Source organism: Acartia tonsa, chromosome 13 (genome assembly GCF_053477335.1).
Source record: "Acartia tonsa isolate MP-2025a chromosome 13, ASM5347733v1, whole genome shotgun sequence".
Lineage (NCBI taxonomy): Eukaryota > Metazoa > Arthropoda > Copepoda > Calanoida > Acartiidae > Acartia > Acartia tonsa.
Window position 1 is genome coordinate 37,232,922 of NC_137272.1, and position 127,707 is coordinate 37,360,628.

General features: G+C 33.2%; 7 protein-coding genes across 7 annotated transcripts; 2 read left to right on the top strand and 5 right to left on the bottom strand.

Annotated features, from left to right (window-relative positions):
• Nucleotides 1–736: 736 nt before the first annotated feature.
• On the bottom strand, nucleotides 737–43,459 carry LOC145304099 (uncharacterized). Its single transcript, XM_080145861.1, has 5 exons — nucleotides 43,385–43,459; nucleotides 42,993–43,086; nucleotides 42,313–42,459; nucleotides 41,803–41,920; nucleotides 737–1,709 (listed from the first exon to the last, which is right to left on the bottom strand). The coding sequence occupies exons 3-5, from the start codon at nucleotides 42,349–42,351 to the stop codon at nucleotides 1,264–1,266; spliced, it is 603 nt and encodes a 200-aa protein (XP_080001987.1). The 5' UTR covers nucleotides 42,352–42,459; nucleotides 42,993–43,086; nucleotides 43,385–43,459; the 3' UTR covers nucleotides 737–1,263.
• Nucleotides 23,973–25,503, top strand: LOC145304053 (uncharacterized). The gene is made up of 2 exons (XM_080145811.1): nucleotides 23,973–24,776; nucleotides 25,141–25,503. Exons 1-2 carry the CDS (start codon nucleotides 24,066–24,068, stop codon nucleotides 25,351–25,353), a joined length of 924 nt encoding a protein of 307 aa, XP_080001937.1. The 5' UTR covers nucleotides 23,973–24,065; the 3' UTR covers nucleotides 25,354–25,503.
• A 173-nt stretch (nucleotides 43,460–43,632) lies between the features above and the next one.
• On the bottom strand, nucleotides 43,633–48,292 carry LOC145335279 (uncharacterized). The gene is made up of 4 exons (XM_080181016.1): nucleotides 48,053–48,292; nucleotides 46,670–46,971; nucleotides 45,959–46,046; nucleotides 43,633–43,856 (listed from the first exon to the last, which is right to left on the bottom strand). The coding sequence occupies exons 1-4, from the start codon at nucleotides 48,105–48,107 to the stop codon at nucleotides 43,633–43,635; spliced, it is 669 nt and encodes a 222-aa protein (XP_080037142.1). The 5' UTR covers nucleotides 48,108–48,292.
• Nucleotides 48,293–52,156: 3,864 nt separating this feature from the next.
• On the bottom strand, nucleotides 52,157–56,375 carry LOC145304100 (C-type mannose receptor 2-like). The gene is made up of 15 exons (XM_080145862.1): nucleotides 56,337–56,375; nucleotides 56,154–56,208; nucleotides 56,050–56,076; nucleotides 55,876–55,917; nucleotides 55,344–55,463; nucleotides 54,991–55,089; nucleotides 54,853–54,920; nucleotides 54,396–54,462; nucleotides 53,653–53,697; nucleotides 53,381–53,422; nucleotides 53,164–53,283; nucleotides 52,934–53,035; nucleotides 52,674–52,741; nucleotides 52,267–52,333; nucleotides 52,157–52,200 (listed from the first exon to the last, which is right to left on the bottom strand). The coding sequence occupies exons 1-15, from the start codon at nucleotides 56,340–56,342 to the stop codon at nucleotides 52,175–52,177; spliced, it is 954 nt and encodes a 317-aa protein (XP_080001988.1). The 5' UTR covers nucleotides 56,343–56,375; the 3' UTR covers nucleotides 52,157–52,174.
• Nucleotides 56,376–78,385: 22,010 nt separating this feature from the next.
• On the top strand, nucleotides 78,386–85,584 carry LOC145334887 (uncharacterized). Its single transcript, XM_080180501.1, has 7 exons — nucleotides 78,386–78,539; nucleotides 79,522–79,579; nucleotides 81,829–81,876; nucleotides 82,827–82,903; nucleotides 83,918–83,987; nucleotides 85,203–85,269; nucleotides 85,499–85,584. The coding sequence occupies exons 1-7, from the start codon at nucleotides 78,410–78,412 to the stop codon at nucleotides 85,541–85,543; spliced, it is 495 nt and encodes a 164-aa protein (XP_080036627.1). The 5' UTR covers nucleotides 78,386–78,409; the 3' UTR covers nucleotides 85,544–85,584.
• A 1,328-nt stretch (nucleotides 85,585–86,912) lies between these two features.
• Nucleotides 86,913–106,011, bottom strand: LOC145335280 (potassium voltage-gated channel protein Shab-like). Its single transcript, XM_080181017.1, has 21 exons — nucleotides 105,904–106,011; nucleotides 105,631–105,693; nucleotides 104,495–104,602; nucleotides 103,171–103,265; nucleotides 102,763–102,853; nucleotides 101,835–101,903; nucleotides 99,382–99,434; nucleotides 98,998–99,055; nucleotides 97,387–97,470; nucleotides 96,923–97,016; nucleotides 94,731–94,828; nucleotides 93,435–93,510; nucleotides 92,657–92,727; nucleotides 92,243–92,305; nucleotides 91,801–91,886; nucleotides 90,926–90,981; nucleotides 90,280–90,351; nucleotides 88,929–88,994; nucleotides 88,406–88,515; nucleotides 87,644–87,716; nucleotides 86,913–87,098 (listed from the first exon to the last, which is right to left on the bottom strand). The coding sequence occupies exons 1-21, from the start codon at nucleotides 106,009–106,011 to the stop codon at nucleotides 87,016–87,018; spliced, it is 1,677 nt and encodes a 558-aa protein (XP_080037143.1). The 3' UTR covers nucleotides 86,913–87,015.
• Nucleotides 106,012–106,360: 349 nt separating this feature from the next.
• Nucleotides 106,361–121,079, bottom strand: LOC145335281 (uncharacterized). The gene is made up of 6 exons (XM_080181019.1): nucleotides 120,982–121,079; nucleotides 110,583–110,624; nucleotides 109,893–109,944; nucleotides 109,521–109,559; nucleotides 109,015–109,088; nucleotides 106,361–106,493 (listed from the first exon to the last, which is right to left on the bottom strand). The coding sequence occupies exons 1-6, from the start codon at nucleotides 121,071–121,073 to the stop codon at nucleotides 106,361–106,363; spliced, it is 432 nt and encodes a 143-aa protein (XP_080037145.1). The 5' UTR covers nucleotides 121,074–121,079.
• Between the last annotated feature and the right edge of the window lie 6,628 nt (nucleotides 121,080–127,707).

Here is a 127,707-nt window from a genome sequence, read left to right on the forward strand (position 1 = left end):
AGATTTAAATCTAAAAACAAAAAAGCCTAAAACCATTCATGACACCACGTGGAAAACTTAATGTAGTTATCGAAATCTTAAACGACAAACAAAAAAAGCATAATTCTTTTTATAAAAGAATGACTAATGTCTAAATCAAAATTATGGTCTAGCTTGGAAAAATCATTCATGTTTTTATCTAACCTTTAAATACAGCAATAATGATGAACATAAAAGTCCTTGTTTTAAAAATATTCACAAAAAAAGTAAAATAAATTAGTTTTCTAAATTTTTGTTGTTTAATAATTTATTATTTTATGGCGATGCATCCCTAGGCGCGCAGACCCCTCTCACTGGAGGTTATACATAAAACTTTCTAGCACTCTAGCTCTATCAGAAGCTGATATATAAAGACCCAATCAAAATCCCAAAGGGCGAAACTGTTGACGGTTAAGTACATTTAAGAGTTAGGAGACAATGGACTGTTTGTTACATACGTCCACAAAGTTTAATTATAACGTTTTCTTCGTAATCTAAATAACTTTGGGGACTTTAGTGAATTTTGTTTGGTTGGTTCGTGTAGTTGATTTTTCAAACGTTTCAACCACTAATTTTAATCTACATAAGGAATCATATTGTGAATCATTAATGGGGAGGTACATCAATTTATTGCCCAATGTCTTATCACTTTAGATCCCTGAAAAAAATCCAACTCCTTCATCAGTATAATACAGTTATCAAGCAAAAAAGAACCAAGTTTAATATTCAATAAATATTTATTATTTTCCGATATAATACAAAACAATTCTAATCTCGTAATTGTAATTTAAAGTATAAAAACTAATCTATAATTATTATATTTCCTTATCTTACCAATTTTTGATTTAAAAAAAATGTTTGAGCATGAACTTAAGATCCGTAGAAATTTTTACAATTTACTAAAAAATAATGATATAAATGTATAGGTATACATTTATTTCATGTTATTTGACTTTTTACTTAAAGGGGGAGGGAGGGGGGGGGGGGAATAAATGGTCCACTTGGGAAAATAAAGTATTTTTCAGTATTGCTTCGAAACCGAATAATATCCGCTGGATTAGAACTGGTTCTTAGCCATACTGAAACAATTTATAGCATCGTATTACAGACAATTTTCACTAAAATAAAAAGCATAATATAAAATCTCGGGGCTAACAAATCTGGATTTAATATTATAATACTCATTTTAATATCCGCGGAAAGCTGTATATAATACGATGCTATAAATAACTATTTCTAACATAATTATTCATGAACTGGATAAACTCTCTCAGACAATCCTAAATTTTGTCTGAACCATTTGTTAAAACTAGAACTCATATCTTTAACAATGGGAAAAGTATACATATGTTCTTTAAACAGAAATCCTATATTTATCAATATAGGACCTGCACAACTTGTTATAATATAAATTGGACTTAGATTAATGGATGAATCTATGAAAATTATAACTATAAGCATCACAACTTTGATTCCCATAATGATGGCGGGAAAAGTATATTTCAAAGTCACAATTCTAATGTTTTTAATATTCATTTGTTGTTGGATATAGATTTGTGAAGCAACAATGATGGTGGCCCAGCCGCTGGTTATGCAGAGAGCTGCCAGGTGAAGGACAGACAGGTCTCTGAAGCCGCCAGGTTGACCGCTGTGGCAGCTGGAAAACAGGGCATCGTGCCATACAATATTACCTGAAATTTGAGAAAAACATTAAAGACAATGTATATCTCTCTGTTGAATTTGTTATTTCCAGTTAACTTAAGCTTCTTTAGGTCTTGGGAAATTTTTATTTATTTATGTAATGAGACGTTAGCCACACGCCTCATCGAAAATGTATCCACCGATTAACCAGGTTAATTGAATGCCCGTCTTTTCGACCCCCCTGTTTAGGTAGATTATTAAGTAGAAAGTTTTTTTTTGTCTGTATGAAGATATTGCTTGGATTAATTGACGGAGCGGTTATAGAATAAAATTATAGCTCTGAAAGCATATACAATATTATATGATTTGTTTTTAAAAAGATCTTTTCACAAAAATAACAAAATTTGATTCTTTCACCACTTTTTAGATTATTTTTTAATACCTATCTTTAGTCAAAGTTTTTAGAAATTATATTGTAGATACGATAGTCTATTACTAAACTCTCTTCTATTAAATAATTTATTAAATAATTTTCTCGTATTCATTCGAATCCGGTGGATAGGAACCGGTTCTCATCCATACGAAAAAACTATGTCTAGCATACAAAATCCGCGAGTCGGCTCCTATTTTTTTCTGGCTCCCAATATCGAATCTCATATGTATTATAGTAAAGATTATAAGCAAATTTACATATATAATCCCAGAATTTTGGGAGCTAAATAATTTCTTCAAAGGCGATTTTTTTCAAAGATTTTTGGTGTTTAGGAGCCATTTTACAAATCTGATATGTAACGGTAATAAAGATGTTAAAGATAAGAAAGTATTGTTTATAAATAATCATAAACTTAGTAAAGTTTAAGTTTTATTGAATGCAAAAATTCACCCAATCTCTTACTTATATTAATATGAAATTTAAATTCAACTGGAGCAAAACCAGTTAGCAAAACCTAACTTCTTTGTTTATGAACGGATTTCAAAAATTCTTTCACTAAACCCAGGGTGGGGAGGTATCGAGTGGGGTTGATGGGGGAAGAGGGGGGCGACCTCACCCCCCTAAATTTTTTCATTTTTTGTTTCTTAACCAATTAAAAAAATTCTTTCACACATGACATCGCCAACCCCCGGAGAAAGAGGGAGGGGGGTGGGAGGTATTTCCCCCTCTCCCCACATTTTTTTAACTTTCTTGTTTCTTAACTTATTTCAAAAATTCTTTCACACACGTAATCACCAAACCTCAAGGGAGGAGGGGGGGGAGAGTAAGTCCCTGCATTCCTTAATCCAAACCTCCTAACACTGCGGGCAAACCTAACCTTAACTTAACACACCCTAACCTCCCTTTTCTGGACCCTGCGGGGATCTCCAATCCTACAGGTCTTTATTTCCAACCCTGTAGGAAACTGCTTAACCATTACTTAACCTTACATAACTAAACTAAAATGACAACATTCAGTAAAGTAAATTTAAAAAAAAACAGACGAATATTGAAATAGAGAGTAGCTGCAAATTAGCCCTCTTTACTTTAAATAAAGAAAACTTAAAATTTGTCGTTTTTTTTTGCTTATTGCTTCAGGGAGGAGACAATGGAATGTAAATTCTTCCCCCCAAAAAAAATCGTCTAATTTGTCTTTACGTAGTTGGTACTTTCTTATGATAAGATGGGATATTTTTTCGGCATTGACTAATCACTCCCTGTTGTAATCTGAAAAAGTATATTTCATTTTATTAGAAAAAGTAGCCTTTTGATACTGCCTCGTTGTTGAAAATTTTAATTAATACCTAAACATTTCCCGAATAAAAAAAGTAAATAAAAGATGCTGCAGTTTTTAATCGCATGGGATGTCAAAGTAACCAATTTCATTGAAAGGCAATACATTTTTTAAACAGTTCCCATGGAGGAAGGATTTTCTTCATTCTTCATCATACAGGGAGGGAACATTAGGTTGCTCATTACTCTAGTCCCCAAAGTTTTATAATAACGTTTTTTTATTTGTAGGTGTAATAACTTTGGGGATTTTTTAGAATTTTATATAGCTTATCCCTTTAAGTCTCTGAGTTTATGGCTAATATACCCATTATAAAAGTTTCCGTTTGCTAAAATCAATAGATTTATTGCTTTAGATGGTTATTCAGAAACACATATTAAAAAAAATTTTTGGCAGAAGAAGATATTTTTTATAATTGACATATGTGTTACATTGAGTAATAAATACCTTCAAAATTAATGATTTGGTCGAAAACTTCCTATACTATTTTCCTTATTGGTATAATTTTGAAATTGTAGATCTAAACCTATTATGTCTATTGCCAAATTTTCCAAAACTTCAAAATAAGTGTTCTTTTAAAACAGCAAAAAAAATAGTTTTTCTATGATTAGGGTTAGTACGTCCGTCCGTCAGTAGTTAATTTAGGCTGGTTACAATTGCCATATCAAATTCAAACTTTCAGGGACAAACCTTTAGCAAATATTGCTGTTAATTGTATCCTAAGCTTCACAATCAATAATTTTGTAAGCCTTATTATTTATTCATATAAACAAGAAAACGAGAAAGTTTGTTACCAATGAAATATATGGACGCTAGACTATTGCAGAACAGCAAGGAGGTACAACAAACATTACCAGAAAAATGAAATGTGATAGTTTTTTGTTGTTTTCAATGTACACTTGGTGCATCTGTTTAGATTCCTCTCATAAATTAGCATTTATTTATTCTTTTTGTCCCTGTCAGTCATGCTAATAAAGACATGGATTTGCCCAAAGTTTTATAATAACATTTTCTTATTCGTTAGCTTAAAAACTTTAGGTACTCTTAATGAATTTTGAATGGTTGATTTATTAAATTGAGTGTCCATACGTTTCAAGCACCTACATAAGGGGTTATTTTGTGTATCAACATTGGGGATGTACATCAATTAGTCAGCCATAATCTTATCCCTTTAGATCCCTGTGAATTTTTTTTTATTTCAAAGTTAGAGACAATGTTTAATTTTAACGGAAATTTACAAAATAAGACACATTTTTTTGCAGCTACTCTTCATCTTACTTTGGCTGAATCTTCTCACTAACTACTATGGCTGTCCTTCCGTATGTCAGGTTTAGGTCATAACGCAATTTTCTCGGCCACTAATTAAGATAAAGGACTCTTTTTTTCTGTGTCAATTCTGTAAATATTTGTCTCAGAGTCTGTTAGTCAGGTGACCAAAGGTATAAATGTATAATTATAGAAATGTGAATTTCCCATTTGTTTTTTCAGATGGATAGATAGATAGATATATTGTATATTGAATGTCATATATATTGATAGGTATATGATTAGCGCACCCCCCTGGCAAAACCCTGTTCACGCCACTGAATAATGAATTCTACAGAGAGAGAGGGACAATGCACTTTTTTTACACAAGTACCCAAAGTTTTATGATAACGTTTTCTTATTTATTGGCTTCACAACTTTGGGGACTTTTGATAAATTTTGATTGGAAAGTGTCCATACGTTTTAAACACTAATTGTAATCTAAGGGGTTATTTTGTGTATTAACATGGGGATATACATCAGCCATAGTCTTATTCCTTTAGATCCCTAGCATATTTCCATAAAAAGGCTTCAATCAAATTCATAATAAACTTCTGTTATGGAGATTTACAAGGATAAAAAGTTAAAAACATCCTTAAAATCAGATCTTTAAAAAAATCAAATTTTTAATTATAGTTCTAAGCAAGGTAACTATGTTTTGGTTGTTAAATTTTTGGTCAAATTACAGAGTTGCTTACCTTATAGAAGAATCGCTATTATAATTCAAAATGGACGTACTTACCGTTGTAGATAAAGATTATAACAATAGAGTTGTTTTTCTTCCAAAATGATAGCTTTTTTGTTATCAGAATCAAAAACAATTTTGTTTAAGATTTATAACCAATAGGACAATTCTTTTATTTTACATGAACTTACTGATAGAGTTTTCTATTTTTCTGTACATAAACGTATGGACGTACTGGAATACTAAAGTTATAGAGTAGCTATTCTACAAATAAAAAGGAGCTACACCACAATACGTCACCTATTATGTTTTATATACAGGCAATAAAGTTGGGTGGGTGAATATATCCAACTCGATTATCAATTATTAAATTAAAAGTATTGCTCAGTATAACCCACTTATCTTTAATACCTTTTTTTATCAGAAACAAGAATTATCAGTTTTCAATAATTAAGCTTCAAAACTTCTTTATCAAAATAAATGATTTGTGAAATAATGAGAAAACAAGTTGTCTTCTCAGTTTTCTGTGGTTTAGAGTTTGTCAACTTCCTGTGCATTTGTAGTCAGAGAAAGAGCTGAGGGGACATTATGGTGTTTTTATGCTAGTCCCCAAAGTTTTATAAGTACGTTTTTTATTCGTTGGCTCAACAACTTTGGGGACTTTTATTGAATTTTGTTCTGTTGGTTTATTAGGTTGAGTGATAAAATGTTTCAACCACTAATTTAATTAACAGAAGGGATAATTTTGTGTATCATCATTGGCGATGTACATCAATTTATGGGCCATAGTCTTATCCCTGATTTATAAATGGATATAGAATATACGTGGATGAAATCAAAGGAGAAAAATTGTCGTCAATTTAGGTTGCAATTTTCCCCTACATTTTTTGGTTGAGCCGTTTATCCAGTTGGAGGAAAGAGGATGGGGGAGATTGTTATTTTAGCCCGCTTCAGAGTTTACTTGATTATTATAGAACATGAAATTCTGGTGTAGGATCCAAGTAATAATACATCCATTGATTTATAGTACTTTAATTCATAATCCATGCCCTGCTTTTAACAGTAGATGCCAAGTTGGCAATAGAAGTTTAGAGGGAAGAAAAAAATCATTTTTAAGAGAGGAAAAAAATTCAACCTTTCCAACTGTAATATTTAGAATTTAGATAGCATTTTATCTGTTTTCTTGCATTTATCAAATAAATAGCCCAAAACCACAACAAGACACTTAAAATTCCAACAATTGTCAAGATCTTAAGCTTCGCACAAAAAAAACTTTGTACTAAAGGGATAAGACAATGGATGATAAATTTATTTTGATCTTCAGTGATGTTAACTAAATTGCACTCTTTCTGTTAATTAAAATAATAGTTTAAAAGATTTTAAAAGTTAGGACACCATTCTAGCTCAATTCTTTCGCTAGTTATCGAAGAAATAAGTAATTTTCAAACCTAAACAGGTGCCGCTGAAAAATTCAAGTTTTGGCCACTATCTGGGCTAGGATTGATAAGATTTAAACACGGCAAAATGTTCGTCTCAATGAGTAGAATAAGCACACAAATTTTGGTGAACCTAGGACAATTTTAAGGGGGCTGGACCAAACAATGTAACTTCCATCGATACAAGTTTTGGCTCACTCTCACTAATTTCTGCCTCTCACGTATTGAAAAATCTAAGTTTTCTCCACCATTTGGGCTAGGATCGAGCTACCATCGATGTTAAGGTGTCTAAATGAGCGTCTCACCGAGTAGAATTCACCCTCCAAAGATGAAGATCCTAGGACAATTTTTAGATAGGCGGACCACAAGATGTAAGTCCATCGATACAAGTTTTGGCTCACTAAAATTGAAGTTACAAGTCGTGGTCCAGCCCCCTTAGAGTTGGAGTCTTGACCCCAAATTTTGTACATGTGTGTAGCATATTGAGACGGACATTTTGCCACCTTGAAGTCCAAAATCGGTTGAGAAACAAAAAAGTTTTCCTAGGAAAAACTGATTTTTTGGATTTTAATGAGCCAAAACTTGCATCAAAAAATCAAACATCGTTTGGTCTACCCCCCTAAAAGTTGTCCAAAATTAACCAAATTTTTTGTGTGGGTCCGTGATGTCGAGACGGTCATTTAGACACCTTAACATTGATTCTAGCTCAATCCGTTCGCTAGTTATCGAAGAAACATGGATTTTGTCAATTTGGTATTTAATGTTTTTAAACATATTTAATAAGTGTAATTTTGAAATCTAGTGTATTTTCTTGGGGAACTATGATGTGCGTCTATCTTGGTGACCCTTTATGGACTTGATGGAGGTTTTAGCGTTAAATGGCAACACAAAAGTGTCTACTAAGCTAGTCTACGATGTAAAACTGTCCTTTAGTGGGTAGATAGAGCCCTCTTAGCTTAGTATAGAAGGCTTATAAATAGACTACGGTTGGAGATATCTTAACAACAGTTAGTTAAAGATCTTTAGTTCTAGCTTCCAGAGGGCTACTTTGGGGATACCCTGGCTTAGCTGGGTAGTAGATAACCTGGGTATTGGTGTCCTGGCCTAAGGAAGAGTGTCTTGAGGCTGGATTACGGTAGTCTAATTGCGCTTAAGTAGGGAAAGGGAGCCTATAACTGGGCGAGGGTTAGGGGTAGAGTAGTGTAACCTTCTCCCGCTTGACAAGGGTTACTGTATATGCACAATAAATGGTTTCAATATCTCAATAGACAAACAATAAATTAAGCCATTTTCTACTTTCAATGCAGGGATTCGAACCTTAAACATTCATCTAGAACTGTGACCTGTTAGTATGTTATAACTGAAGGTCAGACATTTCTAAAAATGTAAAGACCAAATTTTTGTGACACATATTGCCATTTGTAGAAGGTAAAAATGAATAAAAATTAATTTAATAAATAATCAAACTTTGAAAGGGCCTGAAACCTGCAACCTTTGTGATATGAACTTAATTTCTTGTGCAAAAATTGTAAATAGATAAGTCTATTAGCTAGTTTTGAAATTTTGTTAAAATGTTAAAAGACCTCGAAGCTAGAGTGCTGGTTATGGAAAAACCAGAAAAGATAAGTTAGATTAGATTAGAGTTGACTGATTTCCAAAAAATCACTTGGAAGTGGTACATAGTTATAAGAAATGTATATACACAATAAATGGTTACAATAACTCAATAGACAAACAAGAATTACATTGTTGTAACCTAAAAAAAACACTCAAAAATATCAAAACTTTAAAATGGCCTCACACCTGCCACCTATGAGATATGGCATTCATATGTTGTGCAATAATGGCAAATAAATAAGTCTATTATCAAGTTTTGAAATTTTGTTAAAATCCTAAAAAAACTCGGAACTAGAATGCTATTAGAGCTTATTTCCAAAATACAGCCATTTTCCACTTTCAATGCAGGGTTTCGAACCTTTAACTTTTAGCTAGAGCTTTGACCTTTCAGTATGTTATAAATACAGGTCAGACAATTCTAAAAGTATAAAAACCAAAAATTTTGGTCAATTAGGAGCTGAGCTACGATTTTTTAAACATCAAAATTGTCATTTTGGATTGTTTTTTTGAGGCTCGAGGCCGCCAGAGGCCACCAATCACTTGCTTAAGAAGGAGCAAAAATTACCAGCTCGTCAAGCTGATATCATTAGACACTTAAACTTAATCTGATTTGATTCAATCCATTAAGGTTAAAAACTGAAGTTACCTCTAAATTTTCAAAATTGGATTATGTTTTCTTCCCGGTCATCAAAAGTAGCCTAAAACCTGCTCTAATAAAATTTTTGAAGATTTATTATTTTGGCCCATTTATGAGGGGGTAGTCGAAGCGGACTTTAGCCCTCCTGAGCCTCTGAAATGAAAATGTCTGCAAAATTGTAAAAGTGTACCCAGATTATTGGTTTGCTGAACCTAAAATAAGTTCATTTTTTGGCCACTTAATCTCTGGCCTCCGAGGCCGAATTTGGTCAATCTGAAAACACTTTTACTGTAAAAAAATTTCATTTGAGTATTTTTCCAACTGTCGTTGAGCCTCTATGGGCAGGTTTGATGCCAGAGATTAGGCCTTATTTTTTTGCTAAAAACACGAAAAGACCGAAATGCTTCTAAATGCTGTTCTTAAAATACACTGATTTATAATTCTTTCATTAAAAAATGTATAGAATAAGGAAAATCTGTAGGTAAATACGTTTTTTATGAAGTTTTTAAAAGTTTACATTGCTTTAAAAAAAATGTAATTCGTCATTTATAACTTTAAATAACTTTAGAGAAAACAAGGATGACAACAATTACTAGAAGCAAAGATGTATCGATCAGACTGTCATTCAAACGAACTTTAACAAATGTAAACAATTCCTTTAATCAAACAATTAAATATCAGCTGAATTAGAATTCTGAAAAATCATCTATAATACAAAGTAGCTTGATGTCTGTCTGTCTGTCTGTCCGTCCGTCTGTCCGTCCGTCTGAAGCTTAAGATCTCAGTAACCACTGAACCGATTGGATTCTACTCTTCAGGGTATATACCTATTGGTCCTGTGGTGGTTTTAAGCTATTTTCTTGGGGGGTGGGACATCCCCAACCCCCCCTAAAAATGAAAATTTCCCCCCCCCAAAAAAAAAAAATTCATATTTTTTTCTAATTTTAATGTTTTTTATGTTTTTATATATTTTTATATGTTTTTATTAATTTTTATTATTTTTATATTTTTTTATACTTTTTATACTTTTTTATATTTTCTTTATATCTTCAATTATTTTTCTTCTTTTTAAATTTCTTTTCTTCTTTTAAACTTTGTTTTATTACATTCAAAAAGATTGTGAAAACATCCTTCTCCTGTGGGGGCAAAGCCCCAAAAAGACTAATGGCAAAGAGATTAAAAAAAACAATAAAAAAAAGAAAAATTTCAAAGGTTTTAAATATTATAAATCAATATAAAAAGTTATAAAGAGTTATAAAATGTTATAAAGAGTTATAAAATGATATAAAGAGTAATAAAATGTTATAAAATACAAAAAATATCTAAAAATATGTAAACAAAATTTTTTAAATTCTCCCCTGAACCTTCAAAAATAAAGCCCCTAGAGGCTAGGGGCGAAGCCGCTAGTTTATCATAAAGTATTATGGACAATGTGCAACAAATAAAAAATAAAAATGTCATTCCAAAATATACATATTTTAGACGATCTTATAGTGATGCTTTACAGTTACATACAGACAGACAGACGAACAGGTCTACCAAATCTAAAGTTAGAAAAGCTGCTCTTTTAAAAGTTTATATTTTATCTTAAAATATATATTCATAAATTGCAGAATTACATTAAAAAAGAATCCCAAATGTATTGAATCTCAAATGAACCATCATTTTTGCATTACATGAATATTTGCAAATTTTTTATATAAAGAAATAACAAATCAAATAAATTTTTGTAAATAAGTCGGATTCAAGTGATTTATGTTATTGAAAAAATATGTAATTTTATTTTCATAAGTAGCGTGGCTTCAAAAAACTAACATCGAGAGAAAAAAGACCACATAAAAAATATAATCATCTTATTTCTAATAAATCCTTTATATATACAGGGTGAGTCAGAAAAAACTGAGTTTTCCGATTTTCTGTTACAACCAGTAGGAATATGGAAAAAAGAATTATAGGTTCTTGTTCTCTATAAAAATATACATTAAACTTAGAAAAGGTGTTTTTGAATATCTCTGAAAACAACGGCGCTTTTTAGAGCATAAAGATTTCAAAAAGTGTGTGTGATGACTTTTTCGGCCATTATTTTGTACTTTTTAGGTAGATTTATTTGTAATAAAAAATGTCTACCATTCTAAACAGATAAACAAACATATTTTTTGTTAATTAAAACTTTTATTCAACAGATTGTAAATATTTAACATCTTAAAAATGCAATTTATTTAAATTAAATTATCACATTATAAATCAAACGTTTTGTTGTAATCTATTGTTAAGATTTAATACCCCATGACCAGAAAACCAACTCATGACCGGAAATATTTCATCTTGTTACCTAAATTCCTCCCCCCTCTTCTAAATTTCCTCTATATTTGGTGCAAGACTGGATTTAATCTCCAAAATCTCCGCCCACTTTTGACAAACTATACTTGTGTGTTATAATCCATCATAATAACTTCATTTAAATAGGGTAGGGTTTCTAAAAGGCATTTTTATTTTAAAAATTCAAACCTTGATAACTTTTTTATCTTAAGAGATTTTTTTGTTAAATAAAAAGGTTTTTTTTTCTTTTTACTAAAAGCTACGTTATTATAGAAGATTCTTTTAAACCACATGCATCACAATCAAGAAATATGAAAAAAATGACAAATTACAGTGTTCTAAAAATGCTTTTGTGAGGAGCCAAAAAGCATTTCACCTTTAAAACTCATTAAAGTACTTTCCTTAGACCTTTTTCTAAATAAATATTGAAATTTTAAGATTTTTTTTTTACAAAATATATGAGTTATTTTAATTTTTCTTGATCAACATTTTTCATACAAGGCATTTTTTGACACCATACACTTATCATAGAGGCCGCATTTTTAGAGATAATGAAAAACTCCTTTTACAAGTTTGATGTGCTTTTGTACAGAGAACAAGGACATATAATTATTTTTTCTGTATTCCTTCTGGTTGTTTCTGAAAATCGAAAAACTCAGTTTTTTCTGACTCACCCTGTATAAGTGCCCAAAATTTTGTGCGAACATCCGAGAGAATGTGTTTTCAAAACTTTGAGCAACAGTATAATTTTCAGACCAAGAAAGCTTAATTTATTTTTAAAAATACGAAAAATAATTGAGTATATGCAATGCCATAGGTCCTGTGATGGTTCTAGGCTATTTCAATTTTAGATTTAAGCCTTGGTTTTAAGCTATTTTTGAAGCCCTTTTAGATACAGAGCCATCCTAAAAATGAAAGTATGTCCCATATTTAATTTATTTTGCAACAAATTTATGTTGTCTGATGTTGTCATTCTTGTTTTGGTAAATTTATGTGCTGTGTTCATTTTTAAAAAATTATTATCCAAAATAATCCTTCTATTAAAGTAACAGTGTGTGTGTGTGTGTGTGTGTGTGTGTGTGTGTGTGTGTGTGTGTGTGTGTGTGTGTGTCTGTCTGTGTGTGTCGAAGGATTTCGCTAACCACCGAACCGAGATGGTGTTCTTTTACAATGTAGCTTTTTATAGGTCCTTGTAAGGTTCATAACTATTTTGGGGGAGGGTACCACCACCCTCTGTTACAATACCTATAACTTTTTGATTTTCATTCTATGTTAACTCGTACATGAAAACTTTTTTCATGTTTAAGGAGTTAAGAAACATAGAACAATCTTAGAAGTTAAATAATAAAGTTCAATTAATTCAATTCATTTATAAGTAGCGAAGCTTCTCTTTAATTTACTTTTTCTATTCGTCAGTCCGCCAGTCTGTAACGCTATGGGGGACATGCAATTTTCTCAGCTGCCATTGAAGATAGACAGCGAAGATTCTATATCAGTGAGAATAAGTGTAAATTTATCTTTATCTGTTAAAGACAACAAGGATGATAACATCCATAAAAATAAATCTCTAAAAACGAAGGACCAAAGAACATTAACACATGTAGAGCGTAAAAACTTTGGGTACTTATATTTAAATTTATTAGTATACTGACTTCTTAGATTTTAAGATGTCCCAACCTTTTAACCAATAATTTTAATCTAAAGAATGAATAAATTTGATAATCATCATTGAAGACGCATAAACATTTATCTTCTTTTGTGTTATTCCTTAAACACCTGCAGAAAATAGATGTTTTAAAGGTGAAATGCTAGAATTAAATAATTTATTGTCTGATATTTTCGTAAACTCTAATAATCACAGTTAAGTACAATTTAGAAAGCGTAGCAACTCTATAATCGTTACCAGAAATTCCGTATATCCAATTAAACATGCTGATTTTCTTGACACTTTGACAAAATAATTTTGTATTACATAGTTATCTTATTCATCTGATTTTTTAAATAATGATTCTTAGGACAACAAGGTAAAGTATTATAAGCAAGGCAACTCTATAATCAAATCCTAAAATTGAAAGTATATATTAGAGAGAGGGAACAATGGGCTGTTTATATCACATGTCCCCAAAGTTTTATAAAAAGCATTTTCTTATTTGTTGGCTTAACAACTTTGGGGACTTTTCCTGAATTTTAATTGGTTGGTTTAGTAAGTTGAGTGTTCAAACGTGTCAACCACTAATATCAATCTACAGAATGGTTAATTTTTTGTGTCATCATTTGGGATGTACATGAATTTAACAGCCATTGTCTTATCCCTTTAGATCCCTGCCCAATTATTTCCAAAAAAACAAAACGGTCACGTATTAATCTCTATTAGACTATAGACTATTGTCTGCCCATTTATTTTTATTTGACGGTCATGAGTTAATCTGTACTTGATTTTACAAAATTGGGGTTAAACTACCCTCCCCCCCATCCCCACCTCTACAACCAAACAAGGAGAGGTTAAAAGCCTGCCCAGGATTTATATAATAAATAATTATTTTAATAGAGATGCTTTTCCTAATACATTGAAATCAGATGAATGTCATACAAAAAGATGTTGTAAAAAAAACATTAAAAATCACCCTATTTTAAATGGACATTTGGATTTTCATAGAGTTGCTATGCTTTCTAATTCGTACCTAACTGTTATTGGAATCATCATGCAAAATTTGAAAACAATAGAACAATTCTAACCCATCCAAATTACCATGCAGACAGAATTAGAAAAAAGTTTTGTTTGAAAAAAGGTTTTCAAGAAATTTGAACAGTATAATGTAATAATGGAACATATATAGTCTGGATGACATAGATCTAAAGGGATGTGACAATGGCAGATATATTGATGTAAAACTCAAAAGATGATACACAAAATTACCCCTTCTGTAGATTACAATTAGTGGTTGAAACGTTAAAACACTTATTGGACTAACCAATCATTATTCTTCAAAAGTCCCCAAAGTTGTTAGACAAAAAGAACTTTGTGTACAAGTGTAATAAACAGCCCAATGTCATCTTCCTCCCTGGTATAATGTAATAAGTGAAAATGTATGTAGCCTTGATGTGCATAGGTCTTACAAGTTTTCACCAAAAATTTCAGCTTTCTACATTAATAGTAGTCAAGAAATTCATGTTTCCCCTTAGCCATACAGATGGACAGACGCACCAAGTTATTTCTAGAGTAGCTTTGCTAAAAAAATATAACATAAATGATATTTAAATATTTCTGTATAACAAATTGTTATAATATAACGAGGGATCTAAAGGGATAAGATAATGGCCGATATATTGATGTACAACCCAAAAGATGATAAGAAAATTGCCCCTTCCGTAGATTACAATTAGTGGTTGCAACATTTAGACACTCAACTTAATGAACCAACTAATAAAAAGCCAAGAAAAATCCTCAAAGTTGTTAAGCCAATGACTAAGAAGAAAACATTGTTATGACTATGGGGACTAGTGCATTAAACAGTCCAATGTCCCCTTCCTCCCTGAATCTACAGAAGGGCTAATCTTGTTTATCATCATCGGGAATGTACAAGATTTGACTATTGTCTTATCCCTTTAGATCCCTGAGGTAACACCATGAAAGAAATGTGAATTTAAGATTTTTTTTTTTTTCCAAATATATTAGGGATGCTAGGAAAATAGCTTAAATCCGCCCTCTAAGATATTTATAATAGAGAGAGGGTATAATGGGCTTTTTATTACATTAAACCTCAAAGTTTTATGATTACATTTTCTTACTCATTGGATTAACAACTTTGGGGACTTTTAATCAATTTTGATTGATTGGTTTATCAAGTTCACTGTTTAAAAGTTTCAACCACTAATTTCAATCAACATAAGGGGTAATTATGTGCTTCATCATTGGATATGTACATCAATTTAGCGTCCATTGTCCTATCCTTTTAGGTTTTTTCTATTGATGAACACTTTGTCTCTAGCCTCTGGAGGAAGACGTGGGATGTCAGGAAAATAGCTTAAATCAACCCTTAAGATATCTATAAAGCTTACCTGAAAAGAACAACCAATTGGGATCACCAATTTTCGAGAATTTTACTTTATATTACTTTTTAAGTGGATAAAGTCATAGTGATTTATTCTATAAATTGTAAAGTATCTGGATGTGTGATTGAGTGTAAGTCCTATAAACGGCTTAACTATTCAATGTTAAATTGTCATAAAAGCTTAGCTTTGTTATATGGACAGGTTTCAGGTTATTTCTTTTTATTTGATTCGATCTATCTATCTGTATATCTATATATCTAACCATCTATCTTTTAATCTATCTATATATCTGTTTGTCTGTCTGTCTGTCTATCTGTCTGTCTATCTGTCTGTCTATCTATCTATCTATCTATCTATCTATCTATCTATCTATCTATCTATCTATCTATCTATCTAACTAACTAACTAACTATCTAACTATCTATCTATCTATCTATCTTTCTTTCTTTCTATCTATCTTTCTATCTATCTATCTATCTATCTATCTATCTATCTATCTATCTATCTATCTATCTATCTATCTATCTATCTATCTATCTATCGATCTATCTATCTATCTATCTATCTAACTATCTATCTATCTATCTATCTATCTATCTATCTTTCTTTCTTTCTATCTATCTTTCTATCTATCTATCTATCTATCTATCTATCTATCTTTCTATCTATCTATCTATAAATCTATCTATCTATTTATCTATCTATCTATTTATCTATCTATCTATCTATCTATCTATCTTTCTATCTATCTATCTATCTATCCATCCATCTTTCCATCTAACTATCTATCTATTCATCCATATTTCCATCTATCTATCTATCTATCCATCCATCTTTCCATCTATCTATCTATCTTTCCATCCATATTTCCATCTATCTATCTATCTATCCATCCATATTTCCATCTATCTATCCATCTATCATTGTCATTGTTAAAAAACAAAGTTTAACCTTCAGTTTTTCTAATTGACTTTCCCTTATTTTAAACATCTTTTAAACAGTTGAAAAATATCATGGATAGATAGATAACATTTGTTTTGTTTTATGAGCCCTAAAAGTAATTAAGGGGGGTGGGGGGGGGGTAAAGAAGAAAGGGGAATAAGTGCTAAAACGAGCTTACAATAAACAGGAGGATATGCGCCAACTCTCGGAGCCACTGTCTTCCCCTACTCCGTAAACTTTCACTCATATTATAGAGTGAAGGGGAAAAAGGGAGGGGGGGGGGGATATATGTGTGTGTGTGTGTGTGAAAAAGATAGACTCCTTCGTTAGACATTATTGTAGATATTTTAGTAGCAAAGCTACTCTATAATTTACAATGTTTGTCCTTTAGACACAAAATAGGGGAAACATCATTTTCGGATCCTATAAACAACCAACTATTAAACATTCATGGTGGTCGGGCTGATTTTTAGTAGATTTTAGGCTATTTTTATATTTTTCATCAGACTTTTGGTGTTTAGGGTTCAATTTTCAAATGTTTTCGTAGATACAATTTTTTGTGCTTTTCTAATTATGGATGTTTTCATCCTTTTTTCTCTTTTCAACAGTTGACATATAAGAAGGATATATGGACCAAGATATGTGAGAAAAAAACATTGTAAACATGGATATTAAGGGATAAGACAATGAATCATAAATTGATATATGTACATCTCTAATGAGGATAGACAAGCTTACCCCTTCTGTAGATTGAAGTTATTGGTTGAAATGTTTGGACTAGTTTTGAACTAACCAATCAAAATTTAGTAAAATTCCCCAAAGTTTTAAAGTAACGAATAAGATATCGTGGTTATGAAACTTTGGGGACTAGTGTAATAAACAGCCCATTGTCCCCTCCCTCCCTGCATTGTAAAGAAGTACTATATCTGAGAGGGGGGGGGGGAAGGTGTGTGTGTAACCGTCTCCTCTAAAATTTTTTACTTTTTTCATAATAAAATACAATGACCAGTACTAATTTTAATAAATACGATTTTTTGTCTGAAGCTAAAATTCTCAGAAATTACTGGTCCTAAGGGTTTAATTTTCAGGAAATCTTTATTAATGTCTTTGGGTTGTTTTAGACTATTTTTCTAAACTTCCCCTGTCCTGCCATAGAGGTTAGTGACGAAGCAAATAGTAAGTTAAAAAGTAGTAGAATTTCTGTCTATTCATTCTACTAATTTTTAGAAAAACAAGGACAATGTTTAAAATAACAAGGACAATCTAGTTTATGTTGATATGTAGCGCAGCATTTAAAATTTACACATTTTAGGATGAAAAGGTGAAAGAAATGAAAAAAAGATAGAGACAGAAAGAAGAATAGAAAGATGGACATACTGATATGTCCTTCAATTAGTTTATTTGTGAAAAAAGTCGTTGAGTTCAGACCTTTTTGGGTGTTAAAAGATATTTAATGCTTTGATGGCTTCAATAAATCTTAATGTGTGTTAAAAGAATATTTAAAATTAAGGACAATAATGTTGACAGGTAGCGCAGCATTAAAAGTTTGTTAACCCTAATAAATAAAACAGATGATCTCACTAATGGATGAACCGATATGGTTCTCCTTTACAGAGAAGCTTCTTATAGAGACTGCAAGGGGGCAAAACTGCTAGTCTTAATATAAAGAGAAAGAGAGAAATATCAATTTAAAAATAATTGAAGGAACAAAAAGTATGGATGGACATACTTTAATCATAGAGTAGCTGCACTTACAAATTAGCAACTTTCACAGGGGGGGGGGGGGGGGGCAGGACAAGGATTAATATAAGCTTAGCTAGAGGTAGCTTAACAATTATACTAAAGTTTTTTTAATAACAAAATGTTAATAATTCCAAAATACCTGGTTGTATAGTTTTACTAAAACAATAAACCTTGATTGGTTGGATAAGATTTAAACAAAAGTAATTTTGATTATCATCATTGGGTGCAAACATTAATTTATCGTCCATTGTCTTATCCCTTAAGATCCCTAATTACATAAACATATGTACTCAAGCTACTCATATGTAAAACCCACAGAGATATAAAGGGATAAGACAATGGCCAATTATTAATGCACATTCCTAATGATAATTCACAAAATAATTTCTTATTTTTTAGCTTAAAAATAAAATCTGATACTTTGCAAGAAGGGAGGGGACATCTACCTTCCTTTAGTTTTAGACTAACCCATTCTATTTTCTCCTCCTTGTTTATCTTATCCTGTTTTAAATACATATGAAAATTGTTGAATAAAAAGTTTTTAAAATATCAATATGTTTTAAATGGACATATTTAATTTCTGATAACAATTATGGAGTTGCTTCGCTATAAAAAAAATTTATTCAACTGTTACAGGAATCATCATATAAAGTTTGAGATCGATATAACAATTCTAACATGCCTTAACTTAATTTAAAAATCAATATTTTTCAAATCATAGGTCAACCTATTTTCTCTAACAATGATAGAGTTGCTAAGCTCTGTAAATTGTACTTAAATATCACAGAAATCATCATGCTAAGTTTAAATCAATAGGCGAATTCTAAAATATAATTATATGCAATATGCATCATTGACAAAAATTTTAAATATTTGAAAGATTTAAAAAGTGCCTTGTTAACTTGTTAAGACTACCTTTGTTATTAATATACCCTCCTACTATTATTTAATTTTAAAAGCGAAGCTTTTCTAATATTAGGGTTGGTCATTACATCCCTCTGTCCGTCCGTCACAGATAGCTTTTTTCATTAATTTAGGCATGTCAGAATTGTCCTATCAATTTCAAACTTTGCATGGTGATTCCTGTATGAGTTAGGTACGATTTAGAAAGCGTAGTAACACTATAATCATACATGAATGTCCGTAAGTCCATTTTAAACATATTGATTTTTTTACTTCTTTAACAACAACTTTTTATGTGATCTAATTATCCGATTGATCTGATTTTTGGTATACTGATTCCTGTGACAACAATATACATTATTATAAGCGAAGCAACTCTATAATCAAGTCCTTAAAATGTAAGTATGTCAAAAATGTCTAAAAAACATTATACTGTGTAAAGAAGTTTTACAACAAATTTACTTCCAACTTTGCTTTGACTCCTATAAATTATATTCTGATTATTCAGTTCTAACACTATACAAGTTTTAATGTCCATTTGTCCTATCGTTTCAGAGCTTTGCTTTTATGGATGTTGTCATCCTTGTTTAATTTAGGAGGGGGCAGGTTATTTTTTCATTTAACTTTGGTTTAATTTATACAGCTTTTTGGTTCCGATATCTAAACAATGTATACTACTAAATTTGTTGGTTTCATTAAGTTCGTTTGTCATTTATTAGCTTTACTTTTAAGGATGTTGTCATCCTTGTTTAAAAGATAGAAACAGGGGAAAAATTTGGTGAAAAGATATTTAAGTTGTAAAAATAACATAAATAAATAAATAACAAGAACAAACATATTGAAATATTATCTCTTTAGAAACATAAGAGAGAAGAAAATATAAATCATTTACACATAATGTTAAAAATAAGAAATATATTATCAAAGCTTTTAAGATATTTTATTTAACATCAAAGTTGGTTTTACTAATTTTGACGAATTTATTTGAATCTATTGGATTGGGATATATGAATCCCAACACAATAATATTTAATGAAAAATAAAACAATAGCCTCTCATATATCAGCAAGGCTTATCTAAAATTCTATAAAAAATGGCCAGCCCATTAACAAGTCCTACTAGATTTTTATTTTGTTTATATCAATCAAAAGATAAATCATTAGTAAGCTTTGCTCCTACATATTTGTATGTTGCCCAGAGGTAATTTGTATTTTTTAACAGATTTATTTGAGGATTTTTAGTGGTCCTTTTTTAAGGAAAAAATTATAAATAATACAAAGGGAAAAGGGGAGATATATAGGTAAGTAATTTTAAAATTTAAAACAAAGGTTGTTAAACATTATATAAAATGGTGAAGGAAGTGAAATTTGACATTGACCTACTTTGGGTCGGAAATTCATTATAAAACAGGGAACATGCACAAAACTTTTTAGCCCCTTAGCTTTAAACTGAACTGTGATAATAGGGGGGGGGGGGCATTCAATGTGTGTGCGAATGGGGCGTTTGTCCATATTTAGGTATGGAGACCGCTCTTCTATGAGTACTACTAAAACCTAATTTTAATGCAATACACATAGACATTCTCATCGTCGGTTCGTTTGTTTAGAATGCTTAACCCTCTATTCCCACAAGTATAATACGAATTTGGTTGAGCTGGTGGAAGCTCAACAAAAGACCCACGCGAGGTATTATGTTGCTTTAACCTAAGAATAAATGGTTGGTTTTAATATTCGATCAGAATTATATAAGCATATTAAATATTAAGGAAGGAAAATGTTTTTATAAAGTGTATTTATATTACAAGTGCATAAGTTAAGTATGAAAATATTTACAGGATAAGTGTTAAAATTATAAGTAGAGTAGGACAGAAATATGCCCTAAGTCCCAAGCAGTGAATTGTGCTAAGTGTTAGAGTTCTAACATAAGGCCTGAGCTCAATTCATGCTAAGTACTAAGGGGCCTAAATTTAAACTACAATGCATGCCAAACAACTAAGTCATTACCTTTTAAAGCCAGAAAGAGAAGTTGATGGTAGGAGAGTTAGTAAATAACTGAATAAATTCAAGAGGTACATGCTATAACATTAGCTCTGGACCAGGATTTTAGTGTTTGTCTGTGCAATTAAATATCTGTGCGTTAATATGTGACGTAAATCAGGCATGGTTGTAGGCATACATATATGTACTGGTTGTTTATATGATTACATTAACTATAAACATAATATCTTTAATAAACATATACTATTAGCAAATCACATACAGATTACCATGAATAGGCTGTCGTTACCTGTATATGGTGTCATATAGGTAGAGACAGGCCTATGAATGCATAAATTGATACAAATAATGCCTTGGGCCTAGCTAAAGTAATTGTGTCTTGCCCCTGAGTGCTACTAGTTAATTGCAGGGCACGTGTCAATCAAAGGTTCATAATATGATCTATAAAGTGTTGATTTTATATCAAGCATAGATAGATAGTTGTGGATGCGAAGCATTTCTGTAAAAGTCTCATATGTACGTTCAAAGAATTTGAAAATTGAGGATCGCATCTCCAATGGGGGTAAGTTGTTAAAAAAGAAAAAAGAGAAAAAGAAAAAGTTTAGTAGTCCCAGTATATAGGCATATATAGTAAACTATAATGTATTCCAAGCTAAGTTAAATACGCTTTCCATTAAGAAAGTATGCTTTGCGTATTTTCATAGCTGGGTATACAAGATGATAAACCTCCCAAATAGAATACATTCTTTTCTTAAGGGGTTTAGTTTTATCTAATATTGTCACATCAATAAATGTTTTTGCGTTGGTTGTTCTGGATAGTTCAGCTTCTTCTGATGATGAACTAGGTGGTGAAGTGCTCTCGTTCGAAGTGTAGGTTGAGGTTGGGGGTGAGGTAGATATGTAGCCAAGGGCGTCCACTTGTGCTACCTCGTTTCCATTCTCGTCCAAGGTGATTGAGTGATTTTCCAGGTCATAGTAGAGTTGGTTGAGGTCATTGGTAGAGAGGGATAGTGTGCTGCTGGAGCTAGTGTCACTATCGGTCTCCACTCTACTATCTTCTCTGGTAGTCAGGGCTGTATTTAACAAGAAATTCCTGATAGTGATGGACAGGTTCTCTGAGAATCCATCGTACTCTGGTGTGGTGATGATGTTGTTGTTCTCGTCTATAGTGTCAAGGTGTTGACAGGAACACAACCGCAATCCGTCCAAGGTAGGGTGGTGGTAGGGCTCCAATACTCCATGATCATCTAGGTTATCTCCAGGCTGGTCCATGGTAGATCCTAAAAAGAGTTAGTGCGCGTGCTCCAACCGGTTCCTTGGGGTATCCTGGCTATGGTAATCTAAACAAAAGAAGTTTTAATAATCTTTTATTAATCCTTTTATCCCTGGGATATTCTAGAAATTCTTTCGTTACAGATAGACCTATAATGGATTGGTTAGTTATCTCTATTTCTGTTAAATATAACTGTTTCCTGAATATAAACAATATTTTATATAAAAATGTATAAGTACAATTAGTATTTACATATCGTATTATTTTCTTTGGTTACATTACTTGTATGTATGTAAAAATATAAGATTTTACTAACAATAGTTGGTAACCCTTTGTTTGTATATTTTGTATATGTACATATGGTTTATACCATTGTTGGCATTAACTGTATTTATGTTATTTTTAACATGAATAAATTTTAATCATTTTAAAGACTAATATCTTACATTACGTCGTTGTCAAGTGTACCTTATAGACTTAATATCTACAAAATATATCGTTCGACGTCCGTAATTAAATTTTACGTAACAATAAGTTGTCAACCCTTTGTTTATGTTTGGGCGGTCAAAAGTGATAGGGGTTGGATTTGAGCGAGGTTATAAAAAGCTGGCGGCCCAGTAATTATGCTCATTTATATAATAATTGTCTTTGCGAGCGGAGCTTGCGTTCGAGTGTTTAATTTTACCGCTAAATTCCAAGAGAATTTATATAAAAGTGATAAAATATAGTAACCCGTTTGTTTTATATGAATGTTTTTATGTTATAGATCGTTGATATGCCCATTATTGCATTCGTTAGCCGCTATTTAAGACTCAAGAAACTTATTTTCTTCGTCGATAAGGCCTTTATCACTGTATTTTTAAACGAAAGTGGGTTAGAAGCAATATGGGTACATCTTCAATATATGACAATCTTGTTTTATATAATATTTGTAGTTTTGATAGGACATATCTGAGTCATCAGGTAAATTGATGTACCTTGTTTTGTTTACGTTTTCCGTCTGCAAAAGTTAAATTCGTTCATCGTAAACAAAACTTATATTGACACAGATATGTTCCATCATTCTATTCGTTTTAACTTTTGATTACAGCGTTCCCCTTTTTATAATCAAAACTTATTGAGTCCTGATTCAACTCTTCTAAAACAATTTTACTATAGGTTTTAAAATAAGATTTTCTTTTTACTTAATTCAATTATAATGACGCTAATTGATAGGTTATTTACGTTACGAGTAACTCAACCATATTTATTTTAAAATGGTCGCTTGCAAAATTATATTTAGCTAGCTTTATATAAAGTGTTTTTTTTTTTTTTTTTAACATCATTGAAGATATTCAGATTTAGCTAGTACATAAGTTTTTAATTGCTTGATACATCATAATGAATATGTTTTTTGATAGCTCAGCGATAGCTATTTTTAAGCGTTGAATCATGTAGAATTAATTACATATTCTTTAACTTAATTGAATCTAATAAAACAAAGTTTTAATGTTTGAATAGCTTAATGATAGCTATTTTTAAGCGTTGAATCATGTAAGATTAATTACATATTCGTTAACTTAAAGAATTTTACTTTTAGATGATAAATCAAAGTTTAATGGTTAGGAGGTTCAACCATAGTTGCTTAAAATACAAAAAAACATTCGTGTGTACAGTCTTTTTCATAAAATTAACTTTACTATATTGCCTTTCAGAATCACTAGTCCTCTATTTTAAATTTACATTCGCTCATAATGTATGTGCCTGACAGCCTGGACGCGCATCAGAATATTAAGGAAAGATTCGAGGAATCAATGAGGGCGGCTGCGGCCACTCTTGCCAATTCCTCGTTTCTTGAAAACTCCTTAGACGACTCGAGTTCAGTGTACAGCGACCAGTCTGGGATGCCAAGCCTCGCTGATGTCGATGACTATGGGAGTACAAGTACTGTAGAGTCCGAAAGGGATCAAGGGGAGATGTTTGGCAACGAGCATCTCTCACTGATGCTTAGTAGAACGATACAAATCATCTGGTCTCTCCTCAATTCGGTGATGCAGAACTCCTGCGGTGACATTGGTGACGATGTTGCCGGAGGTGATTCTGGGTCTGCCGAGTTGGGGAGAGACCAGAAGACGAGTCTGGACACATTCAACATGGATGGCTTAATTAACATGTTGTTGGGTTTAGGCTTGTTTTCATGTGCTCTCATAGTGGTCTTCTTCGGTGCTGTAGGGCTTGAGACTCTAACACGTATTGACAACACCTCAGACAGGTCGCTGGCTCGCTGGATAAGAGATGTATGTACGCGCCTCCGAAACATAGGCGTCAGGACCATTGAGCTTCTTCACTGCAGTAACAGGACCAACAGGACTAGATCTGGGGCTATGTCGCCAACTGCGGAGCCGTCGGACACCATGTATGAAGCCGCGTCCTCTGAGATTGATGATATTCTGTCGGATACACAGGTGAGTTGTCTTCTGTTGTATATTCTTTTTTTTGTTTTGTATAATTTTTTTTTTCTAGCCACCCGTTTTGTCTAATAAAGCATCATGTTGTTGCAGGGTTGTTCTGTCCTATTCTCACTTCCTCAACGTTGACTTTCGGCTCTTCCATATATATCGCTCACCGTTTGTCGTCGTTTTATGTCGCCAGAGAAATCCGCTCGGTTACCGCAATTAAGTTGAGATACCAGTTAACATTTACTAAAATCTTAAGTAGCAACCTAATATTATTTCCCTCTGGGAAGGTTAAGAGTTTGCTCGTGCCGTACGTTTCTCATTGGGGGTTTAAATGTTAGATCAAGACTTTAATGTTTTCCTTTTGTTTTAGGCTCCCTCTGCTAGTCCATCGACTCCAGCAGAAGTAAGGTCCAGAATTGGCCTGTTTGCCGTACACTGTTTGTCTGCCACTGAGGATCGGGTTACTGGAAGAAATGTGCCTGCGGGCTTGGAAACCTCGACGGGAAGTCCTGGCTTCCGTCCGTTGATCGTTGATCAAACAGAGCGTTTACATGTAAGTATCCATGCTTTAGTTTTCTATTAATTTTCAGAAAGAGGCTGTACATTTGTACACGTATCTAGCGGTATTTGCAACTAAAATTCTTTTATTGGTAGAATATTAATCTTAAAATGTATGGTTGCATAAGCATTTTTGAACCGATCTAAGATTTTAATTCTAGTATAAAGTGGGTTGAATTGCTACCTAATCATATAGCTTTACAGGATTTTAGGCATTCTCATTTCCTGATTTTCCTAGATTCTTTTGTTGGCATTGCGATTAAACTAATAAGATTTATTATATTTTAGGCGACCAACTCAGTCAATCTGGAGGAACACTATACAAACATGCTAAGGTTTAGCCCACCCAGTTCTGGAGGGTCTGCAGAAGGATCCAGCTATAGTTCATCCCTATGCTTGAGTCGAATCATAAGGAAAAAGGATAAGAGGATGAATACTCACCCCTTTTTCATGGTAAAATACTACTTCCCCATCCCTAAATTTAGAAGCAGACGAAAATCAAAAACCGCCCAGGGCTTTTTGTAAGTCAATCATAAATAATAATGTGAATAAAAAGAAAAGCGATATTTAGCAAACAGCCGTGGGCGGTCAGAATCAGCTGAATGTTCATTATGAAAAAATTTCCCCCTTTTTAGAAATAGAAGGATTCATCTTTCATGAACAAATTTTTTTAAATAAAAATAAAATTCTATGTAATTTTTAATTAAAACATTAAAACGAAAATATCTAATCTAATATTCTTGCCCTAAATATGGAAATAGTAAAAAGTAAAAAAATATTTTTTTAATAATTTTTAATCCTCCCATTTGAAAAGTAGTGGAATAGCAATAAATTTTAGCGCGGCAACAGCGCTGAGTAGGCCTCTAGGCCCACTGCCTATTTTCGTCTTCTAGTTGCTTCGATTCCTCTCTTTTATTTTTTTCTCTATGAGTCGAATTGATTCCCCATCTGCAGCGGACCTTTCAGCGGTAAGTTTGCTACATTCGTTTAATATTATTAGTCGCCAAAACTACGTGACTTGAGGTAAAGAATTTGGTGACTTTAGCTATGCGTATATACAATAAGTTATTTTAATCATGGTGCTATTCCCGTTCCATTGGTTAGCATCATGACTTTAGCGGAGTTAATAAAAATTTTCTAAAAGTATCAAGGCTGCTCAATTATCTATATGGGTAAACATTATTATATTTCTCCCTGATTATTTGTTAAGATTTTCTATTTTAACTAATATTTACTTCCCTATTTTAGGAAGCGGAAAATACCCTTCCTCTGGTGAACGTGTTCGAGATCGATATACCATCCAGCCAGTTCGGTTCCATGGGTAGTGAGATTCGGTTCCCATTGCCAGAGAGAATGGTTGGAGGTTTAGAGCGGTTGCGTCTTACAGTCGAGACTCCCACCCCATCTCTTCCACCAGAGACTGCCTCAGAGACTGCTAGCCTGACCTCAGTTGCGCGTTCGTCGGATAACAGCAGAGAGGAGTCCGATGCTGAAGGTGTCCCTCGGCGACGGGGTTCTGCCGGCCCTAAGCGTACGCGTTGAAGTGGCGAATGTTAGCTTGGTCATAGACATTGTAAATTTTATTAGACAAAGACTGCTCAGACACGTGTGACAAAATTCTTAATCTATGTAACTAGTCAAAATAGTGATTACTATTCAGTAAAATATTAGACGTTATGACTTTCATACTGTACAAGACCAAATAATTTACACCATTGTTATTTTGTTATATCATTACATGTTAGCTTGTAAGGAACTTAGTATGTAAGGAAATAATGGTATAAGGTTGTATTTTCTTTTCCCCTAATTTAAAACTTCGTGTAATCTCAATTACTTTCGTCATAGTTGAACTAAATTTCTTTTCTCCATATTATATTAACAATTTTAATTTTCAGCCTTATATCACAATTTATTCATTCTTGTTAGCTTTTAAGGGTTATGTATATAGATATTTAATCGAGCTTGCGCCTCAGTACCTTTTCTCTAAATTTCATTTATATCCATCCCTGTGCATTAATCGTGAATTTTAATTGTGCTGTGATATATATAGAGGACCTGTAAATAGCGTATATTTTTTGTAACCAATATCTAAGTAGACTGAAGGACTGACGTTAGACAAAGCTATTCAAATATGCTTATTCAAGTACTTATAAGAGAGATATGTAAAGACTGTTTGTAAATTTTAATATTTGAGCAATTAGAGTAGTTTCATTGATCGGATAATTTTATTAAGGAAGATTATTTAACTTATTAAGGTTTAGAATATATATCATTCCTCTTCAAAACTATAGAACTTTACATCCCTTTAATTCTTACTACAATAGCCGTAAAACTTAAGTTTCGGGGTAAAATCTTCTTAGGCCTGTCATTAAAGTTAAATCTAAAATTTTATTTCCACCAAATAGAATTTTCCTGATTCAAGTAGAGTCGTTGATAGGCTGTGTGCCTATATATATATATAAGTTTTTGCATTTATTGCTCAATTATTTTTTTAATGATCTCGGAATTTTTCTTATGTGCCAGTATACAGCTTAAGTCCAAAAAAAATATTAACTAAATTTGTTAAAACTTGTCAGAAATCTTTCTTATTATCACAATTTTGTTTTCCAAAAATTTTGGTAAATGAAAGTTTATATTCTGTTTTCGAAATTGTCTTAACTTTATAATTTTCACCAAAGAGAAATATTTATCAAATTTTTATACCTTTTTCTAAAGATTGTCTACTTTTGTTAAAATAAATATAGAGATTTTTAAGTAACATACATATTTTGTTAATTACTGGTTTAACATATGTTATGTAAAATTACGTAGCTACTCTATAAGCGTTACTTGTTTGTTTGTCACGTTAGTAGTGATAATAATTAAATTGTTACCTTTATGAAGCGTTTAACCTAGTTTTAAAATTCGCTTATTTTATAACGATTAAATGAGTAATAACATTACCTACTATGTTCTTTTAGTATCATAGTTACTATATATGTGGTTCATTTTCTTACCGTTTCTATCATTACCCTTTTAGATAACTCATATAATAATAACGTGGAGATTTTTATAAGAACGTGTAAGAATATAAGTACAATATTATATAGGTAAGTACGAGAGTATTATATTTTCCGTTTGGCAAAGTCTTTTATATCATTGGGAATGTTCGTAAGTCTTTCCATCTGGATGCATTAGAAGTTAAGTCATAGGAATCATGTTAACTTGTATATTTATCTAACTATTCTGTTTGAGTTTCTAGGTCGATAACTAGCGGTAGTCGCGGCGGGGTGACCTCTCCTGCCGTAGATTACCGTTAGGTTATGATGATGTGCATCTGGTCGTTGAGGGACAAGCGTTCTACCGCGTATACGCAAACTCCTCTGAAATACTCTTAATATTCTTTTCAAGAGTCTGACTAGGAATGTAGTGATCCTGTCTAATATTATGACCATGATAATTGTTATTGACACGTATATAGCTATTTCTTCTATATGAGCGAAGATAGTTCTAATGGTCAATGGTTCTTTAGGTTTTGGTGGGCACAGTGCTTCTGACGCAAATGGTAAAGTTCGTGCCGTGGTCTGTCGGTCATATCCTAATGAGAACTGTGCGATCGTATCTCCCAATGTGAGATTATATGATCCTCCTGTTATAATAAAAGGAGTGGATGTAATAGTTATTGATGCATTCTCTAAACTGCGATTAGTATTTTCGCTCAAGCTAGTAAAGACAATTCCATCTTGCACATGAGCGTAGGGATAAGTCTGTTTTGCCAAAGGGCAGTGCTTGGTTATCAATGTTTCATTAACGCTAAGTAGTCCCTTAAGGCACTGGTCAGCTTCAACCGGTAGATAAGCGTTATAATAAGATTGTCTGTAAACTCTTTTGGTTTTATCCAAGTAATAAATGGAATCGATATAGCACTCATCAAAAGGAATTGGTGCGTATCTGTAGATTTTTATTGGCTCAGAACTTAATTCCATGGATAGGATAGTGGTGAATGATGTGGTACCACCACTTAAACGACTTTGGACTTCCAATACAAGATTATGAGTATAGTCCAAGTTAAGTTCTTGCCTTACGAAAGTTTTAATAGAGTCTGTGATGTCTGTCTTTGCAAGATCTTGAATTAGAGTAAGTCTGAAGTTCAAGTCTGCTTTAAGATCTTCTAAGTTCGTGATGGCTAAGTTGCTCAAGCTATCAACATAAGAGTATTCTGCTGTTTGCACAAAGTTAGCTGCTTTGGCATGAAGGATTATACCACTTACAATTTGTGGTACTATCTCCGCGAGCAATAACTGTGTAAAGTCAAACTTATCATGATCTAGCTTATAAGAAAGTTTATTTACGTTATTAGTCACTTCAATGCGGTTAGAACTTATTAAAGGAGTTACTGTTTCAATAGCTTCCTTGATGTTGCGGATAAGTTTTATTACTTCATTAAGCAAGTCCTTAATCTTTTTGGTATATAACTTGCCTATAAGTTTAGTTTGTGCTGAAGTGAATGTGCGTCCATCGTAGCTAATGTCTAATTGAGTCTTCAGGCCATCATAGATTGCTATTTCAGGCGCTGTATTGTCTACAGATATATCAACTTGAATGGATCGAATTGCTACAGCCGTGTAGCCTATATATTCTCCACTTTGATAGTGAGTGGGTATCAAGTCTGTCATTGTGTCTGCTGTTGTACTATAGTAGTACGTACTTAGTATTATTAATATTATCTTAGAATACATTGTTAAACAGTTAAGTTTATTTAATAGATGCTTATATCCACAATCAAAAGTTACTTTTCTGACTGGTACACTTACACTAATAGTTAAGGTCTTCACTGCTTGGAGTTCTATGATAAACTAACTTATTTTTCCAAAATCTATTTATTATCCCACTTTCGCTACTGCTAGATCCTGAGTGGGCGTTTCCGGTTTCTAACTATAATTAAAGTTTTTGACATATTTTTTTGTATGTAGATTGGTTATAAGCTTAATAACTAATCAAGTTCATCTCAATTCAAGGCATTTATATATAGGTTGTCTAATAATATTTTTATGCTTGTGTGATTTACATAGAAGTATTAGATATTTTAACTTTTAACTCAATTTTGTATATATTGGGTTACGCAGTGACATGCGTATATTTGTACAGTTTGTATTACTCGTTTGACTCTGTTTAGATTATACAGATTCAAAACTTATACATATACAATTTTCCTTTTATATATTTTTGTGTATAAATATTTTTGAAGGGATCGACTTATTTAGTCGACATGTATTGTATATGGTTGGTCTCCCCCTGTCAAGAGAGAAGACGTAAATTTTACCACTGGATATATAACCTTGAGTGGGAAAATTCTACATAAATTATGATATCTCTGTTATCAGATTAGAATAACATACTATTATATTGTTCCCGAGTTTACAGGGTAAACGGAAATGCAAGTGATTGTTATTGGATTTGATTTATATCTCTCGAAATTTGATATTATAATTTATGTTTAATGTTTTATAGATATGAATTCTGTACGTGTGCAGAATTATAGGCTTTGTATTAATTAAATTTGCATTTTGTTATAATGATAGTCATTATGTTGCTTATTTGTGCATAAAGGGATGACTGTGCACATATTTTTAGTCGCAGATTTTGCTTTGGCCAAACTTATAAGCGGAAGCGTCTCGTTTAGTTAATTATCTTTTAGTCCATGACTTTATTGTAAGACTTTATAATTACTCTTTTGTATTCTCTATGAAAGTGTCAAAATATTAGCCAATTGGTTTGAAACTCTTTGATTTTGAAAGGGTATTTAACTTGTCTGTATTTATATCAGATCTCCTTTCAACCATGTTTATTTTGAAAACTTGCAATTTATTAATACTGTGAGAGGGTATGTGTGATATTAGGATTGGGCTCACGTGGAAAGTATTTAGTTAATTCCATGAATTTTCTGTAAGTTTACCTTTATATTTTTTTTTTTTTTATGTGATTTTTAGTTGTAATCTTATCTTTAATTAGCAATTAAAACAGGTTTTGGCATCTTAAAAAAAATAGATATAGGGGAGTTTTATTATTTAAACTTTTAAATATCCCTGTTTTATCAAAAATTGCGTACAGCATATAATATTGCGTAAGGAAAGAAGAGCAATAGTGTTCCCTTCTTATAGTATGAGCTATAATTAGTTCATATGGTTTATAACTTAAATATTTTATGGCATCATTATTAGTTGTGTTGTTGTTGTAGCAGTTCAAATCTAATTTGGTTAGAACTGTAATATACCTGTTAATCATTTGTTGACAAGATGCATTGGTATTCGGGTTATATTATAGTTCTGAAGTTTAAAGAGTTCTGAAGTTTAAAGTTTTAAAGAAGTCTGAGTACAATATGCAAGAAAGAAAACTTAATCTTGTTTGATTGAAATTTTCTTTGAGGGTAGGCAATGGTTTTTGCTTAATTACTAGATTTTTAAATAAAATCATTGATGGGTGAAATTGTGGCATATCACAATGTATACTGTTGCTGTGTTCTTAAACATGAGCATTAAAGATATAGTTTTGTTCGTACAGATTCTAATCGATAGTTTTTGTCTGTATCACAATTATATACAAATTAGATGCACTTTTGCTACAGCATGGTTTTGGGTACATGTTTCAGGCATTATTAAAGGCTGATGGGTTAAGTATCCGAGATGTGTTTCTTAGACTTAATGTTAACTGCAAGGTTACTTGGGAATTATAATTCATAGGGTTTTCGAGTTAATCAAAATTTAAATTCAAGCGATTCAATACTGTTTTCCCTTGCTTGCAAATGCAACGATAAGCTTGGTATCTTATCACCAGGAGTGATATAGTATTGTATGCTTATATAAAGATTAGATCAGGTGGTAAAAGTGGTCTGTGAGTTCTAATAATGCAGTTTATAATAAGACTATTACATAAAAGCTAGAGGTGGTACTAGCTTTATTTGACAGGGTTATTTTACATGTCAATGTGCTAGTTAATTCTACCAAAATTGGTCCAATTGCCAAACTTTCATAGTGTCCTCTAAGTTTCACCGTTGTGCTAGGATTGAGACAAAAGTTCATCCAACCCGAAAGTATAAATGAGATCGAATGTGCTATTGGTTCATTTGTGCCTATTGTTGTGAATATGCGCATAAAAGTTTTTTTTTGTAAAATCTGTAAGTCCATATATCTTTTGAAAACTGCTATGCTTGTTTTCAATTTATACTGCGATAGACATGTAAACCTAGAACCAAGGAAAAGTTACAACTTTTCAAGGTAAGTGAAATTTTCTCAAACTAAATTTTCTATCTTTTATGTGCGTATTCTCCACAACTTTCTTCAGAATATTCAAAATATATGTTCAGTAATTCTGACTTCGTTTTTAGATAGTTCGATCAATTTAATGATACTCCCTAAGTATACTGGGCTCCTGGGGTGGAGTGTACTATATAGGTCATGTCCTTAATATATATTTTTGTTTTACAATTTTGTTTTGTCTGTCTTAGGGTGAGTTTTAGTGTAAAGTTTGCTTCACAAGTAATGATAGTCTTTAGACAAAGTCCCAGTGGTATTTTGGCACTGTTGATTGTTCAGGACCTTTTCTTTTGTCTACACGTGAATGTATGAAGATTTTTAGAATTATGCCATAAAATATTAGCTATATTACTATTCAAGTTTCTCTCTCTTTTTTTTTTTTTTGAAATAGTAGTGTGTGAAATTTTCAATCTTGACCATACACCTTAACCTAATTTCTACATCATCATCTATGTGTTCAATGAATTTACTGTATTCAGGAGTAGATGAGACTGGAGTTTCTATTTAGCATTAAGATGATAATCAGATTAAGATCACTCATGATATGTGAGTGCCCTGTTTGATAGCTGTATGAATTAAAGTGTATCTATCAGCTTAATAAGTTAATCAATGTAATAATTGATTTTGTGTTTCAGATTGGTATAAGAGTATTATTGGGTTGGCTACTAGTAACTAGAGTGATCTAATTAATAGCTGGCGTGTTTCGTGCTATGGCAAGTTGATCCAATTCGTCATCAGATTCGTCTACTTCTGGTAGCATAGGTAGTCCATATATGAATGATCCTGAGAAGTCAAAATCAACGACTACCTCTCTGACAATAGATTGGTCGCTGGACTCTATGTAACCAGTGATAACTGTGTTGGTGATAGTGTGATCGGAGTTGTTGATTATTAAAGCTCTGCCACTGAGTTGTCCATCATCATTGATAATGAGTTGTGTTTGTCCAGGTAAGATCTTGATTCCTGCATTTTCGTTTGAAATATGATCGTCGCTGAGGATTACTTGTGTTCCAGGTGCTAGGTTGAAAAAGTGGTTGATATTCATTACTATCACTTGGGTTTCTTTAGCTTTGATCTTTTTAACTACTCCTGTACAGAGCTGGAGCTCAAGTTCAGAACAGAAGATACTGCTCAGCGGTCCTTCAGGGTGAAGAATAGAATACAAACACGGTGCTAACCGGTATTTGTCTGTGACAGGCGTCCATGTTAGCTGTAGGCTTCTAATACCATTTAGTCCAATTATCATAGGTGCGACATCCTCATGGTCTTCAGCTACAATTGAGAAGGGAATTGGGTAATGACGGCTTGAGAATGATGTGGGGCGAATCATGAGAGTTACTTCTCTGGGTTCGGGGATCTTGTGATCTGCACATGTAACTGGTAGATCATGACTTTCTTCCAGCTGATTTTCATCATCGTTCATTACTATGCCGAACAACTTGCTATAGTACCTGGCTGATATGATGTTTTTATCTGTTGCTGAGTCAAGTAAAGCTGTCATGCGTACATCATAGTCATATTTACAATCTATTTCTTCTGGCATACAACCAGAGCAATGAAGGTACAATTTTCTTTCTTCCTCCTTTGCTGGTGTAACGTTATCTCTTAATTGATTTTTAGGCTCATTGGGAATTATTTCCGCTGTGGCAGCTGTGATTCCACCGAAGTTACAATCTCTAGATGATTCCTCAGCCTTGGCTTTAGCCCAGTCTTCATATGTTTGCCTGAAGACACCACTAGGTTTCACCTTACCACTATGGTATAATTCCATCATGGCTGGTCTTCCAGGACATAAGTGTCGAGAATGGTATAACTCTTTACCATATGTCTTATAACAGTTTGTACAGAAAGCTGATGTCAATACAGTTGGGTATAACCGCCCTGTATCATCACATAATAATCTACATCCATCAGATATGTTGTGAGAATATTGTCCACATGCTACACAGTAGCGTCCAGGTGATAACCTATAAGAAGCCTGATAATCCCGTTTGGTATTCCTCTGAAAATGCCTGTCCCTGTTATCCCTGTGATGAGGTTTGGGATTGGGTGACTTTGTAGCCATTTCTTTAACGGTGGATTTTCTTCTATGATAATTTGAGATGGCCTCTATTTTGGCAATTTGTCTGTCTCTGTAGTTAGCTCTTCTCTCTTTAGATTTCGAAGTGTTGGTGGTGTGGATTCTCTTGTGTTCTATACTCGTTGTACAGTTTGTGCAGAGATGCCTTCCAACTTCAAGTGAACCACTCGTGTTAGGTCTACCAAGTTGTATTGTGTTCAGTTTCTGCGAGAGTAGAAGTTCTTCTGCTGGTTCTGCTACTTTTGTCCGCCTGTGGGAAACAGTTTTCCATGAGTCTGATAAGTTAGCTTGTGTTGATAGTGAGGCCAGAGATATCGCATTCACTTCAGGGCTCATATTCCTCTTGCCAATTTGTTCTGATTCTTCTAAATTGGATATTTGTATTTCCTCATAAGCATCGGAGTCTCTAATGTCTGTATTAGCTGAAGGGGTGTTTATACCAGGTGTTGTCGAGCGTCCCCGACAAGGAGTGGTTTCCTTACCAGCTTCATCATCCTGCTGGCCTTGCTTGCGGGCAGATGACATGATAATAGTTGTAAAGTCTTAGAACTAATTGTAAGTTCTTTTAGATGCCAGTGGAGTGTTATACTATTTTTATGATAAAAATAGCGGAAGTTCGAGAGGAGTACAAATAATGAGTATAATTTAAAACAATCAAGAATCTGTTTAAGTTAACAATTCTTTGCTTTAAATTGTGTTTAGTTATAGCTGGGTATGATATATGCTTCACCTATAGTTGTTTCTACGTCGTATATACGTGCGTGTGAGCTTTTGATTGATATTCTAAAGATGTGCGCTAATGCACCCTTATCCTTAATTAGGCTCAACTGTAGAAACACTCCTACTTAACTTTTATATAGTTTTATTTATGGAGTCAATTTGAGCTAGTTAGCTATTCAAATTGGTTATTAAGTTAAGTAATGTTTGCAGCGGAGTTAATTTGGGTATGCTTATATACTATCGCAAATTAACTTTTAGTTTGCTCAGGAGTCGACTTTCCTAGCAAATTATGGTTGTCGAGAAAAAGAAACAGCAATTTATAATCCTTGTTGAACTCTTACTTCACTCTAAGGATATGTGTTTATAGCCTATGATCTACTTATTCCTGTAAGGCTATTATGAATATAACTTACTAAGGTTCACTCCCAAAGGATCGTCTATATTCTAATAATATTGCAACAATTTTGCCTGAATGTCAAAGATCTCGCCACCTCTTACTTATAGTTGTATTAGGGGTTTCCTTCCAATCCTATAACGTAATTTGCGCAAAATTGGGGCTTCACTTATGACTTCAATTCTTATAACTGTAGTGGGATATACAATTTAGATATACCTATATTTATATATGTAAAGATTGTTTTCAAAATTATCTGACCGGATGTAATCTAATTATAATTAGTAGTAATACAGTATTCAAGTGCAAGTTTACTCTGAGGAAGTGTGAGATCCTACACTAGGTGGCCAACCTATAATGTGGAGGTTGTCAATCAAACTTCAAAGGAGCCTATCAACTTTGAATTAAGCAATACTTATACTTTTTTTTTCTGAAAACTAATCTGACTGATTTTAGTGCACTTTTTTTTTCTAACTTATCTAAAAGTAATTTGTTAGGTTATAAAAATTCTGGGCTATATGTAGACACACTTTTATGTTACTTGGTTATAGTCTATGTGCTAGTAAGCCTAAGTAAACATACATTTCTCGATATAAAAGGTTTATGATTCCGGATATTTAAAGACAGTAGGGTACTTTTCCGTAGTACTTCTGCTACTTCTTTTAGAGACGTCCTACTCTCCCAAGGTAGGCTGCTGCAACCTCCTGCTGCGTTTGGTGTATAGAACTTTGTCTCTTAAAGTGTGCTATTCAGTACATATAGGGCCTATATTGTTGACTATACTTTTATATCACTAATGGTCACTATCACTAGTAATTAACTTGTCTTCACTTTCACTGCTGAATCCTGGTGGTACATGAAATAGAAATGTTAGCATTAGCAAAGCAAGTAAAAATTTAGTTTTCATGTCCTACTTATTGTTGAGTGAACCGTTTATTGTATTTATGTACGTGTTTGTAAGGAATCATACAAAAATTTTCTAAGTTAAGATTGAATTAAAACTTTCTAAGTCAAAATAAAGTAGAATCACTCTAAGTCCAAGGTTGGAAAATTTTGACTAAGTCCAAAAGTTTCTAATGAAATTATTCTAAGTACAAAAATCAACAAATTTCGGCTTAGGAAAGAATTCTGAAAATATTTTAAGTGCAAAATTAATAAATTTTTTGACTAAATCAAAAAAAAATTTTCTTATTGAAATTATACTAAGTACAAAATTAGTGAATTTTGACTAAGTCCAAAATCTTTCAATGAAATTATGCTAAGTACAAAATTAGTGAATTTCGACTAAGTCCAAAACCTTTCAATGAAATTATGCTAAGTACAAAATTAGTGAATTTTGACTAAGTCCAAAACCTTTCAATGAAATTATGCTAAGTACAAAATTAGTGAATTTTGACTAAGTCCAAAACCTTTCAATGAAATTATGCTAAGTACAAAATTAGTGAATTTTGTTTTTTTTTTTTTTTTCTTGAGACAAAAGAAATAGAATTACTCTAAGTCCAGACGTGGAATATTTTGTCCGAGATGAAATTTCCTAACAGTTCATTCACAATGCTACTTTAGAGATTGCCTATAAGTCAAAAGAAATAGAATCACTCTAAGTCCACTATTGGAATATTTTGACTAAATGCAAATCTCGCTAAGTTAAGGATTTTAAAATTATAAAGTATTAGAGTGTTAGAATTATCCTTCACCAAAAGAAATAGAATCTCTCTAAGTCCATAATTGGAATATTTTGGCTAAGGCAAAAATACTCTAAGACAAAATTTTCTTTTGAGTGTGGAAAGTGAAATTTGTTAATCTAGTTGGAAAAGTCGTAATTATTACAAGTCCGAATTTTGGTAAATTTCCAACCAAGTTCACAATTTCATAGAAATTACTATAAGTCCAGAAATTCGAGATTCTCTCTGTAACAAAAGAAATAGAAATGGTGCTAAGTCCAAAAGTGGAATATTTTGCTCAGAGTCTCAGGAAGTCTCTGGAGTTATTTCTCTGATTGCATACAGCAATTTGTCTACACTTATATCATTCCAACCGATCGATGTTGAGAATATCTTTGAGACTTTGAAATATTTTGTTTAACTCAAAATTTTTAGAGGCTATAGTTATTTTGATACATCCGCGTATAAATCAGAATTGCATTAAGAATATAAGTCCTAGGCATGTATAAGTAAGTGCAAATCTCAGAAAATCGGTTCTAACGGCACCAAAGTATTAGTACAGTTTAACTTGAGTATAAATGCTACAAGTTTGTAATAATCTTTTGGCCCTTTACTACGACTCAAGAGTACTAACTGCTTTCGGCATATTGTTTCAGAAACATGGCTCCAAAGACAATATGTATCCCAACTAACAGCGTTTCCCGTGTTCTATAGGATTTGCTCCTAAGTTTTCATTTAATAAGGCAGTTCAAAATGGTCCTTTACAAATAGTATTTTGATAGCTTATAAATGAAAAGTTACTCCATGCTTGATTCTTAATAAGTTCTGGTTTAAGTATCAAAGATTCAAGTATTTCAACACTTAGAGAATTTTCGAATAAGTAAAAATCATACTAAGTCCGAAGATTTATATATATACTCCGCCACCTAGCACAACTCCTAAGTTTCAAAATTCTGACTAAGTCCAAAAAATCAAAATTTTGCACATAGCTCAATCATAGATTATTCCAACCCAAGTGTTTTACTAAAGAGAGGCGGACATGGAGGTGCCGGTGTGCTGGTATTCTCTAGGGCCTCTAGAGTGTCAACCAGTGCGAGTGTCCTTATAGGGCGGCGACCAATGGCCACAAATATGCTAGCATTCTCTAGGGCCTCTAGAGTGTCAGCTAGTGCAACTGCTCGTACACGAGGCTCTCAATTGCATTTGTGTCGTGCCTTTCAGTCCCTATCTCTTCAAACGCCTCATAGTCCTAACCTTGCTCTCAAATAGTATCACAGGTTTTGGTAAATCCGATTTTGCCATAACTACAATTATTCGATTTTGGTAAAAATACCTGCCTTAGGCGGTTCGGGTACGTTAAGGAAAAAAAAGAAAAAAATTATGAAGTAAAAATTTTTTCAAGATACAACCGGTAAGTTGCACCATTGTGTGTGCGAATGGGGCGTTTGTCCATATTTAGGTATGGAGACCGCTCTTCTATGAGTACTACTAAAACCTAATTTTAATGCAATACACATAGACATTCTCATCGTCGGTTCGTTTGTTTAGAATGCTTAACCCTCTATTCCCACAAGTATAATACGAATTTGGTTGAGCTGGTGGAAGCTCAACAAAAGACCCACGCGAGGTATTATGTTGCTTTAACCTAAGAATAAATGGTTGGTTTTAATATTCGATCAGAATTATATAAGCATATTAAATATTAAGGAAGGAAAATGTTTTTATAAAGTGTATTTATATTACAAGTGCATAAGTTAAGTATGAAAATATTTACAGGATAAGTGTTAAAATTATAAGTAGAGTAGGACAGAAATATGCCCTAAGTCCCAAGCAGTGAATTGTGCTAAGTGTTAGAGTTCTAACATAAGGCCTGAGCTCAATTCATGCTAAGTACTAAGGGGCCTAAATTTAAACTACAATGCATGCCAAACAACTAAGTCATTACCTTTTAAAGCCAGAAAGAGAAGTTGATGGTAGGAGAGTTAGTAAATAACTGAATAAATTCAAGAGGTACATGCTATAACATTAGCTCTGGACCAGGATTTTAGTGTTTGTCTGTGCAATTAAATATCTGTGTGTTAATATGTGACGTAAATCAGGCATGGTTGTAGGCATACATATATGTACTGGTTGTTTATATGATTACATTAACTATAAACATAATATCTTTAATAAACATATACTATTAGCAAATCACATACAGATTACCATGAATAGGCTGTCGTTACCTGTATATGGTGTCATATAGGTAGAGACAGGCCTATGAATGCATAAATTGATACAAATAATGCCTTGGGCCTAGCTAAAGTAATTGTGTCTTGCCCCTGAGTGCTACTAGTTAATTGCAGGGCACGTGTCAATCAAAGGTTCATAATATGATCTATAAAGTGTTGATTTTATATCAAGCATAGATAGATAGTTGTGGATGCGAAGCATTTCTGTAAAAGTCTCATATGTACGTTCAAAGAATTTGAAAATTGAGGATCGCATCTCCATCAACACCCCACCCCCCTGACCGATTAAGGTTAGGCAAGGGTCCCAAAAGTTAAGGGTTAAATGAGATGCCAATTAGTTTAAATTATGAACATAATAAATGTATTCAAGTTACTAAATATCATTATGTAATTATTCCTAGCCTATTTACTTTTCTCTATATCCACGGAAATGTCGTTTTAAGTGGGGGGTTGACAAGGGATAGGGAAAAATATGCTTCAAGTATTTCAAGAACTCTTTTTGTATTGAAATCTTTAAATCTTAGAAAAGAAACTGATAGGAAGGGTTAGGTAGGAGGGATTTGGGAAGATTTACTAGATGGTTTGCAAAAAAAGTAATTTTTGTCATTATGTTTAGAAAAAAATCATATCAAGCACATAAACTAAACATCTAATAACAATTTTTGATTACATATTTCTGTCCTAATGTGTTATTTACTTTTTCTTTTACAAGTTCACTTTTATTACTAAGTGAACTTGAAAACTCTTCCAACCTTTGTAAGATATGCTTAAAAAAAACAAATGATAATGCACAAAATTACCCCTTCTGTAGATGAAAATTAGTAGTTGAACACTGAATTAACCAACCAATCAAATTCACTTTGGTCACCCAAGTTGTTAAGCCAACAAATAAGAAAACATTATTATAAAACTTTGGGTACTAGTGTAATAAACAGCCCATATTTCCTTCTCCCCCCCCCTCCTCTTCCACTCCTTCCTATTCTATAAAGTAGTAAGCTTTTTTTGTCTGTAGTGAAGGATCTTGCTAACCGCTGAACCGATAAATAAAGTTTTTTTTTTATGGGAACCCGTCAACACATTTAGCTGTGCGGACGAGATAGCACATCATTTTATATGATTAAAGAAACAGAAATACTTTGCAGTAGGGGAGATTTGAATATGCTTTTAATCTAACATTTATGTGGTGATGAATAAATTATCAAATTTCATAAAATTATTAAATTCATAATGAAGCTACTCTGTTATTGAAAATTTCGTTATCATTTACGTAAAATACTGTCCAACAAACAATTAACCCTTTGATTGCACGAATTTTTTTCTGAAAAGTTCTAACTGTAATTGTTAACGAGTTGCGCCTTTTTAAAGGCCAAGGCATTATCCCTTCTCTAACTGTTTATGACGATCACATGACAAATCCAAAGTAGAGAGGATTTTTAATAACTTTAGTTATGATCTAGTGTCAGTCTTACATTCGAACCTATCACCTCAATTTTTAAATTAACAAAAAGAGCTAACCGTTACGAACGGACGACCTTAATTGTAGTTTTATAAAAAAATACTAAAATGAAAATTATTTCATATTTCATTCTGAATACTGAAAAAGAAAAAAAATATTATTATTACTTATCATGCTGTGCTAATTTTGAATAATTTCATCCTTTTAATCAATTTTATCAAAATCTTTGGAAAGGTTGTGTGATTTAAACAAGACATTTTTGGTTTTCATATGTGAAAACTCTTAAACTGGCTCTAAAAAATATTGAGAGCCACTACATATTAGATTCCAATGTTTATCTCTAGATCAAGGTATTTATGACTTGGTGCTTATCTTAGCTAAAATCTTTTACATATAAGATTCAACAATGGCTCTTTAAAATTCTCCAATGAGCCGGCTCTCGGATTTTATATTAATACATCGTATTATATCCAGTTTTCTACGAATATAGAAATGTACAATCACAAGAATAAAACTAGTTTTTTTAGCTGGTGCCTTCGGCTCCACGGGGCTAAAAAAAACTAGTTTTAATCTTACAATTGTACATTCTATATCCGCGGAAAGCCGTTTATAATACGATACGAGAAATAACTTTTACCTAATAAAACATCTACAATAGTAGATATGATAAGAAATAGAGTAACACCAATAAAGCAGCCTCGACTCAATAATTTTCGAATTTTGTCTGAGGATTCATCCACCAAAAAATGGGTTATCTGAAAAGAAAAAAATATCATGAGAAATGTAAGGCGCAGGTAATGAAAGACCTTTTTTTACTACAGCCACTCTCCCAATTTAGTACTCATTGTCATATCCCTGTATCCCTTAGTAGAAAGACAAACAAATGGAACCGTCATATTGAAAGGTTTGTTTAAATATTTGTGCTTTCAAAGGATATAGAATATGTGGAGATTGTGTTAGATTCTCGCATACCCTTACGTAATGTTTCTCCAAGTTGGCAATCTCCCTCAACTGACCATGGAAGAACGTATTTACATTGGGGCGGTCTTTATTAGCAAACTAAATTGATGTAAAATTCCAGTGTCAATATCCACATATTCTTTATCCATTTCTCCAAAATATATTTAAAAAAAAAACTAAATTATACCTCAGCAAAGGTGCCTGTCCTACAGACAGACAGACACATAATGAGGCTGGTTGAATACAGACCAAAGAATAAGATGATCCTATTGGCTATAAGACCAACCAATAGGGGCAGATAACCAACCAAGGCATATAATATCAAAACTAGGCTCTGAAAGAATAAGTTTTTTTTCATTTGAATTTAGTTGTGCTTTGATACAAAAATGTAAACAAATTTTCTCATGAATCCATAAGAGTTATTTTCGCATCGTTTTATAAACAGCTTTTTGCGATTATATTTGCAGAAAACTGGATATAGTATGATACAAGACATAACTTTTCAGTGTGGCTGAGAACAGGTTCTATTCCACAAGATATTATTCGGTTTTGAAGCGATACAGGAAATATTTTTCTTTTCTTTTTAAATTACTGACAGTTACGCCCCTAGCAGGGTGGGCGGGTGGATGGGGCAGTGAGAAGTCAACTTAAAATTTTAGTTTAAAAGAAAAAGTAAAAAATTGTTAGTTGGGTTTAATTTTTTAGGGACTATTTCTCCCTTAATGATATCCTTCCAAGGACCTTTGAGAAGCTACACAGTAAAGGAGAATCATATCGGTTCAGCAATTACTGAGATCTTATGGCACATACAGATTGACAAATTATCATACTGTCATATTTATATAAGAATAATAATTTATTACTTACACTAATAATTGAAGTAGCATTTCCAGAATAGTAAATGGAATCATACAGTTTGTTAAACAGTGTTTTCTCATGTTCTGGTATATTATCCAAATAACTGAAATAAAAGTTAATCAATATAAATAAGGAGTCTAGTACAGTTCATAAAAATATAGCTAGAATTGAAAACTCTTAAAAAGGAAGAATAAGTTGGTGATTGCAAAGAGTCTTAAAATGCTTTTGGAATCAAGGAGAAGTACATTTTATCAACTATAATAGATACAAATATATTTAACAAAAACTGGGTCAAGTATATTAAATTTTAAAAAAAAATACTTCCAACTTTACTTTCAGTAAAAACAAATGATGAAACAAAATATGTAAATAAAATATACAATCTAAAATAGCAATCTAACCTGATAATGATATGGTAGATAAGGCTGGATATACATATGAGAAATACACCAAGGCTAAAGTGAACAAGTCTGATGGACAAACTGTTGCAATTATTCTGATTATACAAAATGTTACTTAATTTTGAGCTAATGGAAGAGATAAATAGCACCCAAATGATTACTTTTTGGCCCCTTTTATATAAATTTCATTCAAAACATGTTTTAAAAAAATAGTCTAAGAATTAATTGAAATATAACTTTACGTATGATCAAAATTTCCTTTGAGTCTCAACATCTTGAGTTTCATTACACATGAAATATCTGACAATCATATATTTCTCAAACTCAAATTTGCTGAATGTCTGTGTCTCAGTGTTGTTATCTATTGGTTCAATGTCAGATGCTCCATCAATGGAAGGTGTGTTTGTTATGTTCTCTAGTTCAATATCACTTTGGTCATTGTTCTCATGGACTAAATATTCTTCAAGATGGCCTAAAAATAAACACCAGTTTAAGAAAATTACTAAAAAGAAATAATCAAAACTTAAAAAGTAGTTCATTAAATGAAGAAACATTGAACAGAATCTAGATGTAAGATTGTTTAGCAAAGCAGAAAAAAAACATAGAACAAGCTTATTTATTATCTTACCTATTAAAATTTAAAATTATATACTTTTATATAATTTTTATTTAAGTATCAATTTCACAAATCATATTATTTTACATCCCAAATTTTTAAATTATTTTTCAAAAACTCTTATGAAATTATAATAATTTATCAAATTGAATCTACTCAAAAACAGGATTTAAGTCAAATTAAATCCACTCTCAAAATTTAATAAAAATTTTACTCATATTGTATTGTGGTATCCGCCTAGGTTAAATGGCAAACACCCGAGTTCAAATGACTATGGCAGTGCGAACAGACGTGGACACATATATTATAGAGAAGCTACGCTTCTCTAGCAATCACTAAATAATAAACAGAGTCTATTCAGATGTTCCTTTATTCAGGGTCTAAGGTTTACTAAAGTTATATACAACAAACAATAAATACACAGATTGGAATAAATAATCCTAAAGCAGAATCAATATAAATACATATACAATAATCAGATTGGGCAATAATGATCCCCCATCCCTGGAAAGGGTGGGGGAACCAAACAATACAGCTTAACCATAATAAGGCTGTCAAAATCTATCATTAATTTTAAAGCATAGGGAGGGGTCAGGCTGACCCCTTCCCCAGTACTCGGGGGAGGGCCCTCGGCCCTTCTCCGAACCAAGGTCAGGGTTGCCATAGAACATGGCTCACGGCTGCCGAATACCACAATATCAACAAAATTTAATTCGAATATTCTAAATAAATAAAAAATTGTTATTGTATTTAGATATTTAGAAATTATATTAATAAATCAGATTTATGATATTTACTCTAACACTATGTTAAGTAAAGCACATTTTTTAGAAAAAGGCCAAATAAAAAAAAGAATTGAAATATAAAATATTTTTTTTAAATAACAAAATTTACATATTTTAAAAACTTTTAAAAATATCTTCTTTAATACCTATGTGAGCAGTTAACTAAAAAAAATTTAGCATAGCTCCAAAATAAAAGTTTTTCCCTATGATATTTTCAGGATTGTACATAATTAGAAATTATATCCCTATTTTTTCAAAAAAAACTTCTGACTATTGAAGTTCAAAATAGGAATATAAATTCCCATTAAGTCAGATTCCAACAATGTCATAGGGATGGGGTGAAACCGAAACAACTCTATGATTGTTATTAGAAAGTCCATAGGTCCATTTTAAACATGTTGCTTTTTAACTTTTTAAATATCAAATGTTTATGTGATAAAATTATCCGATTGGTCTGATTTTTGGAATACTGATTCCTAGCACAACAAAGTACATTGTTATAAGCAAAGCATCTTTGTAATCAAATCCTAAAAATGTAAGTATGTCCTTAACAATATCCTGTATTTAAGCAGTTTTTCTTAAAATACAATAGAACTGTCGTGAAGCTTCCTTAAAATAGAGTACTTAATTGTTACATAGGTTAGCGAGATCTTTAAGGACAAACATTAAAACCATACTACTTCATACTATAAAATCTTTACCTTGTTTAAGATTGACATCAGCTATGCCAACGCAGACTAAAATCACAAGAAGAAGCCCAAAGAATAGGCTGATAAAAAGGCTGGATAAACCTGGTATATAGAATTACTTTATAAAGATTTTGTTAGATTAAGCTAGATTTTGTAAAAATAAACAAGAATAAGTTATATTTTGTGAAAATAACAAGATTTTGTGAGAATTAACAAGGTTTTGTTGTTAACTATTTGAATCTTTTAAAACATATTTTATTGAGTCAAGTTTACTATGGCATTTTTATTGTTGTCATGCTGTTGAAATTCATAACTTTTCTTAATATAAAAAAGGAAATATTTCTAAAATGCTCATTTAATAAAAACATTTTTAAACAATTTTGACCATACATGAGAATACAATAAACTTTTCTTCCCCATTTTTTTCTTGTTCTGAAAATCATGTACTATAAAATTGATATTTTACATTTTCGTAATTCTATGCCTGTTGTATTAGTTTCAATGAGATAAATATCATCTTCTGTACAAAGGTCACCATCTCCCATCTGAATACAACTCTCATCAGCTGTTTCCTAAATATATAAATGTCGTCTTATATGCATAACGTTTACTGTACAAAAGTCACCATCTCAAATACATGCATCTGCTGCTTTCTGCTCTGTAAATATTTGTAATCTTTATTCTATTTTGGCGATATTACCTAGGTTCTTTGAGTTTAAAGGGACCTTTGTTTAATTTATTTTGGGCAAAAAAAGACAGATCCATAGTGATCTATTCATGGGTACCCTGGCAGAACTAATTAGGATTCAGGTTGTTTATTGTTATATATTTTTTTTTGATTTTATGACTTTGTTTAAATTTTAATGCCAAAATAAATATGGTTATATTTCTTTTCATGTCCATATCATTATTTACTTTTGAGTGTTGTATTCAATACAAAGGTTGAAATTTTGGAATTTTTATCATTATCAGAATGTGTTTTTTAGTAACTATTTTAATTTATTAACTGCTATAAATAAATTTGTTTCACTAAAAACATCTCAAATTGTTTGGTGATGTTACACCTTTATTCTACATTTCTGTCAAAACAGACACAGTAATCTTCTGAATTTTTATGGGCTTTAGATATATAGAACAATCCACAATCATTAACCTGCCTAAATAATTATCATGCAAAACATGTATAAAAAATTACCTTAATAATTTCAAGAAAGTTATTTTTTAAGGGAAGCCGCGGATTTGTTTTAATTTCATGTTCAATATGTTTATCTGAATGCTTTGAACTAATTGATGCTGTCTCAATGGAGTCACCTCTAGCTAAACTCTTTTTATTATCACGCTTAACATTATTATCACTTTTGCTTGACTGGGGATCTTTTAGCTTGTTAAGATAGTAGTAGGGTTGATTTATCAATTTACAGTCATCATAAAGAAAGTCCTCGGATTGCCAGGATTTGGATTGGTAAATACTCCCTCTACTTGTCGATGGCTTTGGGTCTGAAAACAGTTTTAAGGTTAATTTTGGGAATTTCTGGAAGTAATACTAGCTACTTTTCTCAGCTACAATTCAAGATAGTGTTTTTATGTGAATATTTCTCATTCCAAGGAGCAAATATATTTTAATAACATGCGTGGTCCTTTGGTCTGTCAAAAACACTATGGGGGACATAAAGTTCTATGTAGAAAATCTCTCAATCACTCCTATCTCCACATGGTCTGTAAGTCAGTCAGTAAGTCTATGGTTTTGTCATTCTTTTTAACGGATAGCTTTTTTCGTTAATTTAGGCATGTTAGAATTGTCCTATCGATTTCAAACTTTGCATGGTAATTCCTGTTGTAGTTAGGTACGATTTAGAAAGCGTAGCAACTCTAAAATCATTACCAGAATGTCCGTACGTCCATTTTAAACATGATGATTTTTTTACTTTTTTAACAACAAATTTTATGTGATCTAATAATCCGATTGATGTGACTTTTGGTATACAGATTCCTGGGACAACAAAGTAAAATATTATAAGCAAAGCAACTCTATAATCAAGTTCTAAAAATGTAAGTATGCCCATAAATATTATTCTGTATCAAGCAGTTGTTTAACAAATTTACTTACAATTTTGCTTCGACTCTTATTCTGATTATTCAGTTCTGACACTATACAAGTGTTAATGTCCGTTTGTCCTACCATTTCATTGCTTCGCTTTTATGGATGTTGTCATCCTTTTTTTATTTCATTTTCTTATAAATTTAATTAAGTAGGTAAAGGAAAGTTGAATCAGAATAAATACAATATTTAAATATTCAAAGTATTGTTAGCAAATTTTTCAAAAGCTTTGTAAGCAAACTATTGTATAATTGCTATGGAATTATTTGTAAAATATGTTTTGCAAAACACTATTTATGGAAAAATCCAAGTAGCACTAATGCTACTTGGATTTTAACAAAGCATTTAATTATTCAGTTGTTAGCAGTGAAGCTACTTTATAGTTCACTTTGTCTGTTCATCTGTCTGTCCGTCCCTAAGTCCTTAAAGTGTAATTTTTCCGACTATTATTCAAGATAAGTAAGTTTCATACGTACATACCTTCTAAACAATGAAGAGTAAGTGGATTATCCTGTGAGCTCTGTGTCCTTAGCATGGCTCAACATCTATAGGCGACAAAATTTAACAAGTAAACATTTCTACATTTTAGCGTAACCTTACATCTCTGAAAATTGTCTTCAATTGTTCTACTGATTAAGCAAAAAACGGATCTTGGACAAAGTAGCTTCGGACAAAGTAGCTTCAGACAAAGTAGCTTCGGACAAAGTAGCTTCAGGACAAAGTAGCCTCCTAAGGAAAGTAGCCTCAACTGTTAATAAAGGTCATGTCTGCAGCGCTCAGCCCCCTGGCTACTTTGTCCGAAGCTACTTTGTCTGAAGCTACTTTGTCCAAGATCCCAAAAAACATCAAAAAAATAATGCAAAGTAATGCAAAATAAGGGAATTCTAATATTTTAAATAAAAGTCTAAGTGGGATGTCTAAGTGTACCAAAGGTTCTCGCTAACCACTGAGGCGATATGATTCTTCTTTACAGTGTAGCTTCTCTTAGATAATGTAAAAAATTATAACTAGTATGGAGAAGTGTACCATTTCCCTCACAAGAGAAATCACCCCTAGAAAAAAACCTGCAAAAAACATTTTTGTTTATATTTTAGAATAATATTGAAAATTTGCCCTTCTCACTTCAAGTATCCCTAGAGGCCTCTAGGGGCATAATTGCTAGTTATGGTTAGCATTGCATCAGTAAAAAACTAACATTTTTGAACAATTGTATTTAACTTGGTATGGCGTTCAAACTTGATTTTTTAAGCAACTAATTATTATATTTATTTAAAATTTAATTTGAAGATTTTGTTGACTATTGAAAAAGAACTGTTCAATTCATTTTATCCCTACGTTTTATTCCATAAAGATGTCATGTGGTATTTATCTATGGATTTACTTGGCTGCTATATGTGTTAGACCTCTTTTCCCTCTGAACAATTAAAATAGACTTCTGAAATTTCCCCCATCAAATGAGCATCTAATTTGAAACTCATTTTATTCACATTGGCCAAAATATCTTTTTTTTAACTATTTTTTGATGTTGACATTTTTTCAAAGCATATCTAATAACATGAAGAGATTAACTCAAAATGTTTGAATAGAGGATTATTTCAATACTAAATATCATATTATCATTTCTTAATAATTTTTGGGAGAAATATCGACATTGAGAGAGAGAGCGAGAGAGAGAGAGAGAGAGAGAGAGAGAGAGAGAGAGAGAGAGAGAGAGTGAGAGAGAGTGAAGGTACTTGAGATAGAGAAAAATTTAATTAGATATTTATAACAGCGACGCATATTTCAATATACTTTGGGCTCTGTTTTCAAAGGGAGTTAAAAAGCCTAAATTATCCTAAATCTAAAAATAGACTACTACAATCCTGAGACCTATGTGAAGATTCCCTAAAATGGAAAACTCAATCAGTTCAGTAGTTAATAAACAAGACGAAAAAAACCTTACTACTTTATATAGTAAGACTAATAAATGTGGCCCTAGCATCTAGTGGCTCTGTATTAAGGGAAGGGGAGTTCAGAAAACCCTTTTTTGGGTCAATACGAAGCTTCCTTTAATAGAATAACTAAATCAGTTAAGTTGTTATTGAAATCTTAAAATTCAGACAAAAAAAAATACTTGACATATTAGGGTTCTTGAAATTCCCCCTCTGTACATGAGTTCATTTTTAAACCCTTTTATATTGCTTATAATTGGTTTTTCATCAAGTGGAAATTAGAGACACAGTTGCTTTTAAAGGTTAGGTAAATGTTAAAAATTGCCACGCTGGGTTATAGCCCCCTGCATGGGCTAGAAATTGAAGAAAGGCCACTGCAAAAATACGATAATATATGCTACTTTGTTTTCTTGCCATGATCCGAAAAATGTACTTCTCAACAAGTAAAATTGGACATACAAGTAAAGGTTGCTAAATAAAATATGACATTGTTTTTCTCAATGATAAAATTATTGAATCAAAAAGGGGAATCACACAAAACCCTCAAGTCGTCTAACTCTATCATAAGCCGAGATAATAGTTATTAGAGGGATAACAGGCGTAGAGCAAAAGCTTGAAACTGGATAGAATGGAAAGAGAAAAAATATTGATACTGCTCTGGGTAAATTAAAGTAACTATGAACAATAGATAATTTCTATCGAAATGTTAGGTGCGCATATAAAGAAGCAAAATTTATCATTTTATGATTGTTTAAACCCCCCTCCATCATTTTATATAAATTTTCTCCGTTCTATCCCCCTGAAGGAAAAGTTTACTCCCCCTCACCATTTAGTGAACCCCCTTCCCCCCCCCCCCCCCCAACCCTCCGCCAACTACAGCCCCTTAATTTTAAGGATGTGTGACAGATGTACATTCCCAATGATGATAAACAAAATTGCAATTTCTTTTTATTAATATAATAGGTTGAAAAATTTGTAAAGTTTATTACCAACCAAATAAAAATGAAATAAAAATACTCAAAGTTTTAGAGCCAACGAATAAGATATCGTATTCTTGAGACTGTGTTATTTACAGACGAATGGCCAATCCCTCCCTGCCTTGTATGCCCAATTATTTCATGTTCAATCGCATAGGGAAGGAGAAACAAATATTAGACCCTGCAAACCACCCTAAAATTGCAACCAAATATTGGTATTATTTTGCTAAAAAGTGATAAGTTATTTTACAGAAACACCGTGAAAATGAATATTTGTTCTGCTCTGGAGTAAAATATTAAATTTGATTAAATATCATAATATCTGCGGCTAACTATGGAGGTTAAACAATCCGAGGGTGGTGATACCCCCCATCCCTTTTCCCCAGAATAATAAAACTAGTTGGATAGAAAGAGCGAGAGATATTTCCTTTGAAAAAAAAACAATAATTTACTTTTATTTTTTTAACGACAACAACGAAATTGAATAACTTTCATTTCTGGATGAAAGGAAAACAGTAAAAGTGTCTGACTATGACGTCAGAAAAAATTAACAATTAACCAATGAGAAGCCAGTAATCACAATGGTAAAATATATAGCGGCCTCTCATTGGTTAATTGTTAATTTTTTCTGACGTCATAGTCAGACATTTTTACTGTTTCCGATGAAAGCCTAGATTTTAACAGCTACAATTTATTTCCTTATGGTACAAGAAACTTTACTATTTTAGGTCTTTTTTTCTGTGTGCATTTGTCACAAGTGTGTATATGATTCAAACTTATATTAGCACTAAATAAACTCATTTGGACAAACCTTTAGGGATAAGACAATGGACGAAAACATTTAAATATTGGAAAAACAAAAATACATTAAGAAGATGTACCTGCGTAATTTTTGAATTTTGAATTGCAAACGTTCACGGCAATTTCCAAGACAAAAATAAATTAGATAAAAATTTGATCGCATCATATTATAGACAGCTTTCAGGGGATGGTAAAATAAACCCCCAAAAAAATTATAAATAAAACCATTTTTTTAGCCCCGAGAAAACAATTTTAACTGCTGCTGATATCTCATAGCTGAACCATTTGGAACAGAGTTGCTTCGATATTGTTATATAAGATTAACTTCTAAGATATTACAAACAATGTTATATGAATAATTGGTTGAATATCAAAAAAGAGGCAAGACTAGCCTTACTATAATTAGATACAAAATTGTATGAGAAGTAGGTACACTAGGACACCTCAAAGTGTAGGATATTTCCTATATAAACAGTTTACAAGTCCAAGGTGTGTACAAAGATTATTTTGTAGTATACGACTGTATTTCGCCAATCAAAAGTAAGAATAGAGGGAATTTCTTGACCAAAAACAGGGGCAACTCATTACCATGGATTGGATTGGATGTTTGCAATGTTGGAAACTACTAAGGTCTGTAAATATTTAAAATACATGTTTTCAATACACAGAAAATAATAAAATTTTGAAAGTTTATTAAAATCTAATATTTACAAAATTATTCATGCCAAACATATTGAAATCACACAAAAATATTTACTTTTTTCTTTACCTAAAACACAAAGAATATAATTTGTGCACATAAATGACAAATTTTCATTTTTGAATTCATAATATGATAATCAAATAGAACAATCAACATGTACAAAATTAATCACTTACCCAATCGGACTTTTCTAACATTGGGACTTGGAAACGGATGCTAAAATAATTCATAAGTTAAAAAGAATTAAAAAGAAATACAATTAAATGTGTTTTAGAAAATAACCTGGTTTCTGACAAATCGAATTGTGCCATTTGCCACAGTCCAAGCTCATCCATTTTCCTCCAATAACCTGATATTCAAAACTTTTTATTTATTTTCTTTTAATCTTTGAAATAATAAAGATTTTAATTTGAACAAAAAGAAGTGCCAAATCCTAAAATTTCTTAGACTCACTTAAGAGTTGGGTTTTAAAAATCTTATGCAGTTATTTAATGTAATTTTTCCTACAGAGGTGTGTGAGACCTCAACTAAAAAGCAAACCTAGAAATTTTATAGGATTTTACCCTGGGATATTTTCATCAGAATCTGATTAAGGTAAAGCAATTTGCTCTATGTAAGTTACCACTTTTTATAGAAATATCTCTTTTTATAACAATTATCAAGAATTATGAAAAAAGTTTTTTGATTACCCCTAGACACATTGGATACCCATCATTAGTTTCTTTAGGTTCATCCATTCTCCAATTCATAAAATTCACTAAGTTTGACAATTTGTTTTAAATGTTATCAGATTTAGAATACTATTTAGTATATATCCAATTTGAAGTAAAAAAATAGTAGTTAGAAGAGCATCAAAGAAAAATATTGGTATATGATACTATCAGTGAACAATTAACAATTTTACATAGGTATTAATATAATTAACCAGGAAATAGTTAAAAATAATTACTATCAGATCCATCAATCCAGTTAAGGTTGCCATATCGAGTTATGTTATTAGCACCAATGAAGAATCCATTATCCACAGTAACAACGGTGCGGTTTAGCATTACTGAATTTTAAGTTATGTTACTCTACGCCTATGATTTAGCAATTTATTAATGAATATATTTTAATAAACTATTTAGTTAGATATTTTTCTCTACCCAATTTATAATATATTTTAATGTAACAACTCACCATTTAGAAATTGGCTTTCAGAGGGTGAGTGTACTGTAACAAGTTTGGCTTCTTCTGTATTACAATTTGTAGCAGCATTGTCCCAATCCATTGTCTCACTTATAACCTTCAGACATTTTCCTTGAAATAGCAATTGTATGTTTGGAATAGTATGAAGAAAACTTTTATACAACCTAGATTTTATTTATTAACAAATTAGTTAATTAAGATACTGTACCTCCTTCTTCAAATTTTGTCCATCCTTCATCACATGATGAAACTACAAAATTATATTTTTTTTAACAACTCCAAAATAAACATGTTATTAATACCACAGTTATAATAGTCCAAGAGAAACACAAAAGAATCATACAAAGAGGTGTATTATGGTCAGAAGTGAGAAGAATGCTACAGGTACATGATACCGAGGAAGCATTGGCCATTTCCCAGCCTTTCCTCATCCCCTAGAGCTCATTTTGCCAATCCATGAAAATAATTCATAAATCTTACCATCCTTACATTTTCCATTGCTATTACCAGTTTCACATGTATTTTCTGAAATTTAAATAAAATAATAGTGTAACATAAAAATGGATTTAAGTAAATGAATACTTATTTCATACTTATATTTGCGGGAACTTTTGTTTAATGAAATCTTCCAATTTATATCATTTACAAAACAGCCTACTTTATTGCATCAAGATCCATGACAGATCTATATAGGAAATAAATGTCTATATATGATCTCAAGTTTTCCAAGCAATAAATGTTTAAAACTCATAGTGCTCCAATAATCCGTAATAAACTCTCATTGACCAGAACGATCAGACCCATTATTTTACTGTATGAAGAATAAATTCATTTTTTTTATTTCATGTTGCTATTCGAATTATATTGCAGTATTAAATTTCTATCCATAAAACAGAAAATTTAAATTTATAATATAATTAATAAAAGAAAACTTAGTTTTAAAATAATTTGATACTAGCGTTACTTGAGTAATGTAATCAGATATTGAACTAAAATTTAACAGTTAACTAAACATTTTAACCCTTTCAGGACGATAATTTGAAATGAAAATATTAAGATCCTAAAATAGTTTAAAGAAAGAAATCGCCAGGGAGAAGATAATGGAAGAATAGGGTTAATAGTCAGAATTCAGATAACCAAAAGAAAGTAAATAAAACATTTAATAAACCTTGCCAATAGCAAGATAATTATATCGAGCCCAACTCTAGTTTATTTTTTATCACCTGGTTTCTGACAAACTGAATTGTGCCACTTAAAACATGCCAAACTCATCCATTTGCCCTCATCCCACTAAAATTCCAACTTTTAGTGCTTAAACAATATATTAAATAAGCAGCTGTCCTCTTAGCATCTAGGAGCTCTCTATCAGAAGGAGTAAGGAAAGGAGGAAAATAGCCTAAACTAAAACTTAAGATATAAAATTTAAGTTTATCCAGGAACCTATATGAAGCTTACCTAAAATGGATAACTCAATAGGTTCAGTAGTTATTGAGATCTTAGGCTACATACAAAATTACTTTACTACTTTATATTTCAGGGTACCTTTGAAATATAAGTATATAATTTGCAACCATCACCATTACAAATGGAAATGAAAAGAAGAGATATGATCATTTGTTTAATCATTTTGATTAATCATATTATCTAATAACCATTTATTGAAATAAAAGAATTAGTTACCCCTAGACACATTGGATATCTCCATCTATTTTCACTTGGTTCATCTATTGCCCAATTTGTAAAATTCACTAAATTTTATACAAATAGATTTTAAACATGATATATTAAAATTTAGTAAACTTTGAAATATAAAAATACTTGTTGTTCCATCCATCCAGTTAAGGTTTTCATTACGAGCAATGTTATTAGCTCCCATGTAGAAACCCCACATCCTAGTAACAGTGGTACTGAGTATCCCTAGAAAAATATAAATGATTAAAATAATGATATCATATAGGAATTGCTGAAAACTAGTTGCTGAGCTCCTAGAACCCGGGTGATCTGTATTTGGTGGAGTAAGGAAAGTATGAAAATGGCCTTAAACCATCTAGGAACCTATAGGAAGCTTCAGTAATAATGGAATACTTCAGGTACAGACAAAAAAAACTTACTACCATATATACAGGAATAAGGTAGTAAGATTCGAAATAACAATTATTTAAACAACTTACAATCCATAAATTGACTTTCCCCAGCTGTATGTACAGTGACAAGTTCAGCATTTAATGAATGACAATTTGTAACAGCTTTGTCCCAATCCATTTTCTCAGTTACAACCTTCAGGCATTTTCCTGGAAACGTAAACCAGAAAATCAAATTTTACCATATTATGGGGGGAAGGGAGTATCCAGGTATTCCTGTTAACAGGAGTTCTAAACTAAGCTTATTAACATTGGTAGTTTGTGCTTAGAGCAAAATAGGCATCAATAATGGGATTTAGTTTTGTGATTTTTTTCAGCTCCTTTTCATATCTGGCTTTACTTGAATTTGAAAAAATATGAAAAAAAAATCTTCAAAAGCATATTTCTGCATTTGACAACTGTTAAAAATATGTACTAGTACCTTAAACACAACTTAAATGAGAGACAAAATGTTAGAAATATGTACAATAGTGTCTATTAGAAAAACATAAAATCTATATAAATTATTTCTCTTTGGAAGAAGGATTTTATTAGTTAGTATTCAATTTTAAAAAATAAGGACCTGTGTCTGCATAATGTGTCCATCCATCATCACATGGTGAAACTAAAAACATTTAAACTAAAATAATCAAAATTAAAATTAGATTAACTAATCAGTTTATAAATATATAAGTTTACTAGCTATGATTATGTTTATTAAAAAATTGTATTATGCATTCAATTTCAAAATTCTTACCATTACAAGTACCATTTCCATTATTAGCTTTTTAAGAAAAAAAAAATATTAGTATTATAGCATTATAGATTAAAATATTGATAAATGACTTAATATTTGAATACCTTGGGAAAAAATTGGTGTTGCTAAAGCAAAAGCAAAGAGCCACAAAATTAATTTCTAAAAATTATATTTAATATTACCTTTCAAAAGTTATCCAATATTTTTTTAAGAGACTTGATTTTTTTTATAAAAGAGGTTTTTATATAAGAATAAGATTCTGAATCTATTGTGAATAGTAATTTTACCTTCATCTTGCAGATCTTTGATTTAACTGATAAATTAAAACGTTTCACAATCTATTTATATTGATAAACAGATGTTAATATATTTGCAAATTTTAAAGCAGCAAATATCTAAAAAAAAATTGTCTCCATTTTGATTTTGACTCCTATTTTCAATAATATTTCTTACAATTAAAATTTGTAAGGGAAAAAAGCAAAGTATTACACTTTTTAAACTAATGTCTTCTCAATCCTATGGAAAATTTGAAAAATATTTTCCAATTGACAAATATACATGTTTAGGATTTTGCTGATGTATTATTTAACTTTTTTATAAGAAATATAATCATACATTAATTTAAATGTAATTTGAATAAACCAATTAATTAAGGCAATTCTGTAAGGGTACTTAATTGTATAGAAACGGGATTACAGTCAAGAACACCAAAGCTTTTTTTTCATGGACAATTTTGATTGAAATGTTTAGGAGAATTTTAAGACATACTTAAAAGTTACTTAGAATTATGAAATTAAAAGTTTAAAATTTAAAAATGTGTAATTTATAATAAATATTTATATCATGTAATTATGATCAAGAAACATCGAAAATTTTAAGATAAGAACACTACGTATTACACAGTGGTAATCTTATGGTATGGAATAAAATCAACAAGCTGGTAAATTTACTAGAGTGAAACAAAAGTCTTTTCACTAAAAGATAGGAAAAAATTATCAAATTAGTTAAGCAATACTTTTAGTATACATACCTAATTTACCTGGTTGGGGCAGAATTCTACATCGTTTTAACATGATCTTTTGAAGAAGCCATCATCTCCTTGTAATGAGATATGGTAATTTAACACTCACGGATATCAGGTTAAGTAACATCCAACAGACAACCAACCCTTAGATTGCTGGTGGTCACGTGTCATAGTTTAGGACATAGTAGAAGTAGGTACCATTTTTAACTTCTCTAGTATTACCAGATTCGAATCTGACACCTCCCTGACACCTAATACCTCGGGTTTTTTGCAACATACAGTTGAGGGTTAGTGTATTTTATAAGGTTCCCTATAGCAATGCCCATCAAGTCTATAATTATCTTGTTCAATCATATTTGAAGTTTGAATATTTCTTGAAAAATATTAAATAAATCAAAACTAGGGTGATTTCGTAGTGAAATATTACTGTTTATCAATATTTTGTAAATATTATTTTCCCGTAAATATATTAAAATTTCTTAATATCCCATGTACCCCGGAAGTCCAAACTTCACACCTTTCGGAATATTTCCTAACACATAGAAGGGGAATATCTAAATTGAAAATCTGAATATACTAATATATATTAACAGAGGGTAATATCTTGTTACCTTCTCAGCTGGTCAACAAATATTAAAAAATATGTTTTAATATTTCAATACCCGCTAAATTAGAATAAGGTTTGGTGAATATATTTTTGATGTATATTCACTAAATCTCGTAAGTACTGAAATAAATATAATCTATTTTTCCTTATTCCGTTCAATTTTGCTTCGACTCTTATACATTTATATTCTGATTATTCAGTTCTGACACTATACAAGTGTTAATGTCTTTTTGTCCTACCGTTTCAGTGCTTTTATGGATGTTGTCATCCTTGTTAATTATGTTTTCGTTGGCTTTAGATCTTAGGGACTTTTATTGAATTTTGATTGGTTTGTTCATTTTGTTCAGTGTCTAAACTTTTCAACCTCTAATTTTATCTACAGATGGGGCAAGACTGTGTCTCATCATTTATCGGCCATTGTATGTTGTCATGTAAGTGTAACTTTTTTCTTTAATTAAGTGTATTTTTTTTGAATGTTTCTTCCAATGATTTTAAAAGTTAGTCATGACTTGACTTGTTGTTTGCCTTTTATTCAATATGAAAAGCCACAGAGACTATGGCTGCCGAACCCTGAATGAAAGAAAAGCTTTTCTAGTATGGCTTTGAAATCAATTAATATCCGCTGCATTTTCCATAATTTTCCACGGATATTAAAATAAAAAAGTTTGCATCCTTTAATACACCAATTTATCAGCCATTGTCTTATCAAAATTAAACTAGGAAACTCAAACGGCTATACTTTATTTATTCCACTCCTTGGGGGGGGGGGGGGGGCTATAAACATAGATATCATACGTGTCCTGTGACTTTACAAAGCCGGTCCAGGATATCATATTCTTAATGAATTCCGGCGAGGGGGGGGGGGGGGGTTGTTTTACAATGATGCATAAATGATGAATTGAAAATATCCTAAATGCCTACACCAATTTATCAGCCATTGTCTTATCAAAATTAAAATAGGAAATTTATTTTCATAATTCTCCTCCTATTCTATCTATTCTTAATGAATTCCCGCGGCTTGGGGGGGGGGGAGGGTTTACAATGATGCACCAATAATGAAAATTAGCTCTTTATATAATATACCAAATACTCAAGTTTTTAAAATTTTGTCTTATTTTTCTACATAAATAAAAGTAAATCATTGTGTTTTTTGTTATATTTAAACATTGCTATTCAATATGTTTCTTTTTATTTAAACATTTTTGTACGAACACCGTGGCTGACCCAAAGATCAAATAACAATAAATCATATTATATTTAAATACTTGCACGCACACAAGGGAGTCTTTACTCTTTCTTTAGTAATATAAATGAATAAAGACATCCTACTTTTCTTTTCTTGTGACGTCAATGACTGATTCCTATTACAATCTATATTTTGTATATTCAGTTCAGACACTCTACAAGAGTTAATATTCGTCTGTCCTACCGTTTCAGATCTTTACTTTTATGGATGTTGTCATCCTTGTTAGGTCTTGATATTAATTCAAACTTTCATTTTTAGACTTTATCATTCGCTTATAACATTGTGTTTTGTTGTCCTAAGAATCATTATTTCAAAAACATTATTTCAAATGACTTTCTGGTTTGCTTCCATTGGGCTGTTTATTCTACTAGTCCCCCAAAGTTTTATAATAAGGTTTTCTTATTCATTGCTTCAACAACTTTTGCAGAATTGTTGAATTTGATTGGTTGGTTCATTAGGTTGAGTGTCCAAACGTTTCAACCACTTATGGTTAACTACAGACTGTAATTTATGTATCAAAAAAAGGTCATTATGTATTAATTAGTAGTGATCTAAAGGGATAAGACAATGGCCAATAAATTAATGTACATCCTCAATGATGATACACAAAATTATCCCTATTGTAGATTACAATTAGTGGTTAAAACGTTTAGACACTCAACTTAAAGAACTAACCAATCAGAATTAACTTAAAATCCCTAAAGTTGTTGATAAGAAACGTTTTTTTTTTTGGGGGGGGGGGAGGTCGCCACTCTACCCCCCTTTGAATTAAATTGGTTAAATTAAAGGTTAAAAAAATTCATATTTCAAATTCCAAGATTCAAATAGATTGAATTAAGAAGGTTTCGTGATTCGCAAAATTCACATTTCATTGATCGATTGATTTGCCAAGGTAAACCCATACCAAGGTAATACCATTTAGAGCGCTCACACTAGTGAGATTTATGTGCTAGTTATATGAATAAAATAAGCTTAAATTGTCTTATATAGCTCTTCGAGCTGGAAAATTACTTGAAAAATGCATATTAGTAAAGCATTAATTGTTTTTTGATAAATAATTCCCAAAAATATTATACTTTTGCCCGTTTTTTTACTTGTTTTTTCACATAACGCAAGCGCGTCGTTAGAACCCCTATATAACAACAAAATTTATGGAAAGAGAGGAATTCGTCGGACGAGGGAGAGCCCGTACCGAGTGAAAGACGACGGAGAAACGAGTGCGGGGAAAGCTATAACCATCGCAACCGCGAGTTGACGCGCCATCGCGGTCACGCTTATCACTATATAAGAAAGAATTTTTATTATGGATAAATAAATAAGAAATTAGCTGTACTAAATAAGTTTATTTCATAATATTCATACACAATTGAAAATAGAAATGCATTGCCATTATGATTCTTTAATTATACGTTTATTTTCAATTTTATTTCTTCATAATTTATTGATAATATTATTAAAGTTAAACAATATAGATGTATTAAAAATAAAATATGTACAAGAAGAATGATTGATCTCAAAGCAAACGGCTCATGGCTTAGCAGCTTACAAAAAATCTTTGACGTTTGATTTGGGAATAAGGTTATTGTAGCCGAGGAACATCAGTTCCTTAACCATTTGGGCCTTGAGGTTATACCTCCTTTTGCTGAAAAGCAATTTGAGATGGGAAAATATTCTTTCTACTCTCGAATTGCTGACCGGCAGAAGGATAAGGTTCCCCAATAGCTCCCTGATTTCGGCTGGATACTGGTCCTCTTCCAATAAGTTTTTCACAGTACCATGGATTAGATCCATGGTTGCGGATCTTGAACCTTTCTTCTTATCTCCTTTGGTGGATTTTCTGTAGAAATCGACAAGGTTTGTGGCGTTTTGATTGCGCCATTTCTCCAGACCTGTGTACATGGCTGTCCTCAGAAGTTTGACTTGTTCTTCTTTGCTTTTCTTCTTCTTTGGTTTTATCTTCTTATTTTGTTGTTCTTCTTGATATTTTTGCTTTTTTTCCTCAAAAAAAACAGCGAAAACATCGGGTTCTGAATCTTCGTCATTGTTTGTTGTTGCAGCACTGCTTGGAGCCTCCTCCTCCTCCTCGTCCTCGATGCTGGTAGTATCTCCTCCATTCTCCTGGTCAGTCTCGTCCTCGTCCTCGGTCTCGCTACATTTAGCCAACTGGATACGAATAACGCGCTCACCGATTAACTTGGACAATTCGTAGCCATCATCCAGGATCTCTTTGGCAAATTTCTCATCAACTAGCTGGCTGGGCATTTTCTTTTCCTGTAAAAATTTATTCTTTAAATTTTAATATCTATCTCATGATTTTAAGAAAGCTTATAAAACTTAGTCTCAATTTCGAACCTGTTACCTAGTATTAGTGTTCACTTTTAGCGGCAGCCGCCAGAAGTAAATGCCTGCTTCTCATTGGTTACTTTTTATTTTTTTTCTGACGTCATATATTCTTTTAAATTTTGATATAATATCTGTTGTAGGATGACGATTATTTGTAGCTATTTGATATGTTTTTTATTCTTATTCCTTATCATAGAAAATCAAAAATGATAAAATGAAAATTATTTGTAGCTATTTGATATGTTTTTTATTCTTATTCCTTATCATAGAAAATCAAAAATGATAAAATGAAAATCCATTAAATATCTCATTTTAAGAAAGCCTAAAACTTACGCCGTCGCCTACGATCATCTCCAGGTACGTCTTGCTGTAGGGGTGCAGAAACAACAGCGCTTTCCAACCTTGAGAATTCAGCATTTTTGTTACACGTCCTTTCAGTTTGTCATACATTGTGACAGCAAACCTGCAAAAATATAAATAAAATAAAATAGCTTTTTTTATATGTTTTTTTTTTATATTCCTCCCCTCCCTATAATACTTTTCTACATTTTATTTGTTATATCTTTAGTATGGCGCATTTTTTGCAACTAAAAAAATTAAAAACCAACCTGTTATTCTCTTTACCCAGTTTAGCCAGATTTGAAAGAACAGTTTCTAGATTAGCAAACATGCTAGGTACGGTTGCTTCCAGGGCTTGTGCAGATTTGGTGATTGGACCATCAATTTTCACCAGGACAGCTTTGATATCTGCTAACAGACCAATCTGTTCTTGAGTAGGCCATGTAATATTGACTAAACATAAAAAAAATACTTGAAAAGAAATAGTATTACAAATTTGTATCACCACATAAAAAAAAATACTTCAACTCAACTATTGTCTATTTATATTTTTGTGTTACCAAACCAAATAAAAAATTACAAATGTGTATTGTGAGTAATATATGTATACCTTTTTGATCAATCAGTGATTGTTTTACAGCTTTCAGCAAGTCCTCATTCTCCAAGAGTTCGAAGAAACGGATCAACATGTTCACAATGGAACTCCATCTTGTATCACATGGCTTCACTAGTCTAAAAAAAAGATATATTTTAAAAGTTAATAATGGCTTCTCATTGGTTAATTGTAAATGTTTTCTTTGAATTTAAAAAAAAATAATTGTTGAAACTGGCTTCTCATTGGTTAAAAAATAACACTTACATTCGTTGTTTGAATCGTTTGTAGATCTTTCTTAAGCGCTTATTATTGCGCAGTTTCCCATTTAATGTTGTCACATATTTCAGCGTATCTCTGTAATCCACGTTTTCCTAAATACAAAATCAATCAACCCTTCAAAACCCTTACTATTTTCAAAACCATTACTATTAATAAAGGCAAATACAAACAAATAGTTATTACATTACCTTTGTCTTTTCCAAGGAATCTTCAACAGCCAGATCCGACTGATGGTTCAAACAGGGAAGTTCAACCATAACTCCATGGTTTCTTGCACTTTGAAGTGCAACTTTTCTTGCGGCTTCAATACCTGACATAACAAAAAGACATATTATTGAAATATAAATTGTAATTAATATATCAATAATTAAAATTTTTTGTTTTAAATGTGATGACAATGTGACATGTCAATATCATAATCTTACCATCAGTTCTTTCTTTGGCAGCTTCAAAAGTGTTCTTGTAGAATGATAGAACATCTTCTTCTTGCTCAGACTCAGCACTAGTATTACCTTCGTCTCCTGACTCGTCCAAACTTGACAAGAGAGCACCATTTTTTACCAGGAATTCCAATTCGTCTCTGGACAATCCATGCTCCTTGTTCAGCAGTTCCATGAACTAATAAAAAAAATAAAAATTAAAAATTGTTGATTATTATTAGTTTTATAAATACTACTTTTTAAATAAATTTAAAATATTAAACTTTGATAAAAATTGGGTGAATTTGAAAGTTAAAGATTAAAGTTAAGTTAAACTAACCTTGATACAATTCTTTGCACTATCTGTAGTGCATGACAATAACTGCTTGTGGGTAAGGTTGAAAGCGGCCAGAATTTTGTCAACAGCTCTCACGATGGACACGCCAGTGCAATCAGGCTCTGGCATCTAAAATATTCAAAAAATTATATTTATGCTTATAATTTAAATTTAATATTTATAATTGCAATATGAACTTTAAATTATTTGAATGAAATGATAATAATAATAAGGATAAACTCTTTACCTCTTCACAGCTTAATAAAACTTCTCTTGGTTCATTGGTGTTCTTGTCCAAAAACGTTGCTGTAACTGAAAATAAAATAAAATTGTAAGTTCATGTTATTTGTATATATTATATAATATTATAATATTTAAAATAAATGAATGTATACCTGCAAGAAAATCTACGAATACTATCCCAAAATCTATGCTTAGGTGGATAGCTAAAAATAAAATAATCAAATTATTAAGTTTTATAAATAAAAATTCAAATGTCAATGGTTACTAACTCCCCCCCCCCCCTACCCCCCGTTCTTAACACATAAATTTCTGATTAAGATTTTACCTGTATCTTTCAACTCATTTTTCAAGATATCGACAAAATTTTTATAACAGTTGGTCACCCAGAGCTTTAATTGTTCGTCTGTGGGGGCTAGTTGTTTGTTTCCGCCTTCAAGGAGCCCGACTTAAAATAAAATAAAATTACAAACATTTTTTTAGCAGCTTAAAAGTTAATTTAATTAAAATAGAATTAGTTTTTTATACTGTAATATAAAAATCAAATTATAAATTTTTTTTAGCAGCTTAAAAGTTAATTTAATTAAAATTTATTTAGTCTTTTCATACTTACCTTTCTTAGCAATTAAATGATCCCAAACAAATAGGTAGGGATCTTTGAGCTGCTTCAATGATATACGGCCATTAGTGAGTTTGTGTATGTATGCATGGATACAATCAAGGGCAGTTATACCGCTGATGCAGATATCCTTGGTCTCTAGCTCGTTGCCTGAATGAAAATAGAAATATTACTGTTTGCGATAGCTTTTCATCAATCGTTGAACTCTCTAATTTATTTATCATATTGATTACGGAGGCATATTATATAATACAATTATACAACAAATATGTGTGTTTGCGATAGCTTTTCATCAATCGTTGAACTCTCAACGTCATAAATCAAGTTCATATATCGGTGACCGGTCAACCTTTCTTAAATATAGAATTTCATATCGGTCAACCCTTCTTAAATAGGGGAGGGGGGGAGTATATTGTCCAAGCTAAAAGAATTTCCATTGTGTTCACTTCACTATTTTTCATTTAAAACTTCTTAAATCTTAATGAATATTACGTAAATTTACGAGATCTTACTGGACAGACATACTTACAAAGCTATGTTCATATATATTTAAGATTTTAGATTTGTTTCCCTTCGCCTTCAGTATTTTATTTTTTTTGGAGCGAAGCTATTTCATAATTAAGTTTTTTTTATAGACATTTTTCCGTGCATTTTAAATTTGTTTCAATTTTCCCATAATTACTAAAATAAAAGAATAATGTCAGTTGTCTATAATATGATAGGAATAGGATAAATATTTATTCCAATATGGCTTCTAAATTACATATACGGCACAATGCGATAAATATCTATTTCAAACCGTTGGGTCAGTAATTATATAAAAATAAAAACTTGACTTAAAAGTACTCGTTAATAAATAGGATAAATATTTATTCCAATATGGCTTCTAAATTACATATACGGCACAATGCGATAAATATCTATTTCAAACCGTTGGGTCAGTAATTATATAAAAATAAAAACTTGACTTAAAAGTACTCGTTAATAAATAGGATAAATATCTATTCCAATATGGCTTCTAAATTACATTTCATTTCGCTTTTATGGATGTTGTGATCCTTGTTGATATGGGTATGAATCATAGATTATTTGTGTGTGTGTCCATTCCATTTTAGAGGCGCTACTACAACGGAAATATTATTACTTGGATGCTGCATCATATTTTCATGTATTCTGATAAAGTGAAACTCATAGCTGGCTAAAATAACCATACCCCCCACCCCCCAATCTACCCACTCCCCTTCTACTAGATGAACTAATGAACAATAAACGAGTTCTGTGTTAGCAAGCTAAATTAACTACAAATTTTCTTTCTCAGTATATCCATGTATATATTTCATATTATTTCATTGTTTGTCCATTTTTAAAAACCCGGAAGGCAAGTAGGGATTGAATGGACTGTAAAGTGTAAATTATACTGGTACCCAACATTTTATAATCACGTTTTCTCATTCGTTTGCTTGGACTTATAAATGTATTATTTTTGACAAAATCATACGTCATTTTTTTTGTAAAATTGTTAAATACAGAATACTGTTTAAAGGACATACCTAACCGTAATTGACGGACATACCAACTCTAATCATAGAAAAGCTCTGCTTTATTAAAAGTAAGGTTTCAAGTTCGACCCCTTGCTCAAATCAAAACCTCAACCTCAACCACGGATAAAAAACAAATATATAATATCGTAACCAACCTGGTAATGGTATGGTAATAATTGGGATGGGGGGGGGGGGAGAAACAAGATTAAATTTGGATTTAATACGATGAAATTATAGTAAATAAATTAGCCGTTAGAGGGTAAATATTTCAAATTGTTCTTAAATTTATACTTTCATCATTCATTGGTAAGAAAAGTTAAAAATTATATTTCAAGTTTTAGAAACCTATTTTTAAGAAAAGTTACATTTGAGACGAATTGATTTCACAAAGTATTCGGTAATGTAGAAAACAAACAAAATTGCTTCAAAGTTACATATTGAAAGTTGGAATATATGAATCTTCAGTGATACTATATTCTCTTTATAACACTTTATGAAGGCTTTTTGGCCAATTATATTATAGATAATAAAACAAAATAATATCAATCATATTTATTTTATATAAAAAAGAAGTATTAAAACAATTTTTATCAGAAGCAGTTTTGGGAAATTCGCATATTTTGCAAATGGAGTATTAGTAGAAAATTAGGATCATGGAAAGAAAAACGAAGTTGCGGGCTTCATCGTACGTTCACAGTAGCTTATGAAGATTAGGTTAGGTTAGGTAAAGTAAATTTTAATGATTACCCGACAGGGTTAGAAAATATGCACCGCTTTTTGCTTCTTATAATTTCGGTATTTTTTAATTAACGTTAAGCTACAAAAAAAGCCAAGAAAGTTCTAGAAAATATGCCAAGGTTCCGTGATTCCTAATCATGCAAATCACATGATATTTAGCTAAAAAATATTTTATATTCTGTCCAGAAGGGTAGTGAGATATTACAGAATTTTAATATTTTATATCCCCTATATTTTGGACTATTTCACACCTCTCGGACAAGGGTCAGTATATACTCGTATATGGAAATATAATAATAAACCCCTTACACCCGATATTATCAGACTTTTTCCCACGGACCCCAAATAAAACAAAAATTAGCCGTTTATTGCCCTAACTTGAACATTTACAGAGTCAAAATAATATTTGAAACTTCACATATGACTGATCTTGTTCAGGAAGTAATTAAATGTTATTTTAAAGTCAAACTGACCAAAATGCTAAAAATTAATTTAATTATATGATAACGATTTAGTCATGAATGTATCATTCTAGATTTTTGAAATCGTAAGTGTTATCTCAAAAAAACGCGCGGCTAGACATGGAAGAACACACTTCTTTGTAGAAAATATATTTCGCTTTATTCAAGCCTTCTCAATTCTATAAAATAATAACCATATTTGCAAAAATTCTTAAGAAAACAACAAGCTTCATACTAGTTAAAATTAATATAAGTTTAACAAAAAACAAGTTAAAAATATTAAGAACTTTGAAAAAAAGAATTTTTAAAAACAAAATAAAATCCAAATCTTTTTACTTTGAAATATGGTGTACCTAATTGTTTGAGAGTTTATGTACAACTGAATTATTTATTGTAATGGAAGGGGGGGGGGGGAGGGTTAGCAGATGAAAATTGGCGGTCAAACTTTTCAACAGTGGTAAGAATTTATACAACAACAAGGAAGAAAATATTCAAAATTTTGGTTGGGTTAGCATTTTTAAAAAAAATATTGCAATTTGCAAGTCAAATAGGTATAAATTATGTTACAAGAAAAAACAACATGTATTAGCAAAATTTACTTTCATTAACAAAAATATATAACAATAACAATAATTTTAAATTTTTCTGTTCAGCCCCAGGTGCTTTGTTTCAAATTTATTGATGAAGAAGGATTCTCGACATTTTCTGTACATGGCTGACTCCTGCCTGCAATTTTCTATAACAGATACTTTCATGTTGGCAACACTGTGTCCAGGAAGATTAAAATGTTCCCCAACTGCAGTTTTATTCAAGTTTTCATTTTGAGATCTGACACAATCTAAATGTTGTTTGAATCTTTCTTTAAGCTGTTTCCCCGTTTCTCCTACATACTGTGTGTATTTGCATTCTCTCCTATCACATGTTATAACATAAACAAGATTTTTTGTAGAGCAGCTGACTGGTGTAGAAATAGGTACCTTAAAATTATTTGCTGAGCTGTAGACAACTTTGGCTTCACGGACATGAGGGCAGGAGGGACAGTTAGGTAGGTTACATCTCTTCATACCTTTGACACTTCTTTTTTCACGTTCAGGTAGCTTTGATTTCACCAATATTTCCCGGAGAGAGCTGTGTTTAGGCTGACGATATGCAACTAAAGGTGGTTCTGGAAATATCTTTTTCAGTCTCTCATCCTTTACCATTATTTTCCAACCTTGTTTTAGGATTGTGCTGATTGAAGGTAGAGCTGGATGGAAAGTAATAACAAATGGTATTCTCTTGGTTGATACTTTAACTTTCTTTTCCAGGGCCGCATTTCTATCAATATTTAGAGCCTTGGCAATAGCACCATTGATTATCTGTAGGTTGTAGTTTCTAGAAAGAAGCAGTTGTTTAAGTTCATCTAGTCGTTGGATTAGTGTGTTTTTTTCAGAACATATTCTTACTAGTCTGTAACATAAGCTGAAGGGAATATTTTTGGTAATGTGTGCAGGATGTGCTGATGTTGGCAACAGGTACTGGCAACGGTCTGTAGGTTTTTTATAGATATCTGTGACCAAGGTTTTGTTTTTGATGGTAACTAATGTGTCCAGGAAAGGTATGGATCGGCTTGAGTGGCAGAAGCAGTCATGTTCAAATCCAGCAGGATAGGTACAAGGGAAAGGACAGGTGAACGAACTTGTAAATTTAACTGTGGGGTGGAGTGTATTGACCAATTCTAAAAACATTTGTAGATTCTCCACACTGCCTCTCCAGATCATAAACAGGTCATCCAAGAATCTTTTCAGTAAAATTAGGGGATTTCTGCCAGCTGCCACTTGCCTTGCTAGATTTTTTATCTTGACATCTATACTATGCATCATTATTGTTGCATAGTTTGGAGCACAAGCCGTGCCCATGGCTGTGCCACAAGCTTGCAGGAACAGAGATTTGTCAAATTCAAATATATTACATGTGAGGACTAGTTGCAGAAGTTGAATTAGAAAGAGTGTTGGTACAGTTTTGTCTGGTCTGTTTTCTAGAGCAGATTTCATACAAGATATTCCATCATCATGGCGAATATTTGTATACAATGCAGAGACATCCATGGTCACCAGAATGTCCGTGTCTTCAATGTTTCCAGAGTCATTGAAATCTTTCAGTGTTCTGAGGAAATCTGGAGTATCTTCAATAAAGGCAGGAATTTGATGAATGACTTTTTTTGCATGAAAATCAACGAATCTTGATATGTTTTCAGTAATTGATCCATTACCAGAAACAATAGGACGGCCTGGGGGGATAGTGCCAGGTTCATGTTCCTTATGAACCTTAAAAATCTGGTAGAACCTGCCTGGGCCTTTGTCACTAGGAGTCATGGCATTAAATTCGGATTTTGTTATCCATTTGTTGTTTAGCCCATCTTTTAATACAGAAACAATTTGGTGTTTCATTGTATCCAAATCCTTTACAGATGATGGTTTGTAGTAAGGTAGCGGTGGCCCAGTTGGTTGCTGTTGAGAAGAAAGAAGGTGTTGATTGCAGCTGTTTACATAATCATCATAGTTAACCACAACTATACCACTGCCCTTGTCCGCAGGCTTAACTATGATCTGGCGTTCTTTCTGCAGCTTGACTAGGTTCTGGAGGGCCTCAAATTCGTCCTCTGGTAGATTTCTAATTTTTGGATTGAGGTGTTTTTTGTTCCACAGAGTTCTGTTTTGTAAATTAGATTCTACAGTATTAAGGAAAGTTTGTAATGGTTTAGCTACATTACCACGATTTGGAAAATTTGTTTTCTCCTGTTTAAATATTGATGGAATAAAATTACTGTCCTCAGGTTCAACATCATCAGTGTAGAATTGTTCTGCCCATTGCATTCGTCGACTGAATTTTAAATGATCTGATAAAATTTCTGTCATATCTATATTTGGAGGTTTGATACAAAAATTTAGACCTTTGTTCAGAGCTCGAATAGCTGCATCACTTAAATCAATGCTGGAGTAATTAAACACAATGTTGACTGGTGTTTTTTCTGTAATCTTTTAAGTATTGTTGATTTATATTTTCTTTGTCTCGCCCCTGGTCTATTCTTCTTTTTTGTCACTCTAACATTGTTGGTCCCCACTCTAGTGTTGTCCACGTTTTGTTGGCTCGTATCTGTAGTTTCTGAGAGAGATATTATGTGTTTTAACTTATTGTTTTTAGTTTTTAATGCTTGACACAAAAGTTTTCGGTTTTGTTTCACTAAAAATTCTTGTAGATTCAGCTTGTCAATAGATGTCACTAAACATAACATTTTATCTCTCAATTTATCTTGTTCCCTGTACAATTTTAAGCAACAGTCATTCATGTCATCAATTGAATTTTGTATCCAACGTTTTGATTGTTCTTTAGATTCTTCATACCATAATTGTTTGAATTCATTTGAGCCAAAATTTGCCGGTTTATTTCGTATTTTGAAAGTGTTTGGGATTACATCACTGTTAAGGCAATTTCGCAAAAACTCACAAGTAGCAAATTTATTATTGGATTTCTTGACAATTTAGTAGTGTTGGTTATACAACAGTCTGAAGCCAGAAATCGTTAAGAATTTTGAAATATAATCATTACCAGAAGTCTGCATGGCTGAAGGAGTCACAAGATAACTTCACAAGGACGCTGGGTATGTTGATATGTAGATGTTCATCTCAAACAGATGGGCGTAGCATCTGGTGGACAGCATCGCTAACTTCTGCTTCTTCTTGTGTAGGAGGCTGTGACAACCTTCTTGAGCTCTATGGATGGATGGTAAATCTCAAAAAAACGCGCGGCTAGAGCTAACTACACATGGAAGAACACACTTCTTTGTAGAAAATATATTTCGCTTTATTCAAGCCTTCTCAATTCTATAAAATAATAACCATATTTGCAAAAATTCTTAAGAAAACAACAAGCTTCATACTAGTTAAAATTAATATAAGTTTAACAAAAAACAAGTTAAAAATATTAAGAACTTTGAAAAAAAGAATTTTTAAAAACAAAATAAAATCCAAATCTTTTTACTTTGAAATATGGTGTACCTAATTGTTTGAGAGTTTATGTACAACTGAATTATTTATTGTAATGGAAGGGGGGGGGGGGAGGGTTAGCAGATGAAAATTGGCGGTCAAACTTTTCAACATGCAGTGGTAAGAATTTATACAACAACAAGGAAAAAAATATTCAAAATTTTGGTTGGGTTAGCATTTTTAAAGTAAGTGTTATATTATCAATTCTTGTGATAATAGTTATTTATCGCATGAGACATCTTACCGCAGATATGAAATAAAAAAACTAAAAACTAAAACCAGTTTATTTGGACCCGAAGGGCCGAATGCCTGGACTAACAAAAGTGGTTTTAAATTTATGACATTTACTTTAATTATCGTGGAAATTTATGTGTAATACGAAGCCATACAAGATTTTTCAGTAGGTATGAAAACTAATTCTAAACCAGCGGATATCAATCAAATTCGAAGCCATACTGAACAATTGTTATTAATTGTTGTGCTGTACTTCTTTTTGATATTTTATTCTAGTTTACACAATTTGTTTAAAAAATATTTTTGGAGGAATTTGTATAGATATGATGTGATGCAACTTTAACAAGTGAATTCCATTTACGTAGATTGGAAAATTCTATTCAATAAGAAAAAATATTTACAGATTGCATCAGACTAAACAACATTTTCTTTTCATTAAAAGCAAAGATTTCTAATTTTAGGGTCGGTCCGTCCATCCGTAAAGGTTAGCTCTTTTGTAATTTATACATGTTAGAAATGCCCTAAAGATTTCAAACTTAGGATGCAGATTCCTATAACAGTTTTTGTGGAAAGTATACATATTACATAAGCATTATTTCTCATATTCCAAATCCCAAACCATGTATTAGGATAGCTTGGTATAGTTTCAAATAATTCTCAAAGATATACAAATTAAAATCAGATTCATTCATAATAAGTTTAGGTTCAACATAGTGACGTTTTTCCGACCTAGATATATTTTTGGGAGAGAAAATCAAGATAATAACACAAAAAAAATAAGATAGCATTACAGTGAAAATTAATGTGCAAGCTTAGATTATTTTAAATTATTATTATTTACAAAATGGCCTTCTAAATATGATATATCTGCTATATAACTTACTTTGCCCGATTGGCTATTCCATGATTATTTGAGCTTTGCTACTTATGGCCGATGCCATCTTAGTTTTAACGTAGTTTAGTTATGTCATTTTCAACCACTTGTTTTTTCCTATTCATAAAATTATAATAACAATATCATATTTATCCTTATACTAAAGTAACAGGATGTTTGTGTGTCTGTACCGAAGGATCTCGCTAACCGCTGAACCTATCGGGTTCTTCTTAACAGGGTAGATTTTCATGGGTCCCGGGAAGGTTTATAACTATTTTGGGGGAGGGTACCACCACCCTCCCAAGAGAAATGACAAAAAAATCAGAAAAAAAATTTAATATTTGGGAGTAACATAAAGAGATATCGTAATATAAAGAATTATCGTAGATACTTTAACAAACAAAAACATTTAAAGTGCAACTAGAGGCCTCTAGGGGCATAGCCGCTAGTAAATATCAAAAGTACGTGTTATTAAATGAAGAGGTTATGCTTTATTTTTGTCAAGAATGTATTCAATGCGTATTTATAGATTTTGATTTCAAATTCCACACAAAAATTCATAAACAAAGTAGGTATTATTTTGTCTTTTTAAACTTGCTATGTTACTGTTTACATGCATTGTTTTACTACCTTTACACTTTCAAAATTAAAATTATAGCAATCCCAGCATTGCAGACTGAAGGACAGACATACACAAACACTTATAATATGTTTTGTTACTAAAACAGATGCTTCGCTGTAATCATTTTATTTGGTACTAGTAGCTACGTCCCTAAAGCCGTACAGGGTTTAAAGTCGACCCTATTCTTTCGAGTTTAGTTTTTAAAAAAAGGTTTAAATTAATATTTCCAGGGATGATTTATCTCGGTAGGATTGAGGTATCCTCCCCCAAAATAGCAAAAACCTCTCCTAAAACCTAAACGAAACTTCACTGTAAAGAAGTACATACTGACAAATGAATGATGATTGTCTTTTAATTATGAAATTAAAGCAAATTGCGACACTCAACTTAGTGAACCAACCAATCAAAATTCTCTAAAAGACCCTAAATTTGTTAAGCCAACGAACAAGACAACTTAATTATTAAACCTTTGGGACTAGTGTAATAAACAGCCCAATGTCCCCGCACTCCCTGGATTCTACCTAGGAAATATGTCACTCGGGACAATGGATTTAAATAAATTTGCATTACCTATAGACAACCAGTCACTTTAGTATGACAATTAAGTAGAAGATTAGCTCAGTCAGGAAGTATACTGTCATACAGTAATAGTCACTAAGGACAGGAATGGCTTCTTATCAGGGATCTCAAGGGATTAGACGATGGCCGATAAATTGATATAATCCCCAATGATGATATACAAAATTACCCCTTCTATTGAAACGTTTGAACATTCAAATTAGTAAACCAACCAATTAAAAAGTCCCTAAAGTTGTTATGTCTACGAATAAGAAAATGTTATTATAAAACTTTGGGAACTATTGTTAGATACAGCCCAATGTTCTCTGCCTCCCTGTCTTCTTATGGATATTTCAAATCTATATTTCTCTTCCGAGCAATTGATTTTTAAGTGTTTCTTCAATCTAAAATGTTTGTCATATTAAGGTAATGTCTTTTTGGCAAGAAAGGTCGATTGAATTAATTTACATTCCTTTCCTCCCCCTTTGCCACTCAAAAAAGACGTATATAAACATCTATAAAACACATCGTTAATAAAACCAAAAAAATCTACCAACAATTAGCTACGCCCCTAGAGGGGAGGGAGGGGGGTAGGGTTGATTTTGACAACAAGTATTTTTAATTTTAGATTTAAAAAGAAAAATTGAAAAAAAAATTGGGGGGAGTTGTTAGTCGACCAATTCCTTTTTTCCCTTTTAGTTTTAAAAAGAAATTTTAAAAAATTGCGGGGGGACATTTTTTTTTTGGGGGGGGGGGGGTTGGGGGGGAATTCGGGGATGTCAAACCAAGGGTAGAGTCCAATCGGCTCAGTGGTTACTAAGATCTTAAGCCATACGGACTTACAGACATTATTCTACTTTGTATTATAGATAGGATTAGGACTAGTGTCTTTTTTAGTAGTTTCGTAATTTGAAGGACAGATGTACGTATAGACATCATTCTATATTTCATATAAAATGTAAAAAATAAAATGAAGAAAAGTTAATGGTAGATAATATCTCATATGTTTTATTCAATAATGTTTTTCTTTTCATTTCCTGTTTTGGTTGCACACAAAAATTCTTTTACAATATTTCCTTCAATTTTTATTCCATATTCCACAAAAAAAATGATTTTTCTTTTTCATATTTTAAAATTCAAATATTTTTATTTGGTTGTCTGCTTTTCAAATTCCAATCAACTAAATTTTTAGAATAATTACTTATATACAAAACGAGCATCTTTATAATCCATTCTTAAAATAAAAGTAGTATGGCCCAACTTCGTCGGTTATGTAGATACTATTTTTTTGTAAGCTTGAATACTAGATATGATACTTTGAATACTAAATATGCTAACGTTACTGAATGATTGTCCTTACACGAAGATCTTGTTGAAAATAGCTGAATCGATATAGTAATTTTTATAATTTCTGTAGCAAGTCAGTTTTGGCCCAAAATCAGGCTTTTGTTGGAATATTTCTACATCAAGTCTAAGTGAAAGAACTTTTAGAAAAGTAAATTTTATCCTTAATGAAAACTAGCGGATACGCCCCTAGAGACCTCTAGGGTCCTTGAGGTGGGGGAAAGTCAACCCCTCTCCTTATTTAAATATTGGTTTTAAAAGAAGAACCATTTCGGTTCAGTGGTTAGCGGGATCCTTCGTTACACATAGATCCTGTAACTTTATTATAAGGACTAGCGGTTTCGCCTCTAGCTTCTAGGGGCTTTGCCACAAGAGGTAATTAAAAAATAAAGTAAAATAAAAAAATTTCTGGTACTGCTAATTTTATGTGAAGTAGTTTCCTCAGAAAACATTTTTTTTTTTTTGGGGGGGGGGTGAGAGAAAATTTTCATTTGGGTGGGGGGTGTCCCGCCCCCCCCCCCCCCCCCCAAGAAACCACCACAGGACCAATAGGTATATACCCTGAAGAGTAGAATCCGATCGGTTCAGTGGTTACTGAGATCTTAAGCTTCAGACGGACAGACAGACGGACAGACATCAGAAAACTTGTGATAATTAGTTCATAAGTTACACAGATAACGTAATGTATGTACTAGTTCATAAAAAAAATTTATTTCTCATTTATTTTAAAACGTAGAGCTTTTAGAAAAATAGATAAAATAGTTACAGATGGTAACAAAGAAAGGTTAATCTACCCTCTGGAAAAAGAAAGACTAAAACCTCCCTATACAAATCCATCAAAATTTTAGAGCGATTGATCCAGTCGTTAACAAGATCTTACAAAACATTAAAAAACTAAATAAATAGGTAACTTACTGCTATATTATGAAGATAAAAAATACACTTTAATATTAAATCCGATTAACTTAAGCTTGTTAAATTTTAGTTTAAATGCGATTTAAATTTCAAATCATTCTTGGTATTTTGCTAATCTAAACTCTTTCTGGTAGCAAAACTATTTTTTGATTCCAAATGTCTGTCTGTCTTTCATTCTATCTTTCTGAGGTCTGAAATGTTTTTGCCAAACAATTTTGTTGAGGAAAAGGGGCAGGGGTGGTTATAATAAAGGAAAAATGGGAGCTTTGTATATTGCCTATAAATAGTGACGTCATACAATGCAAATGACCAATAATAGGTTAATACAGGCAATACAATGACTTTTAAGGCCAGTATACTTTTTAATTAACCAATTGTAGGTCAGTATGACGTCATATTTTGTATAGGCACTATAAAAAGCTTTAAAAAAATATGATTTAGTATATTCTACAAATATACCTAATGATTTTATTATGTGATACTGTTATATAACACTATTTAAGCCAAGACATACTTACATTTTTTGACTTGATTGTAGAGGTGCTTCGCTTATAATAAAATGCGACGAATCGCCCCCTAAGTGGCGTTGCCACGAAAGGGGCTTTTCCCGAATATTTAAATCATACAAAAAGTATCAACAAAGTTAAAAATCAACATGCTTTAAATGTATGTACATTTGGATGTTAAATTCTGGTAACAATTATGACATGCTACGATTTCTAAATCGTACCTTACTATTGCAGGAATCACACTGTCAAAACATACTTTTGTTAACTATAAGAGCTTTTTGTTTCAGAAGGACTGGCCCTAATTATAGATAAGCTTCGCTTCTAAAAATACAAAAACTGCAGCTTCATTTACTTATTTGTGAATTATGTTTTCTAGTATGGCTTTGAAGCCGATCAATATCCCCTGGATTATTAACCAATTATTAGCCATAAGACAAAATTATGTTTCATATCATAATTTATATAATTTTCCTCCAATAATAAAATAAAAGTTCATAAAATAAATACAAGTTTTATTGGCTTGGGACTTCGGCCTCTGGGGACAAACAAAACTGGTAATAATATTTCTTTTACTATCCGCGGAAACCTGTCTATAATACGATGCAATAAACAACTATTCTCCTTTATATATTAGGCGTAACATCTAAATTGTTAAACATTTAGCTAGGCATAAAGTATTAGGAATACAACAAATGGAGCGAAGACACTAAATATTAGCAGGACAATAATGCCCATAGGGAGCGTAGCTATGACCTATTAACAATATTTTTAGGAAATGGAAATTAACCCCTTACGGTCGGGCCCCTTGCCGCACCTTAATCAGTCGGGGGGGGGGGGGCGTTCAACGCCCCCCCCATATTATCTCAGTTCCTATTAGAGCTAGAGGGCTAAAAACTATGTGCAAGTCCCCTGTGTTATGATGAATTTCCGACCTTAAGTGAATCAAAGTCAATTTTCGCTTCCTTCACCCTTTTATTTAACAACTTTTGTTTTTAGGTCCTTTTTCACTTAAAAATTTCAAACGGCTGTAATTTTCTTAATTTTGAAGCTAGAAGAACAATTTTTTCACAGAAAATGTTTATCTTTCGGTCGGCGGTCGGCGGGAAAACGGCGGCGGATCTTTGTGAAATTTTAATACGTTATGTAGACATGTGAGAAAAGCTTAAGTTAAAAATTTGAAGTCTTTAAGTAAAAAATTGCGGCCACAGGAGCCTTTTAAAAATTTCTGGAGACCTGGAGGATCGGGACCTGCAGGATCATACCTGGAACCTGAAATTGACTTGAACACCTGTATTTCATATAAGGATGTACTACTAGAGGATAATTTAGTATTTTAGTAAGATAAAATGCTTTGTTTAAGTTGAAACAATTTTTTTGCTCTTTACCTGGATCACCCTGCCAGGTTTGCCGACATCCTGTGCCCGCCAGGATGGAGATATTCAAAAAATTCCAACTCTCAGTTATGTGTTTTACCCATACTTAAAAAGTCAAGCAGTTTGGGCTCTTTATCTTTCACACACAGAAAATGAGATAGAAAAAAACGGAAGGGCGGGCGTTAAACGACCGTTAAGGGTTAAGTTAACTATCTTGATGTAAAAATTATAATTATTAAAAGGAATCATTATGTTTAGTTTGAAACAATTCTAAATTTATATTAAAAGCATCTTTGGATAGGAAAGCGGACGTACTGCCGGAGCGACCCTTAATTTAGAAAAACCTTTGCTTTTAACAAGAAATTTAGTGTAGGTTATAAGAATAGCAATGACAATTATCTTCATAAGTAGTGAAGCAATAACAAGTTAAACCTTTCTATGAAACGTATATCAATTCTTGATAAAAAAGTAAAATAATGCCTTTTTGTGTGTCTGCATAAATGAAAACCTTGCTAACCCCTAACGTAAAGTTTTTATAGATTTTGGAACATCCCTATAATTTGACCAAACAATAAATTTCTCTCCTTTCTACTTTAGTGTGGTAAGACAAACTTGCAAACCCCCTCATTTAAACTTTTCCTAGAACTAAGCAGCATCTATGGGCGCAGCCACTGGTAAAGGTGTAAAATATCGAAGCCTCTCAACATTAATATCATTATGAAGGCTATCAACAATAAAACAAGCTATTTTCAGAAAAGTGTTAAAATATTAAAATACAAAAATACAAAAAAAATATTTATCGCATCGTATTATAAACAGCTTTCTGCGGATATAAAATGTACAAGTATGAATATATTTTTATTTATATTTGTAGAAAACTGGATATAATACGATGCTAGACATAGTTATTCCGTATTAATACCTGAAAAGAAAACTTTTCCATAAAATAAAATAAAACTCTTTTGTTTAATCAATATTGTTCAGTACATACATAAGTCATAAAAGTGTATCAATTGTATAGTAGCTTTGCTTCAAAGCTTTATATATTATTAAAAATCCTGTAAGATAAGAAACATAATTTGTCAGTTCAGTCATTTAGTAATTTGATCAATATAAAGATGTTATTAATTGTTGCTGCACTAATATTATTTGGAGAAAGCTTTGCTTTGAACAAGAATGGATATGTTAATAGGAGTGAAGCTGTGTGGAATAGAAATATAAAGACAGAATATTGTTTTCAATGTTTAGGTATGCTGGTTGTTTTTTATAATTAGGGTCGGTACGTACGTCCGTACGTCCGAGACAGATTTATGTGGTAGTTAGGTACGATTTAGAAAGCGTAGCAACTTTATAATCATTACCTGAGTGTCCGCACGTCCATTTTAAACATGTTGTCTTTTTACTTTTTCAACAAAAAATTTTTAAGTGATCTAATTATCTGATTGTTCTAATTTTTGCTATATTGATTTCTGGGACAACAAAGTACAATATTATAAGCAAAGCAACTCTATAATCATTTCCTAAAAATGTAAGTATGTCCGTAAACATTATCCTGTATCAAGAAGTTTTTTTTAACAAATTAACTCACAATTTTGCTTTGACTCTTATCCATTTATATTCTGCTTATTCAGTTCAGACACTATACAAGTGTTAATGTCCGTTTGTCCTACCGTTTCAGAGCTTACCTTTTATGGATGGTGTCATCCTTGTTTTCAGTTTTTCATAATTTTTTAGTACGTATATTACTAAATGATACGAAGTTATAGGTTGATAGCATCAATAGAAGAATGGATATAGGGACAAACGAACGTTAGCTATTGAGTAGCAGTGATTTAAAATTTAAGAAATGATATTTGAATAAGTGCATGGTGCCTTTCTATTGATGATCTGATCATAGTTTCGCTACGATTCCTAGATTGCAGTTTATTGTTATAAGAATCTTCATGCAAAGTTTCAACCTGATAGAACGATAAGATTTGCAAACAAAATTTTAATTGATTTGTAATTGCCTTGTGAGCCTTTACTTTCCCCCTTTATTAGAAGCAAATTAATACTTTTTAATTAATCGCTAACCCTTGCACTGGCTTTACCTGCGGAGCTCTTACCATACAGGCTACCCTATACCCAATATGCAATGTAACCTAAACATTTTGTGCTTGTCTAGGCACTTTGAGGGAAACCTCTAAATTTTGTCTTATCTCTTGATTTGATTTTGAAATGTTTTTTTCAGAGGTTGAAATTACATCAACTGGAGGAGCAGCTCAGTATCAGGCAAACAGGCTTGGCAGGTATGAACTATGGATTATTGGTTGAAAAGTCTGGACACTATCAGTTTGAAAGGAGTGATTTATAGTCTGCAAAAGACAGGAATTTAAAGGGAAAAGACGATTGATGACAAATTTATATGCACATCCACAGTACCCCGTCCCATTCTAGAAAAATTTTGTTAAAATTTTGGCCCCTAGCCAAAATATGGTTGATTTATGCAAAATAATATCCCATGCAAAATATTTTTTCTGTAATGCAAAAATCGAGATGGAACAAGCACTGCAAAGTTTTAAAATCTGCATAAAGACCTGTTTTTAAAGCTCTTGTACCATCTCAATTTTAAAGATTTTCCAAAAATTTCAATTCTAGTGAGTCGATATAAACCTGAAATTTACCAAAAACAAGGATGACAACATCCATAAGTAGCAAAGCACAAAAAAATGTGGATGGGAATATGTAGAAGTAGATTTAAAGTGTATTTATTAAAATCAAGAATAGATTTATAGGAGAAAATAAACACAAAACCTTGTTTTATTTTATATGATGAAGGTTAAAGTAAATTACATACTAGATGCACATAACAATGGGAAAAAATATATTGAAACTGTTAATGCAAAAAAGTTTTAAAATTGGATCAAAAATACCAAAGATATGGGAAAATATGTCAAATATATAAAAATAGCCAAAAACTTACCAAAAGGCAGTTTGGCCGCCATTGTTTCTTTTCTAAAAACGCCAGAAATTTAATTTTAATATCTTTAACAGAAATTTTTTTGAAAATTGGACCATAAACACCAAAGATATGGGGAAAAATGTGAAAAATATAAAAATAGCCAAAAACCTGCAAAAAGGCAGTCTGATCGTCATAGTTGTTTTTTTCAAATGACAGGAAATTTAATTTTCATATCTTTAACTGAAAAAATTTTGAAAAACGGGCATAAACACCAAAGATATGGGGAAAAATGTGAAAAATATAAAAAAAACCTGCAAAAAGGCAGTCTGACCGCCATTATTGTTTTCTTCAAATTTAATTTTATATCTTTAACTGAAAAAAATTTAAAAATCGGACCATAAACACCAAAGATATGGGGAAAATTTGGAAAATATAAAAATAGCCAAAAACCTGCTAAAAAGCAGTCCGACTGCCATTGATGTTTTATAGTTAATTGTGCTTCTTGATGATGGGAATGTTGTTAAAAAATTTCAGCTCTCTATCTTTTATAGGAACCGAGAAAATCACATTTCCCCCAATTCATTAATTACATACGGACGGACAGACGGGCATTGTGAATTATAGAGTAGCTTTGCTACTAAAAATGGGGTCCGTCTCAATTATAACATATGAAGGACGAAGGTGTAGCAAGTAATCTTCCAAAGTAAAAATTGCCAAATTGCAAATGTATATAATAGGGTTGGGCCAGATTGGACAGATAAAAATATACGGCTGATTTATAATGCCGGATATCTGGTATTCAGGTTTATAACAACACACTAGAATTGAAATTTTTTGAAAATCTTTAAAATTAAGATAGTATAAACTTTTTAAAATCTGCAAAAAGACCTGTTTTTAAAGCTTTTGTTCCATCTCAATTTTAAAGATTTTTACAAAAGTTTAACTCTAGTGTGTCAATATAAACCTGAATCTGGCCTTATAAATCAGTCGGATATCTGTAACCGTCAAATCCGACCCAACCCTATTATTTATGTATGCAATTTGGCAATTTTTACTTTGGAAGATTACTTGCTACACCTTCGTCCTTCATATGTTATAATTGAGACGGACCCCAATTTTTTTGGGTAAATTTCAGGTTTATATTGACACACTAGAATTGAAAAGTGCTTGTACCATTGCAATTTTTAAATTACATAAAATATTTTTTGCATGGGTAGTTTTTATTTGCATAAATCAACCATATTTTGGCTGGGGGCCAAAATTTTAACAAAATTTTTCTTAAACGGGACGTGGTAATCCACAGTTGTAATGGACAAAGTTTTTCTTTCTATAGATTACAAAATATTGGTTAAAAAGTTTGAACATTACTAGTTTAAAAAGAGCCATATACTTACTGAGAACTGATTAAGTTCTCCATTATAAAGAATCTTTACATAGGTATAAGGAAGGTTTTGATAGGAGGCTGTAATATCTTTCGACAATTATATTCATGGGTTGGTTCTAGGTTATATTTTCTATCTCCAAAAATTGAGCTACTTGAAGCTAGAAGCGCAGAAACTAAAATCACATAAAAACTAAAAACTGCTTAACATTTAGGTATAAAATTGCTGGAGCCTTGTGGGATAATATGGTTCCTTACTTTCAGTAAGTCAGTTTATTTATTTAGAAAGGTAAAGCAACTTTATAATTCTGAATGTTCTTTGTTTCTGTTTAAGATAAATGTAAAATATTGCCATGCTATGATCATTGAGTTTATTATCCTAAACTTTGTCCTTTCGTCTATTCTTTACATGTAATATGAAAATCCACGAGAAAGATGTGAATTTCTCAGCTACTGTTGAAAATAGAGACCTAAAGTTTTTTTCATACATATAACTACCTCCCTCCCTTTTTCAATGCCATTTTTCGTCTGCTAGCAAACTGTTTTCTGCTACTTGACTGTGTAAATATTCCCGTTACCATTGGTTGATTTTCAAAGACCCAATTGAGAGTAGGCAATAAGTCATTGCGATAGGAAAATACAGTTATTGAACCCTTTCTCCTTCTAGTGTTTTACTCTAATGTCAAAACTACTTATCGAGACGAGAAAATCTTTAGCAACTTTAAAAAAACTATTTAAGAATATGTTATGGTTAGAATTTTATCCTAAAGAAAACGGACAATAATTAGGATTTTTTATGACTTCCATGATGATAAAGCATTCATTCTGTTATAATCAACGTTATCCGTTTGTTTATTATATTATGTTATGTTTTTATCAATATTCATATTGTAACTTGAAGGAGTAAAACACTGTTATTATTGGAATTTTAATTCAATCCAAATTTCTTCGTCCCTATTTAAGATATGAAAATTATTCTTTCGAAGGGAAGATTTAGAGCCTTGCAAACACCAGGAAAAAAAACTATATAATATACGTGGATATTGTGTCAGGGGATTTTTCGTCTTCAATTTAAGTTGCTAATATAGTCCTTAGATATTGGTGAATACATTCCTCCATAGTCAAAAGAGTTGGTGAGGGGTATCGTTATATTAGCCAGCTAGAAAAATTTTGCATTTTCAACTGCACCAAAAAGTCGTCTTCCATATTTTAGATCTGAAAATGGACAATATCTAACACCTGGTCCAACCTCAAACCCTGGATATAAATCTGTTCCTTGGGTTATTTCAGGTATAAAAACACAAGGACCACTACATCCAATAGAAGCCAAGATTTAAAAAAAAAACATGCTGCCATTAAAACAAGATATTGAAAAAGTATTCCGTTTATTGTTTTTTTTTTAATAGCTAATTCACTTTTTCTGTTTATATTTATCATTCCGTAACGCTATTTGGATGATATGATTTTTCTACTTTTCAAGTTAGAGGATGAATTTTTGTGTGCAGATTCCCTGTATTACTGAACATGCTGTATATAATTTACTTGTCGTGCATGCTATATTTAAAAGCATATGTAAAAGGTTTCGTGATTCTTAATGTATACATGTATTCTTAATGAACCATTATAACTAAATATCTACTATAAAACTGTATGTCTGTTTGTTCATCAGTGATTTCTTATGCTTCGTTACCTATAGATGTTGTCATCCTTGTTTATATTAAGAAGTGAAAGGAGGTATGAATGCAGGGATACAGAACAAGTTACACAGAAATAAATATCACATCTAGTTATAGATGTTATCATCCTTGTTTATATTAAGAAGTGAAAGGAGGTATGAATGCAGGAATACAGAACAAATTACACAGTAATGAATATCACATCTAGTTATAGATGTTATCATCCTTGTTTATATTAAGAAGTAAAAGGAGGTATGAATGCAGGAATACAGAACAAATTACACAGTAATGAATATCACATCTAGTTATAGATGTTATCATCCTTGTTTATATTAAGAAGTGAAAGGAGGTATGAATGCAGGAATACAGAACAAATTACACAGTAATGAATATCACATCTAGTTATAGATGTTATCATCCTTGTTTATATTAAGAAGTGAAAGGAGGTATGAATGCAGGAATACAGAACAAATTACACAGTAATGAATATCACATCTAGTTATAGATGTTGTCATCCTTGTTTATATTAAGAAGTGAAAGGAGGTATGAATGCAGGGATACAGAACAAGTTACACAGTAATGAATATCACATCTAGTTATAGATGTTATCATCCTTGTTTATATTAAGAAGTGAAAGGAGGTATGAATGCAGGGATACAGAACAAGTTACACAGCAATGAATATCACATCTTCTGTCCGTAAGTAATACAACACTTTTAACAGTTATAAAGGGTGTTTAAAAAAAACAATCGCTTTACTCTTTTCAATATAAACCCTACAGTTTTGGTCAAAAATTAACAAAAAATGACCCAAATCATGTCCAAGCAATGACAATGAGGAAACATTATTGAATTTTGATTTCTACTCACCTCTCCTGAGCACTACAGCTCTTGTCCCAGCCCTTGTGGAAAATTTTTCTCTACGTGGAGAGTGCATATTTTATTACAAATTAAGACAGTTTTGTCTTTTTTTAAGAAAGAATAAACTGTCTAAGGTACTTGAAATCTTGTAGATAGACCCCATAATGTTTAGGATTTATGATGAAGCATATAAAGACCTTCCTATAGACGCCTTAACCAGATTTCTGACTCAATCCTTGCCAATTTGGCATCAAAAAGACAGGCCCATCAAACATTGAGACATGACTGCTCTGTCTTTAAAATAAAGAAGAACCCGTCTTAAGTACTTAAAATCTTGTAGATAGAACTTATAATGTTTAGAATATTTTATGGATCATGTAAAGACCTTTCTATAGACACCTTAATCAGGTTTCTAACACAATCTGAGCCATTTTGACATCAAAAAGAAAGATCTGTCAAACATCAAGATCTAGAGAGACCCGCCAAGTCTCAATGTTTAATGGGTCGGTCTTTTTTATGCCAAATTGGCTAGAATTGAGTTAGAAACCTGGTTAAGGCATCTATAGAAAGGTCTTTACATGCTCCATCAAAAATTATAAACATTATGGGGCCTTTCTACAAGATTTTAAGTACTTAAGACGATTTGTTGATTTTTAATCTCAATGTAGGGAAAAATTCTCCACAAGGGCTAGGACTCGAGCTGTAGTGCTCAGAGAGGTTAGTAGAAATCAAAATTCAATAGTGCTTTCTCATTGTCATTGCTTGGACATGATTTGGGTCATTTTTTGTTAGTTTTTGACTAAAACTGTAGGGTTTATATTGAAAAGAGTTAAGCGATTGGTTTTTTTTTAAACACCCTTTATATATCTATCTCAACCATAACTTTTAAATTAATTTTATATTCTGCTGCATTATAAAGAAAACAAATAATAAAAAAAAATTTATTGCCTTTCCTGTAAAATCGAATTTCATTTGCAAAAAAAGTTCTAGAAAGCTGTTTATAATACGATGCGGAAAAATAATTATTCTTAAACTAAAGATATTGTTTTATAGATGGGAGCTGAGTGAAGGTTGGGAATATGTTCATCAATTTCAATGGTTTGTTGACCCTACTTTACAGGCAAGTTGTTGAGGTAGTAGTTGTTACCAGTGTTGTTATAGAAGTAGGAATAAAGGTTGTTGTTGAAGTAGTTGTTGTTAATATAGTTGTTGTAGAAGTAAGAACTATAGTTGTTGTTAAATTAAAAGTTACCAGTGTTGATTTTAAAAGTAAGTGAATGGTTGTTATTGAAGTGGCTAAAATTGCTGTTGTTAGCAATGATGTTGTTGTTTATTATAACTGTTTTTAGGTGACATGTGTTGAATTTAAAGAAATTGCAGATCAATATGTTTAAATTACATAATCTCTATTTGAAATATAAAAAGAAAACTAAAAGATTGTTTGATTTATTAAGACAAAATATTTTCTACATTATGGGACAGTCTAATAAAATTATCGAAACGATTTAAAACGATGTGCAATAATTCCTGGAACAGTTAGGTTTAGTTAGGAATATGTGGGTTTATCACCATAGCTGGAAAGTCCGTAATGTCTAGTTTAAAATTGGTTTGCTCTTTGAAAAAAACAATGTTTAAAACAAAAATAATTCATTTTTTGACGAACATATATTTGCATATAAAAATCCATTAACATAATTGTATATTTTTTTTACAAATTACATTTCAAAATATATTTTTTTCTTGATTTTCAGTAAAAAATTTTAGAAACCCTATTAATATGTTTTTTTTTGTGATATTAATTTATGAAATGGATGCATAATAGACTAGCATTTAAGTTTGAAATTTTTTAGTTGGCCAAATAACTAAATAAACCTCCCATTTGAAATTACCCCTAACCCCACTAAAAAATTGTCTGGCAGCACATATTAACAAAGGTTAACCTATTTTAGTTGATAGGTATACGTAAATTTGAATATCATAGACACAATAAAATGCATAGGCTAAATAACAATAATAAGCGTGTTTTATAAATGCATAAATAACATATATTTGGGATAAAGTAAAAAATAAATTTGGGAAGATATCATTTTTTTTACTTTTATAAGCTATATGGGCCATGAACCGCGACATCATAAAAATAAGCCAAGACCCAATATCTCACAATAACTTGGTTTAAAGACTTTGGGTACCAGTGTTATGTCCCCTCCCACCCAAGGGCATCCAAGCTTTTTCATTTTTTTTTGGAGGAGGGTAAAAATTCAAATTTAGGGGGTGCCTACGGAACCCCTAACTTCATATATCATATATTATAAAGGGACGTCCAAGCTTTTTACTTTTTTGGGGGGTAGTTACTCATCCTTCAAAATTTTTGGGGGGTTAATCAGAAAACAGTAAAAGTGTCGAACTATGACGTCAGAAAAAATTAACAATTAATTAATAAGAAGCCAGTATTCACTGTGGTAAAATATATTGCAGCCTCTCATTGGTTAATTGTTAATTTTTTCTGACGTCATAGTTCTATACTTTTACTGTTTTCGGTTAATCACCCCTTTACCCTCCCCTCAAATTGGACTTCCTTGCTCCAACCATGGATTTCAAGGCTAGGGTGAGGTAATAATGAGTAGCTCTCATGAGATAGCGGGTCAAGTCATAATGTGCTTGAACGTGGAGCTTGATAGCCCTAGTGGCTATACAAAAGTGTCTCAGCCTACTCCATGACTACTTAGGTCCAAACCCTAAGAGACTATGGCTAATCAATCAAGCACATTTTCAACAACTGTGCCGTCAGCTTTATTGGATCTTGGCTATATCAAAAAATTAATGGATTTGCCTAAAAAAATTGCAAAAATATCTCGCAAGCATAATTTTAATCTTTAATAACATCTTCATAACTAATATTATCATAATTATGGTGGGATGATCCGTTCTGGTACTTCTCTCGCTCTTCTTCTGAAAATAAATATAATATTATCTAGGGGCACTTAACCTTCTCTTTTTTTTGCAGGAAATTTCTCTTGGAAGTGTTGGATATACACTCCCCTAAAACCTTTCGTTGACCTGAGAGGATCTTCACTGTAAAGAAAACCATACCAATTCATTGGTAACTTAACTTGTTATCCTTCGCTACAAACAAACCTCCTATTACTTTCATGTTACATTTACTGTAATTTGGACAATCCGTATAATAAAGTAACAGGATGTGTGTTTGTCTTTACTTGTTTGTTTGTTTGTTTTTTGGTAAATAGCTGATTCTAAAATAGCTTGAATAGAAACAATTTTACGTGTCTCTATGGGCCTCTAGTGGCATAGCCGCTAGAGGAAAATATGACAAAATGTTTTCCAGTATGGCTGAATTAAAACTGGTTCTCAGCCAAACTGAAAAATCATGTATAGTTTATACGATAAGGACAATTTTTACGAATTTCCCCTTCTCATCTCATCCTTTTATGACGTCACACATGACCCTTTCCGTATCTCCAATGGAACTGTTATACCTGGAGATTCTGGAGCTTTTTTGAAAGGTCCTGGGTCACTAGACAAAACCTCCAACAAGTTTTCTTTCTCAAGCTACAAAAAAAATTATAGAAATGAAAATAAAATAATCACTAAACCTAACAGAAAATGAATTTAGGATTTGCAAAAAGCTTAATTTAGGTATGTTAAAATTTCTTCATATAAAATTTTGTCAAACTTTGCATGAGGATTCCTGTAACATAGAGGTTTAATTTTTGAAAATGTAGCAATATTTCAATCATTTCCACAAAATAAAATTCAATTGGAATGTTTGTTTTTTATTTAAAATCATTAAAATTTTGAAGGCTGCTTATATTAAAACTAGGGTTTAGCCGGATATCCTGCCATTTTTAATATCCGGCCAGATACCGGATATTAAAACTATCCGGTTACAGGATATCCGGCTGATTTTTGACGCCGGATATCCGGTTATCTGGCTGGATATCCCGTAATTTGCCGAATATCGAACGTTGGCCAGATATCCGGCCGGAACCGGGTATCTTGCATTAGAAATCAGCCGGATATCCGGTATCCGGCCAAAAAAGTATCCGGCCTAACCCTAACAGCTGTTTTCACAATGAATCAATGCTACAAGTCTATGATACTAATGCATTTGTTTGTTTTATCTTAGGAAACTTGCAGGGGTTAGGTATAAGGGAAAAATGTAATTAATTTATTATAAAGATATGGAGGGAAAACAAATATTTCTTAGTAAATATTTCTGACTTATTCTACAAATTTACCTTGAAACTTTCATTATTTGATTTTCTAATTTCCGCTAGGTCCTCTCTTTTCTTGGCTATCACCTCCCTCTTTTTCTGTTCCATATAGTAGGCTCCAAAGTTTTCAACCACTATAAGAATAACTATATATTTGATTGACGGTATAATTTCGTACAAGATTATCTTTAGAAAATTCGAACAGGCAGGGAAATTCATAATTCCAAACAAGTCGGGCTATTTGATTTGAGCACTTAATTACAAATACCATTCTAATTTGCGCAAAGTCCCCTCTTTTCTGGGCTATCATCTCCCTCTTTTTCCAACTATTTAGTTCCAGTATGAAAATATGTAGGCATATAATAATTTGCATCAAATTATAGACAGCTTTCTACAGACAGCAAAATAAAAATTATAGAATTAATAATATAACTCACTTTGTCCATTTATCTATGAATATATTTTTGTGCTTTGCTACTTGCTACTTGTGTGATGTAAACAAATTTGAATTACTGCTATTAGTGGAAACTCGAAATTAATAACTCACCAATAGGGATGGGGAGTGCCATAACCAGGACCCCAGAAACACCACAGGCTGACCCAACAAGCTTACCTGTGTTATTTGTATATAATAAAACAAGGATGACAACATCCATAAGTAGCGAAGCACAAAAATTGTGGATGGGAATACGTAGAAGTAGATTTAACGTGTATTTATTAAAATTAAGAATAGATTTATTGGAGAATATAATCACGAAACCTTGTATTATTATGTATGATAAATTACATACTAGATGCACATAACAATGGGAAAAAATATTTTGAAACTGTTAATGCAAAAAAGTTTTAAAATTGGACCAAAAATACCAATTGGACCATAAAACATATAAAAATAGCCAAAAACTTGCTAAAAGGTACTTTGGCTGCCATTGTTTCTTTTCTTAAAACGCCAGAAATTTAATTTTAATATCTTTAACTGAAATTTTTTTTTTAAATTGGACCATAAACACCAAAGATATGGGTAAAAATTTGAAAAATATAAAAATAGCAAAAAACCTGCAAAAAGGCAGTCTGACTGTCATTGTTGTTTTCTTCAAACAACAGGAAATTTAATTTTGATATCTTTAACCGAAAAAATTTCGAAATTCGGACCATAAACACCAAAGATATGGGGAAAATTGTGAAAATATAAAAATAGCCAAAAACCTGCAAAAAGGCAGTCTGACCGTCATTTTTGTTTTCTTCAAATGATGGGAAATTTAATTTTGATATCTTTAACTTAAAAATTTTTGAAAATCGGACCATAAACACCAAAGATATGGGGAAAATTTAGAAAATATAAAAAATAGCCTAAAACCTGCTAAAAAGCAGTCAGACCGCCATCGATGTTTTATAGTTAATTGTGCTCCTTAATGATGGGAATGTTGTCAAAAAATTTCAGCTCTCTATCTTTTATAGGAGCCGAGAAAATCACGTTTCCCCCAATTCATTAATTACGGACGGACGGACAGACGGACGGACGGACGGACAGACGGACAGACGGACAGACAGACGGACGGACGGACATAGTGAATTATAGAGTAGCTTCGCTACTAAAAACAATAAGGAACATGAAAAATAATTATATACAAAATATGTTTTTTTTCCAACAAGCTTAAATAGTTTTAAAAATTTTTATATTGTAAAAGATTAAATCTATTCTGTATTCCAATATGAAATACTTTTAAAATGATTCAAATATTCTACCCCAAAACAGATATAAACCTTCCCTGGACCTTTGAGAAGCTACACTGTAAAAAATATCAGTTCAGAGGTTAGAATGATCATTATCTACACTCGCATACTGACATCCTGTTACTTTTATATATTAGAAGGTAATCGTTGTATTATATAAATACCTAACAAAGTGACTGGATGAAGGTCTCCATATCCCACTGAAGTCATGGTCTGGATAGCCCACCACATGGCTTCTATAAGTAATACACCAAAAATATATATCATTTGAGAAAATCGTGACAATGAGCTTTACAATTTAATTAAAACATAAAACGCAAAGATGAAATTGAATGCAATAACATCATGACCATGTTTTAACTAGCAGCTGCGATTCCAGTACATAGGGATTGTGTATTAAAATGGGTAAAAAAATAGCTAAAAACATCCCAAAACTTAAATTTTAAAGTAAAAAGCATAAAAAAGAGAATCTAATCAGTTCATTGGTTATCTTAAGCTTCAGTCAAAAAATCTTACTAATTTGTACAAAATGATATATTAAATAATTTAAAATTTCTTAAACAAAAGCCAAATAGAAAGGAGAAACCAGCGTTATATAGTTACATCGATACAAAATAACATAGTTACAGACATAACAAGGAAAAAAAGTTTTATAGAACACAATTGGCTTTTTAATTATTACATTAAATTTATGATTTTGAAAGGAAAAAAAAAAATTAATTAAATCTGGATACATAAGTAACAAAAAACGTATAAGTATCATTTTAGAATAAGAGGCAAAGAGCTTTATGATATTGAAGAAAAAAAAACCTGGAATAGATGTATATTTGCTGTCTATACTGTCTTTCTCAACAAAATAAGCCAAACTAAAAAAAAACATTTATATTTATAAGAAGCGCAGTAATAACCAGATAACAACACAACTGGTATTAATTGATTGTTAAGTAAGGCTGAGAACAAGTTTTAATTCAACGGATAAAAATCGGTTTCGATGCTATACTGGGAAAAAATTCTCAAATGATTTTACAACAACATCCATAAGTAGCGAAGCATAAAAAATCAGGAATTGGACAAAGGGACAAAGTGAGCTATATTTCAGCCTTTGAAAAATAAAGTATATGTCTTTCAAAGCATGACAGACGGACAAAGCAATTATATAGAATAGATGTGCATATGCCATAGAAATCATAACTGAAAATTCCATCTGTCTATCATCAATAGCGGACGAGAAAATCAGATTTCCCCCAAAAAGCATTACGAACTGACTGACTGATAATGTGAATTTTAGATTAGCTTCGCTACAAATAATACAAAACAAAAATATATTTAATGTACAAGTTTTGTTTTACATATTGAATAGAAAGTTTTTATTGTTTGAAAACAACTTTTTTTCCTTTAAACTAAAACTTTTCAAACACTACAAGATACTCCGCCAAAATAGTTATCGGTAGCGAAGCTACAATATGATTACCTTACATGTCCGTCCGTCAGTCAGTCCATAACAATACGGAGTAATTGTGATTTTCTCGGCTGCTATTATAGAAAGACAGCTGAAATTTTGAGTATAGACATATGACATATTTGCATATAGTCAATACATTGTTTTGTCCATCTGTCTTTTGGGCAAGACATAACTCTTATTTTTATAAAAATATTTTACAAATTAAAAGATTGCAATACATTACCTGCCAAAAATAAGCATCCCCATACCCACAAATAGAAGAAGAAGGCTGAGCTCCTTATAACTGCTTTTCATTGTATGAGCGATAGCCTGAATCAAAAATCGTTTTTGAAAAGTTAAAATTTTGGAGTTGATTTAAGTAACCCTTGGCAATACTCTGTACATGCTATAAAATCTTTTATCGCATCGTATTATAAACAGCTTTCCGCGGATATAAAGATGTACAATTATAAGATTAAAACCAGTTTTTGGCTTCGTGATTCCGTAGGCACGGGCTAATAAAAACTGGTTTTGATCTTGTACATTGTACATTTTTATATTCATGGATTACTGGATAAAATACGATGCTATACACGCTTGTTCAGTATGCTGAGAACCGGTTCTAATCCACCGGATATTAATCGGATTGAAAGCGATACTGGAAATGTTATAATTCTAAATATTACCTGTAAACCAGAAGAAGACCTGGCAAGCTTGAATATTCTCATTATACGAGCAATTCTGAATGCCTGCAAATTTTAAACCAATTATTTTCTGTAGATTTTAAAAAATATTATTATATTTGTCCTAAAGGAAAAAGGTTAATAATTTTTTAGAGGGTATTTTTTTCTAGGGGCGAATTCTGTTGTGAGGGTAGTGGTACCTCACCAAAATAGTTTTTAAAGAAATTGAGATGCTGCATTAAAAAGAAGAACAAAATCGGATCAGCGGATATCAAGATCCTTAGGTACACACAGACAGACAGAGAACTATCATGTTACTTTTATATAGGAATTAAAATTTCATATCGAGTGGATGAGAACCGGTTCTAATCCACTGGATATTAATCTGATTCGAATGAATACAAGAAAAAATTATACCTGAATTAATCTGGACATATCTTCAAATTCTGATTCTGTAGATTCGTTCTCTTTCTCGTTGCTCGGGGAACCTAATTTAAAATTATTATTGGCTATGCCATTATTATACCTTATCGTCTCAAATTTATATCCATATCCTATTATATGAAACTTTTTGTCTGTAGAGTAGTATCTCATTAACCATTGAACCGACAGGTTTCTCCTTTACAGTGAAGTGTTTAATTCTATTTTAGGGGAGGGTATCTCAACCCCCTCCCCCCCGAAAAGATACCCCCTCCCTGCTATTTTTTTCTTTTTTGCTTTTTAAAATCTAAAATCAAAATTGAGAAGGCGAGATTTGTGTTTTCACCCACCCTTCTTAAGTACCACTAGAGTCTTCTAGGCGCGTAGCCGCTTGTATATATATGACCATTTCAATATTTATAAACTATCACAAGCTTTACTTGAAGTTTGGTAAATGTTAAAAAATGTTGGATTGGAAAATTCACGAAACCTAGGTAACATTTTGGTATATAGCGCAATTCTAGGGGATGGTGTTACCCTCCCACAAAACTGTTATAAACCTTCCTGGAATCTATGATAAGCTACTTTATAAAGGAGAACCATATCGGTTAAATGGTTAGCGAGATCCTTTGATAAATACACACAGACTCAATAATACATAGAGATCCTGTTACTTGTATCGAACCTACTCTATAATCATAGCCAGAAAACCGTTTATCTATCTATCTTTTGAACTATGATATATGTATAATGTATCTATATATTAATTTTATACCTGTAACTGTAGTAACATTACCAAATAACAAGGTTCCGTTGTCAGCTGTCATAAAGTCACCCACAGTTAATTCTTCCTGTAAATAATAATCTTTTAGGAGCACAGCTACCATTTAATTAAGGTATGTACGTACAGTACGCTATGTACATCTGTCATAAAAATAGTAAATTCTTCCTGTATATAATAAACACAATTTTAGTGGTGCATCTGCTCTATACTCATACTCAGCTGTCCCAAAGTCACCAACAGTTAATTCTTCATGTACATAACAAGCAAAAGGGTGACAACATCCATATGAGTTAAGCTCTAAAATTAAAAGATAGGACAAACATACAATAACACTAAATAAGCAGAATATTAATTTGTAAGTCTACAAAAAATACATAAATTTGGTGCAAAATTGCGAAAACACAGGATATTTTTCTAAATAATTACATTCTTTCATTGATGTAATGAAAATTAGTAGACCTGCCTGACCAGAAATAGACAGTAGGAAAGGATAGATAGTAATAAAGGATAGCTAGGACATCAAGTAAACCTACCTTCTTCATAAATACTAGAGATAGATAGTATGTAAGGATAGCTAGAACACCAAGAAGACCTACCTCTACCATAAAGACCAGAGATAGATAGTAAGGAAGGATAGCTAGAACATCAAGTAGACCTACCTCTTCCATAAATACCAGAGATAGATAATAGGGAGGATAGCTAGAACATCAAGTAGACCTACCTCTTCCATAAATACCAGAGATAGATAGTAAGGAAGGATAGCTAGAACATCAAGTAGACCTACCTCTTCCATAAATACCAGAGATAGATAGTATGTAAGGATAGATAGAACATCAAGTAGACCTACCTCTTCCATAAATACCAGAGATAGATAGTATGTAAGGATAGCTAGGACATCAAGTAGACCTATCTCTTCCATAAAGACCAGAGATAGATAGTCAGGAAGAATAGCTAGAACATCAAGTAGACCTATCTCTTCCATAAATACCAGAGATAGATAGTATGTAAGGATAGCTAGAACAACTAGTAGACCTATCTCTTCCATAAAGACCAGAGATATATAGTATGTAAGGATAGCTAGAACAACTAGTAGACCTACCTCTTCCATAAATACTAAAGATAGATAGTAAGGAAGGATAGCTAGAACATCAAGTAGACCTACCTCTACCATAAATACCAGAGATAGATAGTAAGGAAGGATAGCTAGAACAACTAGTAGACCTACCTTTACATAAATACCAGAGATAAATAGTATGTAAGGATAGCTAGAACAACTAGTGGACCTACCTCTTCCATAAATACCAGAGATAGATAGTAAGGAAGGATAGCTAGGACATCAATGACATTCAAAGGTCCTTTCAAAAACTTCCATTTATTTGGGGCTCCTAAAATTTATTAATCTAATAACAGAGTTTTTATAAATTTGTCTGTTAGTATAAATCAAATTTATTGTCTATTGTTTTGTTTATTATATGTCTACATTTTTGATTAATCTTATATTTTTGCACCTTAATCAAATGATGTGCTAATTATTTAAATTCTAGTACAAAGTGTTATTCATGAAGCAGCTTATAGTGCATATGAAAAAATGATGTCATACAATACAAATGACCAATTATAGGCCAGTATATACATTTTACCATTGGTCAAATACAATGTATACCGGCCTATCATTAGCCATTTGAATTGTATGATGTTATTCTTTATGAGGCACTATAAGTTGCTTCTTTTATCAATATAAAAAGAATTATTCCTAATTTATATTTGTCTATATTTTAAAGTTTTTCAAACTATTTTTAAAATAATACACTATTCTAAGACATGAAGATTTTGATATTTACTATTAATTCATTTTGTCTCTTGTAGAAGTGATTCAAACAATATTAGCTTGGTCTATCAATAAAATGAGTTCTCTGGTGATTTATCCATCTATCAATAATCTATTTATCTATGAACCTAACTAATTACCTATCCATCTATCAATAAAATGAGCTCTCTGGTGATTTATCAATCTATCAATAATCTATTTATTTATGAACCTAACTAATTACCTATCCATCTATCAATAAAATGAGTTATCTGGTGATTTATCCATCTATCAATAATCTATTTATCTATGAAAATAATTACCTATCCATCTATCAATAAAATGAGCTCTCTGGTGATTTATCCATCTATCATTAATCTATTTATCTATGAACCTAACTAATTACCTATCCATCTATCAATAAAATAAGCTCTCTGGTGATCTATCCATCTATCAATAATCTATTTATCTATGAGCTTCCCAATTACCTATCCATCTATCAATAAAATAAGCTCTCTGGTGATTTATCCATCTATCAATAATCTATTTATCTATGAACCTAACTAATTACCTATCCATCTATCAATAAAATGAGCTCTCTAGTGATCTATCCATCTATCAATAATCTATTTATCTATGAACCTAACTAATTACCTATCCATCTATCAATAAAATAAGCTCTCTGGTGATCTATCCATCTATCAATAATCTATTTATCTATGAACCTAACTAATTACCTATCAATCTATCAATAAAATAAGCTCTCTGGTGATTTATCCATCAATCAATAATCCATTTATCTATGAACCTAACTAATTACCTATCCATCTATCAATAAAATAAGCTCTCTGGTGATCTATCCATCTGTCAATAATCCATTTATCTATTAACCTAACTAATTATCTATCCATCTATCAATAAAATGAGCTCTCTGGTGATCTATCCATCTATCAATAATCTAAATATCTATGAGCTTCCCAATTACCTATCCATCTATTAACTCTTTACAGTCGGGCACCTTTCCGCACCTTAATCAGGTGGGGAGGGGGGGCGTTGAACGCCCCCCCCTTATTATCTCAGTTCCTATTAGAGCTAGAGGACTAAATTTTTGTGCAAGTCCCCTGTTTGATGATGAATTTCCGATCTTTTATAAGTCAATTTTCGCTTCCTTCACCCTTTTATTCAACAACCTTTGTTTTAGAAATATCAAAATATAAATTTCAGCGGCCGCAGCTGTACTTGGCAGCTGCCAGCCGCCGCAGTCGGTGGTTGGCGGGAAAAAGGCGGCGGATCTATATGAAATTTTAATATGTTATGTAGACATGTAAGAAAAACTTAAGTTTAAAATTTGAAGTCTCTAACTCAAAAATTGCGGCCACAGGAGCCTTTAAACGATTTCTGGAGACCTGGAGGATCAGGACCTGCAGGATCATACCTGGAACCTGGAAGTGACTTGAACACCTGTATTTCATATAAGGATGTACTACTAGAGGATATTTTAGTATTTTGGTATGATGAAATGCTTTGTTGTGCCCGCCAGGATGAAGATATTCACAAATTCCAACTCTCAGTTATGTGTCATATCCATACTTAAAAGTCATGCAGTTTAGGCTTTTTATCTTTCACACACAGAAAATGAGATAAAAAAACCGTTAAGGGTTAAGCTACTTACCCGCAAGTCTCAAGAAGTATTCAATGGTGAACCAGGATATACAAAAGGCTTCTATCAGAGCAAAGTAGGGATTGTCAATTTGTTCACCGTTCAACTAGAAATGTAACATTTTTAACAAATTATTTTATCCGTATATAGAGGTAACAGGATGTCTGTTTGTGTGTGTATGTGTCTGCCTGTATGTTCTGAAGTATCTTGCTTACAGATGGACCGATATGGTTCTCTTTAACAAAGTATTTTCTGATAGATTATGGGAAAATGTATAACTATTTTTGGTAGGGTACCACCACTCTCCACTTTAAAGTAACCCCCACAAAAAATAGTTTTTACTTTTTTATACTGTAATGTAAATGAAGGAGGACAATTACACCCCCCCCCACTCAAGTACCCTTAGAGGCATGTAGGCGATTTATTAATTAAGTTATGAATTAAATCAACTTACAAGTAATGAACTAACTAACTACCTGATGCTTGAACTCTGGCATAGTGTTTAGACACATTCCAAGGGTTGATAGTAGGACCAATGATATGGAGAATAAGGATAACACCTAAAATAATAATAAACATTCAAAATTGCAAGTTAGGATTCTGCATACCAAGCAACTTACATTATTCTTTCCCTCGTCCATGCTCCTAATTCATATGAGAGTACCATTAATCAGGGTGGTTTAATATAGAACACCTGCCAAAACTCTAGGCCAGAGGTGAATTTGCTCCATTAAAATCAGTTTGCCTCACTAAAATTTAGTGTGGCAAAATTATCCCCTAAAAAATTTTAGTTTGCCCCACTGATTTTAGTGGGGCAAAAGTTTTTTAAGAATTCATCTCAGTTTAATGCAATAATTAAGTAGCTTCTATGAAAATTGCATGTCTGCTTATTATGTAATAAAGGGTGTGCAAAAAAATGCGGACATTTTTAAAATTGAAATTGCGTGGCTTGTGTTAACAGTAGAAAATTCTTATGCATATCGTTAGAACTGTTATGAACTCTAGTTTTTGGAAATATAAGAACGGATCCTGTGCTACGTATAGTTAGGGAGCTACATGGTGAAATGTTCCTATTGCCTTAAAATTTGAATTGCGAGTAAACCAGAAAGTTAAAAAAAATATTGAAAAAAAATAAACCTATTTTTAAAGCTTTATAAATATTTGTATTTATTTGTCAAACAAATCTTCTAATTGAATATGAAAAAATCTACGAATATTTGTACTGAAATCATTCTTTTACAATGGATCCTTCAACAAGGTATCAAATAAAAGTTGAGATTGAAACTTTTATGAATAAGTACCCTGGAGCAAGCATAAGAGAGGTTAGACAATTTTTGAAAAGTGGATCTGCATCCCAGGTATGGAATAATCTTACAAGACAAACAAGATCTTCATTCCTGGTGAGAAATTACACTAAATGCTAAACAGGTTCGTTGTTAAAGAATAGAGGATTTAATGGGCGGAAGAAAACACCAGAGAGTGTACAGAAAAGAGTGAAAAAAATGTTATTGAATAAAAAGCAAGAGCAAAGGCCATAATACAGAAAAATGGAGATCAAATCTTTAAAAATGATTATTAGTTATTCATTACTTCTTTGTTTGTTGTTAGTTTGTTAACTTCTTTGTTTGTTGTTAGTTTGTTAATAAATTAGTTAATTTTATAATTTTTCTTGAATTCATTGTTTGAAAATAAAAAATATACTTGTTTTGCTATTTTTTTATTCAATCTTTTTATACTTTGATATTTGATAATTTACTCGCAAGTTAAGTCTTAAGGCAATAGGAACATTTCACCACGTAGCTCCCTAACTATACGTAGCACAGGATTCGTTCTTATATTTTCAAAAACTAGATTCATAACGGTTCTAACGATATGCATAAGAATGTTCTACTATTAACACAAGCCGCGCAATTTCTTCTAAGATTGGCCAAAGGATTATCACCTCTAATCCACGTGTGCATCTGAATCCTAACTTCAGAGAATTTTGGATACATATATTTATACATACACAAAAGAATCCATGTTTAAAAACAAGTATTAGCCTTTATATTTAAAGGGGCATTTATTACAAAGTGTATAATTCTCACCTTGGCAAAAATGGAAGAATTGGGCTTCTCCATCAAGTCCCATAAACATTTCTGATACCTTTATTAAATAAACAATATTCATTAACTATTTACTATTTATATTTTTAACAAGGAGCGTTTGTTTAAATCAAGAATACATTTGTTCAGTAACTCTAAAAGGTAATGTTGTTGTGCCAAGTAGTTTTCCCTAAAATTAGGTAAATGTATATCAGAGATTAGGGTTGGGCCGGATACTATTTTGGCTGGATACCGGATATCTGGTATCCGGCCGAATATCTGGTTAACGCCGAATATCCGGTAAATTTCCGCATTAGAAATCAGCCGGATATCCGGCCCAACCCTATCTGAGATGTTTGCATACAGGAGCTAGAAAAAGATGTATACCTGGCACAAGGTCCACTTCCAAAATCTTCATCATCCTCTACAACTTTCATAACCTGCAAAATTGCAGGGATCTAAGCAGGGATATGACAATGGCCGATAAGTTAATGTACAAACCCAATAATTATATATAATTACCCCTTCTGCAGATTACAATTAGTGGTTGAAAAGTTTGGCTCTACTTTACGACCCATCAAATCAAAATTCTATTAAAGTCCACAAAGTTATTAAACCAATAAATAAGAAAACATTATTATAAAACTTTGGGGACTAGTGTAATTAGCAGACCAATGTCCCATTCCTCCCGGGCAAAATTGACACATAATAAAATACTACAAAATAGTTCAATACAACTCGAAGTACATGCATCATTTGATGCATCATTGAACCAAATTATGCTAATGAATTTGTGGATAAGCAGCCTTTGATTGCACTACCTTTGTCTGGAAGTCCTTTACGTGCATCATAACGAATCACGCCTGTTTTTGGGCCAAGGTTTTCCGTTTCTTACCACCCGATACAGCAGCAGTTGGAACAATTCTTGACGTCTTTAGTTTAGTTAATGCGCAGTTTTTGGGTAGGACGGAATATTGCCTCAAAAAAGCAAATAGCTAAATATTTTTTTAGAATCGCAGCCATTATATAACTTGGGTATGTTAATGTCCGGGTACATAGCAGATTTACCACTAGCAAAAATACAGTGATATTACTGTCATAAACACAGTGATTTACTGTCATAAACACAGTTTTACTGTCAAATTCACACCCGCGTTTTTAGGGGGTATGACAAAAATACAGTTATTGCACTGGCATATTCACAGTTTTGCTGTCAATTATACACCTACATATTGACAAAAATACATCTATTAAATTTATAATTTGTCAATTATACACCTACATATTGACAAATATACATCCATCAAATTTATATCTACTTATTAGTCATATTACAATCTGCAAACCAGTGCCTCTACCTGTGCCTGTACCTGAAACTGTACCTGAACCTAGACATAGTTCAATTCCGACGTCTACACCTGTCCCTATATCACCACTAGATCCTGATGCTGTCATAGAAGAGGGAAGAAATGTTTTCTTCTCATTTGATATAGGTTTAGCTATTAACACTGATTCGGAAATAACTCTTTCTCAATTAGAAGACGAAGTTTTCTCATTAGAAGATCAATTTTAGAGTTCCAACAAGCTGCCCTAGTTGTCACCAAGTTGTGGAGCTTTATGGTCCACATCGCCAACATAATCTTTATGGAAGTGGGGACATGAGCTCCCAACTTGTTGATGACTTTGGTCAGCCTATTTGTAGAATGGTTACTCGATCAATGTCAAGATCTTCACAAAATTAAAATGTATGTTGTAAATAAAATTTATTCATAACTTTTATATGATTTTATATTATCATGATGAAATAAATTATATATTTTATAAATGTGTAAAATAAAAACAAGATTTTTTTATATTAGTGCAACACTACTTTATAATATCCAATATTTGTCTTTTACCTTCTTTTGAAAAGTTTAGAATTTTTGTTGTGTAGATTGATTTAACTATTATTAATAGTTATAAGTTTTAATAACTTGGTCAAAATATTTATAATTAATATTAATTTAAAAGTAGGTGTATTTTTGTCCATCTGTCTGTCAGTTTTATTTTTTTCAAATTTTCTTTTAAATATTAATCAGTTAGGGAGTTGAATCCATTTTTATAGAAGCAGAAATATAATCTATGATTATGGTTTGGACCCTATAAAACTGTAATCTACCCTTCCACTTTCCCCTCTCTTGGTGAAGATATCTTCAACGCCGATACGATTTTTGAAATATAAGATTCCACTTTTGTCTCTCTTGTTAAAGATATCTTCACCAAGAGAGGCAAAAGTGGAATCTTAAATTTCAAAAATCGTATCGGCGTTGAAGATATCTTCACCAAGAGAGGGGAAAGTGAAATCTTACATTTCAAAAATCGTATCGGCGTTGAAGATATCTTCACCAAGAGAGGGGAAAGTAGAATCTTACATTTCAAAAATCGTATCGGCGTTGAAGATATCTTCACCAAGAGAGAAGAAAGTGGAAAGGTAGATTACAGTTTTAGAGGGTCCAAACCATAATCATAGATTATATTTCTGCTTCTATAAAAATGGATTCAACTCCCTAACTGTTAATGTTTAACACTTTAATATTAAGAATAGTTATTTCTCGCATCGTATTATAAACAGTTTTCCGCGGATATAGAATGTACAATTAAATGATTAAAACCAGTTATTTAGCCCCGAGGTGCCGTAGGCACCGGCTAAAAAACTGGTTTTAATCCTATGATTGTACATTTTTATATTCGTAGACAGCTGGATATAATACGATGCTAGACATAGTTTTTTCGTATGGATGAGGACCGGTTCCTATCCATCGGATTCGAATGAATACGAGAAAAAATTGTTTTTATATTACCTTAGTATTTTTGATAACTTCTTCAGTAACATGTTCTTTTCTCCCTGTATATTTTCCCTCACAGCATGGCTAAAGTATATAACCTTATAATAAAGTAACATGATGTGTGTTTGTCTGTGTGTCTGTTTGTTTGTACCGAAGGATCTCGCTAACCGCTGAACCGATCGGGTTTTCCTTAACAGGTTAGCTTCTCATGAGTCCCGGGAAGGTTTATAACTATTTTGGGAGAAAAGGTACCACCACCATCCTCAGAGAAATCGACAAATATAAAAAACGCTGCCCTGTAGACATTTTTCCAATTAGCTAAAAACATAACTAACACCATATATCGGCGAAAAAAAAAACTTTTGGTAAATAGCTGATTTTAAGATAGATTGAAAGAAACAATTTTACGTGTTCCTAGAGGCCTCTAGGGGCGTAGCCCGTGCTTTCGGCATCTCGGGGCCAAAACAACTGGTTTTATAAAATTGTACATTTAATATTCGTGAAAAGCTGTTTATAATATATGTGAGAAAAAAACTATTTTCAAGCTTGAAAAAAGTCTGGAGTAATTATATCAGTAAAGGCAACTTCCATGCTTATGTATACAGTATCTGCAGATATGGATGCAAAAATAAATAAAATAATTGATACAGAATATGGGGATATTGTGACAGGGGAATTTTTGTCGACAATTTATTTTGCTAATATTGTACTCACATATTGGTTAATATGTTCCCCATTCCTCAAAGGAGGGGATGGGGTGAAGCCATAAGGGATGAATATGGGGGGTATTGTTATACTAGCCAGCTGGGAGAAACATATTATCAGTATATATGAGAATCTCTCACAGTATCCACGTATTCCATATCCATTGTTAAAAAGGCAATTCTCATTTTAACGAGAGGTTTCGTGATTTTTTCTCTCAAAATATATTAATAAAATATACCTCAAAATAGACCTCATCGATTTTCCAGTATTCTAAATCTTGCCCGAAATCAATAACACACAAGTCTTCTACTACATGCAATCGACCAGTTCTAAGCATATCAAACTTTTAAAGTTATTGTCGTAAATCAAAAAATTCACATTAAAAATTGATGGCAATTTTTTTTTTATATATGCCCTCTTAAATGACGGTACCTTAGCGAATAAAAAGCTACAGTAGCGCAAAGATAGGTTTTAAGTCCTTTTTCTTCCGATTAGTATGTAACTTTCCGTCTTTGAAAGAAAGAAACAATATTGACGTTTTAGTTTGTTATCAGAGTTTATGATCATCATACGATTCTTGATTCATTAGTTTCTTAATCTTCGCTTTTATGATTATGTCATCCTTGTTTTCTGTAATATATATTACCTGTAAAAATTAAGTATACAATTAAATGTCTTTGGATGACGATCAAAATAATATTCGTTTTCTTCCAAAGAAAATCCATCACACAAGTTTAATATCTAAAAACAAAATAATATATTGTGGTTTAACATGGATATCTTTTACATTTTTAAAAGCGAAGCTTTTCTATAATTAGGGTCGGTCCGTCCGAGATAGATAGCTTTTATTCGTTAATTTAGGCATGTTAGAATTGTCCTATCGATTTCAAACTTTGCATGATGATTCCTGTAGTAGTTGGGTACGATTTAGAAAGCGTAGCAACTTTATAATCATTACCAGAATGTCCGTACGTCCATTTTAAACATGTTGATTTTTCAACTTTTTTAACAACAAATTTTCAAGTGTTTTAATTATCCGTTTGATCTGATTTTTGGTATATTGATTCCTGGGAAAACAAAGAACAATATTATAAGCAAAGCAACTCTATAATTAAGTCCAAAAATGAAAGTGTGTCCATAAACATTATCCTGTTTTTAAGCAGTTTTTTAACAAATTTACCTACAATTTTGATTCGACATTTATACATTTATGTTCCGATTTTTCAGTTCAGATACTATACAAGTGTTAATGTCCGTTTGTCCTACCGTTTCAGTGCTTCGCTTTTATGGATATTGTCATCCTTGTTTGGGTAAAGTTTTGTTTGACCAATGCTCTGTACCTCACTTGGTCCGCCAGTCTGTCTGTGGTGCTCTTAGATACTATACTTTTTTCTGAGATGTTATCAAAGAAAATCCGCTGAATTTTTCCGTGAAGATACGACCACAAAACATCATTTCTTTTTAAGTGCGTCGGATAAGTAAAGTTTAGGGTTAAAGTAATTGTAAGAATAATAGGTTGAATGTTCTATTTTTTCTCTTAACTTTTAATTGATTTTGAAATAATTGAAGATAAAGAGAATTATTTCTTTTTATTTCTAATGAAAAGTACATAATTCCTTTACAATTTTTACTTTGCTAATCGTGGACATAAAAAAATTTGTAGATTGACATCAGTAGCTGTGGAAGCAGCTGCAAACAGTCCTAGTCTAGATCTTGGCTACCGTTGCTTTCCAACATATAAAACTATACCTCAGTAGCTGTGGATGCAGCATTCTCCACATAACCTCGTGTTTCACTCCCCCAACATATATAACTATATCTAAGTAACTGTGGAAGTAGCAACAAGCAGCCCAAGGGTTGATCTTGGCTGCCATTCCATCATTCTATTAAACCTACGTTAGTAGATGTGGATGCACCCGCCAGCAGTCTGGATCTTGGCTGCCGTTGCTTTCCAACATATAAAACTATACCTCAGTAGCTGTGGAAGCAGCTGCCAGCAGTCCTAGCCTGGATCTCGGCTGCCGTTCCAGCATTCTCCACATGACCTCGTGTTTCACTCCTCCAACATTTAACACAACCTAAACACAACATATTATCAGGGATCTTAAGGGACAAGACAAAGGCTGATAAACAAAAATACAACTTCTACTCTTTATAATTATTGGTTGGAAAGTTTGTACACAACTTGTTTTGAACCAACAGATCAAAATTCAATAAAAGTACCCAATGTTTTTGAGTCAATGAATAAGATAATGTGGTTATAAAATTTCAAATATAGTAGTGGGGGGGGGGGGGGGAGGTTGTCTAGGTACTTTAGAGGTAAACCACCAAAATATACCTACTTTTTTTGTTGTTGTCAAAAGCTTCTTAGAATAGACAGACGAACAGACTGAGGTATAAAGTGAAAACATTTCAACATAAAGTTAAATGTAAATCTTGTAATTTATTATAATTGAAAAAGATATTAAATGTCTAAGGAATGTTTTCAGATAAGAGATTTATGTCTTCTTATTGGGTAGGGATCTAAAAGGATAAGACATTGGCCGATAAATTGATGTACATCTCCCATTATGACACACTAAATTATCCCTTCAATATATTAAAATTAGTGGCTAAAATGTTTGAACACTAAACTTAATAAACCAACCAATCAAAATTCAAGAAAAGTCCCAAAAGAGGGTAAGCCAACGAATAAGAAAATATTATTATAAAATTTTGGGGACTAGCCCATTGTCCCCTGTCTGTTATTAATGAAAGAATATCAGTTTCAAACTATCTGTTTACAAATTCAAAGCATTTTTTATGGTACTTTGCAGAAAGAGAGAGAGAAAGAGGAGGCAATATGTTCCCAAAGTCATAAAATAACGTTTTCTTATTTACTGGCTTAACATTTTTTGTTAACTTAAGTGAAATTTAATTGGTGGATGCAATAAGTTAAGTGTTCAAACGTTTCAACCACAAATTTTAATTTACAGAAGTGGTAATTTAAATAAATTTTCAGTTAAATGACCTGGATGGATTTAGTTCCTAACTCGACAGCAGAAGGAATAAGGTTCAATTCGACTTCGGTAAAACATTTGATTCAAAAGAATTTAAAAAAAATTACCTTTTTATTTATTTTCTTTGATTTTATAATTTCAATTCTTTCTCTGTCTTGATATGTAAGCTCCTATAACAACATCAAATAATGAGTCTCAAATATTTACAAAAAAAATCTTACACAAAAGTAACAGGATATGTGTCTCTGTGTGTGTGTACCGAATCATATCGCTAACTGCTTAACTGATATGGTTCTCGTTTGGAGTGTAGCTTCTCAAAGTTTTATAACTTATTTTATATCTGTATAACTATATATCTATCTATCTATCTATCTATATACCTCCAAGCTCTCCTGACTGGACTGTTGATATGCCTGCAGAGATTGTTGCCAGCTGAAGGGCCAGTTCTCTGGAACAGTGTCTGTGACAGGTTTAATACAAGTTGTCATACAATACCACAAAAGTTTTTAAAACTTTTTGAAGGCTTTAAACTAATAACACGCAAAATTTGTTATCATTGTTAGCCTCAGGGAGGGAGGGGACATTGGCATGTTAATTACACTAGTCCCCAAAGTTTTATGATAAATTTATATTGAAATTTAATCGGTTGGTTCATTAATATGAGTGTTCAAACGTTTTAACCACTAATAGTAATTTACAGAAAGGGTAATTTTGTATACCATCATTTGGGATGTACATCATTTTGTCTTATCCCTTTAGATCCCTAGGGATAATGTAAATTTTTGTTTATTGTATGAATGCCTGGTAAAGGTACGGAGATGTCTGTAACAGATGCTGTTATGTCAGGTCTAGAATAGATAGATATGTAGATATATATATATATATATAGATAGATAGATATATATCTAGAATTGTATGAATGCCTGGTAAAGGTACGGAGATGTCTATAACAGATGCTGCTATGTCAGGTCTAGATAGATAGATAGGTAGTTAGATACTGGTACACAAATTATAACCAAATGTTTCTATTCGTTGGCTAAAAAAAATTTGGATACTGTTTATGGTTCGTTTTGAACAAGTAGTGTTTAAACTTTTCAGTATTAATTTTAATCTTCAGAAGGGTTAAGTTTGTTTATTATTATTTTGGTTGTACATAATTTTACCGTCCATTGTCTATTAAGAGATATAAGTTTTCCGGAATTTTAATGTAGGGAGTAGATTTGAAATCTGCATCAAATTTTAAGGATTTTTTATAAAATTCGTATTTTGTATAATTCTTTATCTAAAAGCGGAAATACAAATAAAGTTAATTAATTTTGGCATCCGTGATTGGTGGATTTAAAAAATCTGCGCTCTGATTGGATGTCGTACATCATTCAACCAATTAGAGCGCAGGTAGTTTAAAATCCACCTATCCTATTGGTCAAAATTAATTAACTTAAAATGTATTTCCGCTTTTAGATAAAGAATTTTACAAAAAACGAATTTTATAAAAAAAATCCTTAAAATTTGATGCAGATTTCAAATCTACTCCCTAAATTAAAATTCCGGAAAACTTATATCTCTTATTGTCTATCCCTTAAAAACCCCTCTTTGGAAATGTATATGATTTTTAGAGAACAGAGAAGAGATCTAAAGGGACAATGGTCGATAAATTGATGTACATCTCCATCGATGATACACACAGGTTGAAAAACATTAAAATAAAAAAACACACAATTACCCCTTCTGTAGATTATATTTAAACGTTTTTTGACACTTATCTTAAGGAACTAACCAATCAAAATTCAATAAAAAGTCCCCAAAGTTGTTAAGAAAAAAAATAAGAAAATGCTATTATTAAACGTTGGGGGCTAGTGTAATAAACCACCCAATGTCCCCTCTCTCCCTGTAGAATTATTGTCAATTTTGTTTCTTATTGGAAATATTGGTTCAGACACTTTTATTAGAATTTGAAGCAGTGTTTTCAATCAAAACAACTATTTGATTTTGCAGTGAAGCTATTCTGTATAGTTTTTGCGGTTTATAGTTTATCCAAGGAGGAAGGAAACATTGGGCTAATAATCTTACCAGTCCCTAAATAACGTTTTCGGCTAACAAAACTATAGGGACTTTTATTAAATTTTGATTGGTTAGTTCAAATAGTTTGGGTGTCCACACGTTCCAACCAGTAATTTAAATTTACATAAGGAGTAATCTTGTGTAGTATCATTGGGGATGTACACCAATTTATTGGCCATTGTCTTATCCCTTTAGATTCCATAGTTTTTTCCTTACTTAGAGTTTTCAGTTATTCCACACTAATGACTTAGTCCCAATGAGGGGAAGGGGGGATATTTTTTCTTCGGATGGAGGTTCCCTTCCCAGTCAGGGGCGTCCAAGCTTTTTTATTTTGGGGGGGGGGGGTGGGGGGGTAAAATTTTGTTTAGGGGGGGGGGAAATGTTTTTTGGTAGGGATTTTTTTATTTTGGGGGTATTTCCCCCCTAAAATTGTTTGGGGGGGGAGGTAAATAGTAAATACCCCCAAGGTAGGGGTAAATTTTAAATGGGAGGGGTAAAATTGAAAATATTTTTTTTTTTTGGGGGGGGGGGTAATCACTAATCACCCCATTACCCCCCCCCCCCCTTAGACGTCTATGTTCCCAGTTATAGTTATAAGCCATTCCTTATATTATAATAAGCCTGTCTTTAAAGGAAAAATCAGCGGTTACCAGGATACTTCGCTACAGACAGACAGAGATACATATTTCATACATCCTGTTACTTTTAAATATAATTGTTAGATTTATGCTGTATCATTTTTAAACAAACATAGCTACTATCTGTTCATTCGTCTGTCTATTAGAATATGCAAATCCTATTTAATATCATAGTTTACTTTTCTTTAAAAGATTGGCCATGCTGTGTTTCTAAAGCACAATGTTGTCCTTGTTATTTCCCCTGTTTGTCAGTTAGACTAGATTTACAATTTTTCCAATAGTTCAATGTTTTTCATAAGTTTTAAAAGAATTTTGTAAGAATATTCATAAATTTATGTTTTTCTTGTTCTTATGTTTTCTGTATTTACATTATTACTTTATTTACAACTCCCCAAAATAGTTACAAACCTTCCCGGGACCTATTAGAAGCTACCCTGTTAAGGATAACCCGATCGGTTCAGTGGTTAGCGAGATCCTTCGGTACAAACAAACAGACAAACAAACACACATTATTATAAGGATTTTTTGCCGAAAACTGGCATGTTAAAAAATATGGTACTTTTCCTCAAAGTGCATTACAAGAGAACCCACCACTTTAATTTTTAAAATCATTATTCTGTGACTAACCCTATCAGGAGGTTTTAGCCCTTCGGGGGTACAATGTACACAATAAACCTAACCTAATGTAAAACACTTATACACGAGAAATTACTCCTCCACTTATTCTGATTTTTGTTTCAAAATAAGAGGGGGGGGGGGGGGGCACGCTAATTAATTTTTAAAAATGTTTACCTTAAATTCTGTTGATTTTGATGTTTTTGCTCATAATTGTTGTAATTATTTTTTAGTGGACTCCTATCAGTATCCTAAATATTAAAGAAACAAGGATGACAAAATTCATAGAAGCAAAGATAACAAAATCTGATAGCGAGCGTTGACAAATATAGAGTGACTAGAAAGCAATTATTAAATCTTGAAAGGACGTTGTTTTTAAGACAGCGGAAAGCGTCATGTGTTACGTCATAAAAAGGATGAGAGGAGAAGTGGGAAAGGAAAACCCTAAACAAGAGTTGGATAAAAGATTTTTGTGACGTCACACATGACACTTTCCGCTGTCCCATTGTTTTTTTATATCAATTAGGACTTTCAAACTAGGGTCGTACATTGGTCAAAATAAATGTATACTGGCCTATCATTGGTAATTTTTTATTGTGTGACGTCATTTTTTTTATAGGCACTAAAAGCTGCTTCTCAATTGAGATTAAATGAAAATAATTAAACTACAAAATTAAACTTACACTTTTAGAGTTAAACGTTTCTGTAGATTTAGATTCATCCTAAAAAATAATTAAAAACATATTATTTCTAAATTACATGAAGTTATTTTATCAACATAAGCATATGCATCAAACTTGGACCATTATGCATAACCCTTCTGAGCCTCTAATTGCGGAACCATAACCATGCTGGGCCTATAACTGCAGTGCCCTCCTAACCCTGCGGGGCTTTTCCTACCCGATATAACCTAACCTAAACTGACTTATTATAATAAATGAACAAACTAAAACTTCAAACTTTCTTATTTTTAAAAATAAAAGGAGAGGAGGGGGGGGGGGGAGGTCAGTGTTCAACAAGTCATTTTGAGGTATATTTACGATGATAAAATTAACCTGTAAAGAAATAGAATTTTCTAGCATATCCAGCTTCTCTGTTATTTCATTTCTAAAGCATAAATAATTAGTTTGAAAAAAAAATGCTGCGCCCTTAGACTCTATGGAAGGGCAGGAGAGTTCATGAAAATAGCCTAAAACCACTCGAAGACATTTCAAAATTCCCTTCAAATGTATAACTAATTTGGACCGACATTTTCCGATATCTTAAGCTTCAAACAGAAACTCTTACTACTTTATGATATAGGATGTACTAGTGGTATCGCCCCTAGCTTATAAAGATTCTTCAACTTTTAATTGTAGTTTTTAAAAAGAAAGCATAATATTTTTTAGGGTGGGGAATTAAGAACCCCCCCCCCCTCCCAAATAAAAAATAAAAGTTTAGTATGACCATTCGGCATAGTCGTAAAAGCGTAAAGTGCCTCAAAAAAAAAGACAAACGATAAAAATAACCAATAAGAGGCCAGTATAAATTTTACCATTGCTTGGTCAATTACAGTGTTTACGGGCCTCTCATTGATCAATTTTATTGTATGACGTCATTTTTTGGGCGGCACTTTACTTTGTCTCGGCAAAGTCTCTGAAAATCGAAGCCCTACGTGTTCTAAAGCTAACGAGACAGACAGAAAGACAGACGGACCTCGTTCTTCTTTGAGATCAGAAAAAAAAACATAATATTATAATATTTACCTTTTATTTCTTAGCCATTCAATTTCTGAGGCGAAATCCAACCTAAAAAGAATATTTTTAGGTCCCGGGAAGGTTTATAACTATTTTCTTGTGGGGGTGGGACACTCCCCCCCCCCCCAAAAAAAAATGAAAACCTCCCCCCCAAAATTTTTAAAAAATTTTTTGAAAGAAAATTAAAAATTGTTGGGGGGAGGGCGCACCCCCCCCCCTGATTTTTTTTTTTACTTTTTCTTTTAAAATCTAAAATAAGAAATTGGGTTATCAAATTAATTCGACCGGCTCTTCAAGTGCCCCTAGAGGCCTCTAGGGGCGTAGCCGCTAGTGTCTAATATACCATCTTTTCCCTAAATAAAAATATTCCTTGTAATAATGTATATAAATAAAAATTGTAATTAGCACAGGGAGTAAATTAAGTTAATTTTATTTGTTATTATGCTTAATAAGTAAATATAATTAAATCATTCACGAATAATACACAAATTTTAGTGTTTTTCAAGGAGGGAGTGGACATTGGACTGTAAATCACACTGATACCCATGTTCACCATGTTTAGCTCAAAAACTTTTATTTTTATTAAATTTCGGCTGGTGAAATCTAAATTAGTTGACTTAAATTTTTTTCAATTTGGATCTTAAGATCTCAATAACTACTACTCCGAATGAGTTTCCTTTTTATGTAAGCTTCAAATTGCTCCTTTAATTGTTTTAGGCCATCCGATTCAGTATAGAGGTGGTTTTTAAGCTAGTTCCCCAGCTTTTACTTACTGATTTTAGAGCCCCTACAGACCACGGGCGTAGTAACAGATTTTATAAGATTATATGAATTGCGCCGAATTATTTCGTCGCATAAAGAAATTACGAAAATTTTCAAAATTAAAATGCGAAGCGTAACTCGTAGGCAACAGAATTGTAAATACAAAAGTTTATTAAACATAATATTCGTATTTCGAAATATTTTAAACATAAATAAAAAAAATTTGTTAAAAAATGTTTAGAACTTGTAACAAGTTAACAAGCATGTATATAAGAAGTTCTAAATATACTAAATATTAAAGAAAGACTTTTTAAAATTTTAATATTGAGACACCTCGCGGATAAAAATTAACCTACATATAATACAAAATATATTAAAAAGTATTATAACGTCAATAAGAAACGAAGCACAAATAAATCATAGAATGAAAAAACTGACAAATTGACTTATAAAGCAGATGTTCAGTTCACATAACGATTAAGAAATAGATAATATACAAAACCTTATAGAAAATCACGAAACCTTAAAAAACAACGTTTACATCTTTTGAAGCATGACCTACAGACAAACGGACAATCAATATATAGATTAGGCAAAGACAATTATAGAGTAGCTTCGATTTTAAAATGAGATTCATAATTTAATTTAGATTTATTTGCGTATTTTGTATATTTGGAGCAAAGCTTCTCTTAACTATATTACGTATGTATGTATTTCTATAATATCTATATTCTTTGAATCTCTATATTTTACTTATCCTTTATATTAAAGTGGAACGTTTTTTTCTGAAGCTTAAGATTTATATAACTACAAACCTAATTTAATTCTTCATTTTAATGAAGCTTTACAGAGGTCCCGTGAAGGTTTTAGGCTACTTTGTTTTTATATTTCATCCATGGGTTGTTGTTTTAAAGATACTTTTTTTCTGCCAACTCTTTTCACAGTGAGATCTTTTGACTAGTAGGATATCAGAAGTATGCACTTACACACACACACACAAACACACCAAAACACACACACACATACACTCACAAATACACACACACACACATTTATACATTAAACCTAACTAATAACTATATAGAGGTTTCAACTTCATGTCATATCTGAAAACAATAATTCTAAGTCAGGATATTGTAAGAGTGGATATATAATACGTGGATATTGTGACAGGGGAATTTTTGTTGTCAAATTATGTTGCTAATATAGTCCTCAGGTATTGGTCAGGGGATGGGATGGGGGTCTTATATTAGCCAGCTAAAAGAAAATTTCATCAGGGTATGTGAGAATCTCTCACAATATCCACATATTATATATCCATTATTGTATGTTAAAGAAATTGTATAGAGTTCTCATTTTCATTATTTTAATTTTTCTATAAGTTCTACTGTGTATAGTTCGTTCTAGTGTTAGGAGGAAGTAAAAAAGATAAAAAACAGCTCATACCAATAACGAAATTAATTCGGAAAAAAATCACGAAACCTATACGTGTTTTTCAGCTGTTGTTGGGGGGCAACACATCGTAAAATTGACGACCTCTCCATTTGCCCCCAAATATTATTTTAGATTTAATTCCCTTGTTAGTTATACCTTATTCCTGGATAAAAAAGAACTTGCATATGCGCATGTAGCATCTAAAGGCTTTTTGTTTAAATTAGGAAGAGGTGCTGTATTATAGCCTTAAACCATTTCAAGTCATAATCTAAAAAAGAAATAGCGTAAATCTATCCAGGACCTATGTGAAGCTTCCATAAAAAGGAGAACTCAATCAGTGCTTTTAGGTTTTGAAATCTTAGGCTTCAGGCAAAAGAAACCTTATTACTTTAAATAATAGATTGAATAAGCGAATTTGGGACCAATATGAAGCTCTAACATGTGCCATAACTAGGGTAATCTTTACAACAGAATTAGACTAAATGAGTCTAAGTAAGGATGACGGTGCAAACATACAGAACCTGGTAAAAGAATAGCTGTCCTACTATGAAATAAAATAGATAATTCACGAAACCTCTCGACCATAAAATATGCATTTTAAAATTTGAAATAATGTATAGTTCAAGAAAGCCCTAGGCCTATGTGGTATTCGGCAACCGTGAGCCATGTCTATGGCACCCCTGATCTGGGGTTCGGTGGAGGGTCAATGGCCCTCCCCCGAGTCCTGGGGAAGGGGTCTAGTGACCCCCTCCCTACGCTTAGAATTAATGATTGAATCTGTCATGTTTATTATGGTTAACTGTATTCTTAATTCTCCCCCACCCTTTCCAGGGATGGGGGAATCATTATTGCCCAAACTGACCATTGTATATGTATTATTTATGCTTTTATGTTATGATTATTTATTCCTATCCATGTAATTATTGTTTGTTGTATATAGCTTCAGTATCTCTTAACCCTTCAATAAAGTGACAACTGAAAATAGATGTTGATCATTATCTAGTGAAAGCTAGAGAAGCGTAGCTTCTCTATAGTAAGGTGTCCACGTCTGTCACACTGCCGTGATCTAATTGAACTCCGGTGTCTGCCATTTATCCTCGGCGGATACCACAACTTTGGTGACAGCTGTGTGAGATTACGGCGAACCACAAGTGTAGAGCAGACGCGCATCTGAGGCTAAGGTACTCCCAGCAGTGAATCTGGCAAAACTGACGCAAGCAACCTGAATTACCCACCCTGGACAGCAAAGTTTAACTCTGCATCCGGCAGTTGTGGAAGCGAGACAGCGAAATCTGACGAATAACCGCGAGCAGCGCTGATATCTAACGGAGAATTGAGCGCCAAAAGGGCTGAAACAGGCCTGCGGACCGGCTGAAACAAGCCAAATAAGTGTAAACGGCTGGAAATAGGCCAACTTTACTGCAAGAAATAGCAGGATCCGAACCAGTGGCGCTAGCAGGACGGGACATTCCCTGCCGCCATCAGCCGGATTTGGATCAGCGGCGCTAGCAGGACGGGACATTCCCTGCCGCCGATAGGCTGAAACATGCCACATAGCTGCAAGCTGCGAGCTAACATACGAGTGTAGTGCACCAGAACAGAGAAAAACTACGTCAACCCCGAGTATCCTGAGAAGCTACAACGCAGCCACCCACCTAGAAAACAGATATTATATCACATTTGCAGGGATTACCACCCTAGTGTGATGGCCAAACAATAGATTTATGAGCAAAGCTTGGCAAACAAATTGTTGTGTTGTGATAAATCTAAGAATAGAACAGGCTTGGATTACTGTGTATTGTGATAACAGCTAAAAATAGAACAGAGTTGGTAAACAAATCTGTTATGCAATTGTGATAAGGACAAAAATAGAAGCTAGATGTAATATAATCAAGACCCTGATATACAATCAAAACAATCTCAAGCCCACAGCACAACAACAATACACCCCTTATTCCAAGGGAAAGGGAGGGGCCCCTCTCCATTGAAGGCAAATACAATCAGGGTGATATAATAGATAAGCCTAAGATTAAGAAGAAAAGGCCCTATTACACCAGCACACAGTTACCCCCCTCCCTCACAGGGGGAACGGACGGAGTTACCCCCGTCCCCTCACGCGCTTCCCCCTTCCTACCCACACTAGACTAAGTCCGTCTGTAGTGTGGAGCTAGCGATCGGATACACAGAGCGCCATTCACGGGTAGCGCAACAGAGTGCGGAAAATATCATAAATCCAACGGACGAAGCGGACCAATGAGAGAGCGAGTTGAGGGGTGAGAGCGCGTTTTCCCCGTGTGCGCGGATTTGACGGCGCGAACGCGCGTTACAAGGACAGGAGATTCCACGCACACACACACACACACACACACACACACTCACACCGGAGCGGAGCTACTCCATAGCATTTAACAGGGGAATTTTTAGCAAATAAAGAATTGCAAGTTTCTTTCCTTCTAGCTCTAGTGTGATAAGGGAAAACCCAATCAGTTCCTGACAGCAGTTCAGACCCTCAACATCTATCTACCTCTACCAGCCTACCCTACAACCTCAACACCTAACTAGTGATAAGTACAGCTAAGTTATATCTTTGTAACTAAACTCCCAACCTAGTGATACAAACAGTGTTGGCTGTTAGGCTAGGAAGCCTCAAGTGACAAACCATTCAATTTTAGTACTGTATAACTTTGTGCCCGCCGTTTCACCGTTGACCCAATGGACCAGCATCAAGCCCCAGGAGGTGACCAAGCCCCAGGATGGCTCCAGGATGACCCTCAGCCGGCCCCAGCCGAGTACCGCAAGCTGATGCTGAGCAATCTGCCGGAGTTTAGAGGGCCGCCCAAGCAATCCTGGTCGGCACATATCCGCAGACTTGAGATGTCATGGGCGGCTTACCGCGTGCCACCTCATGATTCCCTCAACCGCCGCAACGCCCTACTACTGTCACTGGTAGGGCAAGCGGCGGAAATGGCGTCCCATCTGTTTGGCGAGGCAGGCCAAGCCTTGACCTACGAACAGGTCAAGACCGAGTGTGAGTTGCTATTTCGCCCTGCTTTTGAATCCCAAACGCTTAAACAAGCGTTTAGGGATTACAAGCAACACTCGACAGAACCTATACAAGCGTACATATCAACTAAGTGCGCCTTGTATAGGGACGCCTACAACCATGAGGATCTTGAGTTGTTGGTGGACGAATTAAATCGTGGAATTCGTAACGCCAACGTAAAACGCCTCATGATGAACCATGAAATTACGAGTGTACCTGAGTACACTCGTAAGGCCATGTTCACCGTGACCATGGTTACTAAGCAGCTGAAGGAAGGTGTGTGCTTAGTGGACTCGACCGACGGGCTGACTGGATCTGCCTGCATCCAGTTGCCCCAATATGACGAGTCGGAGCCAATGGAGATTGGCTCCTTGGCTCCGGGTCTCCACCAGATGGGGAAGGTTGCTCCAGATGACAAGGTTCCAGGCCGCTGCTACCGCTGCCAGGGGAGAGGCCACCGAGCTCGAGACTGCCCAACGCCTGTGGAAGTTAGCCTAGAGGAGAGACGCACCCAGCCACGCCGTGACCGTTCTGCCAAGTGTGAGCGTTGCCACTATGACGGTCACACGGCGGCTGATTGTAGAGCCGACTGGGCCCAGGTAGCCAGCCGCAGGCGCACCGCCGACAAGGGTGCCCCTCCAGGGAAGCCCAGCAGAGTGGCCCATATGGAAGGGAGCGCGCCCCCAGCACCACCACAGCAAGCAGCCGCCCCCAGAGCTGCGGACCGAGCCGATGGGATGCCGCAGTTTGGGACTGTCCCAGCTAGGATCAATGTACTGGGCGGCGCAGCTGAACCCAACCGGGTTGGCCTAGGCTTCAGTCTTAACCATCTGGGGCCAGAGCTGATACAGCCCAACAACATAGCCGAGCCAGAGGTGCTGAGGCCCCAGCCTTTTAGCCTCAACATGATGGAACCTGCCCGACTGAGCCTACCCAGCAAGAGTGGAGGGGCGCTGCCCAGCGTCCCTGAGACGGTGTATGGGGAGGCCCTGGCAGCCGCTGAACGAGAGAGGCAGGAGGTGCTAGCCAGCACCTCTGCATCGATGTATGGGACGCCACCCGGCGTCGCCACCTGGGATGATGGGGGGGTGCTATCCAGCGCCTCCCACCTGGTGCCTGGGGCGACAACCGTCGCCGCCACCGAGATACCTGGATCCTGGAACAAGCCAGCCTCCAACCTGATGTCTGGGGCGACAACCGTCGCCGCCACCGAGAGACCTGAGTCCTGGAACGAGCCAGCGGTCCCAGAGGAAGGGGTGACACCCGTCACCCCCAGTCAGCCAGCGCCACCAGCCTGCAGGGAGAGCCCAGCTACATGCCAGCCAGCGCCACCAACCTGCAGGGAGAGTCCAGCTACATGCCATCCAGAGCCCCCTGCCAGCCAAGGGAACCCAGCTGCTCAACATCAGGATAAGTTGAATTTGTTAAATGTGTTGTATCCAAAATATTGTAAACACCCAGCCTTGCCTGTGCCCCCTGCACCTGAGGCTGGGGAGATTGAAATTTGGGAAAATAAGGACTTGCCTGTGCCACATGCACCTGAGTTCCTAGGGCAGGGGAGGGCAGTGAGTAAGGGCGAGCCTGTGCCACATGCACTTCAGCCCCATGCCACTGGGCATGCCTTGGACAAGGGAAGGGAGCACTTAGGGCTAGGGGAGCAGACACCCAGGCAAGTGCCAGTCGCTTGCCAGTCTGTCATTGGGGAGGGTATCGGGGTGCCTCGGCCGCATACAGATAACGCTCAATGGAAATTTGTATCTAGCCAGGAGCAGCCCAGCCGTGTCCAGCCCCAAGAAGCAGCCGTGACCAGAGCTGAAGATCCCCAGCCGCGTGTACAAGGAAGATGGTTACCTGGAAGCCTCTCCCATTGGTGGATGGTCCTGTGGGGCCTCCTGCTGGCAGCCGTGTGGCCTACAACCAGCTACGTCCTGGTGGGGTGGGACTGTGCCAACCCCACCCATGTCACGTCTTACAATAAAGAAAAGATGTGTGACACGGAGCCCCTACACCAGGAGGTGCCCCTGGGCCATGAAGTACACGTCCTGCAGCAAGTCAAGGTGAGGGAAACCACTGGGTTCAGCTGTCAGCTCACCGTGTCCCAGTGGACATTCAGGTGTGGGGTATGGGGTCACCTCAAGGTGACCTCGGTCCCCACCCTCATGAGGCCAACCAAGATAGACCCAGAAGCGTGCCGAGACCTGGCCAGGAACCGAGTATACACGTTGCCAGGCAAGACCCAGCCACTGACGTTCCAGCTGAACCACCCCCTGTTCTTCACCATCGACATGGTGGGCGCCCTCGTCAACAGCCCCGAGGGGGTGGGTTGCGAGGGGGAGGACGTCCACTTTGAGGGCCAGCTATACCGCAACGAATTAGTGCTCCAGGAGCGGCGGCTGCTGGTCAAGGAGGAGACCTATGTGGTGGAGGATGGACGGGTGGAGTCCCAGTCTGACCACCTGACCCTAGAGTGTCCCCATTCTGAGCTGTCCTGCATCACTGGGGAAGCAACCTACGTGTGGGACCACCTGGGAAGAGATTGCCCCTTGAGGCTGATCCGCAGCCTCCAGCCCAGCCTGGTGATGGATGCATATCTGGTTGACCATCAGGCCCAGTTTTTCATCAACATGACCAACCCCACCTCGATTGTGAACTGCGACTTCGAGGCCCATGCCACCAACCATCCAGCGTTGTTCGTGGCAGCTGACCCAGCCGCGGCTGCGCTGCCCAGAGTGTCGGCCAGGGATGTTGACGTTCCCCTTCAAGCACAGATCCATGCAGGTTATATTGGGTTTACCCTGGAAACGCGCATGAAAAGCACTGCAGCAGAAGAAGTAGCGGCCAACTGCTGGAAGCTCCAGCAACTAGATCCGGCCCACCCGGTGCGTGTCCAGGGGAGCACGTTCTCGGTACTGAGGGGAGACATCCTGCTGCAGCTGACCTGCCAAAGGCACAAGTACGTTGTCCGCGAACACAAGGAGTGTTGGGACAAAGTGCCAGTAGAGCCCACAGGTTTTGTAGACGCTGTGACACGGGTATACAGTGAGCACGCCACCAAGATTCCCTGCTCCTCCACTTACCCCCTGACTGTGCACGCGGAGGAAGGCTGGATAGAGTTAACCCCTGCTCCCAAGAAGAGGCCACCCCCGCTGGATACGCCTAAGCAGTTGTTGACAGAACCCTTAGATGACTTCAGTTCCGGTGGTTTGTATTCGCAGGCTGAGTTGAACGACTGGCAACAACTGCTGGCGTTCCCAGCATACAAGAGTGCCATGCTGACCGGCCTATCCTATGGCTCCTGCGTTCAGCAAGGCAGCTGTTCGGCCACAGGAGACCATGGGATAGTGTCCTACAACATTGACCGACTGGCGGAGGAAGGAGAGGCAGCCCTGGATGTCTGGGCAGGATTTAGACAAGCCATCCACGAGTGGGGAGATGGCGCAGCCATACTGTGCTTGCTGTTGTTGATCCTCAAACTGCTGGGGGACCTAACCATCATTTCTCTGGCAGCAGCACAGGGAGGAGTCCGGGCAGCCCTGAATGCGATATCACAAGTGTTCCTGTACCATCCAGATTTATATAGGAAAGCGCTGGCTAGAGCCAGGCTCAACCATGCCAAGTCCCGGGACTTTTCAGTGGACTGGGATGCCATTCCCATCGGCAGGGAAGCAGCCGAGGAAATGGTGTCTATGAAATCAACTGACAGCGGGCATGACCGCCCAGGTAGGCCAGGACCGCCCTCTGGCAGACCCCGCGGCCCTTCAGGAGGACAGGCCGCTGCTCAGACAATCAACCTGGCAGCCAGTGCCCCAGCCGCTGCCAACAACAACCAGCAGGCCCCACTGCTGACTGTTCCAGCAACAACTGTGCCACCAGCAAACCTGATACCTGCCGGCGCTGACCAACGTATCCAACCCAAGTCAGCCTCTGCCTTCTATCCCACATTGGGAGCCCATCAACCCTAAGAAGATACTCACCACTAGGATTCCATTGAATCATTATCGTTTGTATATATTTTAGCCCTAAGGAGCGGGCCGAAGGCCTCAACCACTGTCGGAAGTCTGGTAGGGAAACCACCTCCCAGCCTTCCGAGGGGAGAGTTGTGGTATTCGGCAACCGTGAGCCATGTCTATGGCACCCCTGATCTGGGGTTCGGTGGAGGGTCAATGGCCCTCCCCCGAGTCCTGGGGAAGGGGTCTAGTGACCCCCTCCCTACGCTTAGAATTAATGATTGAATCTGTCATGTTTATTATGGTTAACTGTATTCTTAATTCTCCCCCACCCTTTCCAGGGATGGGGGAATCATTATTGCCCAAACTGACCATTGTATATGTATTATTTATGCTTTTATGTTATGATTATTTATTCCTATCCATGTAATTATTGTTTGTTGTATATAGCTTCAGTATCTCTTAACCCTTCAATAAAGTGACAACTGAAAATAGATGTTGATCATTATCTAGTGAAAGCTAGAGAAGCGTAGCTTCTCTATAGTAAGGTGTCCACGTCTGTCACACTGCCGTGATCTAATTGAACTCCGGTGTCTGCCATTTATCCTCGGCGGATACCACACCTACAGTATAAATGAATATGAATTATTTTGCCTATTGAAGCTTTTAAATGTTGGGAGAAAAAAAGGTTTGTAGATTGATTAAACCGCTATTTCCTTCTTCATACATGATATTATATTCACTGTTTTATTAAACTTAAAACAGTAGGATTTTTTAATCAACCATTAAAAAAGATTAAATGTGTTTCTTTAAGATCAAGAAATTTCTTTCTGCAAAAACGGCAAAGCCTTTTTTCTAATGGGTGGGTGGTAAATACTCTTCGAATTTGTCCCGCCCCCCCCCCCCCCCCCAAAATAAAAATTTAAAACATGGACTCAGGGTAGTGTAAAACCCCACATTTATTTGAAAAAATTGTAAAATGCATCAAAATATTTTAATGTTTTAAAAATTTGAAGCACTCTTTAATCCCAAATAGAGGCAAGTTCCGGGGGGTTTAGACCACAAGGGGGGTGCTATTCCATTTTTTGATTTTCATAGAATAATTGATCTTTGTTAATTTATAGGCAGCCCTGACATTCGCAGGCTTTAATCTTAATTTTTTTTAGTATAATATCCGGGGGAAAATGTCTATAATACGATGCGATAAATAGCTATTACATACCTTGCAAGAGGAGAAAGAAGAGAGAATATAAGCTCATTTTGCTGCCGTTTTGATAAACCCAAAAATTCATCAGAATTAAAAACGTTTGACATTTTAAAATTTCTGAAAGAAAAACAAAGCCATTAAAAGTAAAAAAAGATATGTTGCCTACAAATTTTCCGCCAGTAATTATATCATACAAAACATGGTTGTCAAAAAAGTTAAAAATCAACATGTTTCAAATTACAATGTTTGATATTGATAAGACAATTCTTAAATGCTCAAATTTATAGACAGACGAACGAAAGAAAAGACCCTTATGATTAAAAAGCTCCGCTTTTGATAAACGAAGAAAAGTACGGATTTTGAAAAATAACATAATATCTTACCAAAAGTATCAAATAATCTCTTAAAAAACTCATTAAATTAATCACACCACATTAAAATCATCTAAAAATGGTTGACTTTGATTTTAAAATATTAATGGGTCTGTTAGGTCTTCATGTAGCGCAACAATAACATATTTTTTACAATAAATTAAGGATGACAACATCCATAAAAGCGAAGCTGTGAAACGTTAGGATAAACGAACATTTACACTTGTTGAGTGTCAGAACTGAGTGAGCAGAATACAAATTTTAACAAAAATGTAAGTAGTTTTTTTTGCCAAACTGCTTAAATACAGGACACTGTTTTAGGACATTTTTACAGTTTTTAGGACTTGATTATAGAGATGCTTCGCATATAACATTGTACCTTGTTGTTTTAGGAGTCAGTGTTTTCTACTTTAACGGACGTATGAACGGTCATTTCTTAGTTATAGATAAGCGTTGCTTTCAATAATAGTTTTGTTTTGATACAGAGAGTGTTAAAGAAAAAAGACAATTATACAAAACCTTAATGAATATAAGCTTTTATATTTTATAGATAAATGAAAAGAAATTATCTGGTTTTGTGCCCTGACACATCAAAAAAGATAGTTTTTTTTAGCAAAGATTCTCTACATTCTATACATTTTCAGGGATCTAAAGGGATAAGACAATGGCAGATAAATTTATGAACATCTCAAGAGTGGTACACAAAATTACCCCTTCATTGGATTACAATTAGTAGTAGAAACGTTTGCACACTCAACTCAATGCACCAACAAATCAAAATTCAATAAAAATTCCCAAAAGTTGTTAAGCCAACGAATTGGAAAATGTTATTTTAAAACAATGTGTGGACTAGTATAACAAACAGCCCATTGTCCCCTACCTCTCTTGTAAAATACAAAGACGAAAGAGGTTAGCGAGATCTTAAGATGCACACGGATGAACAGAGAGACAGACATTTATCGTAATTTTTTCCTTAATCACTAGCTGTACGCTTTAAAAAAAAAATATATGTTGTTTTTTATGGATATAATATTCCTTGTTCAAAAACAGTATGCTTATATAACTAAATAGTTTTGATCTATTATATTCTAAGCCTATGAATTAAATGAACTGTATTCTTTGAAAGTCCTTAAAATATTATGGTATTTTTGGCGAAAGCCTAAAGAAAGGATTTTGACATCCCCCTTGTGATTTTTAGACCTTATTTAAAAAATAAACAAGGATGACAACATCCATAAGTAGCGAAGCAGAAAAAATATGTATAAGAATTTAAAGATTAGTTGTCAAAAGCATGTATATTAGGGAAAAAATCACGAAACCTTTTTAACATTTGTTTTTAATTTCTTGATATTTATATTTCAGTACTATGACTAACAGACTGCCAGTCAAAATAAATGGATGCTCAAAACAACGGAAAATTTAATTTTGATATTTTTAACTACAAAAATTTAAAAAATCGGACCATAAACACCAAAGATATGAGGAAAAATGTGAAAAATATGAAAATAGCCAAAAACCTGCAAAAAGGCAGTCTGACCGCCATTGATGTTTTCTTGAAACGACAGGAAATTAAATTTTGATATCTATAACTGAAAAACTTTGGAAATCGGACCATAAACACCAATGGAGAAAAATGGAGAAAAATGTGAAAAATACAAAAATAGCCTAAAACCTGCTTAAAGGCAGTCTGACCGTCATAATTGTTTTATTGAAAAGACAGGAAACTTAATTTTGATACTATGACTGAAAAAATTTTTGGAAATCGGACCATAAACACCAAAGATATGGACAAAAATGTGAAAAATACAAAAATAGCCTAAAACCTGCTAAAAAGCGGTCTAACCGCCATTGATGTTTTATAGTTAATTGTGCTCCTTAATAATGAGAATGTTGTCAAAAAATTTCAGCCTTTTATCTTTTATAGGAGCCGAGAAAATCACGTTTCCCCCAAACTAAGACAGACGGACAGAGGGACATACAGACAGACGGACATTGCAAGTTATAGAGTAGCTTCGCTACTAAAAAATAGTGGGGCGGTTAGAATTAAACTAAAAGGGTTGTATACGGCCTTCAACCACTGCGAACGCGAACTAAAAATTGTATAAAATTTTTCATCTCTTGAGATTCATTAAGCCATATCTTTTAACTTTCTGTTTAAGGAATAATGATTTCAAGCCTCATTGTTATCTCTTTAATATTAGAATAGTTATTTCTCGCATCGTATTATAAACAACTTTCCACGGTTATAGAATGTAAAATTATTAGATTAAAACCAGTTTTTTTTAGCCCCAAGGTGCCAAATCGATGAGAACCAGTTCTTATCTACCGGATTCGAATGAATACGAAAAAAAAATATTTCAACATTTGAAAATAATATAACGATAATTATATCAAAATAGTTATAGTAAACCTCGTTTTGAATAACTTAACTGATTAAGCTTTGGTTAGGAAAGATAAATATATAACCAAGAAAGGTTTTTGTATAATTCATTATCAAATCTAAGTAATAGATGACTGTAGGTTTTTTTTCTGCAGCTTAAAAGCAGTCAAAGAGCAGACAGACTACAATTGCTTAAATATGCCTAGTGTTAATGGAAATCTACACAGAAAATTGACGTTTATCTTTAATAGCAATTGAATTAAAGATAAATCCAAAGGTCTTTCTTTGATATCTGTCTTCCTTGTAACAAAATTGTTTAAGAAAGAGAAATTCTTTTTTTTATTTGTAAAATAAAAATTTCTCATACAGCATCAAATTACAAAACTTTAGTGTTTCATCATTCATATATAATCTAAACAGAAATCCAACAGAAACTTAATTTCATATGAAAAAAAACACAATCAAGAAAATAGAAGCGAAGCTGTGTATAATCATAGGCAAAGTAAACTGAATTTGAATTTGGTTTATTCGTTTATATATACTAACATCAGGGAGTAAGGGAGGGGACAATGGATCGAATATTCAATTATTATAGGTTTTAAACCTTGGGTACTAGCTCAACGTGTTTTTGAAGGATTTAGCAAGATTTTGGGGACTTTGGGTACTAACTCGCATCTGCCGCTGAATTTGTTATGATCCTACAATTTCTAGCAGACAAAAAAATATATATTTAATAAAATTATTGCGGCTGGTTCTAACCAATAATATTTTCATTCTATATGTCATTCTATGTATAGAAACTCTACTGTGATATTTATGTAATAAACAATATAAGACCAATCTTAAATTTAGGTGGCAGTTAATAATTTGAAGAAGTTTTAAGGGCGATTTTTTCTAGTGATTAATTACAGAATGTTTACTACATTGTGATGTAATGGTAAACTAACTTTCAATTAATTCCTTTAGAACTATTTTTTTTTAAAATTATTTTACCATTACAACTCTTTTTCCTATATTCTGGATATATCTGGTTTTCATTGCCTTTCAGTGAAAACTCTTAAACTGAATTAATTTCCATTGTTTCCTCCCTTACTCCCTGTACTAACAATCTTTTTTTTGTCTAATAGGAATTATAAATTCTGCCAGGTTTTCAAAATTTCAAGCATTACTTATTTAAAGACAGAATTCTTCGGGAAGTCTTTACTCTTTACATGTCTGTGTGTTTTTTTTTAGTGCATCAACAGATATTGTTAACTGATGAACTTATAAGATTCTCCATTACAGTGTAGCTTCTCATAAGTCTTGGGAAGATTTAAAACAATTTGAGGGAGGTGTCAACCATTTTCTCAAGATTAATCGCCCCTTAAAAAATGACCCATAATTTTTTTTAAAAACCAAAATAGAAAATTGTGGGGGTCAACTATCCACTACCCCCCCCCCCCCAAGTGTCACTAAAGGCACTAGTTAAACATAAAAGATAGGCCTGTGTTGATTAATTAATCCAATACTTTTACTATTTTTACCCCACTGTGCAAGCAATATATTACAATTTTAATCCCAAAGTTTATTCTTTGTTTATTTAGTCTTTCTCTCTGCTCCCAGGGTGGAGAGGGACATTGGGTTGTTTTTTTACACTAGTCCCCAAAGTTTTATAATACCGTTTTCTAAATAGTTGGCTTAACAACTTTGGGGGCTTTTATTGATTTATGATAGGCTGGTTCATTAAATCGAGCAGCAATACGTGCCAACTACTAATTGTAATCTATTGAAGGGATAATTTTGTGTATCATCATTTTGGATGTACATGACTATATCGGCTATTGTTCTTTGTCTTATCCCTTTGCATCCCTGCTCACCGCCGCTCTCTTTCAATAAAACTAAATTATATACGTGCAATATAAACAAATAATTTTTTGTAGGGAAGCTACTCTATAATTGACTTTGTTTGTAAGTCCGCAAGTCTATAATGCTATGTAGAAAAAGTTATTTTCTCGGCAGCTGATTAAGATATACGAACATAGATGAATATCCAGTATATAATTTATTTGGTTTAAGTTATACAGAGATCAGGAATATAGCGTGAAATAGTACTGACAGTTTTAGAATATTTTGATTGTTGAGAATAATTTAAATCCCTATATGGACATAGATTTTCACACAACCCCCCAACTCTCTTCAAATTTTTACTATTAAATGATTCATTGCTTTCAGACACAAGTTCTTTCTTGTTATCTTTCTAATAAAAACTTAATATATACATTACATACACAGAAAGAAATTTTAAACAAAGTTTTATGTGCAAAAAGATGAAAAATAGGACAATTCAGTTTGTTCTTATTGTTACAAATGTATAAAGAAAATTACCAAATTGTATGATATCTAACAAGGATGAAAACATCTACAAAAGCAAGGATTAAGAAATTACAAGGTCAGACAAACCAACATTAACAAATTTTTAAAAATATACTTTTCCCTCACTCCCTGCATAATCGCACCCTTTCTCCCTGCAGAATTCACATGGTCCTCTTCCTTTTTGCAAAAAAAAATATCCCCTTCCTTCTTGCAGAAGACATAGTCCTCTTCCTACCTGCAGAAAACATAATCCCCTTCCTTCCTGCAAAAAACATAATTACCTTCCTTTCTGCAAAAAACATAATCCCCTTCCTTCCTGTAGAAAACATAGTCCCCTCTCTTCCTGCAGAAAATATAGTCAACTTCCTTTCTGCAGAAAACATAATCTCCTTCCTTCTTGCAGAAAACATAATCCCCTTCCTTCCTGCAGAAAGCATAACCCCTTTATTCCTGCATAAAATATTGTCTCTGTCCTTCCTGCAAAAAACATTTACCCCTTCCTTACTGCAGAAAACATGGTACCCTTACTTCCTGCAGAAAACATATTTAACTACCTTCCTGCAGAAAACATAATCCCCCCCCCCCCTTCCTGCAGAAAACATAATCCCCCCCCCCCTTCCTGCAGAAAACATAATCCCCTTCCTATCTGCAAAAAACATAATTCCCTTCCTTCCTGCAAAAAACATAATTCCCTTCCTTCCTGCAAAAAACATATAACTTTTTATTCCTAAAGAAAATATTGTTCCTTTCCTCCCTGCAGAAAACATTTACCCCTTCCTTACTGCAGAAAATATTATCCCCTTATTCCCTGCAGAAAATATTGTCTCCTTCCCTCCTGCAGAAAACATTGTAACTTCAACCCTGCAGTGAAATTGTCCTCTTTCTCCCTGCAGAATAAACATGATCGCTTGTTTCCAGCAGAAATCATTGCAGAATACACATGATCCTCTTCTTCCTTGCAGAAAACATAATCCCCTTCCTTCCTGTAGAAAACATAATCGACTTCCATCCTGTAGAAAACATAATCCCCTTTCTTCCTGTAGAAAACATAGTCAACTTTCTTCCTGCAGAAAACATAATCCCCTTCCTTCCTGCAGAAAACATAATCCCCTTCCTTCCTGTAGAAAATATAATCCCCTTCCTTCCTGTAAAAAACATAGTCCCCTTTCTTCCTGCTGAAAACATAATCTCCTTCCTTCTTGCAGAAAACAAAATCCCCTTCCTTCCTGCAAAAAACATAGTCAATTTCCTTCCTGAAGAAAACATAACCCCTTCATTTCTGCATAAAATATTGTCTCCTTACTCTTTGTTGAAAACACATTGTCCCCTTCTCTCCTGCAGAAAATATGGTCCTTTTCCTTCCTGGAGAAAAAATTGATCCCTTCACTCCTGCAAAACTTATTGTCCCCTTTCCTATAGAAAACATTGAAACCCTTTCTCTATGCAAAATATATTGTCTCTTTTTTCCTGTAGAAAACAATGTAACCCTTTCTCCCTGCAAAATTAAATGTCTAATTCTTTCTACAGAAAACATTATTACCCTTTCTCCAAGCAAAAATTATTTTCTCCTTCCTTCCTGTAGAAATCAGATCCCTTCTTCCCTGCAGTAAACAATGTCCCCTTCCTCCCTGCAGAAAT

What these genes read in the sequence shown, in the direction of transcription:
- LOC145304053 (XM_080145811.1), top strand. Translation starts at nt 24,066, where the DNA reads ATGTATGTGCCTGACAGCCTGGACGCGCATCAGAATATTAAGGAAAGA. An exon ending in ATATTCTGTCGGATACACAG is followed by an intron (nt 24,777 to 25,140) that starts GTGAGTTGTCTT and finishes CTTTTGTTTTAG; the next exon opens with GCTCCCTCTGCTAGTCCATC.
- LOC145304099 (XM_080145861.1), bottom strand. Translation starts at nt 42,351, where the DNA reads ATGTGTCTGTCTGTCTGTAGGACAGGCACCTTTGCTGAG. An exon ending in GGACAGGCACCTTTGCTGAG is followed by an intron (nt 41,921 to 42,312) that starts GTATAATTTAGT and finishes TTTTCTTTTCAG; the next exon opens with ATAACCCATTTTTTGGTGGA. An exon ending in TATTGTAGATGTTTTATTAG is followed by an intron (nt 1,710 to 41,802) that starts GTAAAAGTTATT and finishes CTCAAATTTCAG; the next exon opens with GTAATATTGTATGGCACGAT.
- LOC145335279 (XM_080181016.1), bottom strand. Translation starts at nt 48,107, where the DNA reads ATGCTAAGGACACAGAGCTCACAGGATAATCCACTTACTCTTCATTGT. An exon ending in ACTTTCTTGAAATTATTAAG is followed by an intron (nt 46,047 to 46,669) that starts GTAATTTTTTAT and finishes TTATATATTTAG; the next exon opens with GAAACAGCTGATGAGAGTTG. An exon ending in CATTGAAACTAATACAACAG is followed by an intron (nt 43,857 to 45,958) that starts GCATAGAATTAC and finishes GTTTATTTTTAG; the next exon opens with GCCATCTTGAAGAATATTTA.
- LOC145304100 (XM_080145862.1), bottom strand. An exon ending in GGTATCCAATGTGTCTAGGG is followed by an intron (nt 52,334 to 52,673) that starts GTAATCAAAAAA and finishes TTTGAATATCAG; the next exon opens with GTTATTGGAGGAAAATGGAT. An exon ending in TTCGATTTGTCAGAAACCAG is followed by an intron (nt 52,201 to 52,266) that starts GTTATTTTCTAA and finishes GAATTATTTTAG; the next exon opens with CATCCGTTTCCAAGTCCCAA.
- LOC145334887 (XM_080180501.1), top strand. Translation starts at nt 78,410, where the DNA reads ATGTTATTAATTGTTGCTGCACTAATATTATTTGGAGAAAGCTTTGCT. An exon ending in TGTTCCTTGGGTTATTTCAG is followed by an intron (nt 82,904 to 83,917) that starts GTATAAAAACAC and finishes GTTTATATTAAG; the next exon opens with AAGTGAAAGGAGGTATGAAT. An exon ending in GAATATCACATCTTCTGTCC is followed by an intron (nt 83,988 to 85,202) that starts GTAAGTAATACA and finishes ATTGTTTTATAG; the next exon opens with ATGGGAGCTGAGTGAAGGTT.
- LOC145335280 (XM_080181017.1), bottom strand. Translation starts at nt 106,011, where the DNA reads ATGACAACTTGTATTAAACCTGTCACAGACACTGTTCCAGAGAACTGG. An exon ending in GGTCTTCTTCTGGTTTACAG is followed by an intron (nt 91,887 to 92,242) that starts GTAATATTTAGA and finishes TTTTTGATTCAG; the next exon opens with GCTATCGCTCATACAATGAA. An exon ending in TCATCCAGTCACTTTGTTAG is followed by an intron (nt 88,995 to 90,279) that starts GTATTTATATAA and finishes CAAATAACACAG; the next exon opens with GTAAGCTTGTTGGGTCAGCC.
- LOC145335281 (XM_080181019.1), bottom strand. Translation starts at nt 121,073, where the DNA reads ATGTCAAACGTTTTTAATTCTGATGAATTTTTGGGTTTATCAAAACGG. An exon ending in AAACGTTTAACTCTAAAAGT is followed by an intron (nt 109,089 to 109,520) that starts GTAAGTTTAATT and finishes TTTAATATTTAG; the next exon opens with GATACTGATAGGAGTCCACT. An exon ending in CAAAATCAACAGAATTTAAG is followed by an intron (nt 106,494 to 109,014) that starts GTAAACATTTTT and finishes CTATCTATCTAG; the next exon opens with ACCTGACATAGCAGCATCTG.